Here is a 144,179-nt window from a genome sequence, read left to right as displayed (position 1 = left end):
TATGACGCTTTGCTAAACGATTGTAGGACACAATACTTTTATTTTTCATTAACTAGTTCAAGCAGCAAGGCTTCACTCTGAGAAGTGTTTGCAATACATGTGTGACAGTTGACTGTAACAGCAATACAATAGAGTATGTAAAATGTCCAAAACAATTAAATTAAAAAACACATGAACATGGTAAGTAAAATGCAATATAAATTCAGAAAAACAGAAGTGGAAATTGTTTTAAAGCAAAATGTAGTCTTTGGAAGTAAAAATTGAAGCTGTGTGCTGAATGTTGCTCCCAAAAACTACAGCTCGGAGCAGAACAGAATTACACCAAATTCAGAATTGTAAGAAAGTGTGCTATTCGGTTTTTTGTGTAAATCTATTTTCAAGAACTTTGCAGTAGTCCCACAGTACTGAACATTAAAAACAAGCATTGACAATGCCAATAGGTCTCGCCTACGTAAGAGCGGTTATCTTCGTCCATTTCTTTTAGCCATGTTGTACAGCAGTACAACTGCTGTGCAACATGGCTAAAAGAAAAGTGATGACACGACCAGCTCCGGCCGTGATATATCACTTATTTTTTCCTGGCTGGATGGATGGGGACAAGCAACAACGTAGATGGGTGGGTGGGAGGATGGGGTAAGCAGCAACAAGGAAGGGATTGGGGGCAAGCAACAACGTGAGATAGGACTGGGGGGGGGGGGGCAATCAACAAATGAGCCACAACGCTAGAGGGCTGGGGCAAGTAACAACACAGGAGGGTCTGGGCAAGCAAGAACGTTTGAAGGATATGACAAGCAACAACACAGCAGGGATAGGGCAAGCAACAACGCCTGAGGGGTCCAAGCAAGGACAAAGCAGGCAGCATTAACCGGGAAAGTATCAATGCTGATGGGAGTGGGAGGGACTTGGCAGGCAGCAGTGCAGGAGGGAAGTAGCAAGCAACAGCATGGGGGAGTGGGTGAAAGCAACAATGCAGTGTGAGAGTGGTAGTAGACGATCTGCGAAGATATGTGCTCTAATGGAGTGATACAAATAAACGAAAGAAATAGAGCTCCTAAAGTGTGAGCTGTGGAAGAACACAGGGCAAGGACTCATTACTTCAGCCATGTCCCGGTGGAGGAAAACACTTACAAAGAGGAAGTGAAGGCAGCTTGGACAGACTCAAGAGAAACAAGGAAATGAGTGACAATGAAGCCAGTGAGTGGTTACCAATGAGGTGGTTCAAAGACACCTTAAGTAAACATAATGACTCTAAAATGAATATGCATGTACTTTCTCAGGCGAGACCTAAAAGTAGAGCCCTCGAATTGGCTTAAGTAGCCTTTTCTCTTATTTGCCATTTCAGAAATGTGAAACCGGTACACAACTGATGGTACTGTGCCATTTAATTGACTGGGCACACAGCTCAGGAAAATGTTGTGGCCTCCATTCCAGGACTCTGATTTGTTTCCGGTTTCCTGAATTTGTTTGTAAAAAGTAGTATAAAGGGGCGGGGTATGGTCACTCTGACCCCTGGTACTTGTAGGTAGGGGACACACTGATCATCGAGGGCCAAAAACTAAAAATAAAATGTATACCGTGGTACACCAGTGGGACCAATGCAACCCCCCTGTGGGATTCCATAGTTCAGGAGCCTCCTCTCTATGCGAAGCTTGCATGGTACGATCGAAGTGAACCTTGAGCCCTAGTGCTGCAGAAGTACTGTACGATCTACAAAACATAAAAAATAATACATGAAATGTGGTTTGAGGATCCACAGGGTGATGGGCATCTGCGGTGGGTTTTGCACGGGACCTTGCTGGGGCCCATTCCCTGATCATGCCGCAGACTGGCTGCTTGAAGCAGGACCAGAGGGTTGGCCACCCGTGGAGGGTTGGACACATGACCTGACCAGAGACCTTAATAAGTCTTGTGTATATTCAGGCCATATGCCTTAATCGCCTCTCTCATAATGATGGCCTCCTCTTATTCCCAACTCTGTTTCAGTGCAAAGTTGTATAACCTAGAGGGATACTTAAATATAAATCTGGTTGAGAACAGACCGTTAACGGAGTTTTGCAGAGAAATACAACAAATTCTAGTTTGTTCTCTTGTAGAAGGGTCATAATCTCCCACCTATGTCAGGAGTGACTGTATAATAAATCAAGGCTGCTTTTTTCTTAAGAGTTTTGACAGTTGTATCCTGGCGTCTCTAAAGTCTGTAAATTGAAAGCAATAAAGTACCCTTTTTTATGTATTCGAAGACAGTTTTCTCTAGAGTACTGCAAATGGGTAGCATCTCCTGGTAACCACACAGCCATAGTACAGACGAGCACAGATGGGCTTGGCTTGGGCACAGGTGGGCTTGCCTTAAGCACACCTTCGGTATAAAAGGGGTGGTGATGGACGGAGCATCTGAATCAATCAAACACTAACACCCAGTCAAAAGATCTGGGTTTAATCCATCACCGGTCTTTAGCCCACTCTGCCACCCCAGTTCAGACATGGCTATATGCAAATCAGTCTGACCCTGTGCCTCATGGGAACAGTCCAGCCCGAACTGCCAAGCCATGTCTTCCCTGGACCGGAAACAAGCTTCCGAGGTCCGGTTTCTGGCATACCAGCCGTCTTCAGCCCAGCTTGCTTGAATCCAGTGGCAAAGTGAGCAAGGGACTCACGTCTGAGCATACCCTGCCACACTTATGGCGGCCAAAAGCGGTACAAAAGGGGGTGGTGATGGACGGAGCATCTGAATCAATCAAACACTCAAACCCAGTCAAAAGACCTGGGTTTAATCCATCACCGTTCTTTAGCCCACTCTGCCATCCCAGTTCAGACATGGCTATATGCAAATCAGTCTGATCCTGTGCCTCATGGGAACAGTCCAGCCCAAACTGCCAAGCCATGTCTTCCCTGGACCGGAAACAAGCTTCCGAGGACCGGTTTCTGGCATTCCAGCCGTCTTCAGCCCGGCTTGCTTGAATCCAGTGGCAAAGTGAGCAAGGGACTCACGTCTGAGCATACCCTGCCACACTTATGGCGGCCAAAAGCGGTACAAAAGGGGGTGGTGATGGACGGAGCATCTGAACCAATCAAACACACACCCAGTCAAAAGATCTGGGTTTAATCCATCACCGTTCTTTAGCCCACTCTGCCACCCCAGTTCAGACATGGCTATATGCAAATCAGTCTGACCCTGTGCCTCATGGAAACAGTCCAGCACGAACTGCCAAGCCATGTCTTCCCTGGACCGGAAACAAGCTTCCGAGGACCGGTTTCTGGCATTCTACTTTACTATGAAAACACCTCAGACATTTACAGAATTGATGTTCTAGTTAGGTGCTCTAATAATATAAAAACAAACGTTTAAAACATAAAAAAGTACTGACATTCACCAGTTCAAGTTTACTTGGGTAACTATAACTTGCTCCCCTGATATGCACTGCTTATGACCTCACATATTGCATAACTCATGACATGTTAAATGTGGTCACTGATGACATTTCATATGTCATCCGCACACGTGCTACGTACAAAGAGTAATACAAATGGGTGCGGGCTGATGCTTGAAATTGACTTTTTCAAATGTCAGTATCCATATTGTCTTAGTGTGCAGAACAAAAATGTTGAGTTTCTCTGGAATGAGCAGAATTAATATCACCATGCACTGCAGAGGAGATTTTAAGCCTGTCAGTCAGCAATGATTAATGCAATTGGTCTCACCTTTGAGATTTTAAAAGTATGTAGCTATGCAGCCCATTAGCCTGGGTGCTTAAACATCTACTGTTCTTTAACATGGAGGGAAAGTAAGCACCAAACTGCGTGACACACCAGGCATGGGATCCTCCACTGATTCAGCTGGTAGCTCGCAAACAACGTCAGCACTCGAATTGGCTTAGGTAGCCTTTTCTTTTATTTGCCATTTCAGAAATGTGGAACCGGTACACATCTGATGGTACTTTGCCATTTAATTGACTGGGCACACAGCTCAAGAAAATGTTGTGGCCTCCATTCCAGGACTCTGATTCGTTTCCGGTTTCCTGAATTTGTTCCTAAAAAGCAGTATAAAGGGGCGTGGTATGGTCACTCTGACCCCTGGTACTTGTAGGTAGGGGACACACTGATCATCGAGGGCCAAAAACTAAAAATAAAATGTATACCGTGGTGCACCAGTGGGACCAATGCAACCCTCCTGTGGGATTCCATAGTTCTAGGAGCCTCCTCTCTATGCGAAGCTTGCATGGTACGATCGAAGTGAACCTTGAGCCCTAGTGCTGCAGAAGTACTGTACTATCCACAGAACATAAAAAATAATAGATGAAATGGGGTTTGTGTATCCACAGGGGAATGGGCATCTGTGGTGGGTTTTGCGCGGGACCTTGCTGGGGCCCATTCCCTGGTCATGCCGCAGACTGGCTGCTTGAAGCCGGACCAGAGGGTTGGCCACCCGTGGAGGGTTGGACACATGACCTGACCAGAGACCTTAATAAGTCTTGTGTATATTCAGGCCATATGCCTTAATCGCCTCTCTAATAATGATCGACTCCTCTTATTCCCAACTCTGTTTCAGTGCAAAGTTGTATAACCTAGAGGGATACCTAAATATAAATCTGGATGAGAACAGACCGTTAACGGAGTTTCGCAGAGAAATACAAAAAATTCTAGTTTGTCCTCTTGTAGAAGGGTCATAATCTCCCACCTATGTCAGGAGTGACTGTATAATAAATCAAGGCTGCTTTTTTCTTAAGAGTTTTGACAGTTGTATCCTGGCGTCTCTAAGGTCTGTAAATTGAGAGAAATAAAGTACCCTTTTTTATGTACTCGAAGACAGTTTTCTCTAGAGTACTGCAAATGGGTAGCATCTCCTGGTAACTACACAGCCATAGTACAGACGAGCACAGATGGGCTTGCCTTACGCACACCTTCGGCATGCCAGCAGCACACTCTGCCATTATGTAGGGGCGAGAAGCCTAGCAAATTCTGAGATTGTCCCTTGCAAAAGTAGTTCTGAAAATTCAATATTGCCTAAGTTTCCTGGCCCAAATAGGAAGAGAACTTCCTTTAATGGTTGATTTGATCATTAACATTCTTAATAAAAGTTGCAGAAGCCAAGGATCAGCCCTCAAACCTCACTTAAACACCAGCTACCTTAATGTGTAACTTTTTTCCACAAATGCAAAGTGCCTGGATTACAGGCTTTGGTTTACTGGCATCACTTAGGAAAACTTGCACTTTACTCCTTCAACAGACGTTTGGCCAATCGGTTACTGCATGTCTTGCAATACTTTCTATACAGGCATGCCTAATAACACCTCTGGAAGCTGCAGTGTCCTCAACATGTGGCAGTTAGAATCATGACTGGACTGAAAAAATGTGATCACGTATCAATTGCGACAGACCTATTAGGCCGGTAGCATGTATATTAGAGAATTACCCTCAAAATAGCCTGTTTGAGCCATAGAGCATATTATAAACCTGGACCTTTATTTATCAGGGAGTTGATAATTCCTTCTTGTCCTGCACCTCTCACTTCCTGAAGATACCTTGTACTAAGAAGTGGGAAGCGGGTTTCTGCGGCATACGTCCTAGAGTCTGAAATTAACTGCTGCTGAAGTCCAAACCAACTATAGTTTTAAAATGTAAGAAGGCTCCAGGCTTGTTACTTCACGTCCAGAAATAGTCATATTGTGCTATTTGGAAAGCTATACATTTTATGTCTGATGTTTTCTCTCTTTTACCCTTGTTTTTTGCCTTTTTTTTATTGCTCCGTTATCAGCAAGATTCTACTCTGGATGTGTGCTTAATAAATATAATTTAAAAACTCAACATATAGAAGATCATTGGGATATGTTTTTTTGACACACCAGTAATGAACTATTGCCTGCACCTTTACAACTTTACGATCATACCCCTTGGTCTTCTATGTTCGATGGCATGTGTGGCTGTAGATACACATGCTCTGCATACTCCTGCCATCTAATGTTGGGTTCGGAGGTTCACAAGTTGTTTTTCTTTGAAGAATTGTTTCAAGTCATGAGGTAGAGTGACTCCTCCTCTCGGTGATACTGCGCATGGGCATCAACTCCTTTGTTAGGTTGGTTTGTCTCCGCTGTCCGTTTTGGACGTGTGTGCTTCTTCTCAGTGTTCGACTATCATTTGGTAAGGCTTTTTGCTACTATCCTGTCTTTGGCGATTTTCTTTCGATCACACTTTTCATTTCTGCGCTGCTCTAGGTTCGTTGGTTCAGTTACCGACCGATCATCCCTCGGGGCGCTGCCCATTTCGGGCCTACTCTCCACATTCACTGTCAGCACTGAAAATGTGTTCCTGATGAACCAATGTGTTTTTGATTTTGCCCTCAGTGTCACACCAAGTACCATCTCACGGACCAACATCTTGTGTAGAATCTCTGCCTTTCGCCAAATCATCGCAAAGCCGATTGTGACGCCTTCAAGTCTTTCCACTCAAAAAAGACTATCCAGTATCTGAGGGCGCGTCGGCTGTAAATGTCTCATTCCTCTCAAGACAACACTCCCGACATTTTTGGAGAAGAGCATGCTGCAGAGGAAGAAGAGCCTTTGCCTGTCAAGGAGACTTCCAGCTCCGACGTGGAGGATGAATTGGAGTACAACCTGCCACTCGGGCAGCGTGAGAGTACCAGCGATGCTGACCCTGTCCCTCCACCTAAAAAGACTTTCAAATCTTCACCCTTTCCATTACTAGAGGTTGCCGGACTGCCACTGCCATCTGGCCATGGTCGGATCCGAAAAGACACCAGCTGTCCCACCACTGGTTCCATCACTGAAACTATCTACAAAGGTTAAATCCTCTGTATCGACCTTGGATCGGGTACGTGTATCGGTGTCTTTCCAATCTTCAGAACCAACCCGGCCTCTGATTGCTTCTGCCTCGATGCCAGCCAAGAAAGATCTTTCCAGTTCAAAATCTTCGGCTCCGAAACCAGACGAACTTAAATCCACGAAGAACTGTTCGGTTCCAAAATCATCTGAGACGAAAAGTTTGAAACATTTCATAGTTTCCATGTCTCCTGTTGAGCCAATCTTTGAAACTTTGGATATTCAACAGAGAAAAATCCATATTCCGCAAGGAACTGGAAGAATAATGGCCTCTCCTCCACCAAAGAGACCATTGACTTTTGAGGAGGATTTGAACACTCCTGTGCCACAAAGGAAAAGGTCAAAGAACACAGCTACCAGTCCTACTCATCATCCTCAACCTCCTCCTCCACCACCACCTCCACCACCATCATCTCCACATGCACCATCTCCTTCTTCCTCTCATGCATCTCCACATCATGATCCAATGGATGCTAAATGGATGCTAAACCTCCATGTTCACCTAGACCCATTAGGAGAGCCAGACCCATGGGACCCTTATGATCCGGATTTTTATCTAGCTAGACATTCCCGTCTTGTGGATGCTAGTGCCTACCAACAGGTTATTGCCAGGGCAGCTTCCTACCATGGTGTCAAATTATGTAAAGAACACCTAAAGACAGACTTCTTTCTTGACGCCCTACCCACGAGGACACGCGGTATTTACTGATGCTCCCCGATATGTTGCGTCAAGCTGAGGATATTTTCAAAGAACCCATCCATGTCAGGGTCATTACCCCACGTGTGCAGGTAATGGCCACCAGACTGGATAGTTACCACCACTGCTCGTAAAAGAGCTAGTAGTCTAGCATCTGGAGATACCCCTCCCCCTGAAAAAGAGAGCAAGCATCTCAATACAGCAGGCAAACCGGTAGTGGCTCTAGCTGCCAACCCCTGGCATGTTGCCAACTCCCAGGCCCTTCTAACGTGCTATGATATGGCCAACTGGGATGAAATGGAAGAGTTGTTTCATCATCTCCCTGAGGAGTATTGCAGAAAGGGACAGCAGATTGTGGCAGAGGGTCAGGACATCACTAATAACGCTATCAGATGTGCCTTAGATGCAGCAGACATAGCTGCACGAGGAATAAACACCAGTGTCCTCCTCAAGCGTGACGCTTGGCTCAGATGCTCCGCGTTGAGCCAGAAGTGGAATATGCCGTCCTTAATATGCCTTTTGACAAGGTACATCTCTTTGGTCCTCAAGTGGACATCACCTTAGATCAAATGAAAAAAGATACAGAGACAGCTAAGGCTATGGGTGCCTTGCAGACTAATACATCAAGAGCAGAAGTCTTCAAACTTTTTGATGCCGAGACCTCCCTGTCAAATTTTATTTGGCGTAAGGACCCCCTCCTGACAAAAATTTCTAGCACTTGGTCCTCCTCATCATTTTTTTTTTTTTTTTTTTTTTTTGGTGTAAGAATTTTATTGCACTTTTTCAACATACAGAATACAAATCGTTTACCATCCATGGTGCATTTGCCTACAACCACATCGGGCCGGCCCCCTGCAACCATGGTTACGAGCAACTGTTCCTGAACTACACAGCCCATCAGCCGACATCCAGCGGACCGGCGGCGCATTAGTAGATAGAAATCCGTCGCGTAGCAGTGCTATGGTCGCGACCTTATACATCAATGATCTTACTTTTCTCGGTTTTTTTTTTTTACTTAAACTTTAACTTAACTGTACAGTCCCCAACTTGTAGTTTCACCTCTAGAACCCTTCCTCTGCATCACAGCATCCTCCCCCCTAGGAGCCTGCACAGTAGATCTGTTTGTCTTTTGTTGTCATCCGCATGTGTTCATTCACACAATTTACTCTACAGTATTTTCTGCGCCATGTATAAGTAAATAATCTCGCAGGTATCCCCAGTAATCTTTGGGCCTTGAGCCGATCGGCAGTTCTTCTTCATATGTATTAAGCGTGTCTCGGCAGTACACCATGTCCTCAATCCAGCGTTTCACCTCTGGTGCTTTCTTACTGTTCCAGTGGATTGACACTCTTCTTTTAGCCAACAGGAGTGCGACCGCACAGAATTTACGCTTCAGTGCTCTCAGGTGTGGAGTGATACCCAACAGGCAGATCTTTACATCACAGGACATGTCAACCCCCAACATTTCATTCATGACCTGCATAACTTTTTCCCAATATCCCGCTACCTTTCTACAGTGCCAGGCTAGATGCATGAAGTCAGCCCCTGCCTGGTTGCACCTGCAGCAGTTGGAGTCTTCTCGTAACCCGTGTTTGTGCAGTCTGTGTGGGGTGTGGTATACCTGATGCAGATACTTGTAGTGGATTATTTTCAAGTTCCCGTTAGGGGTGAGCATGCCCGTTAACATGCATGCGGAGTCCCATTCTTCCTCCGTCAGAGGCTCCACGAGCTCCGCGCTCCACCTGTCCCTTGCCTTGAGTGTGGTACGTCCCACTGCCCCTTGCGCACTAGCATAAAGTTTAGATACCATGTGAGATGCCTTGGGTGTGGTCAGGAGTAGTTGTAAAGGTGCAAGTGTAGGTGGCTCCTCCGGATATGACGGGTAGTGTTCTCGTATTGCTCTATGGAGCCTGAAAAAATTGAAAGTAAACAGCTGAGAAGGGTTTGTGATGTAGTGCAGTTTATCGATTGTTTGGAATTCACCATCCCTGTATAGGTCCCCCAGTGTGTCTATTCCTGCCCGCCTGAACAGATCCATTCCCACCTGTTCCTGTGTCACCGAGAGGGCTGGGTGGTGCGCCAGTGGTAGAGTAGGTGCATATATTGGCAGACAGTTCGCTTCTTTGCCCAGGAGCCTCCATGCTTCGACCGTTGCGTCTACTGTGTTAATATCGCGTTCATGTAGTTTGGTGCGTTTGTGCGTGAGCATACTAGTCAGAGGGATTGGGTCGGCGTCGCCCCCTTCTACCGCAACGTGCGTCAGAAAGGGCACTTCATGATACCAGAAGTGTGCGTATTGAGCCTGCGCACATAAATAATAGAGATAAAAGTCTGGCACTTTGAACCCTCCTCTAGCGTATGGTAGGGTCATGGTACGCAGGTCCATTCTTGCTTGTTTGCCCGCCCATAGCAAGTTGAGCACAAGCGTCTTGATGTTTCTGAAGACAGCAGCGGGAGGTTTTATAGGGATGTTGTTGAATAGATAGAGAAATTTCGGTAAGAGTACCATTTTCACTATCGCCGCCCTGTCAGCCAATGATAGAGGGAGTCTGTTCCATTTTTTGATTTTATCCTCTAGGGATGTTACCGTCCGCCCATAATTTGTCCTAACAACTACCTCTGGGTCTCTGTGGAACCATATACCCAGATATTTTGTGGGTTCCTCCTGCCACTCTAACGGATAATCCAGGGGAGTCGGTTGCGTGCTGTCTGTAAGCGCTAGTATCATGGATTTATCCCAGTTAATTTGTAAGCCGGCCTGTTGACCAAACTTAATATATTCCCTCAGGAGAGGATTCAGGTGTTGTTCAGGGTTTTTGACATACAGCACCATGTCGTCCGCGTACAGCGAAATGTGTATGGGACGGGAGGGCATTTGTATCGCCGAGTGATGATAGTGCTGTCGAATTTTGCAGGCTAGAGGCTCCAGCACCAAGGCAAAGAGCATTGGAGAAAGCGGGCATCCCTGCCTAGTGCCTCTGCAGATAGGTATGGGTTCTGATATATATCTGTTTACTCTGATGCGTGCCGTCAGGTTTGTGTAGAGCATCGCTATCCATCCCTGAAATATCCATGGGAATCCCATGCGCACCAGCACCGCGCGGATAAACGGCCAGCCGATGGTGTCGAACGCTTTGGCCGCGTCTAACAGGACAGCCACTGCCTTAGTCTCTGGTGCCAGATAGTGCGCTAGCGCGAACAGCGTGCGGGTGTTGTGTGTAGTGGCCCTGTCCGGGATAAAGCCTGACTGATCTGGACGGATTAACATAGGCATGAGAGGTTTTAGCCTGTCTGCCAGCAGACTAGCTATGATTTTGGTGTCTACGTTTAACAGAGACAGCGGACGGTAGGAGTCACATTTATCTGCGTCCTTGCCAGGCTTCAGTAGTGTGATGATCAGGGCCTCCCTCAGAGACGCCGGCAAAGTCTGGGCTTCGTGTGCTGTTCCGTACATCTGTACTAAGTGCGGCGCAAGTGTGTCAGCGTATGCCTTATAGAATTCCGCCACAAAGCCATCTGGCCCCGGTGCTTTGTTATTCGGTAATCGTCTGATGGTGTCCGTGACTTCCTCAATTGTGATTGGGCGCTCCAGATACTTTCTATGTCCATCTGCTAGCCAAGCCATCTCTATGTCCTCCATGTATTTCAATAGGTCCGTCTGTGACGGTGAGGGGTGTGCTTCATATAGTGTACCATATGTGGTCATGAACTCTTTCAGTATACCTTTAGTGTCAGTGATTACCTCCCCGGTGTTGGTGGTGATGGATGTGACATTTTGTGGTGTTCTGCCTGCGCATATCTTAGCGGCCAGCTCCCTGCCCGGTCTACCCCCTTCGCCATACCTCCTTGCAGTTGCTCGTTTGGTCACATAGTTCAATTCGTCTGTTGCAAAGCCGGCATGCTCCGTTAGTAGCACTTGGATTTCCCCCAATAGTTTAGTGTCTCCTGTTTGTGTGTATGCCTGCTCTAGGGTTTGTATGGCCCGTTCACGTGTGCGTATTTGTTGCCTAATGTCTTTGAGGATTCCAGATGCTGTACTTATGCACACTCCCCGGATGGTAGCCTTGAAGGCCTCCCATAGCAGGCCTGGGTCCTCTGTCGTCGGGCTGTTAAGATCAAAGTATTCCTGTATTGCATTATGTATGGTGTCGACATATACTGGGTCTCTCAATGCTGACGCTTGAAAGCGCCAGGTGAAGGGGGGTGGGTCGTAGTGAGGGATGTCTATTTCTAACAGTACCGGACTGTGATCCGAGAGTGTGCGTGGTAAGTGTGTAACATCTGACACCCATGAGAGTATATCTTGTGAGCCCAGCCAGTAGTCGATCCTGGACCAACTATTGTTCGCCGCATTTACGTGTGTCGCTGCTGTCACCCCGGGGTTACGAACTCTCCAGAAGTCCACCAAATGTAGGTCGTCCATAGCGTCCCTCACCACTGTCCTAGCATTCCCATGGTGTTCTGATGTGTGCGCTGCTCTATCTAGTGCGTCCTGCAGAGCGACATTGAAATCCCCTCCCCACAGTATTTGAGGTGGTGCGGTGCTTGCTATATTGTGCCACACTTTGCTGTAAAACCCTGGGTCGTCCACATTAGGGCCATAAGTGTTCACCAGTAGGATCTGTTGGCGCCTGAGCCTTCCGGCCAGCATTACGCATCTCCCTGCAGTGTCTCGCTGTATGTCCGTAACTTCCAGGCCCGTACCCTTCCTGACCAATATACTAACGCCCCTGGAATATGTCGAGTAGCTAGAGTGAACCACTGTTTCAGCCCAACGTGCCCCCAGTGCTGAGGAGCCATCCCGCCCTAGGTGCGTCTCCTGTAAAAAAACAATATCAATGTGCAGTCTATCAAAATACGCAAATAGCCGCCTAATCTTTTTCGGATTGCCCAGCCCCCTCACATTCCAAGTGATCATTTTAAGTGTGCCCCTACGAGACATATATTTGCGTAAGAAAATGTATTAACCACAGCGGGTACCCCTCGTTCCTACTTAATCGCATGTATGCGTCGCCGTGCCTTGTAACCTGTGGAATTGACATTGCTAAACACATAAATGGAACATTATTCACCGAACTGTGCGCCTGGTCCTCCTCATCATTGCTAACTATCGACAACCATAAACGCCCCTAATTCCCTCGGCAAATCATTTTTACATTGGGGAAATAAATTAAACAGTGTTTAGCAAACTAAAGGTCAGTGGGGCGTGGTCATAGGTGTGGCTAAAAGCAAAGGGCCTCATTTATGAGCATTAGCGTAGGGCAGTGCCGCAGGTCTTCTTGCTGCCCTGCCCTAGGCCAAAGTGAAAGGTCAGGAATGTACCTTATTTATGAAATACGGTGCATTCCTGTCCTTTCCCCCTGCGTTGGCGCACAAATTGCTGCCTAGCGCAAACATTGGCAGGATTGTTTTTGTGCAGCCAGGGGCACCTTCCGGCACAAAAACAATCCTGAGGGGGGTTATGGAAAGAGGAAAAAGGAGAAATTAAAACATATCTCCTTGTTACACTTGCTGTAGGGAGGCGTAACGTGTTGGCACTGCCACAGGTTTACATGTTTTCCAAATCTGGGGCAGCATCAAAATCCATGGGTGTTGCGTGGGAACACCCACCGCGATGCCTATGGAACACCTACCTGACAGTAAGACAGCGCAGTGACCTGCGCTGCGTTGTCTTACTCCATATCTGTGGGGCCATACAAAGCCGCGCCGGGTGACTCGCCCTCACCTCATAGATATGATTAAGATGCTTGTGCCGCCGAAGCTTCCAACAAAAAGTGCCGCTCTCACAAATCAGCCCCAAAATATTTTGTTTGTTTTTTAGGTCTTTTACCATCAGGTACCTACATATAAAATAATGGGTAGCTTAAATGAAAATTAAATGTAAAAAGTTGTTACTCAGTGGGAAATGCACTACATAGTACATTATGAATCCTCTATTATACAATGCACTGCAGAGGTCTGTGTGCAACCAGAGAGGCACAGAATTAAATTTGGTTGGTGCAATGTAGAATAGTGACTTGTGTATGTGTAAGTCATTTTATTTTTTACTTGCATTACACACATTATAAGATAGACTGCTACAAACTGTGCAAGTAGTTTTAGGATAAAACGGAGCTTCCAAAATGTAGAATTGAGTAATATCACATCAAAATTAAAGCATTATTTTGCATAACTGTCCCTTAAATTCCTCCTCTGGATTCTAAGCGCTGTGTAAATACAGTTATGATTAAAAGCATGCACCTCACAGCCCAGTTGTTAACTTTTCATGCTACCACTAAAACAAATTAGGGTGATTTGAGCAATTAAAGCCAGAACCGCTCCCAAGCATCCTTTACATTTGGAGATTAACTCCTAGCACACATTTGAATTTCCTTCAGGCAAGCAGGCACCCTGGCATGAAGGATGATTCGAAGGACTGTTTTACCTGTCTGCTGGGCCTCTTTGTTTTACAGCACGAGACTCAATTAACTTCAGTTGAAGCATTTTGACGATTAGAAGGAAGGGTCGGTTGGGGTTGTCTTTATCCAGAAGGAAGAGCACGTTTTGAATTCCAGGCAGAAGTTAGGCATGGAAATGCGTGACCCCGTCCCGGGACTCCACGCCCCCCTGGGGATAGCATCCCACAGATTGAAGACCTCTGTTCTGGATGCTCATATCGTCGCTCAGGGTACAGGGGCTGATATAAATCCTCAAAATTCTCCTGTGGAGAAGTGTGGCTCAATGGTTAGAGCGGCAGACCCTGATGCAGAGGTCTGGCCCGGGACCAGGGTTCAATTCCCCGCCTCGGCGGGTCTTGGGCTCAAAATTCTACGGACCTGATAATTCTCGCCTCGGTGCCTATTCCAATCATGGAGTCCCACTCTGCAACTCTGGGCAATAGCTTGCTTAATCTCCACAACGGCCCCCACAATGCGAGGGATGCCTGGCCTCCACCTTGGGGGTGCCCAGGAGTGGACGCCTCACAGGGAAAGCCAGGATGGGTTCCACAGCGGTATTCGTACAAGCGCCTTGAGACCCTTGCGGGTGAGTAGTGCACAATACAAGTATCAATTTACAATTTACATTTACAAACACCAAGGCCCCACTTCCCACCAGAAGCAGGGCCAATCCACCTTCTCCAAAGGTTTTTTCAGGGGCGTCTTGAAAGGTGGTAACAGTAGGGGCAGAGGCAGAGATGCTTCCACTCGTGGAGCTTCCTCCACTGCCAAACAGTGCCTCACCCTTCACTCACCAACCACACAACACCTGTCAGGTAAATACTTCAGTTTTTTCATCCAGTCTTGGAAACAATCACCACAGACCAGTGGGTACTAGCAATTATCCAACATGGTTGTTGTCTGAAGCTCGTTATCACGCCACCCAACATCGCCCTCACAGGTTATCACAGGATCATCTAGCACTTCTCAAACAAGAATTCTAAGCCCTACTCCTCAAAGGGGCAATAGAACCAGTCCCTATTCACCAACAGGAAACAGGAGAATCAGCCCTGTATTTCCTCATTCCAAAAAAGGGCAGGTCCTTAGGACCAATCTTAGGCCTCTCACTTCTTACATCCGATCAGAGCCTTTTCACGCTGCAGGATGTCATTCCACAACAGGGTGACTTTATGGCCACACTGGACCGAAAGGATGCATACCCATACACCCTGCTCATTGCAAGTACCTCAGGTTTGTCATAAGCAGAAAAACATTACGAATTCAAAGTTCTTCCATTTGGAATCTCTACTGCTCCTCGTGTCTTCACAAAGTGCTTGTTAGTAGTGGCAGTACACTTAAGATGACAAAACGTTCATGTATTCCCATACATAGATGACTGGCTCATCAAAGCCATCACATCACCAATGGCAACATCACAATTAGTTGACAATGGATCTACTCCGCAGCTTGGGGTACATCACTAATATCCCCATATCTCACCTTCAACCTCTTCAGATACAACCATACTTGGGGGCAACACTCAACACACAGTTGGGGTATGCATATACCAATCCAGCTCGGTTACAACATTTTCAAACAACTCTATCTCAGTTCCTGGCAAACAAAACTCTTACAATTCAGACTGTCTTGCGTCTACTGGGGACAATGCATTTGCATTGCCATAGTCCCACACGCAAGACTACACATGCACCCACTGCAACTGTTCTCTTTCACCAGTGGTCTCAAGCACACGGTCATCTACAGGATCTAGTTCTGATAGTCCACCACACTCACTGTTTTCTGCAATGGTGGAATACCAACATCCTATGGAAGGGACGGCCTTTCTTGGAACCAGTACCTCAAATCATTCTAACCAAAGGCTCCTCAGAATCGGGCTAGGGTGCACATCTCCAACCCCTAACATACAAGGTCAGTGGGATGCCAGACCGCAATCCCTTCACATCAACCACTTGGAACTACAGGCAGTCTTCCTCGCACAGAAAGCTATGCCACCTCATCTCATACAAGGTTGTCCTAGTCTGCATGGACAATATGACAGCCATGTACTAATTACAAATACAGGGGGGGGGCATCGTCATGTCAACTTTCACCTCACTCGGACCATATGGAATTGGTCTTTTTACCATCACATTCATCTCATGGCAGAATGTCTGCTGGGAATGAACAACATTCTTGTGACCTGCTCACCAGGACCCACCAGCAAACCCACAAATGGGAACTCAATCCACAAGGTCTCCTTCCATACTTTCAAAAGTGGGGGTTTGCTCAAATAAACGTGTTCGCCACAGCCGAAAACACAAAATGCCAAAACTTCACCTCCAGGTTCCCACACACCCTATCCAAGGGCAAAACACTATATATGAGTTGGTCAGGGATATTTGCCTAAGCTTTTCCACCTCTCTTTCTTATTCCATTTCTGGTTCGGAAACACAGGCAAACAACATTACAAATTATCCTTGTAGATCTCCCCTGGGCACATCAACCCTGATTCACAACTTTGCAAGATCTCCCGCTAGTCCCACATGAGAAGCTCCCCAACAGGACGGACCTTTTCACTGAGGACGATGTACAAGTCGGACATTCAGACCCCAAGATGTTCAAGCTAACGATCTGCTACATGAGGTCTTACAATTTGGTACCTAAACTTGCCAACAGAATGTATGGACATTCTCAAACAAGCATGCAGGCCCACAACTGGAGCTTGCTATGCTTCAAAATGGAAATGTTTTGTTTATTATTGTCATCCATAACAAATAAATCCCCTCAAAGCCACAGTACAGGATATTATTTATTTGCTTCATTTGCAAAAAATCCAATTTAGCACATACTTTCATTAGATTGCATCTTGCTGCCATAGCCGCCTAGCTACAAAATAGACAGCATCTATATCTCTTCAGGATTCCAGTCATTAAACCATTCATGGAAGGACTTAAATGAGTTAATCCACATTTTGTTCCTCCAGCACCCTCTTGGAACTTAAATATTGTACTTTCAAGGCTCATGGGTCCTCCTTCTGAGCTTTTGCATTCATACCCTCTTCAATTTCTATCATGAAAAGTAGCATTTTTAGGTGCCATCACCTCCCTCAGGTGTGTTAGTGAGCTTCAGGTGTTAACCTGAGAAGAATCTTTCTTTCAAATGCATAAAGACAAACTGGTTCTTCGTACTAATCCTAAATTCCTACCAAAGTAGTTTCCCAGTTTCACATAAATCAGTCTATTGAGCTACCTGTTTTTTGTCCCCTAACTCCAATTCTGTTTCAGAAAGAGACATTCACTCTTTGAATGTTAAAAGAGAGCTCATGTTCTACACAGATGGAACTAATACTTACAGAAAAACAAAACAACTATTTGTAGCTTTTTCCTCTACCTCGTCAAGGCAACCCTATATCCAAATCAGATATAGTTAAATGCATTAAAACTTGATACATTAAAGCAAAAACTTTACTTGGAAATCCTAGAGCACATTCCACTCAGAAAAAAAGGAGCAACTGTGGCCTTTTTTGAAAATATTTCAATGGCTGACATTTGTAAAGCAGCTACATAGTCTACACCACACTCATTTACTAAACACTATTGTGTGGACATTTTAGCACAGCAATAAGCCAATGTAGGTCAGGCAGTGCTATGGAAGTCTTTTTCAAACTACTGCAACCCCCACACGCTAGCCACCACTTCTAAGAAGGGACTGCTTTACATTCTATGCAGAGCATGTGTATCTACAGCCACACTTGCCATCGAACGGATTATGTTACTTACCCTGTATGCATCTGTTTATGGCATGTAGAGCTATAGAATCACATGTGCCCTCCCTCCTCCCGGATGCTTGTGGCTGTTGCAGTTATGTTTTCACACATATATTCACATATTAGCATGGGCATCTCTATTTTGTATGCATTCATTACACTCCTTTCTCACCCTCCTGCGGGAAAACAGCCTTAACAAAGGAGATGATGCCCATGCGCAGTATCACCGAGAGGATGAGTCACTCTACCTCGTGACCCGAAACAATTCTTCAAAGAAAAACAACTTGTACAACTCTGACCCCAACAGTAGATGACCGGAGTATGCAGAGCATGTGAATCTACAGCACTACATGCCAAGAACATGTAGGTAAGTTGTTTCTCACTATTGATTCTGATGCTGGAAAGCCCAATTAAAAGAATCACAACAGCTGCTGTGGGGCAATCCTGTATCCCTCAGAACCAGAGTGCAATCATCAATACAAACAAGAAGTGTTCTTATGGACCTATTTTAACATTACAACAATTTCCCAGCTTGTAGTCCAAAGGGGGCAATCAAAAGCTTCCGTTATAAATATTTATTGACAACATGTATTTGAGGCTTGCCAAATAAAGATATAGATAGAAGATACGGTGCAGGTAAATTGTGACAATGTGATACTAGTCAATGAAGTGTCAACTTGAGTTACTTAATACTTTGCCGCTTTGAGCTTCAGTGAAGAGACAATGGTGTAGATCCTAATTTGTATAAGAAGCAAATGCATAATGTCCAAAATTGTGCAATTCTTCGATCTTTCGACCCAAAAGGCAGGTTATATCTAAATCGTGGTCTTCATTAGGACAGAGAACAAAGGATGCACCCTCCAGCTTGTGAAAATGGATGCCACTGAGACTAGAACAATACTATCAATGGGATATATTATTAATGGGATATATTGCTGTCGGCTTTATGTATAGGGACCAGAGGATTAACAGTAGCAGTTCTAGAACAGTTAAGAAACTGACAGGATGTAGGTGTTTTTGTAGGGATTCTACTGCTAGATCTCTCTGCAGTCTTCAACACAGTCATAACTTGCTGATCAAATGGGCAGTATCGCCTGCCAACCGTGCGTAATATTTCAACTCAGTATGTTGAAAATAAGTCGAGGTTTAAATGATCCCTGGACCATCTCCAAATATTTTAGATACAATGTTGTCCAAAGAGATTAGGCTTATGTTAGAAAAGTAAATACGAATGACGTATGTTCTTCGGTTGTAAAATTTATAAGAAGTGTGACAATGTTATGTCTGAAATAAAGAAAATATATATAGAAGTTCCGTATCGGCAAAAATACAAAAATGCAAATGTGACTATCAAACTTACTGATAGACATACATACTCACTAAACAATGGAAACCGTCAAGCGATTCGTAGGACAACAGAAAGAATATCGAATAAATCAAATGACTATCCAATAGGTCCAAAAATGGTCTGAAAATGTGATCAAGAGGACAGATAATGAACCTACTTGGTGCTCGAGTTAAAGTGATATGGAGCGAGATGCACAAAGCGTGTGCAGTTCATTTATACAGAATGAGGCAGGTGAGTATGTTGGTACGCACTCTTACACTCCCGAAACCCTTGCCAAAAAGAGAAAAATGATAATGTTGAAAAAGAAAATGGAAAAAATGGGACAGGATTGTCTCATGTCTGTGTGAAATTCAGTACAAATTGTAGGTATGAAACATAAGATATTTGTGATTTATCTAAAGAAAAATAGACATGGATAAATACGACCCCAAGGTTGTGGACAAATCGTTTGAATGCTAACTATACAACGTGTACAAAGTTTAAATGAATTACTGCAAACGATACAGAAGTCTTGACCATAGGGGCGCTTCAGTTTAGTTGTGCGGACAGGTACATAGAACTGAACCATAATGAGTGCCCTACCCTTCATATTCAATCCGATATTAATGGAGTCCATTAGATTGTGGAGATATTACTACTGAATGGATTGTGTGAATCTTCATTAATGATAAGCCACCTCAAGATCTCTGGTTCATAATTTGGCTTGAAGTGTCCCACAAGATTGGACTTGAAGCGTTCCACAAGCGGTGTCCAATCATTTCACGTCTAATGCTGCTCTACAATGCTGCAGTATTCTTGCCTTCCCTTATGTTTGGTTTGACCTAGATGCAACAGTCCACAAGAGCGAATGATCACATACACAACATTCATGCTGTTACAATTAGTTTGGTCCTTTACCTCAAATTACTTGTCTCAGTATTTAAAGAATTTTGATTGAATGCATAAATCACATTCCTTGCATTTACCCCATTCATAGTGTGTTAATATAGGTGGAAAACTCCACATAGAGTGAATCGTGGGTTATTCATGCATAGGTAACATGAACCTGACCGTGCAATCCCTGATGTTTCTACCTCTTGAATGCAAAACAAGGTTTATCGTAACTTCAAGTTTATCCTGTTCATTACTTTTTTATTGCATTACTCTTGGTTCAATATGTTGGTACAAATACCACCTAGTTATAATTTCCTTTATGTTCCTTGGGGTGAAGCAATATCTCCCTTTGGAAGTACCAAGCCCTCTTCTTTGCTATTCTGAGCAAACTCAAGGGTAGTATCGTTCAAACAATCTTGAAATCAAAAGAGCAGAATTACCTGAAATAATAGGTTTTATGTGTACAGTTTGACCTAACCCTTACAAACTGTCCATATGGTGGCTATCTCGTAAACTGCAAGGGTGATGGCTTGAGTAACGTAATAGGGTATTACGCTATGTAGGATCGCGATAAATGGTGGTGCACATTTGATCCTTATCTACCTTAATGGTTTCGTCCAAAAAGTAATTTCAGAAGCGCTCTGTGACTTGTTCAGAGATCTCTATACAGTTATCAAATCATGATGTTACATTCCCTGTTGGATGACCTATAGGGCTTAAAGAAGGATGGAAGAATAGCAGGGAAATCAAGGATCGCTCCAGTCCTCTCCAGAATAAAGGTTTCACTTAAGAAGTAAGCACCCTCAGTTGGACTGCTTGGATTCTGACATCAAAAAGGAATTTAGCAACTCCAAAGCAATTCCACATTGTTTTAGACTTTGCATTGGTTCTGCGTGGTTGCCTGTGTAGAATGCAGAAAGAAAAATCTAACAAAATCACTGCATCATCACTACTCTCTAGACTGATGTTATGGGCTAAAGGAAACTGTGTGGATGGTGGGTGGGTCGTTGGTGTAGAGGTTGTGGGGCTTAGTGGGGGGGAAGGCGAGTCATAAGTAGAGATGTAGTATTTAGAGGGATTCGTTGGGGTGTGAGGTGAGGATGGTGGGAGGCGGTGCAGGGAAGATGATGTGGCTGTGTGGGGAGAGGGGAGGAGGGCAGGTTTGGCAATGGTGGGTGAGGTGGTGGGTTAGGGATAGTGCATTGAGGAGGGAGGGGAAGAGACAGTCAAAGATGGAAAGGTTGTGTTCAGTGGCTTGGGAGAGGATATTTCCATTTCTGTAGACTGTTATGAACAGTTCAGCCTCCAAACTTTTGAGAGGAGGATATGGAGAGTTTGGGTCCATATGGGACGTTGAAGACATTGGTTACGTATAGATGCTGTATGAAGTTGGTTTTCCATTTGGCAGGTGTTTTGAAGTACATGATGAGATCTGTTATGCGGCCTCCATGTGTTCTACTGTGATATATGTCTCTTAGTAGTGTTTCTGGGTGTTCTTTTTGAATCTTGTGTTTGCAGATTTTAGCGGCATGTTTGGAAAGGTTTGGATGAAACTTAACTGCGGAAGGAGTTAGGACCTTGACTTTCCAAGGGACTGGTGAGTGACGCCATAATAGGTTGTGGGAAGCGTGATTGGTCTCTGGGAGGTTGTTGGGTAAGGGGGAGTAGAGGATAGGGACAAGGGATTGGTGATTATGAGAGCTTGTATAACTCAGTTAGATCATGGCAATGTGCATATGGATGTTGGGGAGGGGTGGTGGCCAGTACTTTGGAAGAATTGAGTGCCAGTGTCAGAGGTGTGATGAGGAGGGGTTTACAGAACAATCTAGAGTAGAAATTATAGCCTTTCTGGCTCCAATATGTCCAGGTATCAAGCAGGGATGGGTTGGGTTAGACCTCTAAGGGTAGGTATAGTTTGTCAACTTGCATGAACATCAAGAATATTAATTCATACTAATTAAACCAAAGATGTATAGAAGTGTAACAAATGTCAACTCGCACTCTCTGATCTGCTTTATGGAGCTTTTGCGTAATATAACGTTTTTAAAACAGAAAGAAAAAAACCCAGAATTAAATGTAGTGCTGGAAGTTTCCCAATGGATACCTAATATTCTATAGAACGGTTGGGCACACCTGAACATTTTCCCATGGAATCTGGGGTACACTGCTTCCCAAAAGCAACTGAAACACTGCAGTGGGACCTGTGTCTTACCACAGCAATAACCCACACCATCTTTCAATCCTGATTCAAATGTCCCTGAAGTCAGGGTGGCCAGCCTCATCCAACATGATGAGACTGCCAAAGCCCTGGGAGAAAGTGAACATTCTCTGTGCTCTCTTGTGCTGGAAATTGGATGGCAGGGGCTCCACAATGACAGAGCATGAAGGGGCAATGCAAACCTTGCACCATGCATGGCATGTCCAATGTCCAGCACTTGTCCAACACCTTGTCTCCCAGGTGAAGCAAACATTGAGAAAATGGCAGTCCTGTCCACACAGACCCACCACTCATACACACAGCATAAAATATGCTTACAACATGCTCCATTACGTGTATATATAATGACGAGCGGAGCAGTAATTACTAAACTTCTGTTTTAATAACAAATTTAAGACTTGCAATATATATTAGGGAGATATTACAGGTTTCATATTTAATAAAATACAAAAAGAACATTAAAAAAAAAGAAAAAAGGTGCCTCTTATAAAAGCTTCCATGGTGCATAGGGTTCTTCTGTGAGCTTTCTGCATCAGGGGCCTGAGCAGGAAGTGAGGTAAGATGAGCAGGTGTCTCGTGCCACTTCCACGTCGGGCCGCGCGCAGTGCTAGCGACTTCAGGGGTTGAGCGGTTTATTCAGCCTGCTGGAAAAAAGAAGAAAAAGATGCCTTGAGTGTTGCCATGTGGATGTCATGCACACAGAACTGCCCCACCTAAGGGTGCAGCTTTCAAACGTGCAGTGGCACCAGAACCCTGAGGGGCCCAAAGAACCTTACTTATTGCTTTATGTTGCTACCCAAACTGCACTGGGGCTGGGGGCATTTTTCTTGCTTGCAACATGGCTCATGACACCCTTACAGGCCATGTTAAAATCTACACATTGTGAAGAAAATTATGAATTATGTAGCAAGTGCGGTAAATCCGCCATTATGCAGAAAACACTGCAGCCTCAGAATGACATAATTTCAGGGGCCATGATAATGGTGGCAGGTTTAATGGCAAAGGCTGCTTGATTGAATCATAGGGAAAAGTTGTGTGATTATAGATCTGATCTGTTTATACTGAAAAGTCATGACAAAGGCAAAGATAGACCATGCACAATACCATTCCAAGAGGAAATCCCAGTGTGATGTTTATTGAGAGGACATCTTAGATAGATATTGTGCACAGTGTATCACATGTTTACCGCTCAGAGATGGGCAGGATCTTGTTTTAAATGTGGCGGCCATGTTGGAACTTCAAAACAATGATCCTGTTCCAAGATGGCCGCCCACTGCTAGGTTTAATTTTGTATATTACTGCTAGCATGAGCCCACAACGTTTAGACGGTAGGCTTTCTTTTTTCTATTTTTGTTCTTTTGATTTATGTGTCACATACTTACTGAGTGTGTGTGAGTTTTATTGTGAATAGGAACATGCATGAATGCACGAATGAGTCAGAGGGTAGATTAATGAATGCATGTGTAAAAGGATGAATGGCAGAGTGCATGTATGAAGACTTGCGTGCCTAAACTCGCCAGTTACCGAAGAGGCGCTTTCTTTCATAAGTTATATCTACTGGCATTGCTGATTGTTGTTGTTGCTTTTACTTTGCCTCTTCATCAGATATAAATATTTCATGCTGTCTGGTTTTCTCCTATTATTATTCATTATTATTTCAGGAAAATACAATTATTTGGTCAGTTCTACATTATTCGTATCGAGATGCCATTGCTTTCCATAAAATCAAATAAACACATTGAAAAAGTAGGTAATATATCAAGGTCGAGCCTAATGTTCTTTGAAATAAGTAACTTTACTACCATCACAACACTGATGTATTAAGGAAATATGTTTTATATACATTGGAAACCCCCAAACTAACAGGCATTCCAGGATATTATCATTTCCCAAAACATCTTGATAGAAAGGGACTCCCACTTTCTCTCTCGTGAAGGGGTTGCTTCAAGAGTTTTTGCTGCTACAATCCTTCAGGTGGGGTATGGAGAGTGTTAGATGCTGAGAAGCCTTATTCTGTCCTGTGCAGGATGGGAATGTGTAGTATTGGGCACCTTGCTTGACCAGGAAAGGCCGCATCCATACTCGTGAGGGTACCTGGGCAGCAGGAAAGGTGTAGTCTACTGCAAGTGATAAGGCCAGGGCCAGCCCACATCCTTAACCATGGTGGTGCTGCTTATGCAGAGGGGAAAGTGTGGCCTACAACAAACAATAAAGCCAGGGCTGGTCTACTTTATTAAATAAAAGGGACCCCGAAAGGGAGATCTGTGGTCTAGTGCAAGTCGGTGGCTAGAGTTAGACAATCGGGCACAGTGGTCTGGCACAGACTGTGCAGGATGGGAATATCAAATCCCAAATATAGACGGGACAGAATATCATTACAACAATATTGAGGGACAAATATCGAAAGATAGGTTTCTATACGTTAACTCACATATACGTACCTTGGTTTTATATATCCCTTGTGTATGGACAAAGCTAAACCTCTCTGAAGAGCTGTAATGACAGCGAATCACCGCATCAGCAGCTGCTTTTATTCATTCCTGGTTAGCTTGGATAATATTATACCAATCCAAAGCTGTAATGCTGTGCCTGGAGTCTTGAAAGGATTTTGTCATTTTACAGCTTGACATGGATGGCACTTTGCTAATCCTCTGATTAAAAACTTTGCTAGAAAATCAGACATTTGGGGTGAGTGTTCCTGGTGTTGTAGGGTGCTCTATATAATAGGAGCTGCTTTCCACCAACACTTGGGAACTACCCAGAGTTCTATGTTTCTTTTTTAGCATAATTTATGCAGCACTCTGATCAGGAAAAGGTATTGCTTTGACTTATACAGGGTGCTCCCTTTTGGTTGGACAAAGCTAAACCGCTCTGAAGAGCTGTAATGACAGCAAAACACATGTCCTGGGGTTGCTTTTATTCCTTCCAGATTAGCTTGGATGGTATTTTACCAATCCAAAGCTGTCATACTTTGCAAGGAGTAGTAAAAGGTTTTTGCCATTTTACAGCTTGGCGTGAATGGTACTGTGTTAATTCTATGCTTAAAGGCTTTGCTGTATAAATGTAAAAGTACTTTGTCTCTTTCTAACTCGGCATGGATGGCACTGTGCTAATCCTGTGCTCAAAAACTTTGCTAGACAAACAGACATTTGAGGTGAGCAAATTTAGAGTGTCATTGGTGTTGTGGGGTGCCCTACATATGGGGCTGCTCTTCAACTAAACTTGGGAACTACCCAGAGTTCTCTTCTTGTTTTGCATTTGTGTACACACATACATATATCTTCAATATAGATAGATGTAGAGTTAAGAATAGTAAATCCTTGCCTCCCTCTGTGTATTTACCCTTCGATATTTTGCTTCTCAATGTTGTTGCTAATACAGAATCTAAGGAGTTTGCCCAAATCACCCTCCACTACCTGGGCTAAGAAACAACACATTATACACAATGGCAATGTGGAGGAAAGGATATCTAACTACTAATCATAGGGTACATCAAATTGCCATATAAATGGTACATTATCCTATTTCCTATTTCTAAAGCATCAGAAAAGAACATACAACTGTAACTTCCTTTTTGGTATCATTCTTCATTATTTTTTGTAGAAAAAATGAATTAAACAGACAAAAAACATTTCTCACATAAACATTTCTCATATATATATATATATATATATATATATATATATATATATATATATATATATATATATATATATATATATATATATATATATATATATACACACACACATATATATATATATATATACACACACACACATATATATATATATATATATATATATATATATATATATATATATATATATATATATATATATATATATATATATATATATATATATATATATATATATATACACACATACAATCACATATGTATACAGGATTACCTCTCAGTGTATTGCCATTACTGAGGGTGTGAACACTGCTTCTAAAAAACTGGTGTATGTAATGATATATATGTGATTGTATGTGTGTATATATATATGTGTGAAATGTTTTTGGTCATTGTTTATGTCTGTGAAATAATTTTTTCTACAAAACAAAATGAAGAATTATTCCAAAAAGGAAGTTACAGTGGTATGTGGTTTTTTGATTCTTTAGAAATAGGGAAATGGGACAATGTACCATTGATAGGCAATTTGATTAGTAGTTAGACATCTTTTCCTCCACATTCCCGTTGTGTATAATGTGTTGTCTCAATGTTGTTGCAACAATATTCCTTCCTACAGATATTCTATATTCTCAGCCAAAATCCCACAGTCCACCTAGCTATGTTCCTCCACCTCAGTGAACATAAGGCTGCTCTCAGGGAGAAAGAGGTGGTGCCCGCTATAGGCTACCCATCCAAGGCCTGTCCTCGTTCTTACATACTCATTGCACTGGCAGGTCCTGTGCTTCTTCAGCCAAGCCACTCTCCTCGCCCGCCGCTGAAAGAGCAAAAGGACACATTAATGCAGGAGAAATACACTTGTGTTTCTTTGTTGTACAACGGGGAATCTCTGGGGCTTTCACATATCCTAGAGGCCAGGAGAAATTGATAGAATAGACAGCTCACAGCACAAAGAAGCAGCTTGTTTTTCACAAAAGCTCGACAAGCATGGATTCACTCACTCTTTCGATTGATTATATCACCCGCTCACGCCATATTGCCATTTAAGATGTACAGTCAGGCTACTGGAATTATGCAGCAAGGGAAGACCAAATTATGCAGCTGGGTTTATTAAATTATGCGTCCTCATACAGCACATTTTGGAGCAGTAGTACTTCCTTCACTATTTTCTAATTTTTACATGTTAACACTGTATGGGCAAAGGTCATTAAGATCAGCTTAACACCTAAATACAGCAACCAGCAACTGAAAGGAGACCTGCCTTTGCATGACAATAGGTCTGCCCCTGCCAGCAACACATGTGGTAGCATTTAAGTAACTTTTGATCCATTTCAGCTAGAAACACATTATTTTCTTTTCTTAAAATCTCCAAGTGATGCAGAAAGTTATGGATTGTGTGGCAAGTGCAGCAAACACATGGTTATGTGCAAAACACCACAGCCACAGAATTGCATAATTGCAGTGGCTTTGTTAGTGGCCACAGAAGCGGTCAGCTTCAGCGCCTTCTGAAGAGTCATAAGGGTAAAACTAGATGGGAGGACAAGCAATGTGCATCTCTAGTGCATCACAATAACCAGAGACAGCCCCACCGGTGCAGCCTAAGATGGCAGATACCTAACATGGGTAAACAAATAACAAGCAGATACTTACCCGGAGAAGGCGGCTGCGCGCCCCGCACACTACAGCACAGACGATGACCAGCAGTAGAGCAAGGGCCAAAGCACCACCGGCTGCCCACACCCACCAACCGAACAAGGCTGAGTTCCTCTTCTCCACTGCAAAGGTAACAGACAGAGATGAGAAGCCATTCATATGACATAGCATAGCACAGGGAAGGCACACTGGAGAGTTCTGCGCTCTCTACACTGTATTGTTGTATGTACGCAATACCAACGTAACTATGTAATAGTGTCTTATCATACATGGAAGCCTGCAATAACTGTATAAAAAGTTTTTGTCTAATTACAAATCCACATGACTTTTTTAAAACAAGAAAAATCATAAAACTTCACATAAAAACAGTTTCACCCGAAAGAAAACTATGTCCAGTCCGTATGCCCGATACTGCCCCAACCAAATAGCTCACCAGCAAATGCAGGCAAGTATACTATTATAAACCAAGCCATGGTAAAATCTGGAGAGCAACACTTGCCAAATATCAAAGAAATTTCTGCCTCAATCTTGCAGGCACTTTTTTAAAAAACGTTTAATCTACAAAATTGTAGGATTGAGTTCTAATGAATCACATAAAAATATAAATACTCATTTCCCAATGTGCTTTATAGTTAAAAAAAAAGAGAAAAGTCCTTTCTCCTGATGCGCGGGATACGCCCGGCTTAGTACAACTGTAACTGTTCGTGCTGTACCGACACTTTATAGAAACTAGACTCTTGCGCCTGGATTGACCTTGACAGGTGTTACTGAATTTCTAGTATTTATAAGTGGAATACTAGAAACACTACCAGACTGTTTTGGACTACTACCATTGCTGTTGTTTACCTCGAAGTACTTAGGGAATCGTATAAACCTTTTACCATCCCTACTAGGACACTATTGAGCCTTGAAAAAGTTGTATACACAGCGAAACACGTGTTGGCTGTCTTCAACAACACTTCAGACTTCGTGTCAACACAAGGAAGATCAGTTGTGTTTTGATTTTGTTGTATTCTTATGGTTGCATACTTTATACTATTGCATGGTGCGATGTTCATTAAAACGAACTGACAACAAGGTCATTTGACAGATTTGTGGTTGTGCTCTGTAATCAATTTGGTAGGATAAGCCCTGTGAAGAACTTAAAAATGTATTAGCCGGAAACGAGCATTCCTGGAAATCTTAGATGCTACCTCCTACATTTTAGCCCAGGCCCCGTCTGTCAAGGGGGTCCCCAGGTCCGTCGCCCAATGATTACGTAGCACCACAAGGGGACAACAGAGATCCTCACGAAGTGCAGTTTACAACCCCAAGACCAGACAGCAGGTGTTAGTGGTGTCACATATGAAGCGGCAACTAATGAGGAGCCTGAGCTCTACTCCACGCCCACCCCAAAGCGTGTGGACAGCGGCGGTCGAGTACTATATAGCAGAAACTACCTCCCAGGATATCAAACTTCAGGCACTGGTCGCCAAATAGCCTCAACACACCATCCATGTACAGTGCACCCACTGTGTCTTAACTAACCCTGGCGTAAACTTGGCTCCGCCAGCGGAGTGTGCAGAGATTTGCCCACTCCGTGCTTTGCTGGGAATGCGGAGTATAGGGCAAAAGTCCGACTCCGCAGCGGAGCGGAGTTCGCTAGCCCGCCCCCCCCCCCTGATAAATAGTTAAAAACGAATTCAAATGAAATAAAAATACACTTACCTGTACTGCGGCGTCCCCGGGCTGCCCTCCTCCTCCTCGCCGTCTCTCTTCTACGTTGGCTGTACTTCTTGAGAGAACTGTGCAAGCGTGCATGCATGCTCATTTCTTGCACGACGTCTTGCGAGAAATACGTTCGCATGCGCAGTTCTCTCAAGTTGTACGTCCCACGTAAGGAGAGAGACAAAGAGGAGGAGGGCAGCCCGGGGATGCCGAAGTACAGGTAAGTGTGTTTTTCTTTCATTTTAAATGAATGTGTAACAGTTTTTTATTAGGGGGTGGAGGTGGATGGCAGAGCGGAGCGGAGTTCCATGGAGTTTTTCCCCAACTCCGTGGACCTCCGCGTAGTCTCACTACACCAGCTCCTCCCGGGGTTAGTCTACACTCGCTGCTTCCCAGTCCAGTAGATATCTCTCTTCCACCCTCGGCAGTCGAGTCACTAGAGCCCGTAGAAGAATGCCGTAGAGTACAGGGACTGTATTGTTGCCTGAACAAGACTCCTCAACTAACACATCCTGAGGATGGTGAAATCATGACTGCCCACTAGGACCACATGCTTAGGATTGAAGACAAGGGTCCAAAGCTGTCCCGGACTGGGGAGCACCAGCAATCACAGCAACCCCGGGACCTACCTCCCAGAAACCAGCCTATACACCACTGCAGCTGCGCAGCAGAAAACTAGGAATAGAAATCTAGGGCATTCATCCCACCACCGTCCATCGTTAGTCACTGCAACTTAGCCAAAGAAACTCAACGTCACCCCTAATTCCATATGAGGTCAAGAAGGATGGAATCAAGATCCTGGAATGTAGCACATGGTATCACCAGCGGGAGCACTGCATAGAAATACAAAAGGCGAGGAGACACTACAATTTTAGCGACGGTAATGCGACTCGCCACCGAGAGGGATAAGGTCTTCCAAATTCCCACACTCGCATGCATTGCAATCACAGCCATTCCTATATTTCCCTCAAGAAAGTCAGGGAGAGTCCAATAAATCCAAAGCCCATGGTACTGCACAAAAGTCGGCTACTGGAGCTTGTCGCTCAAATACGGGGGACCCTCCCAATCTGCACAGAGTGAAAACACACTTGTGGTGTCTGGGGGACACACACACCACCATCCGTCAGTGCACGGTTTCAACAGACACATTTACACCACCGGCCGTCAGTGCACATTTTCAACAGGCACACACACCACTAGCCGGCAGTGCACACTTCCACCAGCACACACCACCAGCCGTCAGTGCACGCTTTGCCACCAGGCACACACACCACCAGCCGTCAGTGCGCGGTTTCAACAGGCACACACACACCACCGGCCGTCAGAGCGAGGTTTCAACAGGCACACACACACACCACCAGCCATCAGTGCACACTTCACCCGGCACAGACACCACCAGTCATCAGTGCACGCTTCCACCAGCACACACCACCAGCCGTCAGTGCACGCTTTGCCACCAGGCACACACACCACCAGCCTTCAGTGCGCTGTTTCAACAGGCACACACACCACCGGCCGCCAGAGCGAGGTTTCAACAGGCACACACACCACCAGCCATCAGTGCACACTTCACCAGGCACAGACACCACCAGCCATCAGTGCACTCTTCCACCAGGCACACACACCACCAGCCTTCAGTGCACGCTTTCAAACACACACACCACCAACCGTCAGTGCACACTTTGCCAACAGGCACACACACCACCAGATGTCAGTGCACGCTTTCACCAGGCACATACACACCACCAGCCATCAGTGCATGCTTTCACCAGGCACACACCACCAGCCGTCAGTGCACGCTTCCACCAGGCACCAAACCACCAGCCGGCAGTGCACACTTCCACCAGGCACCAAACCACCAGACGGTAGTGCACACTTCCACCAGGCACACACACCACCAGCCATCAGTGCACATTTTCTACAGGCACAAACACCACCATCCGGCAGTGCACACTTCCACCAGGCACCAAACCACCAGCCGTCAGTGTACGCTTTCACCAGGCACACACACCACCAGCAGTCAGTGCACGCTTCCACCAGGCACACACACCACCAGCCATCAGTGCACATTTTCTACAGGCACACACACCACCAACCATCAGTGCACACATCAATTGTTAACGTATCCACAATTAACTATTGTAGCAATCGCAGTATGGCGCACTTTATTTTGAAATAAGCCTTTATAAGTTCATGCGTACCTTAAGACTTCGACATTTCTTTACCAATGTGAGTCCCCCTACCAATACTCCAGTTGAACATGCGTGTAAAGATTTAAGAAGCAAAAGCACGTTTGTGGCTCCAGTGAGTCACAAAATATTTGATTCATATGAAACGATCACCTTGAACTCCATCAGAGAAAGCTTCAAAAAATCCAACCCCAAACGTAACAACTTTAAACGTAGGGAGTCAAGAGCACTGAACCAAATTGTGAACAATCCTAACATCACTTGCAGCAAAGCGGATAAAGGGGGTGCGCTTGTAGTCATGGACAGCGATTTTTACAACAAAAGCGTCACGGACCACGTCAGTGATATGAATTTGTACATGAAATTACCGAGTGATCCCACTGAAGTTTTTTCCAACATACTCAAAGTCATTCTAGATAAAGCATTGTCAATGGGAACCATTACGGATAAAGATCACAAATATCTGACACAACCACATCCAAAATGTCCCAGCATACACATGCTTCCTAAAATTCATAAAAACCTGAACCATCCACCTTTTCGTCCTATTGTTTCAACCAAAAACTCCATTCATGAACCCACTGGAAAGTTCATTGATCTATACCTGCAAGACATTGTCAAATCCATGTCAACTTATTTACGTGACACAACTGACTTCCTGAACCGTCTCCAGCAAGTCATACTGGAGCCTGACATTCTATACACCCTGGTGACAATCGACGTATGTGCTCTATACACATCGATCCCACACAATAGGGGCATTGAAGCTATTGAATCTTTTTTACTCAACCATCCGATCGATGATGATTTGAAAGTTCTGATACTTGAACTCATACAGTTCACACTGTATCACAGTTACTTTTCGTGGAACAATGATTACTATCTTCAACTCGTTGGTACGTCAATGGGAAATTGTGCAGCCCCCAGCTATGCGAACCTGTTCATGCACCGTATGGAACTTGACCACATCTTGAGTCACAACAAATGGTCAAACAACATCCTGACCTTATGGAGATACATTGATGACATTTTTTTAATCTGGATTGGTCAACCTGATGAAATCACTGAATTTCTGAAATACATCAATGATCTTGATGATCATATAGAGTTCACGCACACCATCAGCTCTCACAATCTACCATTTTTGGATGTTCAGGTGACATTACTTGACAACAAGCTCACAACTAACCTATTTGTTAAAGCAACAGACAGAAACAACGCTTTGCTCTTTACCAGATGTCATCCTACCCCTCTCAAAACTCATTTACCCTACTCTCAGTTATTGAGAGCCAAAAGGATCTGTTCTGAACCAGAAGCCTACGAAACATCGGAACAAAAAATACTTCAAAGATACAGAGATCGGAGATACCCTGAACATACACTGCAAGCAGCCAAAGACCGTGCAGCAACCAAAACTCGTTTGGATCTTTTGTCCCCACATATCAAACCCACCAGTGAACAGAGACCGGTTTTTGTATCCAAATACTCTACAAGAAGCACTGTCATTAAGAACATCATCCTAAAAAGCTGGGATATGATTCGTTTTGAACCAGACTTTCAGGGTATTTTTAACCACAGGCCACTATTTGCATACCAGAGAGCCAAAAACATTAAGAACATCTTAGAGACTGAACCCACTGATCTTTCCATTCACTACTCAGGCACCAAACCATGTCTTAATTGCAGCCATTGTCATAACATCATCCCTGGGAATATTTTGAATCATCCATCATCAGGGAAAGCCATCAAACTACTAACTAATGCCACTTGTGACTCCAAGAATGTAGTATATTTACTAAAGTGTCCCTGCGGATTACCTTATGTAGGTAAAACTGAAAGAAAAATTAAAGTTCGCTTGACGGAGCATAAAAGTACTATCAGAAACAAAACCACCAAAGCACCATTGGCGGCTCACTTTACCACACACCAGCATAACGTGAGTCAACTGAGGTTCCTTGTGTTAGAGATTGTCCCGCTGAGATCAGGCGTTGATAACAGAAAAAGACTCCTCCAGAGAGAAACCGTTTGGATCAAGAGACTTGATGCTTGCCAGCCTAAAGGTCTCAATGACAGACTTGAATATAGTTGTTTCCTATAATGATTCGTTGTCTCATTGTAAATACGTTCTATTCCTGTCTTATACCCATCACCTCAACCATTCTCATATGTCTACCCTGCTTTTCCATTTCGTATTTATCATGTTCTGTTTCACCCTTTGAACTGTCTGTTATCCTTTTGTGGCTCTTCTCCCCTAACCTTGGTTCCTCTCTTTTATCTATACTGTCTACCTCTCTATTCACTTACATTTCCCCGCTTACCTTCTACAATTTTTTTAATTATTTTCTTCACAAATATGATGTTTATTGGAATATATATTACCACCACTTTGTTATTGGGTTTTGCAACCTTTACATGTTTAACTCAATGTTTCCTGATGGTACCTTCATTAATCAGCCAGCGTGATTGACCATTCCAAGATGGCCGCCGCTATCGGCTTATATTGTTTACGTTCTTTTACATTCACATACTTGTGGATTTACTCTTTTTGACCATTAGATCCACATCCTAACGCTTATTTTCACTATCAGGCTACGGTTGTTGTCGTTTGTCACTTTTGATAATCCGTCACCGGCATGTTTACTAACACCCACGGTAGTCCGTTTTCTATCTTTGACACCCTGTATGTATTTCCGCGTTCAACATCGAACACCGACCCACGATAGACACGTATGTCGTGCGCCGTTACACCTGACATCTGGTAAGCCTCTTGATGTCTTTTACACTTCTCGACCGCTTCACTCTAGCATTCCAGTACATCTTGCTTTTGTTTTCCCTGAGTGCACCTAGACTTCGGGTGTAACCCAAGGGTGATTGCTTTACATTGTTCGGTTTTACCGGCTTGCCCTGATCTTCGGACACATTACTCTGAACTTAACGGTTGGTTTCTGTTGGTTCTCACGCACTTTCTTTGTAACAATCACTCTTTCCCACTGTAGGCATGATTAACCCGAGAACCCATTGGTCCCGTTTTTTATTCACTAATACCCGCACGTTTAGCTTTTTGACTGTGATGCTCATTTCGTGGAAGCCAGCTCTCCTTCCTGACATTAGTATGTTTACTTTCAGATCTTCCACCAACCCCTGACGAAGGGCATTGTCCCGAAATGCATAGGGATAATTTGTGGATTAATGGATGTCGTTGAGAATTAAAGTCAATGCACTGTTCTGCTAACCAGTCACTTTGATGTAATATGTGACTCATTGATTAAATGAATTCCAAAATGGATTACTACTGACTACGTCTTTCAATACCTTGATTACCTAGAAAAGAAAATTCAATACAGGAGCTCACTCTCCTATCGGTGTGCCTTTGGAAGCAGTGCAGGTGGTCCTTGCACTCCCCCATTGTTCGATTAAAACTACCAGTTCCTACCGGCCGGAAGGGACTATTTCCTGGCACCCTAAAATACGAATACCAACCTTTCACTATTTACCCTTTTGAACCTTTCTACCACGAGTGCCGCCATTTCCCTACATCTTTTGCACTTTATTTTTAAACATGTCAGTGCATGCTTTTCCACCAGGCACACACACCACCAGCCTTCAGTGCAGGCTTTCAGACACACACACCACCAGCCGTCAGTGCACACTTTCACCAGGCATACACACCACCAGCCATTAGTGCACACATCAATCGTGTGTGGCGCACTTTACTTTTAACCATATTTATCTAAAGCGCAGCATGCCACCATTGCTACAAAAATAAATACACATTTTATTGGCCTACAATTTATAGACTTTTTTTGCAATTGGTGTTGCAATATTTCGCAATGCCAATGGCTCAAACTTAATTCATGCAAGACCTATTGCATTGCGAATGCTTGTTGACTTTGTCAGTAATAAAACGACTAAGGCGGAGAGACCAATTCCATAATCATTGATAAACTTTAATGTCACAGAAGCAAGTAAAAACAGCCAAAGTTGCAAAGTGCAGCAGAGTGGTCACAGAAAAACCCTCGTGCTGGCAGGACCGCAAAAGGGCCGATGTGTGTGAGGGTCAGTAGCTCGGTTATGGCCCGTTCTGATAAAACCCGACTGGGCTTTGGGGCTTGAGTCGTCGAGTTTTAACCAACGCAGCCGTTCAGGGGGACTTTAGGGTGTCTTCTGCTGTAGTGGTATAATTCAGCTTGTACATTTATCCTGCAACTCTTTGAATGATTAAATGAGGATGCCGGGGGCAGGTCAGGTTACCCCCTCACATGAAGCTTTGACCCTAATGGAATAGAGTCGGAGAGGAGAGTTCAGTCTTCATTGGCTCCTTGGGGCGTGATTGATTTCTCTTCTGAGGTGTAGTCTGGCTTTATATTTCTTGCCAGCAGGTGGCGCCCAAAGACCGTTGCATACGTGCATCGCTGGGATGAAGCGTGCACCTTGCGACAATTAACAGGGAAGCGGTCACACACACTGCAACCTTATATGGCGCAGTTAGTGTAAGCGATAAGAAAGCACACCGGGCAGATTTACAAGCCCCTTGCGCCCCTTTTACACCACCATTGCGTCACTTTTGTGACGCAAAGGCGGCGCAAAAGATGCTCCATGGTGCGGGGTACTTACAACGTGACGCATCTGGGAGACGGGTCACATTGTAAAGCCCTGCGCCAGAACAGGGAACGCCTCCTAAAAGTGGCTGAGTGAAATCAGTCACTTTTGGGCCCATGCTGCGTCAAAACCCTGCGCCTGCTTCAAGCAGGAGTAAGGATTGACGAAGCATATTAGGGATAGGGCCACCCCGAGCCTTGCTGGAGCTGTGGTATCGCGCTTGTGATGTAACTCCTGCAATGCGCCACCTTTACGGCACAGATGAGTCACGCATCTGTGCTGTCTTAGCCCCATGGTGCGCCGCATTGTAAATGCGGCGCATTCATGGCGCACAATAACTGGCGCATCCCTACACATACAAGAACACATATCTCACAACCGCACCTCCACAATCCCGAAACGCAGGGCATTAGAACAAAACAGGCACAGAACAAGTTAATTATTTTCGATTTTTTTATTTTTATAGTTACTCTGTTTTCTGCAGATGACTTGCCTGTAAACATACTCTCAGGTTGGAGAAGGTAAAATGTCAAGCCAATCCAGGCGCGAGCTACACTTACGTCATTATAGGAAGTGCAGGGCGTGACGCATGTTAGTCCAGTCAGGACTCATAGCATCAATTCGACCTTATTTCACAGCCCAACAATAATGACGAGAGAGAACCTGAGAGTGATATATATATAGAGAGAGAGAGAGAGAGTGAGAGAGAGAGAGAGAGAGAGAGAGAGAGAGAGAGAGAGGAGAGAGAGAGGGAGAGAGAGAGAGAGAGAGTGAGAGAGAGAGACAGAGAGAGAGAGAGAGAGAGAGTGAGAGAGAGAGAGAGAGAGAGAGAGAGAGAGAGTGAGAGAGAGAGAGAGAGAGAGAGAGAGAGAGAGAGAGAGAGAGAGAGAGAGAGAGAGAGAGAGAGAGAGAGGAGAGATGGAGAGGGAGAGATGGAGAGGGAGAGATAGAGAGAGAGAGAGGGAGAGAGATGAAAATCGCAATGAAAGGGCGAGGAAATATTTTTCAGGAATGCAGATGGAGAAACTTCCTGATATCAACTCTATTTTAGCTAGTAATGCTTTGTGACGGTGTAAACTGGAGCCATGCCGGACAGCCAATAGATGGCCTTGGCAGACAGACAGACCTTTCCGAATGAACCTTAATGCATTCAGGTGGGTTCTTCCACACCAGGTTAAAGCAGGGGGACTTGTATACAGGCGCGCAACACCCATTGGGCTCACGGGGCTTCAACAACTACAAAATTGAGGAAAATCGATGAAAGACAGCAATGAAACTAACTACAATTAAAATAACTTTGCAATTCCAAGAATGCTTTGCGCCTCAAGCTGCTTGCCCCTGCGGGCGGATGCAAAATCTGAAGGAAAATGTTAAACCCCAGTAATCTTTCTCTACTAGGTTTGCGAGATAGTGAAGGCTGTCTCAAATCACAGACCTAAAAAGAGAAATCAAACGTTTGAAATGACTTAGAAAAAGTCAACACACTTTTTTCTGGGGATCTTACAGGGTTATTCCAATGATGCATTTGAGCTTTGTCCAGTGGGGTCTGAATATGTCAAGCAAGGGCGCAGGTTGGATTTCTTCATTGATTTGTTTGGCTTTAATGTATACATATGACTGTATTGTAGCTTATGTGACACAAACCTAACCAGGAAGCATCTAGAACACTGTAAGTACAACATTGCCAGAATACAGAGTTAGACTACAAATAAAACAACTCTGCTGCTTTAAGTAAACCACAAATCTGCAACTGCTCCAATACTAGTGCTCCCTACAACACAGGAAGTAAAACACTAAAATCATGTAATCCTGCTGCTCAGTGAGCTGGAAGTCCTTGTTTCCAAAGATCCTCCCACCACTGACAACTGCCCACCACACTACGGTATAACACACTATATTCTACAACCACTGACAAATGCCAACCACACTAAGTATGTTTGCAAAAACAACAGGTGATGGACCGAATGAGGATCAATGTCACACATTCAACCCAGTCAAAAGATCTGGGTCCTAATCCATCGTTTTTTTGCACTCCACACCACCCTGGGTTAGACAATGGCGATATGCAAATCAGCTCTGACCCTGTGCCCCATGGGAACAGTCCAGTCCGAACTACAAAAGCCATGTCCTTCCCAGAACGGAATCAAGCATCCGAGGACCGGACCGGTTTCGAGGTAACACCTCTCATCAGCCCGGCTAGCTTGACTCCAGTGGTGTGGAGTGCCTGGGACCCACGTCTGGGCATCCCCAGTACACTTATAGCGAGTTTGCAAAAACAACAGGTGATGGACCGAATGAGGATCAATGTCACACATTCAACCCAGTCAAAAGATCTGGGTCCTAATCCATCGTTTTTTTGCACTCCACACCACCCTGGGTTAGACAATGGCGATATGCAAATCAGCTCTGACCCTGTGCCCCATGGGAACAGTCCAGTCCGAACTACAAAAGCCATGTCCTTCCCAGAACGGAATCAAGCATCCGAGGACCGGACCGGTTTCGAGGTAACACCTCTCATCAGCCCGGCTAGCTTGACTCCAGTGGTGTGGAGTGCCTGGGACCCACGTCTGGGCATCCCCAGTACACTTATAGCGAGTTTGCAAAAACAACAGGTGATGGACCGAATGAGGATCAATGTCACACATTCAACCCAGTCAAAAGATCTGGGTCCTAATCCATCGTTTTTTTGCACTCCACACCACCCTGGGTTAGACAATGGCGATATGCAAATCAGCTCTGACCCTGTGCCCCATGGGAACAGTCCAGTCCGAACTACAAAAGCCATGTCCTTCCCAGAACGGAATCAAGCATCCGAGGACCGGACCGGTTTCGAGGTAACACCTCTCATCAGCCCGGCTAGCTTGACTCCAGTGGTGTGGAGTGCCTGGGACCCACGTCTGGGCATCCCCAGTACACTTATAGCGAGTTTGCAAAAACAACAGGTGATGGACCGAATGAGGATCAATGTCACACATTCAACCCAGTCAAAAGATCTGGGTCCTAATCCATCGTTTTTTTGCACTCCACACCACCCTGGGTTAGACAATGGCGATATGCAAATCAGCTCTGACCCTGTGCCCCATGGGAACAGTCCAGTCCGAACTACAAAAGCCATGTCCTTCCCAGAACGGAATCAAGCATCCGAGGACCGGACCGGTTTCGAGGTAACACCTCTCATCAGCCCGGCTAGCTTGACTCCAGTGGTGTGGAGTGCCTGGGACCCACGTCTGGGCATCCCCAGTACACTTATAGCGAGTTTGCAAAAACAACAGGTGATGGACCGAATGAGGATCAATGTCACACATTCAACCCAGTCAAAAGATCTGGGTCCTAATCCATCGTTTTTTTGCACTCCACACCACCCTGGGTTAGACAATGGCGATATGCAAATCAGCTCTGACCCTGTGCCCCATGGGAACAGTCCAGTCCGAACTACAAAAGCCATGTCCTTCCCAGAACGGAATCAAGCATCCGAGGACCGGACCGGTTTCGAGGTAACACCTCTCATCAGCCCGGCTAGCTTGACTCCAGTGGTGTGGAGTGCCTGGGACCCACGTCTGGGCATCCCCAGTACACTTATAGCGAGTTTGCAAAAACAACAGGTGATGGACCGAATGAGGATCAATGTCACACATTCAACCCAGTCAAAAGATCTGGGTCCTAATCCATCGTTTTTTTGCACTCCACACCACCCTGGGTTAGACAATGGCGATATGCAAATCAGCTCTGACCCTGTGCCCCATGGGAACAGTCCAGTCCGAACTACAAAAGCCATGTCCTTCCCAGAACGGAATCAAGCATCCGAGGACCGGACCGGTTTCGAGGTAACACCTCTCATCAGCCCGGCTAGCTTGACTCCAGTGGTGTGGAGTGCCTGGGACCCACGTCTGGGCATCCCCAGTACACTTATAGCGAGTTTGCAAAAACAACAGGTGATGGACCGAATGAGGATCAATGTCACACATTCAACCCAGTCAAAAGATCTGGGTCCTAATCCATCGTTTTTTTGCACTCCACACCACCCTGGGTTAGACAATGGCGATATGCAAATCAGCTCTGACCCTGTGCCCCATGGGAACAGTCCAGTCCGAACTACAAAAGCCATGTCCTTCCCAGAACGGAATCAAGCATCCGAGGACCGGACCGGTTTCGAGGTAACACCTCTCATCAGCCCGGCTAGCTTGACTCCAGTGGTGTGGAGTGCCTGGGACCCACGTCTGGGCATCCCCAGTACACTTATAGCGAGTTTGCAAAAACAACAGGTGATGGACCGAATGAGGATCAATGTCACACATTCAACCCAGTCAAAAGATCTGGGTCCTAATCCATCGTTTTTTTGCACTCCACACCACCCTGGGTTAGACAATGGCGATATGCAAATCAGCTCTGACCCTGTGCCCCATGGGAACAGTCCAGTCCGAACTACAAAAGCCATGTCCTTCCCAGAACGGAATCAAGCATCCGAGGACCGGACCGGTTTCGAGGTAACACCTCTCATCAGCCCGGCTAGCTTGACTCCAGTGGTGTGGAGTGCCTGGGACCCACGTCTGGGCATCCCCAGTACACTTATAGCGAGTTTGCAAAAACAACAGGTGATGGACCGAATGAGGATCAATGTCACACATTCAACCCAGTCAAAAGATCTGGGTCCTAATCCATCGTTTTTTTGCACTCCACACCACCCTGGGTTAGACAATGGCGATATGCAAATCAGCTCTGACCCTGTGCCCCATGGGAACAGTCCAGTCCGAACTACAAAAGCCATGTCCTTCCCAGAACGGAATCAAGCATCCGAGGACCGGACCGGTTTCGAGGTAACACCTCTCATCAGCCCGGCTAGCTTGACTCCAGTGGTGTGGAGTGCCTGGGACCCACGTCTGGGCATCCCCAGTACACTTATAGCGAGTTTGCAAAAACAACAGGTGATGGACCGAATGAGGATCAATGTCACACATTCAACCCAGTCAAAAGATCTGGGTCCTAATCCATCGTTTTTTTGCACTCCACACCACCCTGGGTTAGACAATGGCGATATGCAAATCAGCTCTGACCCTGTGCCCCATGGGAACAGTCCAGTCCGAACTACAAAAGCCATGTCCTTCCCAGAACGGAATCAAGCATCCGAGGACCGGACCGGTTTCGAGGTAACACCTCTCATCAGCCCGGCTAGCTTGACTCCAGTGGTGTGGAGTGCCTGGGACCCACGTCTGGGCATCCCCAGTACACTTATAGCGAGTTTGCAAAAACAACAGGTGATGGACCGAATGAGGATCAATGTCACACATTCAACCCAGTCAAAAGATCTGGGTCCTAATCCATCGTTTTTTTGCACTCCACACCACCCTGGGTTAGACAATGGCGATATGCAAATCAGCTCTGACCCTGTGCCCCATGGGAACAGTCCAGTCCGAACTACAAAAGCCATGTCCTTCCCAGAACGGAATCAAGCATCCGAGGACCGGACCGGTTTCGAGGTAACACCTCTCATCAGCCCGGCTAGCTTGACTCCAGTGGTGTGGAGTGCCTGGGACCCACGTCTGGGCATCCCCAGTACACTTATAGCGAGTTTGCAAAAACAACAGGTGATGGACCGAATGAGGATCAATGTCACACATTCAACCCAGTCAAAAGATCTGGGTCCTAATCCATCGTTTTTTTGCACTCCACACCACCCTGGGTTAGACAATGGCGATATGCAAATCAGCTCTGGCCCTGTGCCCCATGGGAACAGTCCAGTCCGAACTACAAAAGCCAGGCACTCCACACCACTGGAGTCAAGCTAGCCGGGCTGATGAGAGGTGTTACCTCGAAACCGGTCCGGTCCTCGGATGCTTGATTCCATTCTGGGAAGGACATGGCTTTTGTAGTTCGGACTGGACTGTTCCCATGGGGCACAGGGTCAGAGCTGATTTGCATATCGCCATTGTCTAACCCAGGGTGGTGTGGAGTGCAAAAAAACGATGGATTTGGGCCCAGATCTTTGGACTGGGATGAATGTGTGACATTGATCCACATTCGGTCCATCACCTGTTTTGTTTGCAATTGCCGCCCTAAGTGCGCTGGGGATGCCCAGACGTGGGTCCCAGGCACTCCACACCACTGGAGTCAAGCTAGCCGGGCTGATGAGAGGTGTTACCTCGAAACCGGTCCGGTCCTCGGATGCTTGATTCCATTCTGGGAAGGACATGGCTTTTGTAGTTCGGACTGGACTGTTCCCATGGGGCACAGGGTCAGAGCTGATTTGCATATCGCCATTGTCTAACCCAGGGTGGTGTGGAGTGCAAAAAAACGATGGATTTGGGCCCAGATCTTTGGACTGGGATGAATGTGTGACATTGATCCACATTCGGTCCATCACCTGTTTTGTTTGCAATTGCCGCCCTAAGTGCGCTGGGGATGCCCAGACGTGGGTCCCAGGCACTCCACACCACTGGAGTCAAGCTAGCCGGGCTGATGAGAGGTGTTACCTCGAAACCGGTCCGGTCCTCGGATGCTTGATTCCATTCTGGGAAGGACATGGCTTTTGTAGTTCGGACTGGACTGTTCCCATGGGGCACAGGGTCAGAGCTGATTTGCATATCGCCATTGTCTAACCCAGGGTGGTGTGGAGTGCAAAAAAACGATGGATTTGGGCCCAGATCTTTGGACTGGGATGAATGTGTGACATTGATCCACATTCGGTCCATCACCTGTTTTGTTTGCAATAACCACACTAAGTATAACACACTATATTCTCCCACCACTGACAAATGCCAACCACACTACAGTATAACACACTATGGTTCTCCCACCACCGACAAATGCCAACAACACTACTTTTTAACACACTATGGTTCTCCCACCACCGACAAATGCCAACAACACTACTTTATAACACACTATGATTCTCCCACCAAAGACAAATGCCCACCACACTACAGAATAACACACTATGGTTCTCCCACCAAAGACCAATGCCCACCACACTACAGAATAACACACTATGGTTCTCCCACCAAAGACCAATGCCCACCACACTACAGAATAACACACTATGGTTCTCCCACCAAAGACCAATGCCCACCACACTACAGAATAACACACTATGGTTCTCCCGCCAAAGACAAATGCCCACCACACTACAGAATAAAACACTATGATTCTCCCACCAAAAACAAATGCCAACCACACTACAGTGTAACACACTATGGTTCTCCCACCAAAGACCAATGCCCACCACACTACAGAATAACACACTATGGTTCTCCCACCAAAGACAAATGCCCACCACACTACAGAATAACACACTATGGTTCTCCTACCAAAGACCAATGCCCACCACACTACAGAATAACACACTATGGTTCTCCCACCAAAGACCAATGCCCACCACACTACAGAATAACACACTATGGTTCTCCCACCAAAGACCAATGCCCACCGCACTACAGAATAACACACTATGGTTCTCCCACCAAAGACCAATGCCCACCCCACTACAGAATAACACACTATGGTTCTCCCGCCAAAGACAAATGCCCACCACACTACAGAATAAAACACTATGATTCTCCCACCAAAAACAAATGCCAACCACACTACAGTGTAACACACTATGGTTCTCCCACCAAAGACCAATGCCCACCACACTACAGAATAACACACTATGGTTCTCCCACCAAAGACAAATGCCCACCACACTACAGAATAAAACACTATGATTCTCCCACCAAAAACAAATGCCAACCACACTACAGTGTAACACACTATGATTATCCCACTAGACCACACTACAGTATAACACACTATGATTCTCCCACTAGACCACACTACAGTATAACACACTATGATTCTCCGATCTAAGACAAATGCCCACCACACTACAGTATAACACACTATGATTCTCCGATCAAAGACAAATGCCCACCACACTACAGTATAACACACTATGGTTCTCCCACCAAAGACAAATGCCCACCATACTACAGTATAACACTAAAACCAAATCAAACCTACTGTATTTGTAAAAGTGTGTTTGTTTTTTTACAGTGTGTTTCTCTTAGCTTGTTTTTGAAAACTTGTAGTTCTGACTTCTACATGTTTGCCCTGACCTCCCTGCTCTGTGATTCTAATCACGCCATGGTGTATGTTGAGAGTTCCCTTAAATTAATGTATGTTTTCTTCTGTAGAATTTGGAATGTAACTCAGGGCAGACCAAAATCAAGTGACAGGCAAACAGCCCTTGCTACCCTCCCGGCCCCCGTACCCGTAGCCACCCACATACCGAGTTCATAGTCAACAGTTTGCAGAAGCTTTTCGCCTTTGTAGAGGCTGCACTGCCATAGGCCGAAGCGCTGCGGGAACATCTGCAGGGTGATCCTGAATGTGGCAGCTCCCCTCTGCTCCTGGGTGTCTGCTAGGGATCCATTGACCTGAGTCCACCTCAGGACTGTCTCGTTGGAGTGGTTGGACACCTCGCAGACCAGGTTCACTCGGCTCTCCGGGGCCACAGGACCTTTGGGTGAGGCCGCAACTGAGAGTGAAACAGAAATACGTTGATTAGTGGTGCAGTGGTGCCTGTAGGGCCCTACATGTTCCCATTCTGGTACTGTGGATAGTGGCCATGTGCAAACAGGGACTGGGTACCCTTTTCTGGCAGAGTCACTAGCCACTTAGGTGTTTAGAGGAAACCTCGCTCCGCGAGCCCAGAAAGTGGTCCTCTTCTAGACCCCCTAAAGGCTTACTCTAAAGACCAAAGATGGGTATAGTGGTGTCTGTGCAGAACTGTCTTCTGCTCTTTCTGAAGAAAATAGTCCAATTGAATTAGAGTTTTGAGGGATCTTGCATGTGGAGCCACACTGGGTTCTGCTTTACGGCACACAATTTACAGTGTTTATGTGCAACCCGCAGCAGTCTCCTGGTGACCACCCTTCAATGTTCATATGATATCCTGTTGCACCTCTGGGTGTCATTTCCCTATGTTTTTCAGATATATATTGTGGCTCCTGAGCAAGGTGTTTTTTCAGAACGCCGAAACGCGCGTCGAGAGTATTAATTGCCACTTCTTCTTCTTTTAATAATTGTGTGATGATATTTTAACGATTTATATGATTTATGTTTTGTAAAAAAATGTTTTTATGTAATGTGGATGTATAGTAATATTTGTTTTTTAGTATGAGAAGCCATTAAAAATTATATAATTTTATACAGAAATAAATTTGTTAGGTTCTTTCTTTGCAACTACCCTTATATCTGTTAGATACTTTTTCATGTACACATTATTTCCTCTTCTCCCTCCACACACAGCGAACTAAAATTGTGGCATTAACACATGGACGGAAGGTATTTAGACATTTCTCCAACTCTCACAACCTTAACCAATTTCCTCAGCTTTATCACTGATTTAATGAGGAACAAGAGAAGAACATATAACTAGAATTTCCCAACTGGCCATGTGCCCATTGCGTTCGCTTAGGTAACTCCAAATTTCTATACTTAAAGAAGACTTCCGCCGGTCTAAAGTCTTAATTCTGGCTCATGGGGATGGAGGAAAGGACCTTCTCGCCAGTGCTGACCAGTTATATTACTTCATCTTAAAAGTTTTCTCCATGTGACAACATGTCTTTTAAGATGAAGGAATTTGCCTCTGGTACACAAGGATCACATAGACTTTCGTGAGTGGTCATGGAGACAAAGTGACAAATGGTTTCATGGGAATTTAGCCATTCGGAGACAAACACAGACTAGGGGGCAAATTTACTAACATTTTGCGACGCGTTTGCATCACACAAATGACATGAATCTGTGCAAAATGTTTATTTTGAACTTACTTTCCAGTTCAGAACTTGTTTTGCACTGACAAGTTGCCGCCTGAAAGTAACCCAGAGCAGCGCTTTGCCTTACTTTGCATCAGGTGGCAGTCCACGGGTGGTATATGGGCGTTCACATGTCCATAGGTTTTGATGCAAAGCCCTAGCTACTAACAATAGTAGACAAGGTTTTGTGCCAAAAAATAATACCTTTTTGAGAGTGGCATTAACTTGGATAAATGGTTTTATTTCTCCAAACTTTTTCAACTTTGCATGTGTGCTGCCAAGAGAAACACACATCCACAGTGGAAAATGTTTTGTAGTTTTTCTAATCATTGTGTTTTGTACTAGAAGGGTACCTTTCCAGTATTAAATCCATGCTGGACATTAGGCAAACACTAGACGCCGTTCGTGCAAAGACTCCCTTGTGCCGAGATAATTTACCTCTTTACCGAAAGAAAGGATAGGTGGTGACTCGTTTTTACGAAATTTGGATACGAGAGCCCCGTTATTCCGAGGAATATATGCAAAACGGAGATATTTTATCTATTTTTATAGGAAAACGTATACTGACAAGGCAACACTATACACATTAATATGTGTCTAACTTAGGATAATTCAAGTTTCGATCACCCTTTGGTTTCGCCAATATTTTTGATAAAAGATATACAATCGCCCTGATGAAGTCCTTAAGCTGTATAAGTTAGGACGAAACACGTGTTGGCAAAGCAAAAAAGAATGGAAAAGTACTGAGTGACTGAAAAGAAGAAAATAAAGAAGAAGTTTTGAAATACATTGGACTTATTTTCTATTTTTTCTATAATTTTTTGATGTTGGTCTATGGATTGATTCTGAGATAAGGTTCTAGTATTTGCTCAGGAGGAGAATTTGATTACATTAGGCAAACACCCTTGCACTGTGGTGCAAAGGTGTGCGTGGCACAAGGCCGCCTAATTGTGCACCAGCACAGCACTTGGGAGAGAGCAGGACATAGTAGTAGATATTGCTTTTTCCTGCTCTCTCTTCATTCTCACTCAACACCTTTCAGCGAAGCAGCTTTGATTGATGCAACACGTGGTGTGGCATCTTTGTAAACCTGCCCCTAGTTGTGAATGGTCAAAGAGACAGAAGGGGTGCAGAGAATCATTTTTAGTGATCAAGAGGAACAAGGGAGGCCACCATGAATGTACAGTGACCAAATGGGGACAAGTGGCACATAAATTAATGACCCAAGGGATGGGTGTTAGTTTACAGTGGACGTAGACACAAGGGGGCGCATAGGTTGCTTGAGAGTGTTCACAGAGACACCAGAGACACATAGATTCCTTTAGGGGGTAATAGTGAAACAAGGGTCACACGGAATTGAGAATGGTGAGGCATAAAATAGTTGCTGCACTCATTATGGTTTTGCCTCACACGCCTGGGTACAGTGTACCTCAGAAGATATGTACCACCACAAGGAAACAGTGACCTCCACACTTCAAGTGCTGTGTTCCACCGAGTGTCCTCCTGTCCCTTTTACTTGGACCCCAGTGGTTTCATTACAAGACTGGAGGCTACCATTATGCTATAACCTTTTTTTGCTTCCCTAACATGCAGCCATTTAATGAACGTGCGTTGCATCATGAATAAAAATCATTCTAATAAAAATCTGAGAGTAACTGGATATCTGAGATCATATCATTGGGCATTAGATGTAAAGACAATGTGGCCTTATATTGGCGCTATTACCTCGGTGGTAACGAGCTTCCTCACGCCACTGATCACAGACCTCACATCCACAACCAGCAGAAGTCTTCCAAGCAATCAACAAAACCCTCACCTCGCAGGACTGAGAGATGGAATTTCTTCTTCAGGTCCTTGTGAGTAAACCGCACCAGCAGAGTGTACCATCCTGCGTCGTCGAACTGGACCCCGGGCAGCTGGAATGAGAGGTCTGAGGCGTTCACCATCGGGGACCTCTGCCCACAAGCATTGCTCCAGCAGACGCCATCTTGGCTGACGGACAGGGTCGTCTCCTCTTGTCCGAGCTCAGCAGGGTCATCAGACCGGTAGAGGCCTCCACTTGTGACTTTTGGAAACCTGGTGGATGAGTCTCTGATGTTGAAGTTGAACAAAAAGGAGAGTAACACTGTGTCGTTATTTCTCGAGAACAGCATCGTGGGCCCGGATTCGTCGGTGAATAAACCTGCGTATGAACATTATGAAGAAAAGAAAGAATCGTTTGACTCTAACTACAGGAGGGGGACATTTTACGGTTAAAATCAAAACAAAATTATAGCCAGTGCATGTAACATAAGGCCTTGCATTCCTGCTCAGATAAACATGAAAGATTAATGCCACAGTGGCTTTCTTCATTATGATTTTAGGTTTGCTGATACATTTGTCTTCCATATCTACTGTTAGCAATTTTTTTAAATATACAAGGTGAGGGCTATTGCTTCACCTAGAGGAGTATTTCTCTTACGCCTCCTGCCATTGGCTGTTTAGTGTATTATTCCGCCGCCTCTTGGAAGCTGTAGTGCAATGCAAGAGCAACAATTTTACGTCTCAAAAGTAATCTCAATCAAAACATATCAAACTGTTTATCACACAGATGCGTTGTATACAGAAAACAGTTATTGTTGTTTTGCTTTTTTCACTGCAGCTTGCTTTTTTAAAATGTTTTGGCCAGGACTCAAATCCAAGCCAGACCTATTTGCTTTGCTAAGATTTGTTCACATTGGAGTTGCATTTCACTTTTCAGAGCCCCCACCCTTTTAACATCAACCATTATATGCAGGTTCTCTGACATTTTAGTTAGTGCTAAAAGCCAGTGGGGGCTCCATCCGCAATGGCGGAGGAGCGTCGCCCCACTGGCTCAGATCCAACAGCTGAAAAATAAAACCATATGCTACTATCATTTTATTTTTCAGTTGCTGGCTCTGAGCCAGCGCGTGTAGGGTGGGCGGGGCTGGGGTCACAGGGAGGAGCGGTGAGCACTTTTAACTGTTCATGCCGGTTTGTCCAGCCGTCTCAGGCCGGCCACACAGACATGCGCAGTATAGGTTTCCCTAACCCAGCTGCATTCTACAGCGGTGGGAGAAACATGCCAGACTCCCTGTGCCTGAGCGTAGCGTCTAAGCAACACGCTCAGGCCAATCCAGGTGCTTCTCTCATAGTATGGGAGCAGTGTCTGGATGAGTTGGGGGGCCTGTCCTAGGGGCTGGCGGAGGAGCGGGTGAGAAGGAGCACAGACGTGTGAGGCAGTCGAAGGATCAAGTACGTTTTTTTTTTGTTCAACACTCCGCCCCTCACCCTCCTTGTAATGCAATCTCATACTGTGGGTAATTGACAGGTATTTAGCGGAGCACGTAATACTTTCGTTACCTTGTTTCTAGGCGTTCAAAGGTTTGCAGAGCAATGACCTGATGCACGTGGAGATGAAGCAATTTGCCTAGGTTTACACAGTTTGGTCAACTCAGGAAGCTATAATTATAACTCAGCTCTTGGATCTTCAGCCAATAAATTGATACGCAGAATCAAGGCACTGTAGAATTTTATGGCAAAACTGGTGGCTAGCATGGTTATTAACTTAATTAATGCCACACCCCACACACAGCATCTTTAAAGGACATCATTAAACCAAACTAAGCCCCCATCCAGAGAACAGCAATTGCTTCTTAGTTCTGCCAGGGGCATTGCTCCTTTAGATCAATCACAAGGACTTGGCAATGAGTGCCTTAACTTTTACAATCGGAAAGGTGAGATCAGACCCCCATGGAATAAGGTGACACATGCAAAACCAAAACATGTGAACATTTGGCTTAGACTGACAAGTTTATAAAATCACAGAAGACAACCACTTACAAAACGGAAGAACTAGGACCACAATGAAGCAAGAGCGTGAGGTACACAACCAGCCAATATTCCAAGAATAGGTTGAGCCATGTTGCAAAAATCAATTGGTAGAAGCAAACTATTTGGGGCTGGCATGCAGAAAGTGGTCAATGACAGTTCAGAAGTCCCTGATTCTGATTGAACGACAGTCCACGTGCCTACCACTGTGGCAAGATGTGGTCGCTGAAGGCGGTAGGTGCTTTCTTACCTGCCACTGTGACCTTGTACGGCAACTCGAGGGAGGCTTTTACAGTGCTGATCTTGCACCTCCAGTCGCCGTTGTCTTCGAGCTGTAGGTCCTTTACATGCAGCTTCTGGGCCAGGTTCTGGCCTTGGCTGATCTTCCATGTCCCTTTTACCTTGTCTCTGGGGTTCTTGCATGTGATGCTGACGTCCTGGGAAATGGTGGCTGGATTTGCCTTCAGCAACAACTCAAGGTTGTCGGAGACAAGGAGGGCTTCAGAGTCAGGACTGGTCACTGGAGGGGCAAGGTGGGATGTGAAGGAAAAAGGCATGCATTATTATTATGGGACTGGCCGGCATATCCCACCGCTGTAGGCAGATTACTGTCATGTGACTGAATTTGTCTGCTACACTGCAGCACACCTATTCTCTGGAAGTAAATTACACCCCTGTAGGCAGATCCCACCTTTCCAATCATACTCATGACACGTGAAGGGGTCCCTCTACTACCCCTCATCACATAACTTCAGTAAGGCCAGAATATCCCCCCTCTGTAAGCAGCAGAGCTGTGTCATGTAAGTATGATCCTCTACTCTCCTGATAACATCCCTGATCTGACTGTACAGCCCACTTAGGAAAAAACTGTATGCTTGTGTGTATGCTTCTAAGCACGCATGTGTTATTCCCATAGTAGGAACTTAGCCAAAAGGCAGGAAAGCACAGTACACGGTTAAAGACAAGCATAAAGCCAACAGGTGATGGGAGAGGTATCTGGTTTGTGGATTTTCGCTGCGCTAAAGAGGTGTATCCTCAACTCTTGCCTAAATTTGAGCAGCGTTGGCATGGTCCGGAAGGATACAGGGATGTTATTCCTGACCCTGGGTGCATAGATGGAAAAGGTCTTGTTTTTTCTTTCTTACACTTCCTCGTCTGCAGTCTGATAGTGTCTTGGCTGAGATGGTGAGCTTGTCTGCGGGTGTGCCGAGAGCCACCGGAGATGGTGAGCTTGTCTGCGGATGTGCCAAGAGCCACCGAAGATGGTGAGCTTATCTGCAGGTGTGCCAAGAGCCACCAGAGATGGTGAGCTTGTCTGCGGATGTGCCAAGAGCCACTGAAGATGGTGAGCTTGTCTGCAGGTGTGCCAAGAGCCACCAGAGATGGTGAACTTGTCTGCGGGTGTGCCGAGAGCCACCGGAGATGGTGAGCTTGTCTGCGGATGTGCCAAGAGCCACCGAAGATGGTGAGCTTGTCTGCAGGTGTGCCAAGAGCCACCAGAGATGGTGAGCTTGTCTGCGGGTGTGCCGAGAGCCACCGGAGATGGTAAGCTGGTCTGCGGATGTGCCAAGAGCCACCGAAGATGGTGAGCTTATCTGCAGGTGTGCCAAGAGCCACCAGAGATGGTGAGCTTGTCTGCAGATGTGCCAAGAGCCACCGAAGATGGCGAGCTTGTCTGCAGGTATGCCAAGAGCCACCAGAGATGGTGAGCTTGTCTGCAGGTGCGCCAAGAGCCACCAGAGATGGTGAGCTTGTCTGCAGGTGTGCCAAGAGCCACCAGAGATGGTGAGCTTGCTAGCTGGTTGTGATGTCTTTGTAAATGATGCACCTGATTTTAAAGATCATTTGTGTAGATTCCTCGACTCCCTGTATCACATCCCTCATCTGCTAGTAGATCCCTCCTCTGGCAGCAAACAGGCACTTCATTAAAGAAGGAGAAAGTGCAGAGGACATCCAGGTTCACAATCGCTATCATATTCTCAGGAGCCGGTAGCATAAAATACCACTAAAGCCGATGGGCCACCAAGGTGGATAAACTCATGAGTGAGTTTTGGGGGTGAAGGTTTGCACTGAGTTTGAATCCTTTTATATCTGTGGGAGGCATCTGGCTTCTATGTAGGGTCAAGATGATAGTGCATAACGAAATGTGCAATGGGGCTTGAGAATCTTTAGGGCAGAGCTACATGACAAGTGCATATATTTATGAGGTGTGCTGACTGACTGTTAATTCAAAAACAGCGTATTCAAGTTTGATATTTCAGCGGGGTGATGTCACTCCAGTGAATTAAGGATTTCCAACCAATAGAAAGGTTACAAATGTTCATGCACATTTAGTAATTGGTAACGTGAATGATGTTCATATAAAGCTTACTTGGAATTCTGAAGACCTAAATAAATCAAAGAAACAAAATGCCAAGAGGTTACTATCTCTTGTCAATCATTGATTGGTATTAGAAGACCTTAATAAACAGTTACCTGGTATTTATCCATATATATATATATATATATATATATAACCTCCACAGTGTTTCCTTCGCGGGAGTTTGCGCAGCGCTCACGTATGTGCGGTGTCCTGCGGCAGAACCAAGCCGCTATTTATTACCAAACTTCTCCAACCAGGGAAAACAACGGGTCGCACAGCCAACCTGGATTCAAACAGTGATCCTTTTTATTTCAGTTATTTCAAAAGGGCAACAGGCGCAGAGATCTACGCGTTTCGGTGTCACTCCACCTTGCTCACGATCACTGGGTATTCCACACCCACAAACATTTAAACACATTTTTTTCAAACTCAAAAGCATTTCCTGCCTGTTGCCCTTTTGAAATAACTGAAATAAAAAGGATCACTGTTTGAATCCAGGTTGGCTGTGCGACCCGTTGTTTTCCCTGGTTGGAGAAGTTTGGTAATATATATATATATATATATATATATATATATATATATATATATATATATATATATATATATATATATATTCCTCCAAGCCCGCTTGCTTCACAAATGGGTCTGACACATGCTTGGGTGTGCAACACAGATTTATTGAAGCCAGGTCACACAATGACATCACGCGTAGTTGCTCCCATCAGTCCCTGGCAGACGTGTTTCAGCGGGTGCCTTTATCAATGCCGGTGAGTTGCTGAGGGTTCAAAGGTTGTGCTTTTCGCGGGGCTTTATTAAATAGTCCTGCCGAGGGTTCTTATTGGCCGGTCATCACCACCATAGAAAGGGGACAGGGGAAAGTTCCTCTTTGTTATTGTTTGTCTCCTTCTGCTAATTACCCTCGGTATGTGTCAAGTCCAGCCCGCACGTAGGGGATCGGCGGTCCAGGATGAGCAACCCGGTACCATGACCCGCTGCTCGCATACAATAATGCTTCTGGCTCTCCTTTCTCCTTATTGGCGGGCAAGTCTCTCTGGCGAAATTCACCCTGCTGCACACCCGTAAGCAGTCCAACTGCTCCCTCTCCCCGATACCTTTTAACCATCCAGGTCGGGGGGCGCCGCATTTGCGCAGAACATGCACAGTATTCCACAGTTTTGTCGGTTTGATGCGGAGCTCCAGACCGAGGGGCGTGTCAGTCCAAGCAGAGCCGACCTCCGCTTCACATACTCCTCCAAGCCCGCTTGCTTCACAAACGGGTCTGACACATGCTTGGGTGTGCAACACAGATTTATTGACGCCAGGTCACACAATGACATCACGCGTAGTTGCTCCCATCAGTCCCTGGCAGACGCGTTTCGGCGGGTGCCTTTATCAATGCCGGTGAGTTGCTGAGGGTTCAAAGGTTGTGCTTTTCGCGGGGCTTTATTAAATAGTCCTGCCGAGGGTTCTTATTGGCCGGTCATCACCACCATAGAAAGGAGACAGGGGAAAGTTCCTCTTTGTTATTGTTTGTCTCCTTCTGCCAATTACCCTCGGTATGTGTCAAGTCCAGCCCGCACGTAGGGGATCGGCGGTCCAGGATGAGCAACCCGGTACCATGACCCGCTGCTCGCATACAATAATGCTTCTGGCTCTCCTTTCTCCTTATTGGTGGGCAAGTCTCTCTGGCGAAATTCACCCTGCTGCACACCCGTAAGCAGTCCAACTGCTCATTCTCCCCGATACCTTTTAACCATCCAGGTCGGGGGGCGCCGCATTTGCGCAGAACATGCACAGTATTCCATAGTTTTGTCGGTTTGATGCGGAGCTCCAGACCGAGGGGCGTGTCAGTCCAAGCAGAGCCGACCTCCGCTTCACATACTCCTCCAAGCCCGCTTGCTTCACAAACGGGCCTATATATATATATATATATATATATATATATATATATATATATATACACACACATCTTCATTTTCTAGTAGTGCCACAGCACAAAAGCAGCAAGATATAAAAAGTTATACACAAACATAAATAAAATAACTAAATAAAACAAATGCATTTTAAGACAGGTGAAATGCATATAGCTGTGCAAATTAACTTTCTGGTACCTTCTCATGACCGCTCATATGATATCAAATTCTAATCCTAACACTGTCAACTAGATCACATGTTTTCTCACTGTAAGTCTCTGAGGAGGTTGACATGATCTGCACTCACAGCATGGAGATCTATACAAGATTCCAGGAGATTTAGATCATTTCTAGATCAACTGTCAAGATATCCCTACATTTCTTGTCTTCTTTTTGGAGGACATTTGCAAATCCCACCAAACAATAGACATTACCAAAATATACAGATCACAGTCAGTTCCAGCATGGTACCATATTTCATGACCATCACTCTCTCTTTGAATTTTAATGCGTTTGACACCTCTCCTCTAATCAAACAAAGTTCAGCCAGCTGGAAATTATGAAAACTAAAGATTATGCTTACTGAAGCTTAATAGAACCAGGATTTACGTATAAACAGATGCATTATTCACATTATTAATGAGTACATGCAGGGGCATTACAGATATGTTAATAGGGGTTATAGGGACATTGTTTGAAATGGCAATATCTCCTTACAGATACATTATATACATTATATGCACCCATGGAGGGGTATTACTTTTTTATTTATGGTTTTTCTTTTTTTATAAAACACTCAAACACAAATTTGCCATATCTGAAACATGGTTTGTCGCTGTGGACCACATTTATTGAACAATAGCTATGTGGTACACCTAGGGACAGATTCACAAAGTCTTTTCTTAACATAGTAATCCTCTCTCCAGACCTGGTTAGCAAAACATGCTCCATGATGAATACTTAAGCAATTCATCCACTAAGTAAAAGTGTGTTTGGTGCATCCAGGTTGTACACAATTGCACTAATATAGTGTTATGCACTGTATGTCCCACACACATACAACAGATCTGTGTTTGAAGCCTGCCTTCAATTTACGGTGTATCAATCAATCAAGAACATTTATAGAGCGTGCTACTCACCTGTGAGGGTCTCAAGTCACTGGGGGGGGGGGGAGGGGGATGCTGCTACTGCTCGAATAGCCAGATCTTGAGTTGCTTCCTGAAGGAGAGATGGTCCTGGGTCAGACGTAGGTGGGTCGGGAGGGAGTTCCACGTCTTGGCAGCCAGGTAGGAGAAGGATCTTCCTCCGGTGGTGGTTCTGCAGATCCGTGGGACGGTGGCGAGGGCGAGGCTGGCGGAGCGGAGCTGGCGGTAGGTGTGTAGAACTTGAGGCGGTTGTTGAGGTATTCGGGGCCCATGTCATGGAGAGCTTTGTGTGCGTGGGTGAGGAGCCTGAACGTGATCCTCTTGTTTACAGGGAGCCAGTGCAGGTCTCTCAGGTGGGAAGAGATGTGGCTGTGTCGGGGGATGTCCAGGATGAGTCGTGCCGATGCGTTCTGTATGCGCTAAAGTCTTTTCTGTAGTTTGACTGTGGTTCCAGCGTAGAGGGCGTTCCCGTAGTCCAGTCAGCTGGTAACCAGGGCCTGGGTGACAGCCTTCCTGGTTATGGTGGGGATCCAGCGGAAGATCTTACGGAGCATGCAAAGGGTGTTTAAGCAGGAAGAAGTAACGGCGTTGACTTGCTTGGTCATCGTGAGGGAGGAGTCAAGGATGACTCCCAGGTTGCATGCGTGGTCTGTGGGCTTGGGGGCAGGGCCCAGAGCCGGGGGCCACCAGGAGTCGTCCCAGGCGGAGGGGGATGGACGGAGGATGAGGACCTCCGTCTTGTCTGAGTTCAGTTTCAGACGGCTGAGCTTCATCCATTCCTCGACGTCCTTCATTCCTTCCTGGAGGCTTGCTTTGGCGGTGGCGGGGTCGTTGGTGAGGGAGAGGATCAGCTGGGTGTCGTCTGCGTAGGAGATGATGTTGAGGCCGTGTTTGCGTGCGATGGTCACGAGGGGGCTCATGTAGACATTGAAGAGGGTAGGGCTGAGCGAGGAGCCTTGGGGTACGCCACAGATGATCACGGTGGCCGTGGCGCGGAAGGACGGGAGACGGACTCTTTGAGTTCTGTCAGAGAGGAAGGAGGTGATCCAGTCCAGGGCCTCTTCTTGGATCCCGGCCTGGTGGAGGCGGGTCGTTAGGGTGCGGTGGCAGACTGTATCGAATGCGGCCGATAGGTCGAGGAGGATGAGGGTGGCAGTTTCCCCGTTGTCAAGCATGGTCCTGATGTCATCAATTGCTGCGATGAGGGCGGTTTTGGTGCTGTGGTTCGCTCGGAAACCGGACTGCGACGAGTCGAGGGAGCCGTTTGTTTCGAGGAAAGTGGTCAGCTGTATGTTGACGGTCTTCTCGATGACTTTTGCAGGGAAGGGGAGGAGCGAGATGGGGCGGAAGTTCTTGAGGTCCGTGGGGTCGGCGGTGGGTTTCTTCAGGAGGGCGCTGATCTCTGCGTGTTTCCAGCTCTCCTGAAAGGTGGCGGACGCAAAGGAGTTGTTAATGATGTTCCGGAGATGGGGTGCGATGATGAAGTCGGCCTTGTTGAAGATGTGGTGTGGGCCGGGGTCGGCTGGGGAGCCGGAGTGGATGGTGTTCATCACGTGGGTGGTGTCTTCGGTGTTGACGGGGGTCCAGGCGCGGAGGATGGTGGAGGGTTGGTTTGGTGGTTGGGTGCGTGGTCTGGGCACCGAAGCTGTCGTGTACATCGGTGATCTTGCGGTGGAAGAACGTGGCAAGTGAGTCGCAGAGGTCTTGCGATGGCGTGATGTCGTTGTTGCTGGCGCTGGATTTGGAGAGCTATTTGACGATGCTGATGAGTTCCTTGCTGTTGTGGGTGTTGTTGTCCAGTCGTTCTCTGAATGATGTTCTTTTGGTGGTGCGGATCAGCTGGTGGTGTTTGCGGGTTGTGTTCTTGAGGGCTGTCATGTTTCCTGTCGACTGTTCGTGGCGCCAGGCTTTCTCAAGAGTGCGGCAGGCTTTCTTTGAGTCTTTGAGGTCGTCGGTGAACCATGAGGCTTTCTTGCTGCCGGGTTTGCTTGGCGGGGTCTTCAGTGGTGCAAGGGCATTGGCTCAGTCGGTGATCCACTGTGTGAGGCTGCGGGCTGCGCAGTTGGTGTCCGTGGTGTTGGTAGATTGGTTTTGGCTCAGGGACATGGTGAGCTGGTCGGTGGTGATCTTGCTCCAGCGTCTTCGGGTAACATGTTGCGGGTGGTGGTGAGTCGTGGTTTTACTGAAGTTGAAGTGGACGCAGCTGTGATCGGTCCAGTGAAGTCCGGTGGAGTAGCTGAAGGAGACGTGGTTGCTGGAGGAGAAGACTGGGTCGAGCGTGTGGCCGGCGTAGTGGGTGGGGGTGTTCACCAGTTGCTTGAGTCCGAGGTTGGCTAGGTTGTCCAGCAGGGTGGTGGTGTTGTTGTCATTGTTGTTTTCGAGGTGGAAGTTCAGGTCCCCTAAGAGGATGTAGTCAGCGGAGGCGAGGGCGTGTGGGCTGATGAAGTCTGCGATGGCTTCGCTGAATTGTGTGCGTGGTCCAGGGGGTCTGTATATGAGAGTCCGTCTGAGGGTGGTCTTGGGGTCGGTGTGTATCTGGAAGTGAAGGTGTTTGGCGGCGGCGGGTGTCGTCAGAGTTGGTCGTGATGCTGATGGTGTTCCTGTAGACGATGGCGATGCTTCCTCCGGTTTGGTTGATGCGGTCCCTCCGGGTGATCTTGTAGCCGTCCGGGATGGCTATGGCGATGTCGGGGGCTGAGGAGGTGTTCATCCAGGTTTCCGTGAGAAAGGCGACGTACGGTGATGTTGTGTCGAGGAGGTCCCAGAGTTCGACGGCGTGTTTGTGGACGGAACGGGTGTTAATCAGGATGCACTTGAGGTGGTAGTTGTAGGTGCTTGATCTGGCGGGTGCGGTGCAGGTCCGGAGGCAGGTGAATTTGCAGGCTTGGCAGGTGAAGGGTCCGTGGGAGCGTTTCAGAGTGGCACGGTAGCAGGCAGGTGATCGGCCGGTGTTGAGAGCGTGGAGGGCGGCAGCGTCATATCTGAGGTGGGTCGCCTGGCTACGTCGGGGGCCAGGGGTTCTGGCGCTGGGGGTGGTCCAGGCGCAGACGGGCTTGCCTCAGCGGCGCGCCCGCTTTGCGGCCTTCATATGAGGGACAGAGGGAGGAAGGAGCAGCTGGGAGGTGGGAGCGGGGCGGCCAATGGGAGAGAAGGGGGGGCGGGTCGCATGGGCTCAGTGGCGTGAGAAAAAAAACGGCGGGAAAAAGACGGCGGGAGAAGCGGCGAGGGTCACGGAGGGAGTGGGGGGGATGACAGGAAGGGTGAGAGCACAGGGGTGCAGCAAGAAGGGACAGCAATAGTCAAGTAGGCAAGCAGAAGGCAGTCAAGGAGGCAGAGCGGCAAGCGGCAAAACGGAGGAGACAGGCAACACTGCACGAGCCAGGAGGCAGGCGGCAGAAAGGGTCACACAGGGGGCTGCATGGTGGTAGGGGGGAGCGACCTGCCTGGTGACAGGGTCAGAGGTCGCTTAGAGATCTAAGTACCTAAGTGGCATTCTATGTACAAGGTATCCAGCTACCTAAGTGGCCTTCAATGAACAATGCACATAAATGGTCATTCAACAGCATTCGGTTCATCCGAAACCGTGTCAGAAATTGAAGCCTTGTTTCTGACCACCATGGAAACATTTCCGACCGACTGATTACAATAGTCGGAAACTGTTTAGTCGTTCCGACTCGTTTCTGACCGGTATTCAGAGGACCAGAGTCGGTTGGAACATTCAACATTTGTTTATCACACACATCCACTAACAGTCACTATGCTTGGTGTATCTAAGTGGTATGTAAAAGTAATAGGAACATATTTGATGGCCTTATGGGTGCAAAATTGAGAATGCATGGCTAGAGAGTGCACTGTGTGACACACAATCATGCATGCAACAAAGTCTATCGATGTGGGCTATTTTATGTCTGTCAGGTAATACTGACTTAACTCTGGGTCCATCGTGTTTCATAAGTACAACAAAGACAGTCAACAGTGTGGTGAAGCCCTCCAGACCAGGCCACTCAAGAATAGGGTCTCAGGCTATCCTAAGAGATCAGGCAGAAGGTACACCCAATATGCTCTCAGAGTAGGGGTAGGGTTAGCTAGGAATATAGTTATATATAAATCATGTTGCCGTGGTTGGACTGGTAGTTATGTTCGCCATGTTCATAATGCTGGTTGTTTTGCTTTGTTTTATCTGCCTAATAATCACAGCACATTCTTTCTATGCAAGAATACGAGTGTTTAAATAAATGTATTGAAAACATATTTGTATATATAGTGTTATGTTTGAGATTGCCAAAATCATCTTTCACCCGTGAAGGGTTAGGGATGTGGGTGAGGCACTGTGAGCTAGCCAGGAATTGGGCCAACAGTTTCTGATGATGTAGATAGACTCAGTCCGTGCATTCTGAAGTCCTGTTGTCCTAATATGCAGTCCTACATTTTCTAGTGGGAACCGTATAACAACAGTGTGAGTGTGTCTGTCTGTTTACATGCATGCTAATTAAATCTACATTTGTTTAGGTAAATATATATATGTGATGTTTGGGCAATACATGTTAAAGCTGGTTAAGCCCTCCATAATTGTTTGGCCCACCAATAAGTCCAATCAGTCTATGAAATTATGGTTATTTTTGTCTACTTGGAAGATGATCAACGACAATACCTTGGTGGATCCAGAGAAGAGCTAGTGCAGTCAACGCCGACATCCAAGGTGTGCAGAACCCACAACGTCTCCTAGAATGGCACCTGCACATAAATATGGACCCCGGTGTTCATCACTTACTTTCGAAAAGCACCAGCTGGACTCTCTGTGCCTCCTTTGAATTTACGGTAGACATGTATAAGCCGGCGTCTGATATCTTCAGTTCATTAATCCGCATAGAACAATTCCTTCGATTTATTTGTTGCAAGTTTATGTGGCTCCTCTTCTTGGCCAGTTCTGATTGTCCTTGAAGGGGAAACAAAGGAAAGGATAATCAGGAAAACATGAGCTTTATTTTTCTTGAAGAGATTCCTTTAATTTTCTTGAAAGGATTCTTTAAAGCAATGCAAACAAAATGTACCTTTATATCTATATCTATGTATCTATTTATATATCTATATATCGCCAGTAGATAGCTATAGTTAGGACCTAGTTTCAGTAGGAAATGTGTTAGACCTGTCAGCCCTAGGGTGGTCTTTCCCTGTATTTTTTGCCCTTGCCTCATTTTTCACACCTACTTTTTGTTGGCTTTAGGACTCTGGGCACCCTCCCATTGCTAATCAATGCCAGGGTGCAGGTGCTCTCTTCCCCCAACATGGCTGCCACTGACCCCTGCTACTGCAGCGTGGTCTGATTAGGCGCACTCTAGTAGCCAGGAGCTGGCTGGAACCCTTAAACAATGTTGCCATACCAGCCTGCCAGCCTGCCAGCCTGCCCATAGCTAGAACGAGGGAAGCTCCTGGAACCTTCCAGAATAGGGGAAGCACCAACTGCCACTGCCAACTGCCAACTGACACTATATAAGGAAAAGGAGGGAAACTTTCTAGTCAGTTGGGGCATCACTGACCTGGGGAACCCACGCAGGAGTTCTAGGTGGGAGGGCCTAGTGAGGAACCTATGCTACTGGGAGTGACAGGATTTAGGTGCTGCCTCTTAAGCTGGGTGAGGTGCCCTAAGCTAGCCCCCTGATCTGACCCAGTGGTAGGGAACCCCAGGGTCCATCTGCAGTGACTGAGGAAAAACTCCTCAAGCCTTCAACTCATCATCACCCCCCCTCCCCCCAGTAACTTCAAGAAACAAGCAACCAAGGGCGCAGAGCCATCCAAGCGCCAAGAAGACTGCTTTCTGGGACCAGGTACTGGACTGTGCCGCCCTGCGCATCCACTGTGCTGCCCTGCGCATTCCCTGCCTACAATTGGGCCGACCTGTATTCCCCTGACTAAACTGTGGGCCAAGCGCTGTAAATTGCTCCCATCCTACTTGCCCTGAGCTGACTGTGGCCTCGAGACTCTAGCGCTAAAGCCCTCCTGTGAGGCACTGGTATTTTAAGGCACTTCTCCCCCTCAGGGATCATCCTGTCAGCGAGGCGCTGCATCTGCCCTAAGCGCTCACCTGCTGACTCCGAGCGCTGCGTGGGCCTGTCGCTGTCTGCCGCTGTCGCTCCGGGCCTGGAGGTGCCCGTGGCCTCCTCCTTCTGCCCAGCCGAGACTGCCCCTCAGGCTCTGTCGCGCAGTGCACCGGATCGCCCCCGCAGCTGCGGAGGCGCTGTGACATCCCTCGGTGGCCCCCGGAGCTTGGGGAGGGCCGCCGTGTAATCCAGTCAGGCCTCGTTAGGCCTGAAGCCAGATTGCTGCCTCCGTCACGTGACGAGGGGTTGGGCCTTGTCATTGGCCGCGCCCCTGTCTCCCTGTGCCGCGATTGGCCCCGCGGCCCGGCCCACACGGCTCCTGCCTTGGCCGTCACCACGGGCCCCGCTGACAAGGCCCGGCGGCTGAAGAAAGCTGCACTTCCCTACGGAGGGGGCCGCTGAGCCTGAGAGCCCCCCTCCGCTTGCCGCTCAAACGCGGGCCCAGCTTCGCCCCGGCGCTGGGGCTCCAGAACTGCCCCCCGCGTCACACAGGGCCGGAGCTCCTTTCCCCCCAAAGCAGATACTTTGCAAGGGCCCCGGAGGGCCGAAGAACACAAGGTAACCCCCTGGGGAGGAGGGCAGTAGGCCGAGGGAGGCCCAAGGTCGCCCCTCCCCTGGGGTTAACTGAGACTGGGCCCTGTTGGCCCCCCTTCGAAGGTGCCTCAAGAGTATGGAGGTTGGAGCCTGAAATGTTCATAGTGCACCATATTTACAAGCCTGCAATGTTTATAGTGCACCGTATTTACAAGCCTGTAATGTTCAGAGAGCCCATAATTGTATGCTGAAATGTTCATAGTGCACCATATTTACAAGCCTGAAATGTTCATAGTGCACCATATTTACAAACCTGAAATGTTCATAGTGCACCATATTTACAAGCCTGAAAGGAGAGGGAGATTCACTTCACTGTACTGAATTTTCTTGCAGAGGTGGGCTTCCATAGTATTCTGAGGATCTGATCTAGGTCGCAAGCCGACCGGAATTCACAAGAAGAAAGGCTTGTCACAAATGATTAAAGGCTGTGCTCTTTGGAGTTCCTTGTTGGACTGATAAGTACTTGCCGATATGTTTTATTACCTTTAAGGAAAAGCGTCCATGAGAGGATTGATGTGTTATTTAAACGCATTACTATAGTCGCTTCTTGTAGGATCCTCCAGGTTAATACAGATACCCCTTTGCCTGTAAGAGAGTTTGATACGACAGGCGGGGTTAGCTAGTGTTTCACTGCTAGATAAGCGGGTTCTAATTTTAATGAAATGTTCACTCATTCATAGGAAATGTAACCTGAACGTGATTCATGAAATGTCTTAATGAAATGCTTACCTGAAATGCTGATGAATTAATAATGCAACGCTCTATTTGAAAGCCTATATAAAAGATCTTGATTCTTTCAAATACAACTACTGGTGTGGTCTCCATTATTGCGCCACTGTGTGTTTCATTGGATGTGTGTTCCAAGTAGCTGCTTTACACGCAAGCCCCTGGCCGCCTTCCTGCTCGTGCCATGCTACTCCCTTAAGAGCTGGTGACCCCAGGTCTTACAAAATGCATTTTTTGTTTTGCTAATAACTTTGGCGGTGTTTGACAAATTTTCACGAAAATGTAATAACTAGTTTGCCAGTCACTTCAGCGACTGCCTGGAAAGTTTTGGGATGATCCGTCTAGTGGGGTCTGAGAAAAAGGAGGGTCCCAAAACACATTTTCCCCATGCAATCACCCCTAGGGATTTTAGACATGACTACATTCCAAACTGCCGAACGGAAATACACCACAATTTGGCAGAAAGCTAGATCTTGATCCAGAAAGTGTGCTTTTTGTAATTTGGTGTAAATCTGTCCAGTAGATTTGGAGTAAAAAGATTTATGTATCTCTAGACACGCGGATTCCAAGCGGTTTTGACTCAGACCCAACCACGTGCAAGCAGCATTGCCGTGATTGGCTCTCCAAAACCTTAGAAGAAAGTTGCAGCCACCCTTGTGTGCATTGGGAAATGGTTCCCAAGGGGTCGAATTAAATGTAGAAGTGATTTAAGGGGTCAGGGTAGAGGTACTCCTACCCCGGGGACTGATGGAGGGACCCCTCATAGGCAAGAAATTGTCCCAAACCTTTTTTTGTGTGTACGTATCCGCGGATCCTTCTGGATCCTCCTGGATCCTCCAGATCTGGGTGGATTTGGGTGGATCAGTGGAGCCAGACTCCAATTATCCACTCACACACCCACTCACACAAACACTTAAACACCCACACAACCACTCACACATCCACTCACAACCCCATAGTCTCTCACACACCCACTTACAGACCCACAAACCACTCACACAACCACTCACAGAACCACACAGGCGCTCACACACCCACTCACAAAACCACTCACACATCCACAGTCACTCACACACCTACTTACACACCCGCACAGCCAAACACCTCCTCACATACCCAAACAGCTGCTCACACACACACATATAGCCACTCACACACCTACACAGTCACTCACACAGACACACACAAACAGGCTGTGATACACTTATAGAAATTGCAATTGCATATGTTTGTATTAAATGTGTTGTTGTTTTAGTATTGAATGAGCGCATCATAACAGGCAGACACTTTATGTGTCCAAGGATTCGCAATTGCATTTATAGAAAGACTACATGTTACCTTACCTTAATTTAAATGTTAGAGTTTAAAATTATATAATAAGAATGAATGTGTAACTAAAATGTATTTATGAATTTGTGAAAATATATATTGATAAATTGAACTTGTGTCAATTCGTAGTACAATTTGTATTAAAAAATGGTTAAATGCAGCATTGTGATTGGTCTGAGCGCTGTGGTTCGGCGCTCAGCTGTTAGACTCAGCCCTTGAAAAGAGAAGTAAAAAGTTCTGAACTGTAAGTTCCCTCTTGATATAACTGCTATTTTTAGAACAGTATGTGTGGTTTTACATGAATTTGCATGAATACTAAAGCAAAACATGTTTGTAATAAAGAAGTAATCATTATTCCCAATCTCACTGAATTGCACATAAATGTCGCGAATTTTTCTTGCTACAGATGATCGTCCTTCCAATTGTACCAAATCCAGACATTAATACTCTCACAGGCAAAGGTTTCACGTCATTATTACCAGTTAAATAAATGCAATCAATAAATGAACCCTGAACAGGTAACCTCTCCAATGTTTTTGTCAATGTACTGCACCAGCGTGGTGCATGTTTAGCATATTTTCTTCGGCATGAGCAAGAAACACATTTATTTTTTGTTGAAATCTGCAAGTTATGTAGAAAAGTTTGGAAAATATGGCAAGTATGGTAAATTCCTAAATATGTAGGAAAATGTGCAACCACACAACCACATTTTTCCAGTGGAGCTGGAAATGTGATGTGTCCTGCTGCCTACTGTCCTGTGGTCTGTTTCTTGTGATGCCACTCAAATAGAATGCCCCAACAGGTCTGACTTGTGAATAAAAGTCTCTTTTATGTCCCTGGTGGGTTTAAACATTCAATAATTCAACATACATGTATTCTGTCAGACATATGTGCACTCATGACTCCATTTATCCATCCACTGAGTAATTTTTGCTTTCACCCCTGACACACTGCAATGAAACACACGAAACCTCCACAACATATACAGATGCATTAAAGAATACAAGTAGAAAAAATAAAGAAATTGACATTGTGTAATCAACATCAAAACATTTACCTAACTGCAGTAATCTGTGAGATGTTATGTAACAAAATACCTTTCTATAGGCAATAACAGAGTAATAACAATCCACACTTAAATGCTTATTGACTTTAGAATATGCTTTCCACATTAACTATGTCAGATCTACTTCCTTTATCATGGCATTTCATAATAAACAAATCAGACCTACAGCCATGATCATTGGCTGGCGATTATAACCAACTCAGTCCTGTTGTGTCAAGTATAAGCTTTGCTACAGTCAAAAAGTGCAATACAAGCAGTCCTTTTAGTGGAAGCAGACAATGATGTTCCAATCAAATCCTGTACTCAGGGAAACCAACAGGTGGATGGAGCCTAGGCCCCACCCTCAATTGTACTCCGAAAGCTCTTCTTTGTTAATCACATAAGGTCAGTGACAGCTGCACTGTCAGCTAGACCTAAAAAGCTGTGTATATTAGTGTTGCACCTGGCAACCCATACTCCTCTCTAACACAAAAAATGAAGGAAGTGAGACGGTGCAGTGACCGCTCCCATCTGAGCTGCTGTCAGAGAAAACAGACACCCTAAATGATCTAGTTATGTAAAACACTTTAACAGCATTACAGTGCCATCTGTGTGACCTCAAAAGTTCGACTCAGGCAGCCATACAGCTGATGCTCAGACAGCTGGATAAATAAACAAAATAATCATTGCTGTGTGGAGGGGAAGCACTTTTTTTCTGTGGAAGCACAAAACTTCTGCCCAATCAAAATTTACTGGTGGCTACCAGCATGTAGGCGGAGCCCCACTCTGGGTAACTCCGGAGTGCTTTTTTTAGGTTAATTATATTACATCTAGCAAATACTGAGCTGTCCAGCCAGACCTAAAAACGATACAATACTAAAACATAATGAGATCTGGAGGACTAGACACAATGTTCCACATGAAGCTAGTAAAACTGGAAGCATTACTCCAGAAAGACATGTGTAGACAGCCCTGCAATTTCCACACCATTTAAATGCTCATAACCCAAGTAAAGCTTGATCAACAGTTACCCCAAAAAAGAAGCACTAGAACCCCTTTAAGCAACGCTTAACTGACAGAGTGTACCTCTTAAAACAGGCTTGTTTATGTTTTGCAACTGGAGAATGATGCTGTTTTCCTTCTCCCATTTCAGGCTCTCGATCGCAGAATTTGCTTCACATTTCAACGTGACCTCAGAGGCGACCCTAGCGAACGTCACCATCACTTCCTGGTTCAGACCTGAAATTGACAAAATATGCCCATGTGGAGGTGAGACACAATATCTTTACACACCATGTGAAGGCAGTGCATGCCAACATTTCGAGCTAGGAGCCCATAACTGAACCAAACAACCTTGTTCGTGGGAACCTTTAACAGATGGGCTCCTCCATGGATTATGTCGATAAATCAGTACAAACCTACATGTTAAACCAATGTGTATACCATCACATCTGATACCAGAACGAGTTCCTTTTGAGGTTGAGCATTCAAGACCTCTTGTATACTTTTGTATACTTCTTTGTGGGCTTACAGCCCAACCACTAGTTTTCATTTGTTTGTTTGTGTCCTTTAAAAATTCTAACTTTCTAGTGGTCAATCCTTCTCTTTGTCCCTTCTTTTTATCTTTCTGATTCCTCCCACAGAGCAGGGACAAAGTACTTTATCATTATGCTTTGGTTTTTTATCTGTTGTTTAGAGGACTATTTTTTATTTCTTTCCTGCTCATGTTACAATGTGGGTGAGTGTTCAACTTCGGCGCCCGTATTTCATTGCATCTTTTCTTCCTGCTCCCTCCGTCAACCAACTAACTTGTTAGCAGCATTCCCTATTGTCGTTTTTCAAACCCTGGCTTTATCTCACTTTTAAAACCCCCAGCTTTCTCTAGCTTTTAAAACCTCCGGCTTTATCTGGCTGGGCTTCATTTCGCTCCCTCACCCACCCCGTCCTTCTTCATCGGAGCTGCTGATGGGAGGGTTGGTCCCTGCAGGATGTTTGAACACAACAAATCCCGCCCGAAGATGGGTCATAAGATCTTTATAGAAAACTGTGCCGAAGGGAAGAACGCTCAAGTGGAAAGAATGTTCTCGTCACTGACGTACGCAGACTGGGCCAGAAAGCTCTGTCCGGTGTCCTTCACCAAGAGGGACATCTTGAAGTGAGGAAAATACTACTGCTCGTGCAAACAAGTATGAAGAAACCCCCTCAAATTATTGTTCAATGTATTTAATTAAATACTTTTGACAATGTTTGATGCCCTTCATATTTTTTACAAACATACGATTTTCAGCTTCGATCACATTCTAAATTAGAATTATCTCAAGTTTTTTTTCATAATTCATATATTCTTGCTATTGAAATGCATTTTTTTAAATAGTAGATTTATATGTCTTCCTTTAAAAAGGCTAGATTTAAGATGGTCCCTTTGTTTCAGTGATTCCTAACAGTCTTGGGTGTGGGGGGTGTTACCACTTACCATTCTCTTGCTCCACCCACTTTGCGTTTAAGATTACAAACTTGCCCTTCAGAGGCGGGCTTTACTTTATGCCGTAGGGGCTAGGAGCACCTGGTGGCCATTTTGGAGGTGCATTGTCTACCGTTTCTGACAAACCTTTTGAAAGGGCCCCCCAAAGTGTCTTTAGTGAAAACAAATCATAAATGTCCGTGATTGGGTAACCTTTAGTGTGGCATGTAGTAGAAAGTATTGTTAAATATTTTGTAAGGCCGGATGAACATGTTAGGGTTTTTCAAAAGAATAGCTAATAAGCTCTCTAGTAAAATAGCCCTTGCCAAAGGTGAGGATCCGTGTCCTAAAAATTGCAAAAATAGTTTTGAAATAGTTGTATGAAATGAAATAGCAGAAGAAGTACTAAGGGGCTGCTCTTTGTGTAGCCACGCCCCTGTTCTTTTTAGGCTGATTCGTGCGTACCACACAAAAAACAGTACATTTAGTTTTTTCTATAGGACACACCAGTTATGTCACACGATTTCACGTTCAAATTTAAGCACTAAGAGATTTCGTGACTTGCTCAAAATCACAAGATGTTGAGCGGACCCTGAGATTTGAACCTGAATACTCAGCTCCAAAGTCAGCAGTGTTGGATGCCGCATCCTCACAATATCAGCAACCAAGTAAGCACTGAATGTGGGAAAGCTGTAAGGGGGTGCAGGAAGTAGAGACAAACATAAAAGGATCACACACACAGAAAAACATGGGTGAATCTTACACTTGGCAGCCTCCTAGAAGGACCAGTTACTTGCGAAGGTATTAATGAGTTGTCATTCATGTAGTGTTTTTAGGTCGAGCCTGGACAGCGCTTGCACTGTCTCTTCTCAATCTGTTGTATTCCACCACATTTATTGCCGGTGTGTGGACGTGGTTGACCAGAGGTCAGTTTAATGTTGCAGAACAGTGTGCTAGAACAATCTTAAAAGTGAATACATCTGCGGAACGGTGGAGCCCCAGACCTACCCGAGCTGCCTACGATTATCCAATGAAGGGTTCACCTACCTTGGACTATATATCACCACTGAGGTAGTAACCAACTTAGAACACAATATCAGGCGAATCCTTTTGAAATTTCAAGAAGATGTCAAGAGGTGACGATCATGCGGAGCGCCGCCGTGTACAAGATGATCACACTCCCTCAGTTGCTTTACATTTTGCAAAACACCTACTGCAAAGTGCCAGAGACCATGTTTACAACCCTCAACAACTAACTATGCTTCTATAGCACGGGCCCATCCACAAATAGCGCTGCAAACATTGCAGTGAAACACTTACAATGGGGGTCTGGCCTTACCAGATATCAGGGTCTACTACTGAACGGCCCATCTCATTGTAATCAATTAATGGAACCACGATCCGAGAGACCACCCCACTTACAGGTTGGAAAGATTGCAGTTCCAAGAACGCACACAATTACATTATATATATGGAGGTAAAGGCAGTAGCCGGCTTCTACCAACTTCCCAAAGTGGGCTCGAAGCGTGAAAAAGTGCTGAGAAGCAAATGAAATGGGATATGAAACCAACAAGGGAGACCCCTTTATGGGAAGGAACAAGACTAAATGAGATTGGAAAATTGAGAGGCTTTAAACAGTGGAATCTAATAGGGATCTCCAAAATAGGGGTTGTACTAGAGAAAGGAACATAGGCCCCATTAACCTTGCTTTAAGACACATATCAGCCTCACGACACGCAATCCTCTGCCTATCTCAGACTGAAACATGCCTGGCAAGCAGAGGGATTAGACACGGAGGCACTGCCGGAATATGCCCCATTAGAAGGCAAACTCTTGCAGGAAGGGATTCCGACTCAAGCCCTCTCGTTGACTTATAAAACACTAATTAACAATATGCCTGACAAACCAGGCCCACTTAGAGCTAAACGTAAACTCACAACTGGCCCAATGGAGGACATTGACTGGGAGGTCGCCCTTATGCACCCACGTGAAGTGGCATTTAAACTATGAATACGGCTCTTTAAAATCCTGCACATGACTTACTTTGACAGAGCAAGGCTACACACTATGGGGAGAGCAGACAGCCCGGATTGCCTCAGATGCCACACATTAATACACACCCTTTGGGAGTGCAGCAGGATTCAAACATACTGGAGTAAGATAGTGAAGGAACTAAAGAATATACTGGCAGCCCAACTTGAGTTGGAAGCTAGGTCGCTCATACTGGGAATCCCCACAGATGTGGACTTGCCAAGTCATAAACTCATGTTGGCTAACTTGGTGCTGTTAGTAGCTAAGAGGGACACAGCTCGATACTTGGGTGCCCACCAATTCCCAACACTAAAAGAATGGAGAACATGTTTAGATCTCTATATGGTTGTGGAGAAAGTGACCGATGAGGCAAGAGGTTGTCTCCGAAAATCTTGAAAGATATGGGCGCCATGGATAAAATATAATGGCTTGGAACTTGGTGAGGAGGGGGAGGGATTGGACTTGCCACTGGGGAGATCGGGGAAAGAGCCCTTCTGATGTACGACCCACAGCAGGCACAGGCTGCATAAGCCTAAAATACTGTCAAAGTATCTTCAACTAGGGGAAAATGGAAATATTGCTACAGGGATCTCATGGATAGATGTTTCTTGTCTGCACTTCAATCTGTGCAGGATAGCACATCTATGTTCTTCGGAGTGAAGTGTTGGTAAGCACTACATCATCAAAACCAACCTGGAGACGCGGACTGTACATCCTTACAGATCTGGCGCATTTATATTCTCTTCATGTCAGAAAGAATAATGTAAATGTAAATGTATAGGCATTTATATAGCGCACTACTTACCCGTAGGGTCCCAAGGCGCTTCGACCGCTGCGAAACCCTTCCTGGCTTCCCTGAGAGATGGTCCCTTAATGGGTATCTCCAGGGTGAGACCAGGCATCCCCGGCGGTCTGGTGGGGCCGTTAGTGAAGATGAGGCAAGCTAATGCCCAGAGTTGCCGAGTGTGATCGCTGATCAGAGTGGGCACCGAGGCGAGAGAATTATCGAGTCCACTGACCCTGGTCCAGAAACCTGTCGCGTGGGGAATCGAACCCTGGTCCCGGGCCGTCCTCTGCTCTCGGGTCTGCCGCCTCTAACCAGTGAGCCACACTACTTCACTATAATAGAGAGTGCAGCCCCGGTAATGCGTGTTTCCCATAGATGACACTTTCGTGCACTCCTAGTGCTATTTGGGAACAGGCATCTGGTTATCAGTCTGACCCGCTGGACACGTTTATACTTTGATTGCTACAATGCCTTCCACTCTGATAGTAGCTGTGGTTTATGATGCATTTTTTGTGACCTGTATGTGGTGCTCATGGCTGAGTCTGACTGCCCCTGTCTTTCTCTACAACTGAGTTTATAAACTGTCTCTCCACATCTAATCTATATACAATATTAATAACAAGCACTATCAAAGCCAATTGGTCTGGCGTGGTCCACCAGCATTTCTGCTTTACCTTTGCTCGTTTTTTCTTTTTTGCCATGATTTTTGCAAATTGTTATTGTTAGGGATACTGCCGGGCCCTCATCACTCTCAAAAAATATATTGTCTAAAAGCAAAAAGGCATGTTTTTGGATTCAAAAAGCACACCATCAGTATTTACCAATACGTACCATGTGTGGTAGGGGCATGCATGCTAAATGCTGGTGGTAAAGGCATTGCGTGGTAAAGGCACCATTGTAAAGGTTGTTTCCCCCCACACATAATGCTGCCAACTTGTGAATGATTCGACCCCAGAATCAAGGGCTTCTAAAAGACCCTGACTTGTCTCACAATGTGAGTGGGGTAGAGCTCCATGTCTTTTAGAATGTAAAATGAAAAACATGCAATTGTTTATTGGCAAAATAATGTAACTGATTCTTGGCTGAGCATGATTGAACTAACTCAGTTCAAGTTTAAAGATCCCTCGAGAAAACAAATCAGTCATGGTGCCGTCAGCGGATTTGGTGCAATGGTTAAGTCGTGAACTCAGCCATTACTAAGAAAGCATTTTTTAAGAGTATTCAAAAATATTCAGTGTGGAGTTTATTTGACCAAGCACTTGAGCCGTACACCTTGGCACCCATTGGCCACCAATACCTCAGTTCTTTTATTCAAGTACTGGGCCAAACATTTCTTTGCACAGCTTGTGGGTGACAATGGTGACCGTTTTAAAGTTTTCTTGTTTTTTTTCTCTGACATCTCACTTCTCACTCTTATAAAGATGCTTTAACTCATAGACCGATCAGAACCAGTCCCCAAGTTCTTTGTGTGCAGGAATGTCCCAGATGTGCAGAACTCGAATCTCGAGGCACGCCATGTCAGTTGTGAATAGCACATCCGTGCTTTGCATTCTGGTACTTGCAGTCCTGGGTCAGCCACTCACAACTGGCAAGGGACCATCTGGCTGGTCCCTGCCAATGCAAACTTTGTTTTTCAATAAAAGGGATTTGGAAACTAGTAGGTTTTGTTTTCTTCATTTAAGGTACCCTGACTGATACATGCACTCAACGTAGAAATCCGTATTCAACCGTCAGGTCATAAAAGTGCAGAAATAGGGGCCGACTCAGCCTTCCGTCCCTCTGAGGAGAAATTACTTCTTCTAATCATTTTATAATTCCTGCTTCAAGGATCAACTGGGATTTGTGGGTCAGCTTTCATTAAGAAATGCCAGGGGACTCACCTCTAATAAAATTGTGCACTAGGTGTACGCCAATTGGAAATGTGAAAATGACGAACGCAATAACTGTTAGATACATTTCAAGATGTGAATATTTTTATATATGTGGATTTGAAGTCCCAAATAGCCTTTCAGAATTCAGGATATTCAATCGCAATTTAAGGCAATTGAAGTGGTCATTCAGAATTCAAACATTTGGCTTAGGCTCTGCCGATTTAAATCACACCAAAACAATACATTGGCAGCAAAATCAAACAGATTATGACGATTGTCTACAGCCACACAAATGGAGACAGAGCTTTGTGAAGCAAACTGCAGGGTATAATGATGTCCATGGTTGACAATAAGCCTACACACCCGCAACCCCTTTAGGAGATTAGATTGAACCATTTGCCCCAAATCTTCTGGAAAAGTTCAAGACAGCCCTAGGCTTCAAAGAGGGATTCCTCTTGAGTCCCACACCAGTCAACCCCACGATTCCATTTCCTTATACTAGGAGACTTGGCCTGAGACCAGAGTGCCGTAATATCTCGTTTTGCCAATGCCACTGCCGTTCCAAGGAAGCGCTTATCTGCTTGGGAACCATCTAGGCCATTGAACACACCCAAAAGAAAGTGCGACGGGTCATGTGGGACCGTCCACTCCAGGGTCAATGTAAGTTCCAGCTCCACCCCCGCCCAGAAGGCTGCCAGGGTAGGACACTGCCAAACCATGTGGTAGAAGTCTGCAGGGGCGTGATCGCATCGCGTGCAGTTTGGGGAGGGCCGCAATCGGGCGCTGTAAAGACGCGCAGGAGTGAGGTAGGCCATGTGTAAGTAATAAAGTTGAACTAACCGCAGCTTGAAGGAGGTCGTCAGTGTTTTGGGGGCCATGAGGGCATCCCTCCAGTCCGCATCATCTAGGGGGCCCAGCCACCCCTCCCAGCGGGCAAGCAGCGAGTCTAAGGATGCGGGCCATTATTCCCTAAGGAGCGGTAGATCCGTGACATCCCCCCTCTACCCAGATTCCCCATCATCACCTGGGCCTCTAGAGGACTGAACTCCGGGAAGGAGGTGGGAGATGGAATGTGCACGCAAAGGGCATGTCTAAGTTGTAAATATTTATAAAATTGAGAGGGGTGGAGGGAATAGCGCTGCTGCAAGTCCGCAAAGGTTCTGATGTGGGCCCCCACCCAGACATCCCCAAGAAGTGAGATCCCGATGCTGTCCCATCAGTGAAAGTCTGGAAGAGACAAGGCCTCTCGCAGCCACGCCCCACACCACAGGGGCGTCTGTCTGGTGAGTTTCCGCTCCCATTTCGTGTGGCGCAACGCCGTGCGCCAAGCCAAGAGAACTGTCCTGGTGATGGGGGGGAAATGCTGAGATATGGGGGCTCGATACAAATAGGCCTTGAGTTGCGGGAAGTCCATTCAACGAAGTTCCACCCGGTATGCCAGGTCGGACCAGCCGCACGCGAACCAATCATGTACCACGATGAGCCTAGTGGCTAGATAGTAGTAGAGATGGAGGTTGGTGACCCCCAGGCCCTCGTCATAGGGTGGTATACGGCAATGCGCCAGGAACATTCGCGGTCTCCCGCCTCCCCAGAGAAACCGGGTAAGGATACCATCAATTTCACTGAACCAGCTCCCCGGAAAATAAAAGGCGGCATTTTGTAAAATGTACAAAAAACAGGGAGGAACCATCATTTTAAAAAGGGCACTCTGCCAAGGGGGTTGAGAGGGAGGGGCTGCCACCCCCAAAGGTCCGCTTTTGTCTTGTTGACCAGGGGCATAATATTCAGGGCCCATTCGAGTTCCGGGAGTATGGGGGTCCAAACACCCAGGTATTTGAAGGACACCCTGCACAGGGGAATATTCGTCTGCCAGTCGAAGTGGTCCGCTGGAATTTACACGTTTGGATCACATATTCGAATTGTCGATTGGAACGGCAACATTTGGAGTTTGACATTTCTAGTGGCCAGTTGGCATGCATATGTTCAGGTTTAGATGTTTTACTTATTTTTTTATTTCTTGTTTATACAGTGTCCTCAACAGCAGAAGTGACCTAGAGCATTTTACACAAGCACCTATTACATTACACAAGGTCAGATCGTGCTTATCTTTTGCATGTATTTATTTATTTACTTATGCTGGAAAGTGACTGTAAATCTTGTTTCTTTTTGCTTGAGCATTCCACAGAGTGCTTATATTTTTGTTTTCACCTGCTTCAACCTCCATCGCCTCACTCCCACCTGCCCAATCAACCCCAGCCAAATCGCCCTCACAATGCCGCAAACTTAATGTACAAAAATATATATATATATACAAACTGCAGTTGCTAAACACATACACTACTGCAGTCCAAAGACAAAAAATCACAACTCCCTCTCGTAAAGGCGAGACCTACTGGCTTTGCCAATGCTTGCATAAGGATGCCATGCACATTGTATTAGCTGACATACTCCCTTTGCTGCAACATTATTTTGCTTGTAAAAACAATGTTTGTTTTAAATGCTGCCAAAGTCAATACGTGGTTGTTTTTTATTCATTTATTTGACGACATTTATTACAGAGTGTTCTTAAACTTGGCTGAACCATCAGGTGCCATCAACTGATCTACATGCAAGCCCTGAGTGTGATTAGTGTATCATACTGTAAAGTGAAACTAAAAGTAGATTTTTTTTTGTTAATGGGGTAAAAAGAAGCTAGTGGGGGCACATGAAGAACACCAGCAGAGAGGCTGGATGCAGATAACGGAGTACAGCAAAGACAATATGGTGGAAGGAGCCCAACAAAAGCGGTCGTCTTACTAGAATGGGGGTGCGGAGCTCCATGAAGCACACTAAGTAAGGGGTGTGAACTGCGAATGAAAGACGCAAACACCAAATAGCACTGAATGACCCATGGCTCTATAGTGAGCTACTGAGGGTCCCTTCACAAGGCAATATAAGAGGCCTCTTTTGCACATAAGTGGCAATTAACTTTTGACCCGGCTGAATGAATGGAACCTCAGCAAAAGTTAAAACGCTGCTGTGGCATTAGCAGTAAAAACTCATGATAAGATGCATGATAATACTATACCTACCCCACATCTATCAGAAAGAGGGCCTAATGAGGGACTGGTTTGCCATATCAGGTTTCGGACTGCTAAATGGTAGGGCCAGATAACGTGTACCAGTTTAGAATGGTAATTCCACAGCGGACACCTGGAGGCCGGCTACCAAGAACTAACAAAGGTCCTGAGTTAAGCCTAATATCTTGAACTGTGGGTACCCCAAAGACAGAACTCAAAGAGACTTCAACTTCATCTTATCACTGAGTATGGATTAAAGGCAAGTCCCCCCCCAAAAAAAAAATCATAAAAAATGTAGTTTACTTTACTTTATCTGCGAGGGGACCATGAGCTTCCTTAATGTAACTACCTGTCGCCATTTGAACTCCAAGAAGCAATGCCCAACATAATTTTCTCAAATAATACTTGTTGGGTTGTATGCCATGTTGCACAAATGCCTGGGTTACACTTATTGTCTCTCTTCACACATAATCATCCCCGAGGACATAAAATATCCTGACCGTCTCTGCATCTGTCCAGCCCATTACAGCAACGCAGGCCATACTCTGGAGTGAGTGTGAAATGAGAGATGGGATGATGGCTTTAGCAGGAGTGTAGCATAAGCCACCGCAGCTCGTGTGGTGTTTTGGGGCACACACCATGTGTCAAAGAAGGGACTCTTCAGCTGTGAGGTCACACTGTCAGTGACTGCCAAATACAAACTGAATCAAAATGAGATTGCAGCACCAGCTCAGCCGAGAGAAGAAAGTGAAGTGCTGAGGATTACACCCAGGCCTCAAAGGCAGACAGGACCCCGTCTGCAATGACTTGCCAAGCTGACCAGGTTGCAGATTTAGCAACACACAAGGCAGTAAGACTATAGCATTTGTTATGAACCTGGCAATGGGTTTGCAATGTGAGCTCCTTCCTTTCACCTCATGGGTAAAGGTCACAGGGTTCTGCTGACTCCATCCATTCAGTAAATCACAAATCCAGGATTCTTACAACACATCAATCTAATTAGATGATTCCTATTTGATCAAACAAGGAAACATATGTCAACCTGAGCGTTTAAAATGCAACAGGTGATCGTAGAGCTCCGGCTGGCACTGTGATCTTTTAGTGCCTGGAAACAAACCAGGAGCTGCATGCATGTTCTCGAATCTGCTGCATATCTTATAAAGCTCTACTGAGCTTTCTAACGTCTTGTTAAAAATGCATGGCTTTCTACAACCGTGATAGGATCCTCTTCAAGCCCATCGCGAGGGTGGTTTAAGACATATGTAACCAGACAGTTACATAGTTATCATTAAAGCAATAGGTGCAGATGTTACTCGGCTTAGAGTGTAATGAGTCCTCTGGCACCCCGATTAGTACAGCCCTTCATTACCTAAATGGGAGACTCATTTTCGTTGCTTCCATTAGGGTCTGTGACACCTTTGCTAAGCATTGCACACAGATTCTGCAACCAAGAGCTATCAGAACAGGAAGGTCATTCCAGAGGCAGCAGGTCAAGCAATGTAAGAAGTACCTCTCCAATGCATAAAAAATAATACAATAGCAAGATGGCACAAAAAGAATTGTATTTTTTTCAATTCTTTTCTACAACATAGACAACTACATTTCTTTAGTGGAATTGCAGGTGAAGAAATATATTTTCTAATATCTTCAATCAAATGAGCGAATACTGCACCCAACTTGGATTCCTCGCTCATCCTCATCCTCTCCCACTAGTACTTCCCTTCCTTCACGCCCTGACCGCCAAAATATTAAACCTTCATCTATATGTATATAGAGATAACTCTAACCACTAGTATATGTAGTAGACCTTTGTACTCTCTACCATTCCTATGTGACTCAGTATATCCATTCGTATCCCTTCCCTGTGTGACTTTACAACTTGTACATTTGCAATTTGTTCTGTTTGTATCTTTTATGTAACTCATGTAAACCTAAATCCTAAATCCGCAACTGGTTCACATGTAAAGCGCTCTGACACCTTCGAGTAATGTTCGCGCTACATAAAATCGCATAAAATAAAATAAATCATTCAATCAATGTTTGTCAAGGATGGAGCCCTGGACAGCGTGTGCCTGGGCGTGGGCGTGGCTTCCGCAGGAGGGCGGAGAGAATCCAAGATGGCGCAGTTTGTTTACATTCTGTCTCCAGGGCAACGGAGGAAGCGCAAGCTCCGCGCGCGTCTAGCCGCACATACGGGGGCTCCATGGACGCCTGCACCCCCTCCCCGCGGCCCCGGGGGGTCCAAGACAGGCCCCCCTCCCGCGGCCTCCCTCCAGGCCTGGACTCCGGGGGCATCGCCCGGCTGTACCGGGAGCTGCTGCAGCCGCTCACCCTGCTGGCCTCGCCGGAGCGCGGACCCCGGAAGGAGCCCCCAGCGCCCCCTGCCGCCCCGGAGGCGGCCTCCCCCGCCCCCCTGACCCGGGAGGCGGCGGGCTCCGCGCCCCTCTCCGCGCTGCCCCGGCTGCTGGAGGCCCGCATGCGCCGCCTGCCCGGCCTCGGCCTCCCCGCCTCCGTGAAGGCCGCGCTGCAGGAGCTGCTGCTGGCGGAGGTGCGGGCCCTGTGCCGGGAGCCGCGGCTCTGGGCCCCCGAGCCCTCCCTGCCGCCCGAGGAGCAGCAGGAGCTGCGGAGGCGCACGGTGGCGCACGCCGCCCTGGTGGCCGAGGGGCTCCTGCAGCACTACCTGCACCTCCTGCGCGATGCGGGCCCCGGCGGGGTCCTCGCCCCGCCCGCCGCCCTCACCCGCCTGCGGGCGCAGCTCATGCTGCACTGCGCCCGGCTCCTGCAGCCCCAGAGCGTCCGGGTCTGCCTGCTGCGGGACATGAGGGAGCTGAGGGAAGCGAGGGCTGGCACGGCGCCCTCCAGAGGGGGCACAGGAGCTGGCACGGCGCCCTCCAGAGGGGGCACAGGAGCTGGCACGGCGCCCTCCAGAGGGGCCACAGGAGCTGGCACGGCGCCCTCCAGAGGGGCCACAGGAGTTGGCACAGCGCCCTCCAGAGGGGCCACAGGAGTTGGCACAGCGCCCTCCAGAGGGGCCACAGGAGCTGGCACAGCACCCTCCAGAGGGGTCACAGGGGCTGGCACCGAGACACTGTCAGGGCCCCGGCCTGCCACTGACACTAGAGGTGCCGCAGGCGCCCCCAGGACTCTCACTGGGGGTGAGGCCAGGACCTGCCCTGGAGGTGAGGCACACAAGGTGGGGCATCGCTCCAAGTGCTCAGGAGGTGGCACCGGTGATGCTCAGGTCTCAAGTGTCAGGTGTGCCCTTGACAGACAACCAAGAGAAGTCCATCCTATTAGTCCTGGAGGAGCATCAGGGTCCGAAAGAAAACCTGCCTCGCCTTGGCATCAGGAAATGCCCACCCATCACATACAACAATCACATTTTGGACAACCACCCATGCTTGAGCAAGAAGACCAAAAATACCCACACGAGTATCGTCCCCTGACCTGCAAAACGTTCACAGACTGCCTTTCAACTCTGACCATGGGCTACTTTGTGAAACTCAGCAGGCCCCCTATTGAGAGACCCAGGCCGCAGAGGGTGGAGGACTTGAGGGAGATTCACAGCATACCACCCCTGGACTTGAGCAAAGTCTATCATTTGCTGAGCTGTCCGCCGAAGCAGGAGGATTCTTTTGCTAGCATGCCTTGCCAAGCTGTGATGACACCGTGCCCAGTTATGCGTTCCAAAGGCCCCACATCTGCTCATCAAACCAGAGCTTCTCGGGTGGCAAATCTGAACAGATGTCAATCGTTGCCAAACCTGAGAATGGGAGAATTGTTGGCACAGGAGCTGGGCATGCATATGAAGAGATTTCTTTCTCTGACTTCCCTCCTTCCACCCAGTAGTACCACCCCAGATGTTGAGGTATCTGCTGCAGATGACCTGAGGAAGCTAATGGAGCCTGCAAAGGAACAAACGTTGCCTAGTGGAGAAGACCTGGGTGACGACGCTGAGCTTCCACCTTTAATCAGAGCCTTGAACCACAGCAAGGTGAACACGTCTAAACTTATGAACATGCAAGAAAGGATAAAGGTCTTAACTGAAAAAGAGCAAGTCCAGCTTCGTGAGGATACAGTTCTTTCTGGAGAACAGGCGTGTCCGCAGTCTGATGCAGTATACTTGCACATTCCCAACAAACCTACTCTGAAAACTGCTGATGTGCAAATCTCAAACCGAATCTTTCTGGATGTAAGCGATATTGAAAAATACCCCCCAATCTACAACGAGTTTCTGGGGGAGATTGAATCAGCTACCGTTAGCAGATTGGACAAAAGCCTCTCTAAAGGAGAGGATGTTCGAGATGTCTATTCTGAGCTCAAGAATAGCATTCCCACAGACCACTTGCAGTTTGATCAGGATCCTTGCATCGAGCCCTACGCTGTAAATGTTGATTTATCAAAATATATAACGTCGTCAACCCTGAGCAGAAAAAGGGAAGAGCGTGTAATTAACCCAGAGCTCACAAATCTAATCCAGCATGACCAGTTTAGTATATGCCCTGAAACAAATGATCTGCCAGAGAAGCCCACTTCCCAGGACCATAGACGTTCCCAAGCACAGTCATCATGGATGAAACAGTGGAAGGAAACTCTCAATCTTGACGACTATCTAAAGTATGTCTCCTCACAGGACACTGACTATCTAGGGGTGGTTTTCCATTTATACAACAGTGATGACAGTGAAGACGAAGATCAAGCTGCAATCGAAGCAGCCACTAAACGACTAGAAGAAAAGAGAAAAGAAAAGGCAAAGTTGTTGGCACAAATTTGGTCTATGAAAGAGCAACGCTTTCCTGGGATGTGGAACCCAAGCTCCATCATGCTTGGTGGCCTTGACGGAACTGTGGAACCTGAGATGGAGGAGGAAGAGGCGAGAACCGCAGCTGAACTAGAAGCAATACAATCCAGATTGGAAGCAATATGGAAGAGTCTTCATGTCCCGGAGGGTGAGAGACTTGACATGGCAATCAAGTATAGCTCCCGTGAATACCTAGCTCTTATCCCCAAGGCAGTCGATGCTTGGGAAAAGGCAACAGAGGTTATTCTGCAGCGAGAAAAAATTATGGCGAAGCTCGAGAAGTTTGAGCAAACTGCTTCTGACCCCAACCGCTTCTTTCAAAAGGGCTATGAAGGCAGTTTCGCAGCAAGGCAGAAGGAGGCGAAAGAAAGAAAGGCCTTGCATTCTCAAATTTCAAAAACTGAAGTGGAACTCTTAAAAATGTTGCAGAAAATAAAGAGAACGTACAAAGACACAGTGACTTTCAAGGGTCGTCCATACCTTGAGAAGATGCAATGGGACAAGACGGAAATGCTGTATTGGATACATCAAGAACGGCGTAAGATCTCAATGGGCATAGATCCGAAGAAGGAGAACCTGTGTGCAATGCTCCCACCTCTACATGCCCCACTTTAAGAACTTTTGTCTAATTATAATAGATTGTTGAAAATTTCCTTCTGCTGTTTTTCAGATTGTGCTCACCAATTGAATGTTATAAGTTGAAAGGCTGAAGGTATAGCGTTGAATAAATAAATGTATTTACTGTTGGAGACAATGACACGGAATTGGCAGTAATCCAACGCTGGGTACAAAGCTCAACAGGCTGTCTGTCGGGGTCTCTGACTGGTATACATTTTAGTATATGAATAGATCTGCTGAGGTCATTCATAGCCCATATTATTCCTTAACCAGCAGATGGTTTCTCCAAGGTGGCATGTGCACTGAGTTTCCAAAGAAACTGATAGCACTCGGGCAGGCTGTTGCGTGCTAAATGCCATACTACATTAGTCCATACTGGGAGTTTTGGGAGGAAATCTATGATTTATTATGAAAGCGCATGAAAAAGGGTGACTAAAAAGTCTAAAACTTTTTTTGTTCTTGATATCTTTCTTGCCAAGTATGCAGAACTTAATAGTTAAGTGTAGTTTGCCCCAAGCATAGTGTCTGCTGTTCAAGTATCTATTTTATTATTTATCTGATGTAATTGAAGTTCACGGTATTGTTCTCCAGGACACTAAAGCAGATGCCAAGCTCTCTCCTTACAAAGTGTACAAGGAGGGGTGGCCACAATCTCTAGCCACACCTATCTTGCACAGTTGTCTGGCCATTGACAAGATGGCCCATTAGAGCACCTCAAGGCTTTGTAGGTTAGTACAATATTTTTGAGGCGGTTGGAGCAGGACCAATACTTGATTTGCCTGCTGTCTTGAAACTCACATTTACTGGCCTGCCAACAGGTGGCAGCAGCAAGCCAACATGTCTCCAGGACTGGTGTAAACAAGCATTGGCAATGCCAATAGGTCTGTCTTACAAATGCACTGTCAATTTAGGCTAAAATATTCCATGTGCGGTAATGAGTGCCTCCTCCCATCTGTGCTGTTACCAGAGAAAACCCCATAAATTATCTAGTTGTCTAAGATAGTTTAGTAGCATTACGATGTCATGTGTGCCCCTGAAATTTCACGCTATGACACCTGGAACAATAAACAAAATTATAACCACTATGTAGAGGCAAGCACTTTTTTTGCCAAAGTATACAACTTCCACCCATTCAAAACAAATACTCCTGGCTCCCAATATTTGAGCAGATCCAAAGGCCCTCTACTGGTGGTTCTCACATAATTGTCTGGGAACAGCTGCTGTATCTAGCCAGACCATACAAATGCCCTATGTGTGAGTTTGGAACGATGAAGGAGATAGTTTGAAGGGCCTGGGTATTTTGAGACATGTACAAGAGAGTTTGTCTTAACCAATATATCTTCAATGTGCAAAATTCTGGATCATAGCAGAACTTTGTCTCGCTAAGCAAAATTACATTTAACCACCCCTTGCTATGGTGCCACATTTTTAAACACTAGATGGTGGCCGATGCTTGTGGTACCATAGAATATTGTTCAGTACTGACTTACCCTTAAACTGCACCTGCCCCATCACAGTCTCCTTTTACAAACACACTTACTTGATGTTCAGTACTCCAAGCAAGGTATGCAAGTCCATCCAGAGACTTGCTGTTTCCTCGGGTTCGCCGCAGGAGAAAGAGAGGAAAAACACTAGAAAGTTTTGAAATGAGTGATTTGCTTTCTTCTTTTGAGAGTGGGTATTAAGGGAATGCTTATGTAGCAGAAAAGTAATTCTCTTCTTAAGGAGAGTATTTTCTGTTGTAAATAAATACCTAAACCATGGGTATTTATTTATTTGAGGTACATTGTCGTCGTAGCTAAAAATTCATGTAAATGCAACAGTTTCTTTCCCCGAAAGCCCGTCTTTAGCTCAGGCAGCAGCAATATCAATGCTCCTACCACAACAGTCATCTGGGCGTTTTTTGGGGCAGTACAGCTGAAAGGTTGGCTAGAGTGCTGTTCTTCGTTATCGTTTTAATATAGTAGTATTATTGTAACTGATTAGAGTAAAACCGGCAAATGTGCTTCGTACCTGGTGGACGGGGCAGAGGTGTTCACTCCGACCACAGGTGGGAGAGTCTTGACATCTACGCATTGTCATGTTGGCTATGTCTCTTAGGCACTAGCTGGACTTGCCTTGTGGGGGAGAGGGCTATGCAGAGCTCTTGGAACTGTCTGAGGGTATGTTCTGGGCTGTTTGGGGACTTGAGGATAAACAATGGCAATTAGTTGAATGGCGAGGAAGAAGGATGGAGAACTCATGAGAAGAGATGTAAGGGATAGGTGTAATCAAGGAGGGAAGCTTACCTTATGCTGTGTTGGTTCGATCTATCTTTTAATGCCAACAAAGCTTCTTTCACCACCGGACTCACCTGGTTGGATTCCCAGCAGAAGACACAGGGCTGTGAGCCAACTCTTGCTCTTTCTTGTGTGTGAATCCATTTTGTCCGGTCGCCCCCTCCAGGTATAGTCTTCTCAGCTGGGCTGTTGAGTGAAGGCAGACTTTGACGTCAGCTTCTGGAATCCAACTGCATAAAACTGCAACCTTACTTCATATTTGACATAGGAAAGATAAGAGAGTAGGAATCAGAATCAGGAACAACAGCATATGCTCCACGAGCCCCCTCAAAATCTGCCAAACAGGTTCATTTGCCATGATATCGAGAACATTGGCCTCCACTGCTGGCTTCCTGTAGCCGGGATCATACAATATTTGTGCCAAATACTTTAAAGGTCGCTGATGGAGTTTACAATCCACCCACCATCAGTGTAAAGGTGTTCTCTGTTTTTGATTGGAGCAGTAACTATTGGGCTACCAACAAATGTTCACTCTTATGTTTTTTTCCTCTGTGTATGGCAATGAAGGGCTTCTGTGTACTGAAGCCAAGGCTATGTGAGCTGAAGACTAGTGCAAGTGTGGTACGTGAGCTTCTAAAATTCTTTGTGTTCACTCTGATGAAGGTTTATTTGAAAATGAATGGAAAATGGTTCATTTTGATTCAGTTTATCAACATGTGAAAGTCAATTTTAAGGTACCCGATTTAATGTTTTAGCATAGTAAACCACAATGGTCACATCAACACCTTGTACTTTGTGTTCACTTACGGAAAGTTGAAAGCATATACTCTCAGGCTGCCACAAACCAGCAATTGTTTTAAAAAACAAAATTCGTACTTCAACCAGGTTTTTATTCCTTCAGCAGAACACACTCAAAATAAACAAAAATATTACGCATCCGACTCTTATTTAATAGGGCTTTGAGGAGCTCTATGTGTCCTTGACAAGGTCAGTTCTGGTAACCCTGGTAACACCCGTTAATCATTTATGCTATCCAACTGATTAGTGTCCCTCCCTGTCCTTGCATCCATTTCCTTGAGGGATACCTGCACTTTGGAGGTTCAAGATTCTCTTGGTCCTCACACATATGATCTAGGATCCTACATCTTTCATCATTATTATGCCATCCGGAGCTGCACCAAGCTGACAGAGTTCAGGCGAGCATTGAAGACCTGGCTATTCAAACAAGCGTACGGTTAGAGCACTACACCATCTGCCCCCTCACTTACCATCTACCATCTGTTTTCTTCAGCGCCATGAAACCCCTGGGTGACCGCACGCTTAACAAATTCCGCATAGAAATAGAAATAGAGCAGCACAGAACGGGACCAACTACGGCAGTACAGAGTGGCGCACCTTTTGACAAATGTATGACTACAAAGGACACCACCCCCACCGTGACCAAGATACCGGTTCCCCCTAAAATCTAGAGTGTCAAGCCATTAGTCATCAATCGGTTGGGTAGGTCCCAACTCGAGGGATTAGATTAAAATAAATTCCATAGAAGCACACTTAGTCTTCATGTAAGTATATGGGTGTGAGCCATTGATCTCCACGACCCATTCATGTGAGTTTTAATCATACCTAGTGTCCAGTTGATTAAAGTTGTTCATAGTACACTAAGGTATTTTTACTTTTCCATCTGGGTCCCCTTTTATGTCGGTGTTGTCGAGTAAGATTTATTCAAGAACTCGTTCCTACCGCTACAGTCTTCGAGGAGGTTGAGTCCGCCTCGGTGGCACTGTCCTACCGAGGTGGGGAGAGGATTCCTATGATGAAGCATGACACTATTATGTGTGTGAGGTTTCCTCTTCCATTAAGGATGACCATCCCTGGGTAACAGGCCCGGGATCAGCTTATGGCTCTTAGGTCCAGCTGAAGACGCATCGCCTGGATCTACCAGTAGTGCAAATACACTACACAGTTCCTTAGATTTTCAGCCACCGTACATATTTTGTCTTAATCTCATCTGCTAGTTTGAACCACAGTTTCAAGGACATTTAGGCACTTCCAGCGGCACAATATGATTTAATAAGTTGATTTTTTTCATCAAGAGATTCAAATTTCTTGTTTAATTGCAGTCACTTACCGTGAAGTAGTTTCCAGTAGTGAGGACTTAGGCCTAGGAGATAGGGATAGAAGGAACCTAGTGGATTTTAGTGTCTTTCAAAGCTTAGTATGGCAGAGACAATGTTTTCTCTAACTTTATTTCTCTATATGCATTTATTGACCTTTTATGTATGCCGGGTCCTCAGCCATGTGCAAAAGTGACTCACATTTTATGTCACTGTGTCAATGACCTATTGGTATCAGGTTGGGGAAATGTATATGCTTTTACTTTGCGCTAAATAAAATTATGCAATTTGGAAGCATTTTTATATAAATGCTCAATCAAAACAAAACATTTTGTAGTCAAATAGCTTGACACGCTGTAAAAAAAACACTGTTCCAAAAGGCATGCCTTTCTTATTCTCAAACTTATTTGAGATCCCCATCCCAATAATATAATTGTATTTGCATAGCTCAAGCTCTGTTAACCACTAGCACATTCCACTATGGTATGCAGTGCACCAGGAAAGCCTGAACCTAAAAACGAAGTAGGAAAGTATATTTTCTAGAATGCATTTAATGAACTAAATCACCTCTAGGCACTTGAGTATCATATTCTCCATGGGAATGCTAGAGACAAATTTAATTAAAGAAGATAAGCAGCAAATTGACATGATATGGTCTTTGCTAACTCTTATGTTTATATTTATGTACTATACTTATCAGGGGAGGGGGGAAGGATCACTTGTCCTGCATAACTCTGGGTATGCTGTGACTGTTCCGAATCGTCCCAATATTAACCCTCATGCACGTGCTGGTAAAGGTGTGGTATAAAGCGGTATATCTTTTTGTCCGCCGTCCCTCGCACGTGAGTGCATAATCATTGGGTTGTTTTTTGTCATGCAACCTCCATCCAGGAGGCATTACCCATTGTTAAAAACAGTAGTGATTAGTGATTGTGAAAAAGTGATGGCTAAAATTGTCTCTCTTAATCAGAAAAATTATTTATTCGTTCTGTATATGGAGGCAATTACTTAAAAATTAAGGAGGTGAACACGAGTTATTATGACTCGTACACACTAAGTGAAAAACAAGGTCGACATGTTTCAGCCCTTCTGTATGCCTACTAGGTCATGTGGGCTTTCTTCAGGACCGTGGAGTGAACTAGAGACCTCTCACGTCTCTAGTGGTGATAAGAGAATTCAATGGAACATAGCTTTATGTTGCTCCATAAGAGGTCAAAAAGTACCTGCAAGAAAACAACATAGAGGACAAGGGTAAGGGTAAGGGGAAACATATAAGACTTTCACACTGGTTGGATGGACCAGGAACATGTGAAACGCATATTATGCGTAGCAACTAAAAAATGGCAATACTTAGCACTGACTACCCCACTCTAAGAATAGGGTCAACTCACTCATAATTGGCATTATAGTTCTAATATTTCATTGGTTTTCCATGATTGGTAAGTTTCTAGACATTTTGATTCAGTTGTTTCAGAGTGTCATACTTCAAATGCATTCATGCAATTATTTTAAATGTGTAATTATCATTCACGCGTTCCTTTTGCAGCAGGCATTATGTCTCCATCGACAGCCTGCCAGGCATTATGTCTCCATCGACAGCCTGCCAGTGGTACCATTGATCATAAAGGTGGTAACTTACCACCTTTATGATCAATGGTACCACTGGCAGGCTGTCGATGGAGACATAATGCCTGCTGCAAAAGGAACGCGTGAATGATAATTACACATTTAAAATAATTGCATGAATGCATTTGAAGTATGACACTCTGAAACAACTGAATCAAAATGTCTAGAAACTTACCAATCATGGAAAACCAATGAAATATTAGAACTATAATGCCAATTATGAGTGAGTTGACCCTATTCTTAGAGTGGGGTAGTCAGTGCTAAGTATTGCCATTTTTTAGTTGCTACGCATAATATGCGTTTTACATGTTCCTGGTCCATCCAACCAGTGTGAAAGTCTTATATGTTTACCCTTACCCTTACCCTTGTCCTCTATGTTGTTTTCTTGCAGGTACTTTTTGACCTCTTATGGAGCAACATAAAGCTATGTTCCATTGAATTCTCTTATCACCACTAGAGACGTGAGAGGTCTCTAGTTCACTCCACGGTCCTGAAGAAAGCCCACATGACCTAGTAGGCATACAGAAGGGCTGAAACATGTCGACCTTGTTTTTCACTTAGTGTGTACGAGTCATAATAACTCGTGTTCACCTCCTTAATTTTTAAGTCATTGCCTCCATATACAGAACGAATAAATAATTTTTCTGATTAAGAGAGACAATTTTAGCCATCACTTTTTCACAATCACTAATCACTACTGTTTTTAACAATGGGTAATGCCTCCTGGATGGAGGTTGCATGACAAAAAACAACCCAATGATTATGCACTCACGTGCGAGGGACGGCGGACAAAAAGATATACCGCTTTATACCACACCTTTACCAGCACGTGCATGAGGGTTAATATTGGGACGATTCGGAACAGTCACAGCATACCCAGAGTTATGCAGGACAAGTGATCCTTCCCCCCTCCCCTGATAAGTATAGATAACCAAAGGAAATTGGTAGGATCACAAATTCCTTCTTCCCTCTACATTGATATAGTATATTTATGTACTACCTTCTGGAAGAGGGATTTAGGAAAGCACCTTGACTTGGTGGCTGGGTACAGAAATATCACTTCTCTCACTGAGTTTAACAATGTTTTGAGTAAACAATAATTTACAAATGAGTGCAAATTGTGTTTCTAAATCTCTTATATGTGAATATAACTGGAAAGACCATAGGACATATAAGTATTAAAGTAATGTTAAACTTTATAGAAAGGGAGAACAGCAAACCATCACTGACTTTTTTAGAACTTGTAAACTGTGAAAGGAGAGAAGAGTAAGAAAGAATTTAACTGGGTTGAGGTGATAACGTCTCTGGAAGGGGCGAGGAGTAAAGCAGATCTGCTCATGACAGGACTAGCGGAATCTCTGGTAGGAAAGAAGAGTGAAGCAGGACTGGCCTAGTGAGTACTGATTCATTCTATGGCTGCCCTCTTCACACTTTTGCCCTTCCCTCCATGAAGTTCTTATTCCTTTATTCCTTCTCTCTTTTGCTATCCATATTTGATAGAGTACTACACACCACACTTATGATATTTCTAAGTGCTGAAAATAACAGATATTCTCATTTGCCAATTTATGGTACTCTTATTGCCTGTGTGGAGCTGCTCTCTTATGTAAGGCAGCGCTTCCACTTTTATAGAGGTGGATGAGACACTGAAAGTTCAAGCCGGGCTTGAGCCTGAAACCTGGCTCTGGCTCCACTCAGGGTTCTGTTGGAACCATGAGCCCATAATGAGCCATGCCTTCATGTGACTTCTGTCTCCCTCCCTCTACCTAGAATGTTGCATTACTGCCAGAGCTGGAAACTTTGGAACTGGGGAATTAGGTTCCAGTTTCGACATTGGCTTAAAATCCTGTGACTTTGGGCACATCACTTAATTTCAGGTTCCTATAAACAATGCATGTGACCTTGTGTAATGCAGCTTGGCCCCTATTATGAAAAGTGCTCACCTTCCCTGTATGTGCACTTTCAAACAAGTGCGCCGTGCGCAAACAGGAAATGTGCACTTTATTATATATTTTGGTCAAATAGATTATTTGCTTAAAATCACAATTTTAGGAGGGAAGCCGCAATTGAACCAGGTTTTCTGGTTTCACTTTGTACAAATCAGCCATAAAATGGGGCCCCTATTTGTTTTTCCTTATATTAAGGCTTTGTTTTTACCAGTTAGTTAATTTCTGCAGTTTTTAAATACAGTGAAAGCACGGCCCAAAGGCGGACAGTATTACATGAGCACCAGGGACCATGTTACAGAGAGTGCCCTGGGGCGCAACAGGCACGTGTGCCGGGTTGTGTGCCCCAGGGGCACTTTGGAATTACAGAAGGGGCTGCAGACACTTGTGTAGCCTTTTCTGTAATACTGATAGCAATGGCGCACATGTAGTGCCAGCACTTTCTCAAGAGGACGTTCACTCATTAGCATGAGGGCATGGGCCCATGCAAATGAGGGAATCTCTTTGCCTTTGCACCCATGCCATAAAATGAACACGGGTGTGAACCAAAGAAGCTGTCCAGAGGTGCACTGCCAATGTGCTCCATGAGGACAGTCCTCTCAAGGGACTGAAAGGGGTCCCATGGACCCCCCAGACATTCCCTTGCAGGCGGGTGCAGTCACTCACTGCACCTGCAAAACTGGCCTCCAGTAACAATACCGCCCCCACTGCTGCAAAACCGCCCCCACCCTTCCTGCCTCCCAGGGAAACTCCTGATGCCTGGTACGGCCAGTCCGGCTGTGATCAGTAGCTATGTTCCCTGAAAGGTGTGCGCCCGAGTAGACGTTCAGCTCTTCTTACTCTTTCGCGCATTTCAATTTCAGGAGCGCGCACACTTCTTTTTACATTAGGAATGTATAAAACAGAGTCTGTGTAATTCCTTTTCAGTGTAAGTTAGATAGACCAAAGACTAGGGCAGGGCGCAACAAAGGGCATTATTAACAGGCATTCACACTGATAACTTTGTAATAATCCCCTGCAGAGAGACCCTTTATGTTAAAAACATGTTTTCACCTTTCTGCTCTGTGAATCAAATGCTCACCTGGGGGCCCAGAGACATACAATGTAAAAATATTTTTGCTGTTAAGTGGCGACTGAGAGCAGTGGAAATGGGTGTGTTCTCTTGTTTAGCAGCTCTTCTGGTTTTTGGGAGAGAGACAGAGGCATGGACTGATAGCAGTCCAACCAACATGCTTGCGTCTAAGTCTCCAGCATTGCACAGCAAGTAAACTTTCCCACACAGCCTCTGTCCGATGGTCCACTGAGCTTGCATGCATTTGTGGCTGTCTGCTGCAACCTTGACAGATTATTTACGAGCCCCTTGGAGGTCAGCGAAGCAGTGACAGTAAGTTACAGAGAGAGTAAAGTCATGGAATCAATTTACATCTCAAGAGTGGTTGGGGAGAGTGTAGGGTATGAGAGGTGGAAGGTGAGACCAGGAAATGAAATGTTTTTGTTTGCTGTGTATTGTGTGCTTTCAGCATGCTTACCTGAGTCCTTAGTTTAATTTACTCAGAAGGAGGTCCACAAAGAATGATGAAGAAATAATTGGGATGCTCAGTAGAGTGAGCCAGGCTGTTCAGCGTATCCAAAAACGCTAGCTCTCTCAGCGCTTTCAGCCCTCTAAAGTACGTGTTCAGTCCACAAGCAAACCACAGGCTGCAATGGCAGAAGTAGAGAAACACATGAAAGACGGTTTGTTTTGGCGTCAGTGCTGGTGATAAAGTTGTAGAGGTGGGCGAGCCAACAAAAGAACAGTAAGAGCAGAGCCTTAGAGCCCTTGCACGAGTCGAGCCCTGAAAATATTTGCTATGTAAATCATGCAACAATCTCTGCATGTAATATGGTAATGTCTCTTCAAAATTCACCTATTTCTTTAACATGTGGAAGCTCTAACATTAACAAGGCACGTTATAGCACTGCCTTAAGAAGTTCTATTAAAAGTGATAGTTTTGTACAACTGGTAGTCTGAACTCGCATATTCAACCGTGCTTTCATACGCATTAGCTGGACAGTACTTAATAAGATGAAACATTGGATGGTGAGTGCTTTTGGGAGTTCGGAGATAGATGGCTAGCGGGCATATTGGAACAGTTGCATGTACGTAAGACCTGTCGGCGGATGTGTTCTGGAGGGAACTGTATGGTATTCAGTGGCGTTGGGCATTATCCCGCTGTACCAGCTTCAGACGAGTGCCACAAGACCGGTTTAGTGGTTCATAATGGCCCTTCTTAACTCCGATCTGTGACTTGTAGGTCACAAAACAAAAGCAAAACCAAAAAAATGACACAGCAAGAACCAAGATATCCTTCCACCTCTTTCAAGTGGGGCAGGGGGTATCAATGGAAACAAACATGTTTAGAAAAAGAGAAGTGATAAAAAATATGCAAAGACAAATATAACTGAGAGGCAAATGAAATGAGAGTATGAAAAAGAAAAATTAAAAGGAGTAACGAGGGAAGGAAAAACACAAGTTTGGAGGGAACTAAAGGAAAATAAAGAGGAAGGTGGAAAGGAGAAAAGAAAAGTTTAAAAAGAAGGGTGAAGTCTGCTCGTGGAAAGAATTTCAGCAGACCCCAAAGAAAAGGTACAAATTGCGTGTTTCTCTCACTTGCACAATGCCATTGTACAAAGTCGGGAAGATTTTATATCTTCTGGCTACTGCCCTGAGCCAGTTAGAACACATATTAGTACCTCGTTGGATATGCGTGAGCTGTCCTGACTCTATAAACCTCAACATTCTGACCTCTTGTGCCTGCAAATACCAGAATGCAAAGTGGCGTGAGCTAAAAAGGGAGTCTGGCTCAACAACTTGCACCTGGCACCGGCCACCTTTACCCCTCTACCTTGGTAGCGTTCTCCTCTGAATCAATTTACACATGAAGACAGAATCGGGTATCGGCATCTATAGATACAGTCAGCACTGACCTATTACACCACAGGTGGGTGGTTTGCTCCCAATATTTACAGCTGTGCTCAAGGAAAAGAGAAGATATGTGTAACTTTGCACATATATGGTCATTTGCAACTTTACAACGTCACATCTTGAGTGCTTCTCTGTGCCTTCATGAAAGTGGACAACCCTGTGAAATTAAGGGTGGCCTTCCCCAAAAGGCATGATTGGACCAGACTGCCAAATATAGTTCTCCCATCACTGAACAGAGCCAAGTCTAAATGCAGGCAGCACTTAAGTGCACTTGATTTTCTAAGCACAGAGAACACATTACTGCTACTTTGAGGTGAGTTTAAGTGGTGGGTAAGGAAAGCTGCCTGTGGCTACAAAAAGACGAGGAGAGGGGCCAGGATAAGGAAGTGCGTGAAACCACACCGAGACTCGCACCTCTTCCACCCCAGTCTCCCCCCACCAAATCTCAGCGGGTTGGAGTTATTTCGGGGTTTTAGGAAGTCAGGTTGACGGGCTGCGGTGAGTGCTGTTGGGCTGCGCTTGGTGGAAACTTTCAATTGAGGGATGCTTTGATCTCCCCTCAAGCACCCCTAAAGCCGCCGCATCCCCCATCCCTGATTCTTCTGTTTTCTGCGAAAAGTATCTATTTTGAGACGTTTGAATAGTTTTGATTGTTTTCAAAGCTTTCATTTATTTTTAAATATGTGAACCTAGGTTTAGAAGTGATGGGGGGCTTGTAGGTATCTGAGCCTGGGAAGGAGTGCGCATTTTTTACAGTGAATGCTCAACGGTCTGAAGGGAGCCAAGGGCTTGCGGAGTCACCACCGCATCATTATGGATGACCAGAGGGAAGGATAAGTTACACCCTCTAGTAGCTGACCCCCAGTCTGCCAGGTTATCTTACAGTTCCTGATTCCTTCCCAACCCTCTTCATTCCTCAGTTCTGAATTGTCTGCTGGCCGGAAGCACAACCACGGGCCTTCTAATTCAGATAAGGCCGGTAGTTGTTGCCAATGATTTGATTTGATTTGGGCATTTGTATAGCGCACCAATGCCCAAGGGCATCTAGGCGCTGGTGCAGAAAGACCCAAAATGTTGCTGAAATGCAATAAGACATTTTATTTGGCAAAAAGCCACGTTTTTAGCGGTTTTCTGAAGGTTAACAGCGTTGGACTGTTCTTTATGTCAGCCGGAAGCGAGTTCCATGTTTTAACGGTCCCCAAGTTGAAACTTCTTCCACCCCAATGAGCTTTCTTGGATCTGGGGGTCTGTAGTAATTTGCTATGTGAAGATCTGAGGTTTCTGGAGGGCACATACCAGATCAGATGCTTCTTCAAATGTTGAGGACAGACACTGCAATGCCTTAAATGCTAAGCATTGGGATTTATGCAAAGGAATAATGTGAGTTACCGGTGTGAGAAGTCCTCCCACTCCTTTACATAGGCTGGGAAGAGTCCGCAGAGCTTGACATACTGACACAGTTGTAACTGTCGGCCGAGGATGACTTTGAGGACTCCTTGGCCAGCAGTAGAAGATAATCCTGGGCTTGCACCTAGAGAGTACTGTTTGCTGCATGGGGAGCTGATGTGGCTGCAGATCTCACACTAGGGCACATGGTTCTTCTGGAACCAAAAGAAAATGTTTTTTCTTTCATGAATCGCCATATGTGGGTTGTCCCATATGTCACACAGATTGATGGTGCAGGATGAGGCTTAGCTCCTTTCCTGCCAGTTATATTTGCATTATAAGTCACAGAAATCATAAAGATGTAACCCAGCTCGTTAGTCTAGTACATTTCAAATATCTGAGGTTCTCGTACCTTCAGGTTCTTATCTGTTTCCTTGAAATGTGACCCTGAGGAAGTAAGACAGGCAGTGAGGGCACCTGGTTCATATGAAAATCTGAAATCAGTGGCGATTTATAAAGATGGGGTATGGTTGGTTCCCATCAGTAAAATTGATGGTATGGAATGCACCCACAGTAAATATCTGTTGTGATTTATTCAACGTTCCAACACATTTTTCTCGGTAAATACAATCTGAGAATGTGCGTCATGTTGCACATACTCAAACACGATTTCCGGTTTTGTTTCAGGCCTTACGCACTCTAGTTTGGCAACAGGGTGTTTTGGTCACACATTTTCATAGAGATTAAATCTTCTCTGGTAGTGTGAAAGAAAGAACTTAAAGCACAGTTTTCCAAACCCTGCTTGGTTTTTCAGTTTGTCACCACCATCCCCTTGAGAGTTTTTAGGTGACACTAAATATAATAAAGCAGCAAGAGAATGGGAATGGTGTTCTTAAAGTTTAAGAAGCTTTGATTCAGAAAGCTGTACACATGATGTGTTTGACCAGGAAAGATTTTTCACCGGCACAAAAAAATCACAGAATCCCACTAAATAGCCTTCCATGGAGGCCTAGCAATCTGGTGCTGGTGCACTGTGACTTTATGTAATGCATTTAGGATTGCCAAAAAAAAAAAAAAAAATCAGTGCCAATAACACATGGCTTTTTTGGGCGTCATGGCTCCGCATTTGCTTTCTGCCCATTTTCCTTCCATTAATAGTGTGGCTCACTGTTAGTGTAATAAAAATGGAGCAGCAACAAGACCTTCACTGGCAGCAACAGTAGTTTCTGAGAATGTACCTATGTGGGAGTGTGTGTGTGAGAAATTGGGTTATGGTTAAGGGTGGTGCAACCCCACACAAGCCACTGCCACACTCCTTGTCAAGGTGACCCAGAGAAAGCCACTAAATGAACCTGTGCTTAACCCTCTGGTAGCATGGCACAAAACCAGCCAGGCTTAACTTAGAGGCAATGTGTAAAGTATTTATGCAGCACACAAACATTAATAACGTGAAAACACAAGACAAGGAAAACCCCACACCAATTTAGAAGGATGTAGTATAATGTAATAAATTATTTGTCACCAAAACTACAAAAATCAGCAGAACCTGAGATATGCAATTTGAAAGATTTACAGTAAGTATTGTGCCTCAAAGCACAAAGCATCACTTGCTGCAATTTTGTCAGACTAGATCGGGAGAAAGTAACAAGTTCAGGCCGACCACGATGGTGGGCAGTCCGGATACAGTAACCGGGTTAGTTATGCTGAAAAAGATGCCTTCTAAAGTTCAACAGGAAGTGTTCTGTTCACAGTGGAAGAGTCGGCAAGGAGCAGGGATAGCGTTGTGGTTGGTCATCACTGTAGCACATAGCGTAGACCAGGCGCCATGGTTGGTTGTTGCTGTAGCTCAGATATCCTGTCAAGTGTCAGGTATGGTCGTTGTTGGGGATTCACGTTGGCGGTTACCACAGGCTATCCATGCAGTAGCACGAACTGCAGATCTTGCGGTGCTGGTTGTCGGTAGCTGTTGCTGTAGCGTGAAAAGTCGGGCACACCAGGGCTTTGCATTGGTGTGGTCGGCAAGAACTTGCCACAATCTGGCCCATTCTTGATCGCAAAGAGCCCAAAATCTCAGGATTTCATCTTTTCTTCAAGAAGGGGTTCAACTGATGCCACACCAAGGGTCAAAGACATGAGGGGCACCTCTTGGGAATCAGGATCTCACTCCAGCAGAGACAAGCCAGACGCAGACAGGTCCAGGTGCATGTCCAGTGCAGCTGATCAGCAGATCAGCCGGGCAGTTGCAGGAAGTCCTATGGAGCTTGTTGTGTCCGTCTAGCTTAGAGCAGCAAGTCAGTCTGCTGACCCTTGGAGTCACTTAATTTTGGGATGAAGGGTGCAGGTCCAGTCTTCCTTCTCAGCAAGTAGGGCAGGCCTCACATATCAGGGTAGCAGGGTTTCCTCCTGTTTTATCCCCAGGTCCAGAATTGTACAATTCAGCGGGTCTGAGGGTCCACTTTTTATACCTGAGACCCACTCTGTAGTGAGAGAACCTTATGGAGTTTTTCCATACGGAGGTCTCTATAATTTCCTGCCATCCTGCCCTAGTCCCAACCTGTCTGGGGCCCAGTAGGCTAATGAGAAGTCCTTTATGTATGAGCTGAGCCAGCGCCTTTGAAGTGCAAGTATGGCAGCTCTGCGCTCCTATCAAACCAGTTTGCCAACACCCAGAACCTCCTTTGTGATACTGTCTAGGAGGAATACACAGAGGCCAACTCTCAACTACACCTAGTCATGTGACCTAGAGACATGCTTCAGGACACAAATAGGACAAGAAAATGACAACTTTCTAAAAGTGGCATTTTCAGAATTGCGGTTTAAAATCTGACTTTCCCATTAAAGAGGGGTTTACAGTTCCTCAAACACCAAATATGACACCCCTTCCTACTCCCAACCAAAACATATTAAATGTAATACGGCAACCCAATTTTATCCTATGGATGAGGTAGGCCTTGCAATAGAAAAAAATTAATTTGAAAGTTTTTCGCTACCAGGACATGTAAAACTTAAAAGCACTTGTCCAACCTTTTAAATACTACGGGTTGTTTAGGGCCTTCTCCAAGGGTGACTTGTATGCATTAAAAAGGAAGATTTAGGCCGGTCAAAGGGTATATTTTGCCAGGTCGAAATTACAGTTTAAAAACTGCACCCATAGGCTGCAATTGCAGGCGGGAGCCATGTTTACATAGGCTACTTAATTGGGTGCAAAATGAGGGCTGTAGGCCCACTAGTAGCATTTAATTTACAATCCCTGGGTATATGTAATAACACTTTACTAGGGACTTACAAATAAATTAAATGTGTCAATTGGGTGTAAGTCAACTTACCATTTTTCAAGGAGAGAGCACAAGCACTTAGCTGGTTAGCAGTGGTAATGTGCCTAGAGTCCTAAAGCCAACAAAAACAAATTCAGCAAAACAGGAGGGGTGAAGGCAAAAACTTTAGGGATGACCCTGCAGGGAGGGCCAAGTCCATCAATGTGGATGTGTGACGAGTGCATGAGTGAAAGTCAGTGACAGGTGGTGATTGAGAAACTGAATGAGTGTCAGTAAGGGAGCCTGAGTTAGACAGAGTGAGTGAGAGTAAGAGTGACTGCAAGTGAGGAAAAGTGAGTGAGAGTGAATAAATAAGAATGAGTTTTAGGAAGTGTTACAGTGAGTGAGTGTAAATGTGAATGAGAATGAGCCAGAACGAGTGAGAATCTGTGCGTGCAAGTGAGTGAAAGAGTGAATGTGAGTGTGAGTAAGTGAGAATGAAGGAGTGAGCAAGAATGAGTGCAAGTGACTGAGTGAATATATGAGTGAGTGGCAGTATGAGTCAGAGTGAGTATGAATGAGCTAGCATGACCAAGAGTGAGTGCAAGATAGCGAGATTGAGTGAAAGTGAGCATTAATGAAGGAGTGTGAATGAGAATGAGTGTGAGTGAGTGAATGTAAGTTGGCATGAGTAATAAAGTGGTGATATGTTTATGACTTTGCCTTTGGCCCTGTCACATTGAAGGCAAATCTTGGCTAATAGAGGCACCCATGCAAAATATCGGTGTCATACAATAGGCAATTGTTAGCATGACAAACACCTGTGACAAAATACAAGCGCAGGTATACTGGAGTTAATTTCTGGCATAATTGGCAGCGTCGGAAAAATATCGGTGCTGGCATACAAGTGGTTTTTTTTGGCGTATGGGGTACATATGGATAAAATGCTGGTGGTGGCATACTTAAGGAACCTTTTAGCATTGGTGGCACCCATGGTAAAACATTGATAGCACACCTGAGCTCGTTCCTGTCATAAGCGAGGATAACAGTGGCATATGGGAGACGACAACAAAGACAAAATGCTGGCCCTGACATACCAGAGGTCATTTTTGACATGAGGGTCCTCTATAGTATATGGACAGGATAAATGGCAACATTCTGGCACTGGCATATTGTATATCGTTTCGGCACCTACAGCATATGAGGGACACTCAAGACAAAATGCTGGCCCTGGCACAATGGAGGTCAGTTTTTATACCTGTGCATCCATAGCCATTCCATTTCAACAAACTTTATTTTGGTCATAAAAGGCCATAAAAAGTAGAAATTCATATACAATATTAACATTGACAAACAGAGTTTGACAGTTCATAGTTTAGATATTGCAATTCATCCCAGAAAGACATTTTAATATGTCCAAGGTCTTTATGCCAGTTAAAAACACAAATGATTAAAACCAAATAAAAAACATTAAAATAAGAGGCTAAAAAGGACATAAAATGCGGAAAGTGTTTTTTACAGTTGCTGAAATTAATTCAAAAAGGCCCTGCTCCTGTGCCACATGGAATTAAGAAAACGAGACACAGCAAAAACTATGGGAGGGGGTGCGTATCAGATCTTAACATTCTATATGCCTCCAGACACTGTGTACATCCCAGGTTTCTGCATAATGGTATAAGCCATCGCTGTCTGCCAGATTTGTAGCCTGGGCAGAAAAATAGAACGTGAGTGTCGGTCTCGTCGAGGCTGTTGCAGGCAGGACAACCTGCAGAGGAATCATTTGGCCATTTCTTCACAAAAGCATTGAGCGGGAGGGTCCCTGTTCTGAACTGGACATACAGCTTCCTGGCCTTAGGAGGCTGTATGTCATTCAGAAAAGCCTCAAAGAGGTACTCAGTTTTTATGTTAAGAAATTCAGCTGTTAAGTGCCCAAGTTTGGTGTTCACCTGCAGATCGGCTAATTTATGTGCCCTATAGACGCTGACAAGTTGTAGTTGTGATGTTGTTAGGGACACTACCTCCGGGTTGGTCCACAGGTTGAGCATCCTTATTCTGACACAAGTTTCTTTGATGTGCTTGAACCCGGACAGTTTTCCCAACCCGGTAAACCCAAGACCCCCTTAAGCTCATTTCGGTAGAATGCTAATTCGGGAGTTGCCCACAGTCTGCGCCAGAAGGTCAGTGGTCTTAGACCTATCTCTTCTGCAATTGGTTTGACTCCTAAGTCCAGCGGCAGAGGAATGAGGGGAGTGCTAGGCAGTAAGCCCAGGAGTTTCTCATACATTGGTTTTCTGTTTTGGCCAATCCGCCAGAAGGGCGGGGGCCCCATTATTCAGCCCCATACATTGCAGCACTTCTCACTTGCACTTTGTATATTTCAACTACAGGACCTGTCGGTTTGTATGACGAGTTCTTATAGGATTTGGTAATTCTCCCGCCAACTGCGCTAGCCTCAAGCCTGCCTTGGCTAGTTGTGGGCCCCAATCAAATGTTTCGGACAACGTGATGCCAAGGTAGTCGAAGACAGTCACCCGCTCTAAGGAAATACCATTTAGGGAGGGATTTGGGCGAGATGTTTTGGCTGGATTAAAAACCATGAATTTAGTCTTCGTGGTGTTGATCCCTAGCCCTCAATTTTTACAGAATAGAGAAAAATGATCTAGGATCCTTTGGATGCCCATGGGAGATTTGGACAAGAGCAAGGTGTCATCCGCAAACATAATTGCTGGCACCCTGCCTTGCTCCAGCTTCGGGGCATCGTTGTCCACCACTTCGTTTAATTGGGCCACCAAGGCGTTGATAAAAAGACAATACAAAGGGGTAGCCAGCACACACCCCTGTCTCACTCCTCTACTCCTCTACTCACCGGGAAGTGGGGGTCAGTTCTCCAGATTTCCCATGCCTGACTTGGGCAAAATTTCCTGAATGTAAATGCGTGAACAATGCAGCAAGTAGGGCGGGATACCGAGCTCCTCCAAAACTCCCACAATTTGGCTCGGGGGACCAGATCGAAAGCCAATTTGAGGTCGACGAATATCAAATAGAGTCTGCCACCCTCTATTGACACCGTCTTCCAATATAAAAGTTGGAGCCTGAAGAGCTGATCGATGGTGGAGGTATTCTTCCTAAAACCAGCCTGATACGGGCTCAAAACTTCATGATCTTCCATCCAAGAATGAAGTCGCTCAAAGAGAATCCTAGCGAACAGTGTCTGAGTGACGTCGATGAGGCTTATTGGCCTGTAGTTGTAGGGCAAGAATGGTGAGCCTTTCTTGAAGACTGGGAAGATTTTGGCCCCTAGCCACGTATCCGGGATCTTCATGCCTAGCATTATAGCGTTAAATATTGCCCAGAGATAGGGTCCCCAGATGTTAGGTTCCTCCCTGAATAAGTCCCCGGGGATCTTATCTAAACCGGGGGCCTTACCTAGAGGGAGCTTCTTGCGTTTCTGACTTCTATTAAGGTGATCCACTGCGGTTCTTCATGAAGGTTCCCTTGGATTGCGAAGACCGTTACACATTTGGGCTCTGTGGGTTCCTCGGTTGTATAGAGGGCTTGAAAATGCCGTTTCCATGCTGCTGCAGAGATGTTTGGCTCTGCCCTACAGTCTGCGCTGACTAAAGACCAAAACCTCTTCACGTCCCTGTTATGAAGAGCTGCCTTAATGTCTTTCAGGGGATTTTGTTTTTTAGGATCTTTACAGCACCTTTAGGACTTGTTATTTAATCACAGTACCCAAGCAAGAATTCAATCCGTAGCTGTTAAATTCAATTAAAATAAACATAGGATGTTACCACACTAACATCACGATAGAGCATAAATGCTCAATAAAACAAGGAACCAGGGTTTATTGTCTGAAAGTTGTTATTAAATTTCAAGGCAAAATATCTGTACAAAAACAATGAATAATCATAGAACACAGGGTGCATACATGGATATAAAATAAGGATATTCAAGGCCTTGGTTGCTTTTCCTTGGACATATCCAAATTAAAGTCCAGACTGCTGCGTCTCAGTGGTTGATTGGTTATAACCCAAAGTCAGAAGAAAATCAAAAGATGACTTAGGGGCAAACTAGGCAGAATTGGACTGAACAGGTCGACGTTTCGGTCTTGTTATGGTTATTCTTAAGACCATCATCAGGACTACAAGGTGGTATATACAATTGATGACCCTCTGAAAAAAACAACAATGAATTACAATATGTACAGTTAAATTAGATACCTGGTTAATGACATACAATGGTTATGACACAGCTGAAAATATTTACATTTAATATTTACACTAAACAAATTAGCAGTACATTACATTCGACATTTCATCAAAAAGTAAAATTAGTCGGTGTGGCGACCAAAGGAATTCATAGGAGAATGAAACAATTGACTATGAGAAGTTTGTAAATAGACAAAAGAGATTAAACCTAGTAGGCTGAGTCTACATCACGTGTTAATTGCTGGACAACAAATTGCATGTTGCACTTACTTTTGGCAATATAGATGGTGTCAGTTATAAGAATCTTGATGGCACCGGTGCTTGTAAATAATTGCACTGGGGTTGGGCACAGAGATGAGTCCAATGTGCCGTTGTTACACTACAAGGAACAAGGTATCACTATAATTCCTCTTAAGTGTAAACGTTTTATTTTTATATTTAAAGGTTGGAACATTTACCTTGCCACAATTTAGGCGAAGTAGTAGATTGGAAACGATAGACAGTCCACTCTAGATTGATGATCAGCTATCACTGAATATAAGCTGAATGAAAAAAAGCAATAATGTAGCTTTATATGATAACGAATAAAGGCACATAAATGAAAAGAGGTGCTGCAGTGAGTAATCTAGAACATTGAATTGGTATTCCTGAGGACTTAATTTAAAATTACAGCGTTTATCAAGGGCATTGCAGTGCAATATGTATCAAGTGTCAGTCTGGGATGGTGCTATGGGTATTAGTTCGTACACAGTCTTAAAACATTTGCCCAAAATGCGGTAACCCATGGTATGAGGCTGGGATTTGAGTTAGCTTTAACGCTAGCGCAATTGTTTATAATAACTTTCCGTGTAAATATAAAACCAAGGTTTCTCATGACTGCGAGCGTCTTTCTTCAAAAACGCTTTGAATTCGAGTTAGAGTTTGAGGCATGCCTTACTGTGGAATAATTTAACAGAACTTCCTGTTTAAACAATAGACTAAAGTTTTTTTTAAAAAAACTTAGCAAGCCACATGGCCTCATACCATGGGTTACCGCATTTTGGGCAAATGTTTTAAGACTGTGTACGAACTAATACCCATAGCACCATCCCAGACTGACACTTGATACATATTGCACTGCAATGCCCTTGATAAACGCTGTAATTTTAAATTAAGTCCTCAGGAATACCAATTCAATGTTCTAGATTACTCACTGCAGCACCTCTTTTCATTTATGTGCCTTTATTCGTTATCATATAAAGCTACATTATTGCTTTTTTTCATTCAGCTTATATTCAGTGATAGCTGATCATCAATCTAGAGTGGACTGTCTATCGTTTCCAATCTACTACTTCGCCTAAATTGTGGCAAGGTAAATGTTCCAACCTTTAAATATAAAAATAAAACGTTTACACTTAAGAGGAATTATAGTGATACCTTGTTCCTTGTAGTGTAACCACGGCACATTGGACTCATCTCTGTGCCCAACCCCAGTGCAATTATTTACAAGCACCGGTGCCATCAAGATTCTTATAACTGACACCATCTATATTGCCAAAAGTAAGTGCAACATGCAATTTGTTGTCCAGCAATTAACACGTGATGTAGACTCAGCCTACTAGGTTTAATCTCTTTTGTCTATTTACAAACTTCTCATAGTCAATTGTTTCATTCTCCTATGAATTCCTTTGGTCGCCACACCGACTAATTTTACTTTTTGATGAAATGTCGAATGTAATGTACTGCTAATTTGTTTAGTGTAAATATTAAATGTAAATATTTTCAGCTGTGTCATAACCATTGTATGTCATTAACCAGGTATCTAATTTAACTGTACATATTGTAATTCATTGTTGTTTTTTTCAGAGGGTCATCAATTGTATATACCACCTTGTAGTCCTGATGATGGTCTTAAGAATAACCATAACAAGACCGAAACGTCGACCTGTTCAGTCCAATTCTGCCTAGTTTGCCCCTAAGTCATCTTTTGATTTTCTTCTGACTTTGGGTTATAACCAATCAACCACTGAGACGCAGCAGTCTGGACTTTAATTTGGATATGTCTAAGGAAAAGCAACCAAGGCCTTGAATATCCTTATTTTATATCCATGTATGCACCCTGTGTTCTATGATTATTCATTGTTTTTGTACAGATATTTTGCCTTGAAATTTAATAACAACTTTCAGACAATAAACCCTGGTTCCTTGTTTTATTGAGCATTTATGCTCTATCGTGATGTTAGTGTGGTAACATCCTATGTTTATTTTAATTGAATTTAACAGCTACGGATTGAATTCTTGCTTGGGTACTGTGATTAAATAACAAGTCCTAAAGGTGCTGTAAAGATCCTAAAAAACAAAATCCCTTGCTGGTCATTTTTTCTACAAACCCTGCCCAAGCCCGCAAGGGTATATTGGGTTGCTCACCCTTTTGTATACTTAATGTCTTTCAAGCTCCCAGTTCTTCTTGGCCAACTTGGTACAGTCTCTGTACTGACTGAGCCCTGCTTTGTTTGATTAAGGGTCTATCCTTTAGCTTGATAGCATCTATGAGGGCACCCTTTGCCTTGCGGCAGGAGATATTATGCCAGGTTTGCTTAACACCCTTAGTGGGCTTGGGACGTATCATAGGGTTGAAGATATTGGTCAGGCTAGTTGTCAATTCTTTATGGAGTGCCTCTAGTCTGCTGATGGTGGGAGGAGTGACAAGTGTTGCAGCAGCCAACTCCATTTCCATTAAGGGCGAGATGATTTTGGAATATAGTTCGGCCTCCTTGTCTGGAGACTGCTTGAACATTCTCCACCTGATTTTCCTTCTGTTGTTGGCAAGTATTAAGTTGGTACTGGCAGAGGGGGCAGTAGACGTGGGATTATAAATTAGCATCCATAGCACATTTTGAAAAAATGGGGCTAAACCCCAGGTTTTGGCTCACTATGAAATATTGAATATTTAATTAGCTCCATTTCAGAGGCTATGGCTTTTTAGCAAATTTATGAGAGAATTGTGCTTTAAAATATACTATGCCCCCATATCATTCCAAATGTCCTTGTGGAAAAACCCTGGGTACCCCCAAAACACCCTAAAAGAGGTCTGACTCACTGGCTTTGCTAATTTGCTACAATTCAGGACCAGTATTACAGAACATCACTTAAAAATATCATGTACTTGGCCAAATATAGGTGCTGCCTCAAACAGACGTGTGTTTTGTGTTACATTAATCATGCAGTTATTACAGCACTTCACCAATGACAATCATTGTGAGGTCATAGGGTTAAGGTCATGTAGCATCACGTCCTGTGATGTAATTAAGGTCATAGGGTGTGTGATGTCACTTCCGCTTCCCCCAGGCATTTTGCTGAATAGACGTCCTCAGGGGGTTGAGTGGCTTCTTCAGTGGTCTAAAATGCATGTCTCCCGGTGGGAACCTCGGTAAGATAGCTTAGTAGGGATGTGCAGCTGCTGGAGAGATGTGTCATGTGTGTACAGAAAATGCAGGTCACATGTTCTGTTGCCAGAATATTAGTGAATATGTTCCAACCCCATAAAGTTGGTTCTGTGAGTTAGTGTGCTTCCTGCAGGATCTTTGCATTACCTCAAAGTATTAGGATTCAGCTAGAAAGTTTGCAGGTTAACGCACCTGTTGCGAGGTATTTTTAAAACGCTGCTTACAACTGCAGCACGCTGAACTGCATTGGATGGTGAATTCGCGAAGTCCAGGAGACTACTGTTGTCAATTGGTACAGAAAGGTTGCGAAATAACTGCAAAAACAGTTTCTGGCACACAAAAACGTCTCTTCTCAGAAATGCCGCTGAGGGGGCGGCGGCCTTCTACTGAGGGAACATATTTTTTGAGGTTTCCTGCGATGGTTTCATGTCAGGTGTTTTGCTGACTAGAAAAAAAACCCAGCAAAACAGACAATTTCCTGCCTCTGGAGAGACTGAGAGACGAAGACAAAACGCGACAGAGCACCCCTGGGTGCAGCTCAGGCGCACCTGAGGTCTCACAGCTAACTGCATGTCCAACCACTACAGAGGCACAGACCGCGGTGTGTCGTGTGTACAGAGACCACTGGCTCTGTTCATCCTTAGGAACCATTCAAAACAGGAGCGAAGAATCTGACAGCCATATCCTGTGGGTGAGACCTGAAATAAAACAAATATAGGAACTCGTACATAGTGCTCACTTCTATAGGGATAAAGAAATATATAGTAACTCGTACATAGTGCTCACTTCTATAGGTATCTTTTTAACTATAGCTTACACACATGCCTATAGAAACTCTTCCTACTTAGTGGACAATTCCGATGTCAGAAGGGCCTGAGTCCATCCTACATCGTATGGGAACTGGGACTGAACGACCTCCTGTCGTCGGTTCCAACCTAGGAAGTAGGATGCAACCGAACTATTCTTTACCATGGGTGCATGCATTCCGAACGGAATGCATGCTCCCATTATAAAGAACTGAGGAGCAGTTCACCCCTGCACCCGGTGGCAGGCACCAGAGATCAACCGGGGGCAGCATAGGTGCCACCCTAGGCCGCCATCGAGTGGCCTTGCACCATGGGGGCCCTGCGGGGGCCCCCAAAGTAGGATTTCCACAGCCTCTCTGTGTCAGAAAGGCAGGCACAGAAAGGCTGTGGGAATCCTCCATCGTAATCCCTCGGCCGGAAAGTGCCGCCCGAGTAATTGATGGAGAATTTCCGAATGGCAGCTGGGTTCTCCGAACCTGTCGCAAACCATTTGGAAATCTGGTTCGGATTCCTTTCCGGCTGACCCCATCAAAATGGATCGGTCATAAAGGAATCCGAACAGTCGATTCTGATGCAGTCGGAACGGCTCCAACCATCATTTGGAGCCGTTCCGACCGCATCGGAATCGGCTGTTCGGAATCATTTGCATCCTTTACAGCTGGTCCTGTGCATGTGCTACACCTGGAGAAAGCAAGCACCTATAGAGATCATTCACCTATGGTAATCTCTCATCCATAGATCATCTTATTTATGATGAAGCACACTCCAGTAGACCTCTTCCTCGTAAGAACATTGTATGTCTATAGCATAGAGGCACTTCTATAGAACAATGCCCCTGTAGAAAGCATGCACCTATAGACATCCTTCATCTATAGAAATCTCTCACCCATAGATACTTTTATTTATAATAAAGCACACTCCCATAGACCTCTTCCTCATATGGGTATTGTATGTACATAGTGTAAAGGCGCTTCTATAGAAGAATGCCCTGGGAGAAAGCAGGTACCTATAGAGATCATTCACCTATAGAAATCTCTTATGCATAGACACTCTTATTTATAATGTGGGCTCCCGATTTTATGGTATTTTTTGTTTTACATTTCCCTCAGTATTTATCCATATTTATTTTTGGGACATTTTATTGGCATTTATATTTCTATGTTTTTGGAATAAATGCAGTTGAAAAATTGTATAATTCCACATTTATTTACCTGATAAATATGCACTCGTAATTTGATGCCTTTTGCATTTTAGCAATTTAAGCAGTCAAATATAACAAAACACTGCACCCACTTTTAAATATTAGCATTATATATAAATATATGTGAACATATGCTTGTATTTAAGTGAATTGCATCCTGTTTTACATCTCCATGATGTCTATCTGCTTCGCAGTTGGTCTGGAATTCATGAAGGACAACAAGAAGCACAGTTTTCTGCTTTTCAAAATAAATACAGACAGGAAATAGATTGTTTTCTGTCTGTATTTATCTGTAAAAACTGAAAACTGGAAGCCTTCTTTATAATAAAGCACACTCTCATAGATGTGTGTACATTGCATGTGTATAGTATAGTGGCACTTCCACAGAAGAATGCTCTGGTAGAAAGCGTGCACCTACAGAGATCATTTGCCTATAGAAATCTCTTTCCCATAGATACTCTTATTTATAATAAGGATCACTGACACAAAATAACAACCAAAAATATTGCAATACTGAAATATTATGTCAAAAATATTGATTACAAAAATATAATTTTTCCATACTTATAATGGTAAGTTAAAAAACTATCGAAACAATATTGCTTTACACTAAAATAAAAAACAAATATACAATAATATAATTTTTTAATATATATTTACATACATATATAAAAACAGTAAAAATTACATATTTTAACATATAACATTAATATAGTTTAATTTAAATATGTTTAAGTAATATTTAAACATATATATAAATACAAACTTCTTTAAACACACGTATCACACACGCATGTATATGAATGTGCGTAGATTTAGAAACTCATATGATATAAAACTATTTAAAAAAAATTATAATCCATATTGTAATTTGCTAATGTTTTTTTAATATATGAATATAACAACTGTGCATGTAAATATTTTCTTTACATACACAAATACAAATAATTAATAAATGTAACAGATAACCTGCAAACAAATGTTAAATATTTCTGATTTAATTATACATAAAACATTAACAATATTTAAAAATGTATTTTACTAAAAATATGTTAAAAATTGGGTACAGTTATTTATTTATAAATATAAAATTAAATACATAGACACATAATAAATATGTAAACAAAATGTTTAAAAACGATTAAACTCCAAGAATAATAGATATACTATTCCCATTTCAGTATGTGCAAAAGTAGGGAAAGCGGTGGACACGGAAGTGGTAAAATTTGCTATTCTAACTGTAGTGTGTGCAACTGTAGGGAAAGCGTGGGACTCGGAAGCGGTAAAATGTATTATTCCCACTCCAGTGCATACATCAGTAGGAAAAGTGTTGGACTCAGGAGGGGTTAACTTTACTATTCCCACTCCAGTAGGTGCAACAGCAGGGAAAGCATTGGACTCAGGAAATGTTAAATGAACTATTTCTACACCAGATGGTGCCACAGTATGGAAAGCGTTGGACTTAGGGGTACATTTTACTATCCCCACTGCATTCACAGGTACAGTAAAGAGAGTAATTCACTTCAAACAAATAACATATTTTAACAACTCTATTAAATACCCCAAAATATAACAATTTTAATATAAAAATTAAATGTCTTAATTTTAATTAAAGTTAAAATATAACTTAAGTATGTCAATTTTTAGTAATTATCAATTAACAGAAATATTAACATAATTAAACAACACAGTATATTCCCACAAACATAACAACCAACAATCAAAATATAATAGAAATAAACAAAGTTCATCACAATTAACAAATATTTTTTTCAATTTATGATTATTTAAATAACTTCCTCCCCATTCTTCTACAAACTAAACAACATACACCTAAAACTAATTTACCCCAGATAATAGCTTCACAATTGACATAGTTATCAATTAAATAATTAATAATACCCTAATAATTATTAATACATTACTTCCTAATTAACTTCCCACCCTGTAACCTTAACAACATGACAGCCCGCACTTGACATATAATGTAAAAAATATCTTAATTACACAATAAACATATTTATCAATTAAATACTCACCTCCTAGAGTATTCTCACCTGCCATAGAGGCAGTGGTAAATTTGTAAAACAATAAGTTCCAGGGCTCTCGTGGGTAGGCCACTGGAGTTTGCAGCACACATTGGTCCCTGCCGTCGCTGCCAATGATAGTAACAACACAACTCCTAACTATCACACTCCAGTAAGTGTGACAATTCAGACTATTCTAGGCCCCCGAAGATATAAGAATGGCTTTGGTAGTAGGTGATAGTAATTTTAATGTATAGTGACTGTTGCTGTGGTCATCTCAGACAGCGCCACCTTGTACCAAACTGTTACAAGCACCAGTGTTGACATGCAAGTGCCGGTGCCGAGCACATGAAAACACTGGCTCAAATTAAGCACTGCTTAGAGGGTTGTAAACATCTCCTCCTGTGTCAGGTGGAGAATGGCTGTGGCCAGAGTGGAACAACCCGCTCTTCTTCTTCACCTTTCTCGCTTCTTTGTCCCCTAAAGTCTATCTGAAGATGAATCCACAGAGTGGCAAAGACTGCTGGATTAAGATACCTTTTTAAATTAAGAAAACATGTTCTATGCGTAATTATCTGGCTTTGGATTTAACATTTAATCAGAGTTACTTTGTCAGTAAAGAATGTCGTTTTTTAGGTGACACAGGTAGGCTTGAAGAAAGTTCTGCATTCTCAGAAGGCTGTCCCCCTCTCGCATTTCTGTACTCATGTTGGTGATACATTCTACAGTGCTTGTCAGATACGGTAATAATGTCACTGGTTGGTAATAAGCACACGTTTAATTTCCAGCTGCTAAAACTAAATATAGCAGAAACGGTGTTGCTGCAATTGTAGTCACACAATTCACACTTTCTTTTGTTAGTGCTGAAATGTGTTGTATGTGTTGCAGCTGTACCGTGTCATGAATGTGCAAATACACACAGCTGTTCTTTGGCCATAATGTCAATTTGCGTAAATCGGCGAAATGTGCAGCAGCTGGGCACAGCTAGGGTGACCCCCTCTCTCCATTTTTGGACAGACAGTGCTTTGAGCCCAGAAATCATTGCTTTCTTGTGCGTACGCCTAATTACCTCAATGGAAGCAAAGCAAGACCACAACACCCAGAATGCACTATGTTGTCACCTTAAAGTCTAGGACAGGAAATAGTGCCCTTCATATGGCGAATGGTGGTACCTCAGGCACTGCATGTTTTTCCAGTAAACATTGTTAACGCACAACTCAAAATGAGCCCTTTGGCTCAAGTAGAGGCAGAGGCATGCCTGCAGGCTTTGGCAACGGTTGTTTAGTGCAGCCAGAGTCTGTGCTGTCATTAGGTCTGGGATGACAGCACAGCCTGCAAAGCCTTTTGCTTCCAATGCACGGCAGGCTTTGGGTCAGGCTCCTTCAACCATTGGCTTATTTGGATCAGCCCCTTTCAGTTATTGGCTGAAGGCCTTATCAATCTCATCTTAGAGCAGCCCATCTGAGTATTCTTCCTTCGCCATGTATATGGTGTATCTTTCCACCTCCAATTGAGTACTTGCAGTAAAATGCATGAGGGACTATTTTACATCAGTACTCTTTACCTCATGCATGCATTGTGTGCAGAAATCATTCCTTTCACATGTTTTCTAAAGGCTCTTTTTCATACTTCTATTGTGACTCAAGTGCAAAGATGACTCCAACATGGCTGTCAAATTGCCATGACTGCTAATACCTAACAAACACCAGAACCACACCATCAATACCACAGCATCACCAATGTTGCTACTATAAACTCCCCACATGTACCAAATCATCAATACCACCACAGAATGAAAAGCACTAAAACTAACACCAACACTTCCACCAGACATGACCAATACCGCAACCACTGCCAACAGTAACACATCTGTTTCCCTGATGCTACTACCATCAATACCAACACTACCAATACTACACTACCAACACCTCCACCAGAGCCACTGCCACCAGTACCACCGTCTGTTTCCCTGATACCACCACCCACAATACCAACACTACCAAACCACGCTACCAACACCGCCACTAGACACCACCAATACTGGAATCACGACCACCATAACCATAGTCTGTTTCCATGATACAACCACCCTCAGTACCAACACTACCAATACCACACCACCTACACCATCAACACCGCCATCAGACACCACTAATACCACTGCCACCAGTACCACCGTCTGTTTCACTGATACAACCACCTTCAATGCCAACACTACCAAACCACACTACCAAAACCGTCACTAGACACCACCAACACCACAGCCACTGCCACCAGTACCACCGTCTGTTTCCCTGATACAACCACCCTCAATATCAACACTACCATAATACACTACCAACACCGCCACTAGACACCACCAATAACAGAACCACTGCCACCAGTACCACTGTCTGTTTCCCTGATACTACCACCCACAATACCAACACTACCAAACCACACTACCAACACCGCCACTAGACGCCACTAATAGCACAACCATTGCCACCAGTAACAACTTCTGTTTCCCTAATACTGCCACCCTCCATACCAACACTACCAATACCACTCTAGCAACACCGCCACCAGAGCCCACCCAGATCAGAACCACTACCACCAGTACCACCGTCTATTTCCCTGGTACCGCCACATTCAATACCAACACCACACTACCAACACCCACACCAGAGACTACCAATACAACAACTATTGCCACCAGTACCACCGTCTGTATCCCTGATACCACCACCCTCAATACAAACACTACCAATACAACACTACCAACCCCTCTATCAGGCCCCGCCAATACCAGAATCACGACCACCAGAACCACCGTCTGTTTCCATGATACTGCCACCCTCAGTACCAGCACTACTAATACCACACTACCAACACCTTCACCAGGAAACACCAACACCACAACCACTACCATCCGTAACACCGACTTTTCCCCTGATACCACCACCCTCAGTATAAACACTACCAATACCACACTACCAACACCTTCACCAGGAAACACCAACACCACAACCACTACCATCCGTAACACTGACTTTTTTCCTGATACCACCACCCTCAGTATCAACACTACTAATACTACACTACCAACACCTTCACCAGGAAACACCAAAACCAGTGCTTTAAATGGGCCGGTACTCACCGGTACTGAGTACCGGCACTTCCTATTTTTACCACGCAGAGTACCGGCACTTCTCCACTGCCAAGGAGAGTACCGGTACTCAGGGTCGAATTGACAAGGTTGGCACTGGGCTGGTGCCAAGGGCCAGCTGTGTTCCTGTTTTTTTAGCAGCATGTTTACGATGGGGCTTGAACGGCGGCCTGATGCTGTGTCAAGTGGGCCTCTTCCCCCTTCCCACACCCAGATGAAGGCTCTCATTGTTCTCAACAGCCCCCTGCTGAGCCTCCATGCTGGGACGTCTTGTAAGATAGTGTATGGGACATTTTCTACCAGGGGCACAGCACAATGATGTGTGTAGACTGAATGAGTTGGGGGTGGGGGGGGAGCCTGCTCAGGAGTGGCCTCTTAAGAACCCAGGTAACACGGGCCATTTTCACCCCTTAGCCTCTTACTGGGGTCTGACTGTCTTTCCCCTGACTCACTTGCCCCTGCAAATCAATCCCCCCCCCACTGCCTGCTGTGACATTGAGTTGGGCAAAAGGGGGTGGTGATGGACGGAGCATCTGAATCAATCAAACACTCACACCCAGTCAAAAGATCTGGGTTTGATCCATCACCGTTCTTTAGCCCACTCTGCCACCCCAGTTCAGACATGGCTATATGCAAATCAGTCTGACCCTGTGCCTCATGGGAACAGTCCAGCCCGAACTGCCAAGCCATGTCTTCCCTGGACCGGAAACAAGCTTCCGACATTGAGTTGGACATTGCACATTTTCATGACCTAGCAGTGCTCACTGTCTGCCGCTGAAAGCTTACAGTCCGAGGGGCCTTCTGCTGAGGAGAGAGGGCGGATAATGGGGTGAGAGAAGGCGAAGAGTTAAGGGACAGAGATAGAAGAAGAAGAGAAGAGTTTAAAGGGGAAATTGTGTGTGAGAGAGAAATGAAATCAGAGGAAGAGAATCGGGACACTCAGGAGGTATTTGAAAAGAAATGCGCGGAATACCTGTTTTGTGTGTATGTGTGCGCACTCTTGAATGTAAAAGGATTGCGCCAAATTCAAGTAAGTAGTAACAGTATGACATTAAGAAGCTGCAAATATTGTGAAACAAGGAAATATTAACATGTGGTGTGTGTCATTCATTTTTTTGTAACGAATTAGCACATTTTGTTTATTTTCATACAAGACATGCTTTGGTATGTCCTGCAACTGGTGTAAATGCCCTGCTCTGCGCATATGAAAAGTTGGAGACAACTATCAAGGACAAAATGAATACTCAACAGAAATGTTTTTGTACCATCATGTCTCACCCGCCTCTAACCCCGCCCACTGCCACGCCCCTAGCTCATTTCATGAGTACCTGCACTTATTTTTTCCATTTAAAGCACTGACCAAAACCACAACCACTACCATCCGTAACACCGACTTTTTCCCTGATACCACCACCCTCAATACCACTCTCCCAACACCACCACCAGAACCAATGTTTTTAGGGTGACAGTGAACCCTGGATGAAAGCCAATGCGAACCCGTGAACAACTCTAGAGAACAGTAGAGTGGCAACAAACCGTGCAGTTGTGTGATGCTGAGATCTTGAGGCAATCGAAATGCCCGTTGGAATAGACTTTCTGCTCCAACTGCGTCCATCCCGTGGTAGCTGGAGGCTACTTGTTGTTCGGTGGGTGGACTTCGTGCGGCATCTATTTTTGCAGACATAAACAGTTGGTTCTGTGGGTCACATTCACAACGTCCCATGAAGTTAACCTCATAGCTGCTATGGAACGTCCAGCTCCAGTGCTGGACGTTCCATTGCGCAGGTACAGTTTGAACGTTCAACGGCCGACGGCAGCACTACGGAGGTAGTGGTGCCGTCGGCCGGTGAACGTGCGCAGCACTTTTTAAAATACACTCAAATATTGATTGTCAACGAACGCTGATCACAATTTTTATTCCTAAAGTAGGTGTTCAATAAATCAAAAAAAGTGCACGTTGCGCATCGACCCACAGAACCCATTGTATGTCCGCAGTATATTCAAATTTGGGCATAATATTTTTTTTATTTATTTATTTGCGGTTTTTGTAAAGCGCGGCACTCATCCCGTGGGATATCACGGCGCCCGTCTGTGTTTATTTTGCCGACAGACATTTCACCGTCTGCACTGCAGCACCCCATTAAACGCCCGGCATTTGGAGGTGTCAAAACGCCCATCTGTGAACACCTCGCTGTAAAAAAAAAAATAAATAAAAAACCTGCAATCACCGCCTGGCAAACACCTGCATGGAGAGTATGTCAGGGTTTGCTTCGCAGTCAAATGTCCGCAAATCGGATCAACATACGGAAGACACGCTTGGGGGGAAAACATATTACCCCTGTTGTATCTGCGAAAGGAATTAAGTTGAACAATGTTAATTGTTGTCAACATGAACACTCGCAGTAAAGCAGACCAGCCACCCTTGTAGTCTTTAGTATCCAAAAAAGGTGACAAATGTAACTAGTTGTTCCAGATTTGCCATATTTTTACCTTCTTTGTTCGAATCAGGCCACATGAAGAAAGCAATTGTGCAGCTGCGGTATTTTCGGTCTAAAAATGCTTCTGTCTCACTTGACACAGAATCCTTCATATTCTGCCATGTTTGCCGATTTAAAAAAAAGCGTTCCCAGCTAAAACGAATAAAAAGTTATAAAAATCGCTGCACGCGGAAACAATGCCATGCCAGGCATTGTACAAAAACGAACGACCTGTCATGCACGAGCTGTCAATGGCTGTAAGCAGCCAATGGAACGAGCAATAATGTCACCCAGTTAGTGTAAAGGCTCATTTTATGGACAGAGGGAGGAGCTTTTGTCTGCAACAAGGTATAAAAACCTTAAATAATTAAATGTAGTTCAGTCATGTTAGATAGTTTCAAGATAGCATAATAATTTCTTTGTCATGATTTTGTGTGTTTCATTAGTAACACAATTTCATATTCGCTTCACAGACATTGTTCTGAAAGAAGCAATTCTTTCCACAGGGCCCACAGACATTGAAAGAGTCACAAACACGTTGCATCTCATTTCAAGGTCCAATGTCTGGCATCCTTAAGTACCCCCAAGAAAGCCATGTCCCTGATCTGAAATGTGCTGTACTGTTCCCCAGATGTGTTTTAAGGGGAGTCCCCCCGAGTTGCCATCAATTGCTACATCCTTTAGCCAACATTGAAGTGTAACTTGGTACTTTACTGATGCATAATTCCAGTAGATGTGGGTACCATAGAAAAACATGTAGTAACCAATCCGGAACTGCATGAAAGGTTGACCTATTTTTGCTTACTTACTTTAGTTAGTTTTGTTTAGGGGCACAGGCGTGCGGGCACCTCTGTATTTCAAAATCCAACACAAAGGCGGGACGTTTGAAATACTTTTGATAGACTATTTCACATGTTAATCACATGTTGTGTTGCTAGCCATCCTTAGAAAACAGTGGACACACACAGGCTTGGCACTCCAGCAGGGTGTATTCATGCCAGATGCAAACATGTACTCTCAGAGCATTCATGGATTGCAGGTTCTAATTGGGAACAGCACGCGGCATCATTCCTGTCCTAGGACTCTGCATATATGTTCTGCATATATGTTTTCTGGTGGTGAGCAGTTTTGGGGGGCTTTGATTTTCTCCAAGTCAGTAGAAACTTGGGGAGATGTTTGCAAACTGGAAATGTGTAAAGAGCTGAAAGAGACACCTTATAATAGCGCCACCTGGGCAGCATTGCAGCGGGCACATGGAATATGTTGTCGCATGTGATCTTCAAGCTCTCCCCGGAGCACCTTGAGGCACTTTTAACCAATAGCATCTATTTGCACCAATGTGGCTGCAATGCACAAATGTGCTTGAAAGTCTGCTCGGTTCCAGGCATCTCATGGGTCAAAAAATGCCGGCACCTCGTCTAGACCTCGATGTCCAGCGCCAGGCGGGCAACTAGAACCAAATTTCGGGGGGGGGGGGCTAATTCTTCCAGCCATAGACAGAGTGGCTGTAAGAAGGGGTGAAAACAAAACAAAACCCTAATTTACAAGTACATGGTCTTTTAAAGACCTGTTAAGTACTCGGGTGCGGCTGCAATTAGATGCTCGTCAGCCCGCGAAGCTGTCTCTGCCAGGGCTGACACACACGACGGGGGGGGCTGAAGCCCCGTGATCCCAATGGGTGTTGCGCGCCTGTCCAGCGCCCACCTGAAACGAAATAGTTCTAACCTGGCGGACTGACATCAATGTTGAGTCAAACCCCAACTTTCACCCTCTGCCAAGTTACTTGGATCCACCCTGAGCATGAGCCTGTCCGTCAAGGAACACATTGGCAAAAAGCAAAGACAAACTGTAAAAGAAAGTGGAGACTTTACACCCGAAAGTGACTTTAGAACTGCTGTTCAAGCCTTGCATTCCCTGCATCTGAATGGTACCAGCACTATTCTCCACGACCTCCCAGACTCATCATTGGCTCCCTTAAGGGCACCCTACATGCCTCATCCAGGGCCTGAGGAAATATGTAAACAACAAAAGAAGGAGTAATTTCAAATGGATTACAAATTACTGCTTTGAACGAAACAAAGAAGCAAAAGCTGTTCTTTAGAAGAACCCTCACTCTCCAATCTAGTTGGTGACATGCTTCATCATAGGGTCCCCACCCGAGCAGCCGAATGCCTCCCGAGTGTGCTGTGACGCCTGATTACAGTGCAGCGGGTTTTTTGTGCAGAGTGAGTGATCAGTGAAGGAGTGATTTAAAATTGTCTTTATCAATCCCTATGAATTCACAGCAGGAATGATAAGGCAATGAAAAAGGATGTCCTATCTGGTTAAATTGACCGTCGGCATCCGTGGGTGTATTGGTGACAAGGTCAGATCTACATGTTTCAGCCTATGAAGGTAAAGTCGCAAGGCTTTCTTCAGGACCATTGATGACACATAGGTGTGCACTTGCTAAGGTGCACCCAGCACTGTGTTGAGGAAACCGCAAACTTACGGGTCAGCTCTCAGCATTTTCTGAAGGGAAAAAGTTAATTTGAGACGTAGTTAAGTCCTACCCCATGGATCCTGTTGGTGGGCGTTGCCTATAGGCACACTTACATAAAGGACAACAGCCCTATTCTGGCACCTGTAGTATTCCCGGCCCGGGATCCCGAGGATGCTGAAGAAATATGATCAAAACATGTCTATCCTGATGGAACTCTACTGTCTCCCCAGTGCCCGTCAGGGCCATCTCCAGCACCAGCTGCACTATTTACAACGCTATCACAACCAGCACCCCCTGCTTGTCTGCCTGAGGAGCTCAACAACAACGGTGGTTTTTAGCACACCCACAGCTGGGGCACCATCAGAGTGGAGGCAAAGAATTGCAAAGAAGAAAAGCTAATGCAACAGTCCTTCTCCACCTATACACACAGGGCCTGTAACGCTATCCCTGTAGCCGCACTACACCATGATACAGTAACTGTCTGCTTCGACACACAGAACCCCACTATCTCTCCAATCAATCCTTGACCATATCTTTGCCTTTGTCCCTGAACTGCACTCCACTGCCATATGGCTGGGTTTGAAATATAAATACCCCAGGCATACATAAATTCAAGAGATAGAGAGAAAACGGTGTGCACCTGAGGTGTTTTGGTGGTCTAGCTCTACGCTGGGTTAGAGAAGCTCTCACATGTGCGACAGGGGATGGGGGCACTTCCAGGATATGCGGTGGGCGCGGAGGTTGCCCACTTCCACAACACCACGTCTCTGATCTCCCACCAGAGTGGTTTCATCTCAGAGCAGAAAAATGTTTAGAGCATGTTTTTGGGGCTGCCGGGTTCAATGGGTATGCAGCCATCACTGTAACGCATAAAAAGCATACTGGGTCACTCTGGTCGAAGATGTGGCCTGGAATTTAAGGGCCTAAGTGCTGAACCCCAAGGCAAGTATTTTAATCTCTGCTTCTCCTTTCAAGCATATCTTGTGATACTGGACAAATCACAACAATTCCCTTGGTTTTTCCTCTGTTAACTGCTAAAGTTAGGAGGAAGGTGGTCCTCGAATTAAGCGCTATAAAAACTAACTTTATAATCCATGCAATAAACAACAAAAATGTTCCATTAAAAACAGCCTTGAAACTTTAATCTTTGCATGGATCTAAATTTATGGAAGTACTTGGAGCGTTTCAAACTCAGGGATCAGAAGAAATGTATCTGTCAAGGAGTCGCCTTTGTCCTGGAGGAATAGGGACCACCGCTCCTTATCACCCAGACATTGGGCTCCCCAAAGACAATGTTGAATTCACCCTAAGACATCAAGGGTTTAGGCTGCCTGGTGGTAGTGAAGCAGTGACCAAAGGTGATACTCCTTTGTCTGCAACAGGTTCATTAATCCCTTTGAGCTCTGTTATAGGGACTGAAACTTGTGAATTAGGGTTACACAGAAATCTCTGCAGCATCCAAGTTAGCCCATGAACTATCTTACTTGCATTAAAACCTATAAACAGCAGATTACACAGATATCTTTACAGCTGGCACGTTAATCTCTTGAGCGACCTAGTGATACATTGTGTGTATAGTTTTGAGTAAACTTTGTTAGGAGTTTTTCCATGGCACTCTGCATCTGTCAATCTGTGCAAAATTAATTCCTTGCACTACAAATTTATAATCTATCTGCGCGTACAAGTGAAAAATCCAATAATTTTTTACAATGAAAGGAAGTAAGCAGATTGTGTGAATATTTTTTTTTTTTTTAGAAATAGTGTGAAATTGTTTAATTTTTCCCTAGCAGATTCAGATGGTGGGCAGAATGCATGCAATTTGTCTAATCGTTGCCAATTGCTGCGGTAGCATTCCAACTCATCGTTCTTCTGGCCACCATGCCACCTCAGTTTGTCACTGTGACACTGGAGCTAAGCTAAACATGTCTGACAAACCCCAATCATCGCGAAACCTGTCTTGGGTTGCTTGTTCTGCGGTTCAGGGAGGACTTAGCTTGGCAGTTTGAGCTGGACTGTTCCCGTTGACCAGGGCCAAAACTGATTTGTACACGGCTGGATCCAAAATGAGGTGGCATGGTGGGCAAAAGAATGGTGGGTTGGCATGCTACTCTGATTGATTGCCAGTGGTCAGACAAATTGCAACCTTTCCTACCATCACCTTCCATGTGTTTGAATTTGAAAATATTCCAAGGAAAATGTTCGAAATTTCATTGAAAAATAGCCACTAAGAGTTTTTTTTTAGTATTTGTTTTAAGACACAGTTGTTTAAAGAATGTGCAAAAAGAAAATAATTTTTTTGCAAAAAGGGCACACGATTCTTGTGAAAGCCATAACGATTTTTTTGGGGGAAAAATATACAGAATTCTTTCAACATATGTGAAAATTCCTGTGATAAAATGTAGGATTCCTCTAAAACAGATTTGAAAAATTCTAGTGAAGAGCATATATAATTAGTATCAAACATGAAGAAATTCTTGCAAAATATATTCAGAAAGTTTAAAAATCTGAGCCAAATACTTGATCATGGATACATTTATATTACAAAGATTCCTATGTGTATATATTTTTTAAAAGGACACCGTTTTTTTACAAATGTAGAAAGGTGGAAATTATTGTAAGCGCTTAGGTGAATCTTTCAACGGTGGAAACAAAGTACTATTAAAATGCGTGTAATTTGTTTTCTTTTTTAAAAAATGTCTTCGGCTTGTATTGAGGCAAAATAAGAGGTTAGCCTCGGTAAAGAAATTGTGTATACTGAAAAGCAAAAAGCATTGAGGCATACCAATAATTTATCGAGGAGAGCAAGTTTTAAATGATTAATTTCAGAATTTTGCAATAGAAGTTTCTTACTCTTCGAACATCACAGAAGAACACTCCGAACCAGTTCATAAAGTGCCCTAGATGGCTCGTAAGATCAGTAGACCAACATATGTAGGATGCAAGCGTGCTGGAACAAGAGTTCATCTTGGTAAACAGCATTTAAAGGTCCCTTCAGTCTACATTCTCCTAAGGTTGATATGCAAAGGTTTACATTTTGGTTTTGTAACCTTTGCATAGGTCTGTGGAAACCTCACCAACTGTGTGACATTTACAAAGTTTCTGATAATTGTGTCTTTTTAGTCAATTTACGTCACAAGAATTCTTATATGTCCATAAGGTTTTTGTGCGGTCATGGTAAATAGAAAATTAGAGCAAAAGATGGACTACTAAATGAAAATCTACTTTTATTTTTAGCTAGGTTGGCTTCAATTAAAATGAAAATGATGTAGTGAAAGTCCCAAATTTGGAAAGCTGAAGATACATAATTTGGAAACCTGGCAAACTTTGTCAATGGTAAAAACAGCAAAATTCATCTGCAAAAAAACAAACAAACTTTGCATGCCCCTAATCCTAGGGTGTGTCCAGTAGGTAGTTTACATAATATAACAAACACTGGCAAAGCAAACCGGTTTGACGTTTTCTCCAAATCACTAACACTTGCAGTAGAAAAAAATGCCTGCTTCAAGCCAAACACTTAAACAATCATTTTTGTATTCAATTCATGGATGAGATAAAGACTTTTAATCTGTGAGTATTTTTTATATGTAAAATAGTCCCCTATGTGTTCCAATGGAGGTGGAAGGCTACACCCCAACAGCCAAGAGAAAGAAGATGAGGCTAGAATGGGCTGATCTAAGAGGTGACTGATACTGTCTCAAGTCAGGTTCTTGAGACAAAGAAGCCAATGAATGTAGACGGATGGACAAAAACCTTTTAGGTTTTACGGTGCTTGCCATTGCAGTATTCAAAAGGTTCATCCTTCGACACTGGATCAGTGATCGTCTTTCGAACAATGACTCCAAGAGCTGGTCCAGGGGTCCACAAAAGAAGCAATTACCATTAAGGGACGAGACCACTAGATACTATGAGGGACCCAGTCATAATTTTAGGCCTGGTTGGCTGGAATTGCTAACAGATGACCAGAGGGTTGGTGCAGAAAGACACTGAAGAGAGAGAGAGAGAGAGAGAGAGAGAGAGAGAGAGAGAGAGAGAGAGAGATAGAGAGAGAGAGAGAGAAGGAGGGGAGGAGGAAGAAGCCGAGGACACTGATAAGGCTAAGCTTAGGTATTTTATGGACATTGTGTCCTACAATGAAGAAAATAGAGTGTCTAAATGGAGAAAACCTTCAACTCAATTGTCAGTACATCAAATGTATGTCTGCAGCGGAAGAGAAAACAATTAGAATAGAATTGCCCAGACTCCTCACGACTAATGTATAATCCTATAAATGTTTTTAGCTATCCTTAATCACCATGTCTTGAAAAAATATTGTCTCTGTAGTTTTGTAAATGTTCCTATTCCTCCTGATTACTCTCTGACTTCACCTAATATTTTAATGATTTCTGAAATATGTATTTATTGTGTTATATATAACGACATAGACATTAACAGCAGCCCATCGTAACATGCTCCTTGACCCCCACATTTACCCTGGGACCTGGGCACGGTACAATTGCAGAATCAAGGTTTGCCTCGTCATTGCCCGCTTTCCAATACCTCACCACGCCTCCCTATAACCGATGCGGTGGGAAATCTGTGTGTTCGTGTGGCCCTCGCCTCCTTGCCTGTTGTAATGATTTTAAGTAAGCTCTGTCTCTGTAGGACAGGTTGAGTTATTTGCATCATAGTAGTGATGGAATATACAAGATATTTTGTGTATGACATACAACACTATTCATCAACTATTCTATATAGTGGTTCCCAAACCTTTTAGAACCACAGCTCACTTTTTAGCATGACGCTCTTTCACGACCCACCCAGGGGTGTAACTTCATGGGGGGTGTTACACCCCCCACCTAATAAATGTGTTTTCTGATAAATAGTTGGGTACAGGTACTATCGTCGGGTGTGGTGAGATCACTGCTGGATTTCACTGGGACATTTTACACACACAGACAAAAAGGCATAGACACCCTCTCGGTTTTGAAAGTGCTGGGAAATGTTGGTTATTTTACAAAATATTATGTTTTTTCTCTTAGTAATCATACCAATCCACAGTCCTCTCCCTTTCTACTGCCTCTTAAGTCCCTCTCTTTAAAAACCTTTTTTTTATAATTTTATACAGCGTAAACTAGACCCGAGACACCGGGTATCGGAGCGCTTTACATGAGCACCAGTTTCGTTACACGAGGACACACTTTTGCACCCTTTTTGTCATACAATGTATTTTAACAATATAGGCCAGCATGATTTTTCGAAAATTTGAAGCTCACACCCCCAGCCCCCCTTCCCCAGTCTTACTGACCAAGCTACGCACCTGGACCCACCTAACTTTAATGAGCACGAGGAGGGGGGGGATTTTTTATTGTAACTAAAGAGTCCTGTAGTAGCACACTGTCATTTAGAGAATGCACATTTTCTATTGAAGTGCCCACTGACTTTGCACAGACATACTGTTTTATTGATAAAACAATAGAGCGCACAAATAAGTGTGGAACTAAAGTTTCTGTGACTATTTGTCATTTGTGCATCACCAGTAAAGTGTCTTGATTTGTTTTGTTCCTATTCAAATCTTTGTTTTCAGCACACTTCAGAATTACAACAATATGTGCTTCATTTTTGCTTTCCTAACTGCTGAATGAATACAGTTCATTTACAGGTATCTACATTGTATTGTGTACTACAAAAATAACAATCTTACTATGATGTACTCCAGCAAGATTGTAACATAGTTTACTTACAAAACTCCTCTCACTTTGCAGTCGGAGAAAATAAACACCAATGTCATAAGCAGAAATTTGCCAGCAGACATTTAGGCTCTCATTTGACGTTTGTATTTGAAGCACTAAATGTGAAAGATAAACACAGAATTTAAATGCATCTTTGCGTATTGTTCGCACTGTCGCGACACATCAAAAATCCGCTGGCGACCCACAGTTTGGCAAACACTGTACTGATACATTGGGAGATGTGAGTGTTTATGCATTAAGCAGAAAGGATACAGTGACTATCCTACAGTGCAAAGTTATGTGACAAGTATGTTTAAAATAACAAGTAATGTTTGAAAAAGAGCCAAAGAATAAAAAAATTTAAAAAAGATGTGCAGAATATATTTCAATGTACAGTGGATGCTTACGTAGACTACATTTTTAAAGTGACAAACAGCTGTTGATGTCCAAGTGACAGCAATGTCAGACTGCGTAACAGGGACTTGACAATAAATATAAGATGTTGTTGGGATACCACGATATTGTATTGTCGGAGCTCCCACCACCCGGATAGCAAAATGCAGAATTTTCTAAAAATGATCCACCATCTGACGGAATTACAGAAGTAGACTGATCTAGATTCCACCATGGCTCTCACTGTCATGGTCGACTCTAGCGCAGTGCGATCAGTGCCGCCGCACCGGGCGCTGTCTTGGGGTAGGGGCGCCATGTTCATCCTTTTAAAAGCACCTGATGACGCTTACATTGTCCCAGCAATTTTCAGGCATCAATAAAAATGACAACTCCGCTGATTGATGTTCTTCCTGGAGAGAGACCCCAGCTGTGTCTAGAGAAAGTTTTTACGCATCATAGCGCAGAGGGATAATACGCCTGCTGCAAAGAACGTGTCCCATTCACATCACAAAGTGCATATAATGTAAGTAGGTCTGTGGGTTACTGCCTTTGTCAGAGAGGTCCTTTTGCTACTTGTAGTTTATCAGTTAAATTCCTAATACAGAGCAGTGAGCTATTAACTGCCATCAAAGAGCTGCATGCAAACTGCAAGGAAAATATTACAGCTATATAATTTGTGTCCAGTCTTTCATTGTCCTAATATTGCAAAAGGGGTTCATTTGGGTAGAAATCAATTCTTATTATTAACCCGTTTCATGCGCCACCGATTTTGCGGAAGTTCGGCACTTCCGCAAAAAGGGCGGGGCCACGTCGGCCATTGGCCGACGGCAGCGCTGGGCAGGTAGTGCAGCCGTCGGCCAATGGCCGACAGCAGCATGGAAGGGGTTAAAGAAAACCCCTAACAATGATGTTACATTTTAAATTCTGAATTAGTGCTTTTCCAGTCCAAGGACTCTTAAACTATATTGGCTACCAGTATGGGTGACATGTGACTCCGACTCCTTGTAGGCCTCTGTCTTATATAACATTTCCTAAACATTGATTTACACTCCGATGATTGATTGTCTCTGTGCAATGAGTGTGATGTAAAGTGTTTTGACATCTTAAACTGGTATGAGTGGCACTATAAAAATAAATGAATCTAACAGGCCGTGGTTATGGAGACTTGAGGGGCACTGTCAAATGGTGGTAGTGAGGGAATCCATGGCGGAGGTGGTCGTAAACAAACATTGTCGCACAGAGCGCCACCAGTGCTCGCTGTGGTCACACTGCCCATCTGAGATGAAATGGCCACGGAAGGCTGTGGTGCCACAACCGGGAGACTTAGTTAACTGAGTTGTCTGGGCTTACAACTTTGAACACACAATAGCCCCAGGTGCCTTCACCTCTTGACCCAGACTGATGTTTACTTCTGCCCCCGGCCAGGCAAACACTTGTAAGATTCACTCATTTATTTGTAGACTCCTGAGAGCCCACCAATAACAGCCCAATTTTGTAAGCATTGACTTCAACCAGCTCTGCTTCATCCATATCTGAGTCGCTTCCATCGGGCTGGAGAGGTCCAAGACATCTGAATCAAAAACAGCCTTCCGTGGGAGCGTCTGCGTAGATCTGAATATATAGCCACCCCTCAACGGTATCTGCAAACCATCAAGAGGGGACTCCGTGTAGATGTTAAAAACTGTGAAAATAAGGGGGATCCCTGGGGGCTGCTCCATTCTAGTTCCACCCAGAAAACCAGCTCCCCATCCTGTTCCATCTTAAGCATTTTGGGCGGGAAAAGGAATTAAAAACCTTTAAGGTAGGATAGGGCACCTCTGCTACTTCTTCCAGGCGGCTGGTAAGTTCACCGTGGTCAATGGTATTAAGAGCAGCTGGGAGGCCAAGGAGCCCCTTAAGTGCCGCTAAAGCTGTTTCGACCCCAGACTCTTGTGTCCATCAGAGTGGATGGATCATTTGCTGCAACAGGGTCTAAACCCTGACTGCAGATCTCCTAAGAGGCTGCTCTCTCTGGGTGCTGAATCAGATCTTTACTCACCGCCTTTTCCAGCGTCAAGTAGAGGGGTCCGAGCTTTAGGAGGGAAGTGATGGTGCCACCGCTGAGCCGGGGGAGTGGCGGCATGACGGGGCTTTCAAGAGAGAACAGAAGCAGTAAGTGCTTAAGAAACCTTGGTACACTTCATTCAGTGAAGAAGTGAATGTAACAAGTGCCTGGTGTAGTCTCTTGATGAGGATGGACATGGGTCACCGGGACACTGTACGGCATTCATGACCCCAGTGGTGCTCTCAATCTAAACTACTGTAACTTTTGCCAGGTCAACATAAAGTGGTACCAGTCCATTGGAGCCCCTAGAATTCATGGGTGGTGTTGCAACTACCACCATCTCTCTAATCCATTGGTCTTCAAACCTTTTGATGCTGTACCCCCCCCAGCAAAGAAATAAAATTCATCAGGCCGCCCTCAGATTTTTCACAATTATTCTATTAAACTGTTTAACTCTCAACTTATTAAAACACGAGACATATTTAAATGTTGCATTTCAATTCTGTTTCCATGTTCCCCAGCTAGGATATAAATGACAAAAGAAGCTAGTGATGGCCCATTACAGTGCGGCTTATTGCCCCTCATTTTTCCCCACAAACAAAGCACTGCTCTCAGCATAATGCTTCTTTTGGCCAGAGCCTGCGCCCCCCCCCCCCTCCCCCTGGGATCACCTGAGGGTCCCTTAGCTGGCCCGCCACCTAGTTTGAAGACCCCTACTCTAATCTCACAAACATTTGCATTGTCTGGGCAGACATCTCTCCCTGTGAAGCATTGTTTAAGGACATCAACGACTTCTCTCGCACCTGGGAGGGAGCATTGACGCTCTATTTTCTTTTGACTTCAATCCCATGCCTCTCACCTTTGTGTAATGGTTGATAGTCTCTTTATTCGCTTCCATTTTTGAATTTTCCATTTTTTTAAAATCAATGTTATATATTATTTTGAAGTATAACAGCACAGATATGGAGGACACAGCTGAATTTGTTTTAATTCCTTGACAAAATATTTCTTAGACGAGCAAGCCCTATTTAGGACTGACGCGTCATTCAGCGATGCCCCTTACCTTCCAGGGTAGATATATACATATGTATATTCAACCTCTTCGCTGGTACATGGCAGATTTCTGCCTCCAAATTTTCTTAAGACAAACAGGTCTTTCCAGAGACTCAAACGAACCTCAAGTCTGGGTATGTTTACTCCACTGTAGGAACACAGAAATATTTTAAATGGTCTAAAAAAGACTTACATACGCATGCAGAACTTATTTTGAGCTTTTGCATGTTTAAGGTATGTATACGGTATTTCTTCAGCGCAAATTCAGCCAAAAGGCAGCGGAGTGCTGAACATGGTCAAATGTTCGTAGTGCGGCGTATTGCTTTTTCACTTACTTCAAAAGTTCTATAAGAGACCACAGTGCAAGGGGTTCAAGGAAAAAGTAGGTAAAATTAGTATTTTCTTCCTCTTCATCCAAGGGTCCAAGATCTTCAGGTAAAAGAAGCCAGAACAGTTCGGTTTTCAGCCCTCATGGAAATGAGGTTGAGCTCTGCCTTCCATCTTGAATATCCTCAGTTGTCAATAACCCCACACTCAGAGTGACCTCTGTCTGACCCGAGTGAAGGTTTTGGGGTATAAATGTGTGGAGAAGTGGGGTGTGGTGTCCTAATAGACATGTAATGGAGCCAGTCTGTGTCTATATCTGTGCCTTCTTCCCACTAGGCATTACTGACTGAGCAGGTGACTTTCACATTGTACATTTAGGTCAGTTAATGAGGCTAAGGGAGTCTCCATGCCTATTTTTGTGAGCCTGCAGGTATATTTAGTTTTTATTCCTGTGATCCCCATGCCCCCTCCTGATGTTGGAATATATCATCTAAGAATGCACTATTTGACTCATGGCCATGCAGTCATTTTCCTATTTCCACTCCCAATTTACATTTTTTACATGTCTTTGGTACTGAAAACTAGCTGATAAAACAGAGTCACTGAGCTCATTTGCAGCTGCTCTTAAAAAACTCTTCAAAATAATGTTGTAGTCCCCACAAAGCTTATAGAGTAAAAACTGATTTTACACTATAAGCTTTGTGGTGGGTCCATCTTCATCACACTTAGGGATTTATAGACTTCCTCTGGCCAAGTACTTAATTCTGTGATCTGCGTCCAATTTGATGTTCTAAGAATGTTTCTGTCTAACTTTTTTAAGTATTGATTTTGCACCTTTTTCAAGGTCAAAATTTAACTCAGTATGTGCATAAACATATTTATAAAAAATCACAGAATTTCTTTGAAAATTCACAGACTTGTTTTAAAAAGGCACACTTATTTTTTTTAAATTAACAAAGAAATCTTTAAAACGCACAAACCATCTTTGCAAATGCTAAAGAGGTCTTATGAATTACGTACAGGGTGCTTTAAAAAAAGTGTATTGAATTTCTCTAAAGCGCATGCTGAAACATTTCCTTCAAAAAAGCTCAAAAATATATTTGTCAGGATTGAGCAGTAAACTTTCAAAATGGGCATAATTAAAAATACAGATAGTGGTTTATTAGAATGTTAAAATACACTGGCATCTATGTTTTAAATAAACACATATCACTTACAAAAAGCCCAGCATTCTTAAAAAAATTCACAGATAGACTTCTCTGTTGTTACTTAAATATAAAGAAAAACTAGTTTTTCTACATATTGCACGGACCTTTTTTAAAAAGTCTGAAGTTCTTCTGCGTATTTAGTAAGAGTTTTATATGTGGCTAAATTAGATGAAGCTACATTTTCCAGGCACTTTAATTGGGTTAATGCACTGTTTTTTAAGCCCACCGACTATGTAGAAACTTCAGTGGGCCAAAAAGCGGGACATAAAAGCAATTTAGCCTCCATTCCTGGTTTCCCATGCTATCTGGAGGCAATACCAACCAGAAAAATACGGATACTTTGGGTTTGGTTTATCCCGATGACCTGTTACCTCCTTATTCTGTTTTCCTGTCTCGGAGTGCGGTATTCCCAATACCCCCACGATATTCTGACCTTTTCCCACGATCAGACCTACAACTCTCATAATATTGAGTTTTTTCAGTACACCAAGTAGATCAATTTAATGGGCAAAATTTGTGCGTGAAAAATGCTGTGCCCACCAGTTGTGATTCCAATATAGGCACAAACTTTTGTTTACACCCTCCGTAGAATTTCCAGCCCTAATGGAATGCATGTTTGTCTTTCTCATGTGATAAATTCTGTTAATTTTAATTTCTTAACAATATTACTGTCCTCAAAGAAAATTACTTCTTTTTTTTGCAAAAGGGGAGTTAATCAGATCCTTTATAAGTCCCACCACTTCTCATTGGTCATTATCTCTGGTGCCAAGGTGTCCCCTGCAAAAACTTATAAAGTTGAGTTTTTGGTGTTTTTATTTGTCAAATTGGAAAAAATGGGTACTTTTGTAAGGTTTTCATCCTGCCTCTCTTGGCAGCGTGAAAATTATACATAAAAATATATCTTTCCAGGCAGGGGTGTAGCTTGGTCAGTAAGATTGGGGGGGGGAGGGGGAAGCTTAGGATTTCCCAGCAATCATGGTGTCATATCTTATTGACATACATTATCTGGGATGAAGTATATATGGGGACTTCAGGGGCAGATGAAAGGGGGAGCAGGGGGGATTGTTAGTGGTACTTAAAAAAAATATTTTGTAAAAATACCAAAACATTTTATGAACTTGAAAGCAGAGAGGAGAGAGAATGTGTGTGTGTGTTTTAGTCTGTATGTGTCTGTAAAAATCCCAGGTAAAATCCACTAAACACTTCACCATACCCAGCTGACAGCACAGTCCCAACTATGTACTTCAGAATACATTTATTAGGGGAGGGGGGGGGGACACCGAAAACACCCCCTGATGCTATTCCCCTGTCCCAGGGAACCCTTGTTTGTGTAATGCTTTTGCTGCTCACGAATGCCCCAAACTAGCTGAATGGGGCCTTGAGGCGCTTTTAAAAGTAAGGGGGGCGGTGGCATGCCTGTTGAGAAAGAGGACCTGGATTTGGGTGAAATATGGAAATGTTTAGAAACCCTTTTTATATAAACAGCCCCGGACGCGCTCCTTTTAAATGAAGTGCTGTTGTTTCTGTCCAATAAGAGGTACCACAGCACAGCCTACAATATAGGGGTGACCAATGCTTATTTGTTCTTACCATTTCTATTTAGTTTTAAAGATTAATTCTCCCAATCCTGTAAATGTAGATGTAAATGTAGATGTCAAAAAATATGTTTATGGACTAAAAAAGCGAGGGATTATTGATGAACTGACGGAAGATATAAGATACATGTTCTTACCTTCAGGCTGCAGCAGGGCTGTGACGTCTGCTTGCACCTGCTGCTGTCTCTAAAACACCCAAAGATGCAGGGAGCAAAAGTGCCATACCACGTTTCTGACGAGAGGAAGCTTGCTTTTTTACCTTTTTCTGATCTTTCCTTTTTTTTTTTTCCTTTTTCGAGGCTGCAAGTTTTTTTTTCTTTTCTTAAAAATGTCTTCTGAGTTAAGCGTGGCAGCAACTGCCAATCAAACACAGGCGGGTAGTACCTTCTGAGAAGCAGGCCAAGCCATCTTCCTGAAGCAGCTGTTTCAGTCAAAAACAATGATCACTCTGTGTGTCTGTGTTAAAGTTAGTTGTAGGGGGGCCGTCTCTTGTAGTGTGAGAGCTCTCACTGTGTACAGCACCTTGATGCAATGGTTCTGTGTTTAGAAGTTTGGGGGGCCTTCTCTCAGGCCTGTAGGTCCCTGTGTCCAGGCTATAAGTTCACAAGTGCACAGGTGCGGTCCCTTACTTTCCAAGAGATGTTGTTCTGAGCTGGTTGGAGTCTAATAGGTATAGAGGGCCTGTCTCGTATGGGTTAAGAGATGGCATTGTGTACTTGTTGAGTATTAATTGAGGTGAAGGGCTCTGTCTTTTCTGGGGTAAGACATGTCAGTGTGTGAACATCGAGCTAGGAGGTGTAGGGGACCTGTCTCTCTCTCCTAGGGTAAGAGATAGCAAGGTGTGCCTATTGGGTTAAAAGGTGTCAGAGGCCTGTCTCTTATGGGGAAAGAGATGACACTGTTTGCTGTTATGTGAGTCGATAGGTGTAGTGGACCTGTCTCTTTTGGGGAAAGAGATGTCACCGTGGGCTGGTTATGAGTTGATAGGTGTAGTGGACCTGTCTCTTTTGGGGAAAGAGATGTCACTGTTTGCTGTTATGTGAGTTGATAGGTGTAATGGACCTGTCTCTTTTGGGGAAACCGATGTCACTGTTTGCTGTTATGTGAGTCGATAGGTGTAGTGGACCTGTCTCTTTTGGGGAAAGAGATGTCACTGTTTGTTGTTATGTGAGTCGATAGGTGTAGTGGACCTGTCTCTTTTGGGGAAAGAGATGTCACTGTTTGTTGTTATGTGAGTCGATAGGTGTAGTGGACCTGTCTCTTTTGGGGAAAGAGATGTCACTGTTTGCTGTTATGTGAGTCGATAGGTGTAGTGGACCTGTTTCTTTTGGGGAAAGAGATGTCACTGTTTGTTGTTATGTGAGTCGATAAGTGTAGTGGACCTGTCTCTTTTGGGGAAAGAGATGTCACCGTGGGCTGGTTATGAGTCGATAGGTGTAGTGGACCTGTCTCTTATGGGGAAAGAGATGTCACCGTGGGCTGGTTATGAGTCGATAGGTGTAGTGGACCTGTCTCTTATGGGGAAAGAGATGTCACCATGGGCTGTTTGTAAGTCGATAGGTGTAGTGGACCTATCTCTTATGGGGAAAGAGATGTCACCGTGGGCTAGTTATGAGTCAATAGGTGTAGTGGACCTGTCTCTTATGGGGAAAGAGATATCACTGTTTGCTGTTATGTGAGTCGATAGGTGTAGTGGACCTGTCTCTTATGGGGAAAGAGATATCACCGTGGACTGGTTATGAGTCGATAGGTGTTGTGTGTAGGAGAGTAGGGTCTGCAATCCTATGATCACCCAGATTTTTTGCTTTTGTTTCACTGGTTTACGACTTTCTCTGGCTGTGGGCCTGCCAATCAGACCCACAGCCTGGCTGTTCTCTCTCTAAATTACAACATGTACCCTAGGTGCATTTACCAATTGGTACTGGGCCACCTTATCAGACCCTGTAACTCAGGGCATAGGTGTACCCAGGGCTGCCAGGGGCTGCAGCATGTATTATGCCACCCCTGGCTGGCCTCCTAAATTTGACACAACTGGCTGCATGACAGCTGGGGCAAAGTCGTGTAATCACCCTTTGCTGTAGGTGTAGTATACCTACACCTAACCCTAAAATGGACACACAGATTCCTATCAGTCACTCCTATGGCAGGCCTTGACAATCCTGAAGGCAGAGTGCTTGGAATCATGTGAGATGGTGCTCTGGCATGAGCTGAGCCTGTCTGCAGCTTGCGGAACCAAGTCCTAATAGCTGTTCCATGATATCGCATACCATATACTCTTAAGTGCATTATAATCCTCGCGGTTAAATGCTATCTTTGGTATTGCTTTATCAAAACATGTCGAGTAAGGTGTCATACGAATTGGAATACTAACCCCTCGCCAATTCTGGCAACGGGGTTAGCATTCCACCCTTCTAGAGGGACACGACATGTATGTAACTGTGAACCCCGGTTAAAGTTAACTGAAGCCTCAGCTCCACAAAATGGATGCTGCCACCACAGACACGAGTCTGACCCCCTGCAGCTGGGAGTCCTTCCAGCGAGGGGAGCCTGGACAAAGGGTTTCCTGTCAGGGGCGGTGCTAGCACCGTCCCAGACATGGTTTTGTGTATCCTGGGTAGGCAGGGCTTTTCAGGAAGGTGACTGCTGAGTGGCACCCCGGTGCTCACTACGCATAGGCCGGTCAGAACCAGTTCCAGGGGCACACCAGCCCCTGACCTGGGGAAAGTCCGGCATGGCAGAGGGGTTTAACCACCCCCCTCCTAGTCCCACCCATAGGCAGGACCTAGTCACCGGGTCAGCCCCCTTTTTTAGTATAAAGATGGGAGCGGGCCCCCTGTTCAAATTAGATCATCTTTGGAATCAAGACACGACTTTCTTCGAAAGGACTTCAAGATTTCTTCTTCAAGATTCTCCCTTGTGGCTAAGGAGTAGTCACCCTGCATCAAGCGGGCACCATCCTAAGAACACTGCGGTTTGCTGCAAGTCCTTCTTCACAAATCCGATGACCCAGCTCGACGAGACCCGGCTTCCCTGGCACCTCTGACCTCTACTCACCTCTACAGCAAAGCTGAGAACTGTGAGTGCGACGAGACCTCGAGGGACCGACGATCGCCAAGACTGCACGACTTCTTTGTAACAAGCCCACCGAGTCTTCCACTGGTGAGTGCTTTGGGGTCCGAGAAGCCCCAACCCTGCGCAGCTCCAGCATCCAAGATCACACTCCCTGCCTCTCCACGATCTGCGTGGGGCCCTTCTGCTGTTTGCTGTGCACTGCGTTGTTTGGCTACTAGCCGGCTGGCTTGTGGCCTTCCGAACGACGCCCGACGACATCACTGCTGCTGGTCTGGTTGCTCCAGACTGGCCCTTGCTTCCTTCTTCAAGAGAGGCACCCCGGACCCTCCTGGTCCACTCCAGACGCCATTTTAGGTCCACCGCGTGGGCTTGAATTTGCCAAGGCTTTGTTGCCCAATCCTGGGTCCAGCGACGCCGACAGCTTCTATCTTCGTGGGACAGCTCGCTCCTCCATCCTGGTTGCCGACAACGCCTCCTGGTCCGTGAGATCTCCGAGCACAGCGTCACCCACTCACCTTGTCGAGGTGGCTACCATCCGGTGCCCTCCTGGTGCCCACTGACTACTGGCTAGTAGTCACGAACTTGGTCCCCTCTGCTTTCAGGTGTCATCTTCCATCGATCCAGGCTTGGATCCACCGAACTTTCTTCACTGGTCGCCTGCCAGCAACTTCTTTCTTCCAGGCTCCTGGTCCGTCTACGAGGATTCCCGACGTCCTTTGAGTCCTATGCAGCTGCAGCCCCTGGGCTAGGTAACTTCGGCATTTCGGTGCCCCAGCATAGCCTCACTATCCAAGGGTCAGAATCCACTTTCGTTTTCCTCCTACCAGGTCGGGTTCGCCCGAGAACACTAACTTTGCAATTCCTAGCTACCATAGACTTTGTCCCGCATCACGCGTGAGAGTGCACACTCTGCACCCGAGTCCCCTGGGTCTCCTAGAAGTAATCTAACGATTCTATAGTCAAGTCCTAGCGATTCCAAAGGCTATTAGTACTGTACTTACCTGCTAGTAATTTCGCATTCCACTTTCCAAGTATATGGTTTTTCGTGCCCCCCGGGCATTTGTATATACTGTGCTAACTTAAGTATTTTTGTAAGAGTTTTGGTTTGTGCTCAGTACCCTGTCCTCATAAAGAGTACAGGGCTGTTGTGATTCTTAATAAATAACTGTTTATTTTCATAACACTTGTGTGGTGTCCTTTCACTTGGTGTTCAAGGGGTATATGTGTGGTAAACAGCTGGCTTAACACGCCCTCTCGAGTCTTTAGCCTTAGACTGCTCGTATCCACGCTACTAGGATAGCTGGTCTATAAGGTTGACTTACAACCAATCATCAATAAGGGTTGCTGGACTGATACATAGTGTTCACTAGAATAGTGAGCACTGAATATCAGGCCACCTTCTCACATCGTGGACCTGTCTCTTTTGGGGAAAGAGATGTCACTATGGGCTGGTTATGAGTCAATAGGTGTAGTGGGCCTGTCTCTTATGGGGAAAGAGATGTCACTGTTTGCTGTTATGTGAGTCGATAGGTGTAGTGGACCTGTCTCTTATGGGGAAAGAGATATCACCGTGGACTGGTTATGAGCCGATAGGTGTAGTGAACCTGTCTCTTATGGGGAAAGAGATGTCACCGTGGACTGGTTATGAGTCAATAGGTGTGGTGGACCTGTCTCTTATGGGGAAAGAGATGTCAACGTGGGCTGGTTATGAGTCGATAGGTGTAGTGGACCTGTCTCTTATGGGGAAAGAGATGTCACTGTTTGCTGTTTATGAGTCGATAGGTGTAGTGGACCTGTCTCTTATGGGGAAAGAGATGTCACCGTGGGCTGGTTATGAGTCGATAGGTGTAGTGGACCTGTCTCTTATGGGGAAAGAGATGTCACCATGGACTGGTTATGAGTCGATAGGTGTAGTGGACCTGTCTCTTATGGGGAAAGAGATGTCACCATGGACTGGTTATGAGTCAATAGGTGTAGTGGACCTGTCTCTTATGGGGAAAGAGATGTCAACGTGGGCTGGTTATGAGTCGATAGGTGTAGTGGACCTGTCTCTTATGGGGAAAGAGATGTCACCGTGGGCTGGCTATGAGTCGATAGGTGTAGTGGACCTGTCTCTTATGGGGAAAGAGATGTCACCGTGGGCTGGCTATGAGTCGATAGGTGTAGTGGACCTGTCTCTTATGGGGAAAGAGATGTCACCGTGGGCTGTTTATGAGTCGATAGGTGTAGTGGACCTGTCTCTTATGGGGAAAGAGATGTCACCGTGGGCTGGTTATGAGTCGATAGGCGTAGTGGACCTGTCTCTTATGGGGAAAGAGATGTCACTGTGGGCGGTTTATGAGTCGATAGGTGTAGTGGACCTGTCTCTTATGGGCAAAGAGATGTCACCGTGGGCTGGTTATGAGTCGATAGGTGTAGTGGACCTGTCTCTTATTGGGAAAGAGATGTCAACGTGGGCTGGTTATGAGTCGATAGGTGTAGTGGACCTGTCTCTTATGGGGAAAGAGATATCACCGTGGACTGGTTATGAGTCGATAGGTGTAGTGGACCTGTCTCTTATGGGGAAAGAGATGTCACCGTGGGCTGGTTATGAGTCGATAGGTGTAGTGGACCTGTCTCTTATGGGGAAAGAGATGTCACCGTGGGCTGGTTATGAGTCGATAGGTGTAGTGGACCTGTCTCTTATGGGGAAAGAGATGTCACCGTGGGCTGTTTATGAGTCGATAGGTGTAGTGGACCTGTCTCTTATGGGGAAAGAGATGTCACCGTGGGCTGGTTATGAGTCGATAGGTGTAGTGGACCTGTCTCTTATGGGGAAAGAGATGTCACCGTGGGCTGGTTATGAGTCGATAGGTGTAGTGGACCTGTCTCTTATGGGGAAAGAGATGTCACCGTGGGCTGGTTATGAGTCGATAGGTGTAGTGGACCTGTCTCTTATGGGGAAAGAGATGTCACCGTGGGCTGGTTATGAGTCGATAGGTGTAGTGGACCTGTCTCTTATGGGGAAAGAGATGTCACCGTGGGCTGGTTATGAGTCGATAGGTGTCGTGGACCTGTCTCTCATGGAGCAAGAGATCTCACTGTGTGCTGTTTATTAGTTAATAGATTAGGGAACAGGTTTTTATGGGTTATAAGATGTGATCATGTGCTGTTTATGAGTCAATAGGTTTAATAGACCTGTCTCAGGGGCGCAACTAAACCCGAACTTCGGAGGGTGGGGGGAGGGGGAGGCTAAGACTCCGAGCCAGGGCTGGCCCTAGCACTGGTCATACACGGTGCAACAGTCTTTTTTGGTGCCCCCTCCCCCATTCAGGGCCGTTTCTAGGTATTTTGCCACCCTAGGCGAGAATTGAAAAATGCCGCCCCCTCCCGTTTACTACCATCACTCCGCATCTCTCTCTTCTGAAGTTCATATCGAGCCCTCCCTTTAGAGCTCCCTACTCTGCACCTCTCACCCCTCCACTGGTTCATTAACTCTCCCTGAGTCTATCACCTATTGTTCCAGTGTTCCTCGTTCCCTTGCACCCCCCCCCCCCGCCCTGGCCCTATTCAAAAGGTCCTGTCCTTCCTATTTCACCAGCTCCCATCTGTTCACAGCCCCTGCACTCATGATACTACCTATCATATCACCTTCTCCCTCAAGGATTCCCGCATCGCCTCTTTCATCTCTGCTCTTGGTGTTTTTTATCTCCACTGAACTTAGAGTACCCAATATTCCCCCTTTTTTAACCCATGCCTCCCCGTCACCTTTCATCACTTCCTGATATCAGTGGTCCTCACCTTTCGCCTTAATTCAATACTTACCCCTCCCCCGCTTCTCTAATAGACTCCTTTCTGCAGAGCTCACTGCTTCTCTCAGCTGTGCCCCCGGTGGCATGGGGAACCCCCCACTCCAGCAGCTTAAGCACAGGCAGCACTGACCCCATGGCGAACTTGTACCTACTTAAAAGTGAAAAGGTCATTTGGGGGCCTCTTCTTCCTGCAAGTAAAAATACCAGCTTAAGGGAATATTAAGAAAGCGGGCGGATGTGTGAAAGGGCGGAGGCACACATGCAATGACAGATGGATGGATGGAAACAGTATGGCTGAATGGGGCAAGAGGTCAGTGTATGGAAAGGTGAAGGGGGTGGATGGATGAGTCGAAGGGAGGGGGAATGAATGGACTCTCCGAAGGAAGATGAAAAGCTGAAAGGAACTCTTTTAAGCAGGGTTGGATTTGCACGTTTTGCGAGCTTGGTGTGATTAGAGGTAAGTTACAAGTGAAGGGGTCTTTTAATTGTGTGTCCCTTCCTTCAGCACCCCTGCCCTCCATTCACCAGGTCCTGCTCACCCTTTCTTTCTTGCCTGTCATCCCCCACTAGCTTCTCCTCTCCCTGCTTCTGTGCGTGTCATCCCTCCCTTCAGTGGTTTCTGCTCACACCCTGCTTCTTTCATGTTGCATTGCCCTTCCTTGCTTCCCTAATACACCAGATGTGTCCCTGGTTCTTGCGTGGTTTGCTCTATTCCACTCACCCCTCTTTAGCAGTTCCTGATATCTCGTCTTTCTCCTCAGCTCTCTCACCCCCTTTCTCGTCTGCCACTGCCTCGAGCCCCTCTGCCTCTCCCACGTGCACCTGCAAACCATTCTCCTCTTGCTGCTGCCCTACTCCGTTCATTTAGACCCCCCCCCCCCCCACCTGCCTACTAGTGCCTTAGCAAGGGTGCCAAGGGCCCTACTGTGAGCAAGGAAAACACCCCCAGTGGAGTAAAAAAAGAAGCTATATTTGGACCCTTCTGTGTCTCGGTGCCACTGCGCCCACTGCACAATTAACAGCTAGGCCTCTGCTGCCCATTTCAGCACCCCTCCCCTCTCCCTCTGTCACTGCAACGCTGTGCTTTCTCTGCCTTCTTGGCCTCCTAGGGGAAAGGAGCTCCGTAGTTGGAAGGGCTGGAGCAGTAGACCTGTCGCCTCGTGGACTGCCGGGGCAGAGAAAGGCAGGGCAGGTCAGGTGGGTCACAGGAATGGCAGGCCATGGTGGCGCCGTGTTAAGTGGGGGACCAGCGGAATAGTGAATGCAGGCGCTTCTGGTGGAGGTGGAGGGGGGGCGAGGGCGAGGGCTGCAAGTGTGTGAAAGTGTGAGGAGAAGTGAGAGGAGTGAGCAGCAGATTATGCGTGAACATTGGGAAAGTTGTGACTAGCAGAGAGCAGAGTGAGAATCTGTGTGTACACTGGTTACCCTGGCCGCTCCACACACCACTATGCTAGGGTGCACTGCGTAGCATGGATGTACAAGCAGGTGCGCTTGCACTCACTGCCTTCAAATTTAAGAAAAAATCCCCCCTTTTGCCGCCCTAGCCCTTTTGCCGCCCTAGGCGGCTGCCTAGTCCTGCCTAATGGTAGAAACGGCCCTGCCTCCATTTCCTCCTTCTCCATGAATTCCCTCACTACCACTCACCAACAATGCACCTCATCTCTCTATAGCCCCTTTCTAACAAACATTTCTTTTTTTCATAGGGCTACCCATAGTTTACTCATGCTCAGTTCTGTGATCTGCAAGTGACATGTTCTTTGTGGCAGGCAAATTAACCCTCTGCGCTGTGTGGGTTGCAGGAGTGCTCATGTGAGTGCACAGTGAGTGATGCAACAGTGTGAGAGTAGGGTGAGAGGAGTGAGTGTAGGGTGAGTGATGGGACCATATGCATTTGGGTGCGCATGTAAGTGCAGAGTGGGACGAATTAATGTCTGGTTAGTGAAGGGTTTATTTGAGTGAGATTGCAGAGTGAGCAGTGAGGAGGACAGGTGAGTGAAGTGTCACATGAGTGCAGGGTGAGTAGTGCGCTTGTGTGACTGCAGAGTGAGGAACAGGGTGAACAGTGCAAGTGCATTGTGAGTGCAGAGTGACCACTGTGAGAGCAGAGTGAGCGGTGTGCTCATGTGAGTGATGTGAGTTCATGACGAGTGGCATAAGTGTAGTGTGGTCACTGAGTGTAGGTTGAGTGGCTGAATGGTGTGAGTACATGGTGATCAGTGTGAGTATATTGTGATCGCTGTGAGTGCAGGGTGAGTGTGAAAGTGAAGGGAAAGAGTGAGTTATCTAAATGCAGGCTGCATTCCCAGGCATTGGAAGTAACTCAGCATGCTATTCAGGGTTGGCGTAGAGTTACAGATATAAGTTAAACTATTGCTATTGTGGCAATATTCAGGGTCCAGGGATCGAGGGTGAAGGAAATGAATATTGTGCTCGTCCAACAACAAACTTTCTGTCTTGCGATTAGGGTTTCCAGCTCATTATATTGATGTCCCAGATGACAGGGTGTGTGTGTGTGAGGGGGGGGGGGGGTGTTGTGGCCCTATTAGCCCGATGGGCGTTGCACGCCTGACCTGTCTCCTTTGGAGTAAGAGATGTCATAATTTCCCGGTAATGAGTCAGTATCTGTAGGAATACTTTCTTTTATGGGGCAAGAAATGTTACAGTGTGATGTTTATGAGGCAATAGATTAGGTAACATGTTTCTTAGGGGGTAATAGATGTGATCAGTTGCTGGTTAGGAGTCAGTACTTGTTGATCCTGTCTCTTATGGGGTAGGTTGTGTCAGTAGGTGCTGGTTATGAGCTCAGAAGTGTAGAGGAACTCTGTTTTATGAGCGAAGAGTTGTCACCATGTTCTGGTTATGAGTTAATGGTTGTACGAGACCTCTCGTTTATGCTGACTATGAGTCAATAGGTGTAGGGGACCTGTCCCTTACTGGATGTCACCGTATCTAGGGAGGTTGAGACATAAGCGTATCTAGTTTCTGGTGAAGAGCAATGAGACCCACTTAGCCCAAATCGGAGCTACAAAGAGGATTTCCCTTTACGCTCCCACTGGGCGCACATGAGCTTTAATTGTTCCCTCTGCCCATGACTATGCAGTGGTCTAAGTTGATCCCAATCTATCTTCCCACATTGTTAGTAGAATATTGACCCAGTTACCAATAATGATGCTGATACCAGTATCCATCCACAGATACTGGACATGAAATCCCCTTTTCCACACGCAATGTTCTCTCGCGTTCAGCCATGCCCACAGCTCGTAAATAGGCTCCCAGCAGACTGGGTAATGCCAGCCTGAACTTAGCCCAGCTACTAGTTCAGCGAACTTCCTACATCTAGTGCTTCATGTGCCTCCACAGGTGTATATTTACCCAGGGCGGACAGGGTCCAGACAGTGCTTCAATTCAATACAATTCAAAAAAACTTTATTCGGGTCATTAAAAATAACCATAAAAGCATATACATACATCATCAGTATCAATTCTCATTACATTCATTTTTTTTAAAAAGGTCATAAAAAGTCATAAAAATCGTCAATTAATAAGGGGTAAATTTAAAACATCATACTTTTCCTAGCTTTAATAGATTTGAGCAGAAACGTTGCAGTAAAGAAGCAAACATCTAATTCATTCATTGAGACAATCAACCTCGTAGCAGCATCAGTGGTAAAAGTGCAATATTTTAGGCTATACGAAATTTTTTATACAATTCACAGACTAGGAGGAAGTGCAAGGTGCTCTGTTTGGTGTGGCCATCACACGGGCAGGGGGAAGTTGGATATTCTTTGATCTTAGGGAATGCGACCAAATGGTGCGCAAGCCCAAATCTCACCCTGGTTAGGACATATCTATGGGATGCTCTGGTAACAGAACTCAGGTATGGTTGGAACCCAACAGCGTCTGAATAGCTAGAATAGTAATGACAGGTTTTTAGCTGTTCGTTGTCACTACTATTCACCATAGTTCTGTTAGATAGAAACAGGTTCTTAATTTTATTATTTTGTCAGTTCTGTTGTTGCCTCAGGGTCATCTTTAATATTTACTTTAAGGAGGTTATTAAAACATTGTACAACATATTTCAGCCAGGGGATCTTATACCAGTTGTCCAACTGGAGGCAATCTTGGATAATTACTCTATTAAAACCTGTTTCTTCTTTACTCCAGATTAGTCTCCAGGACATTAGGGGTCTAAGTGCTAGTTTATCTGACAAATAACTGATAACTATTTCCCTATGAATAAGCTCTGCTGATTCCAGACAGTGCTTAATTTGCTTCTGTGGTTAACGATGCTCGGCACCAGCACTTAATTGTCAACACCGCCAATTATGACAGTCTGCCACATGGTGGTGCTGTTTAATTTAAGAAGAGCTCAGCAGCAGTTCTTCAAGAATCAAATTAATATACATTCAAAATAACTAAACTCTGCCATCTGTGCAATTTTTTTTTAGCTTTGAGTGACATAATTTTCACTCTAGTAGGAGTTTGATGGTAGTAGTTGTGTTGATTCTGTCGTTGGCAATGCTGAGAGGAGCACTGGGTGGTGCAACCTGCAGTGGCCTCTGGTACAATTTTCCAGAGAAACACAGAACTCTCTGTCGTGTGGTGGTGACAGAATTCATAGCAAAGGAGTCTGTTGCGTGCAGACTGCTGGCTTGGAGCTCTAAGAACCTGGCATGGGACAGGGCCCGAAAACTTCAAAAATAGAACTGTGCGGCTTATATAACAGTATTAAAATACAGCCACTCCAGGCATCACTAGAAACATACTTTGAGCTTGCTATGGAGCACCACAAGAGTGTAAATCACATTGCACCCACTCAAAGATCTGCCAGGCCATGTCCTCACTGCACTGATGGGGGTGAAAGCCTTGGATGATTTTTATGGTTCTCCACTGTACTTGATAGGTGGTTACAGAGGAGCAGCTCAGGGGCCTGTGGTCCAGCCAGTGACTGTGAACCTACAAGGGAGAGAAAGGAGCTCTGGTTATCACTGTTTGAGTCAGTACATAAAAAATGATGCTGCTCCCTACTCAAGATGGCAGGTTAGTGGATACTGTGAGATTGGCACTTCCATTGACCTAATCACAGGACATTGGCAGGGCCCTCCAGCCTTTGGCTTGGGGTCAAGAGAGAACATTCTTGGCCATCTGTTTGAAGTCACTTGAAAGTACTTTGGGTTTAATCATGTGCGAAAATCATCCCTGCTTGACAAAGGATTCAGGCTTTTCCTTGTTTAGACTCTGGCGTACCTGTTATCTTAAGTCGAAACATAGTTGTGTACATACACGCACAGGTGCACAACACAATTTAAAGACAGTAAAAGCAGTTATAAGTCTAATAATCACAGAAATGGAGTTCCTTAGTTTCGATTCTTTTTTATTCCAAACAACGTGAAGAAAAAAAGGATTGCACAGCTGACGCGTTTCGTCCACTAGGGGCTTCTTCAGGGCTGCCGTAAAAACAAACATATAAACATACAATTAAAAACAAATTCTATGCTCAGCCAAGCGTAGAAGACAGACATTTGATAAATCTCTTTGACATGATTATATACAGACTATCATTCTAGAGATATCGAAATATAGTTGGTTTAGTTTATAAACAACATTTAAAGTGTATTACAATTTGTTTATTTAAAAGAGAAAAATGAAAATATTCACAAAACATGTTTGTACATATGCTGTCTTTGCAGCTTTTCTGTAGAATTACACCAGCATTAAACTTTATGCCCAGATCTTCTCTCCTTTAGCAACATTTATTTCGATACATTTAATTGCAAACACGCCTGTCATTTTCTTTAGTATGAGACAGCTTGTGCGGTCAGACTACACAAAGGGATGGCTCTAGATGCCACATTTGCTCTTTCACTGAAGTACATTTTTAGGTCGAGCCGGGGCAGCGCATGCGCTGCTCTATGAGTCATGCAGTATTCAAGTATGGTCATGAAACTCCGCCCACTGCTTCCCCATATTTCTCATTGGCTGGTGTCATTGTCCTTGGTGAATGCTGGTTTCTAATGCGTTGATAGGCTTGTTAGTCCCCTCCTTAGTACCGCCTTGTCTTCATTTGTTACCTTCCATGAGAACATCCCCTGTTATGTGTGTTGGCGCTCTGTAGGCTCTAATTACTGCCTTGCAGCACTATTTTGTTAAAAGCTTTTCACCACGATCTCTCTCTCATAAGGCTTTATTTTTTTTCTCATAGCACGACACGCCACAGTGGCGGCCCCACCTTTGGTTTATTTGCTGTCGTTTTCCGGCGCCAAACGTGACCCAGCTGCAAGTTTTTTTTCTATTTTGTATTTAACTTTTGTTTGTAAAAGCGCCCCATGGAGCGCTTTTATTTTAATTGCGGCCGCACCCCTTTATTTAGACGAGCCACGGCTAAGGGAAGGGTCGTGGCTGCCATTAAACTGAAAGCACGGCATTGGGTGCATTTGCAAACAACCATTTGCAATGCACTAGGTCTGGCATTTTTGAGAGTTTTGTATATAAGAGACCTATTGCATTGTAAATGCTTGTTTGATAGAAGCAGCGGGTGTTTGTTGCACTCTGCCAAAACGGAATAGAAGCCCAGAGGGCCCCGCATTAGCTTTTGACCCAAGGCCTCGCGCCAGCTTCGGACAAGGCTGAAGGTACATGAAGCTTTATCCAGGAAACCAGGGAAAATACTTTAAAGCAAGAGTGTTTTCAAACAATGAGCCCCACATCATATGCATCAAATACATAAAACATGCCAGATATGGGATTTTCTTTAGCATTACAGATTTATAAAAGGAATCAAAGTGTTACCATCATACTGCCTCGTGGCCTGAAGCCCTGTCGGTGAAGCAGGAGGGCCGCACCAGTGACAAGTTGTAAAACCAGATGTGGTGGGGGATCTGTTGGCTAAATTACCTCCACCCTACTTCTCAGGAGTTATTCTATTGTGAGACCCCATTGGAGGAGAATCCCCCAGCTGAGGATTGACTACTTCATCCAAAAACCAGAGGAGTTTCTCTTAAAATCCACACCAGGACCTAAGACTGTATTTTGTGCTTTATACTAAGACATTTGTAAATCAAGCTGCATCTTGTGTTTTGGAGGTCAGTGATGTTAACAGATGTGCAATATTTTGCACCCACGTGACTAAACCAAGGGCTGATGGTGAAGACTCTTTTCAAGCTCACAGCCCCTCTGCCTCGTCACTGGTGTTTGGCCTACCAGAGGCTTGTGCCGTAGAGAGGGCTGGTGGCGCTGGGTGTTCATCACAAGGGCGGGGCAAGGGCATTATGCAGATGGTTCGGCCTGCGACATGCACCAGGAAGCAATGATCTTCAGATGGAAATGATAAATGTAGGTTACCGGTCAAAGGCTTGACCAGAAATGGATGTATGTCGTTACTACGCATGCTTTTACAACGCATGCCTTTACCACGCAGGTTTTACAACGCAAGTCGTTGGGGGGAGCTGGATAGTGAATAGTTTAATTTACTATTCCAACTCCAGTCCCCGTGGATAGTAGGGAAGGTTTTGGATAGTAAATTAAACTATTCCCTATTCTACATCGCCCCCCAGCGCAAGTTGTTGTAACGACTTGCGTTGTAAAAGTTGCGTGGTAAAGGTACTGCGTGGTAAAAGTTGCGTTGTAAACGCTGTTCCCCCCAGAAATAGACTGGGTAAATGGGCCTAGGACAGACACAGAAGATCAATGGGCCTCATTACGATGGCTATCGCTGCAGGCAGATGACCACTGAACAAGACGTTGGCGGTCCCGTCCGCCCCATTATGATGCGACCGCCATGCAGGGTGTCGTAAAGTGCCTTTATCTACTGTGACTTCTGCTCAGGCCCAGAAAAGGGCTGCAGCACAAACCGCAGTTCAAAAAGGCGCTTTTCAAACACTCATGAACCATGTGCCAGGCACACGCTGCATAGATGTATGGGGGAACTATATGTGTCCCCCAGGCCACTTAGCAGTGACCCGCAAGGGATGGGGAACCTGCTTGTGCCCTCAAAGTCCCTTTCCAACAACTTTTTCATGGCAGTGGGACCACCATGAAATGGACATCCTATTCCCTACGCAGCCACTGCCTCCATTGTAGGGATTAGTGTCTGACCGCCACCTCAATGGGCTCCTTGTGCATGTCGAAGACGGTGGTCTGTTTCCCAGACTGCTGCGGTCCGTCCGTCCGCATCATAATGCAGCAGTTGGACCCAAGGCCTGGACGTCAGTGGGACCACCAACGACAGCCTGTCTCACTGACATCAAAGTGAGGTCCAATATTCCTAGATAAACATGTAAAGATACTGTAGGTTGCCCATCAAGGGTGGGAAATGAGTTAGTAAATGTAAATGGGTCTGGAATGGGCACTGGAGACCAATGGACCTGGATATACAAAGGAAAAGCCATAGATAATAAAGGGTGTGAGACAGCAAATGGGGAACTGAGTGGATGTCGAGCTCCTAAATTACATCCCCAATCTGTTTTTCTGGTACTTGCAGCTGTGAGAAGTGGCTTGTAAAGTAACAGTAACATTACTCGTCAAGGTGTTTGGTACTGGGGGTGAGACTGTTTTATTGCAGGGATGATAAAAGGCACTGCAACACTGCAGGGTGATTACCTGACCCACATTATGAAGTGCCATGATGTCAATTTGGTACTGACACCTGTTTTGTGGTTGGCTGGTAGAGAGGGTGCTCTCCAGTTTTTTCCCCCATTGTGGCCAGAGACTATGATTCAGGTGTTTCCTGAGAGTTAAGGTTTGTATAAAAGATTCTATCATGATCAAATTGAGAGAAAAGGTTTGAGGAAGAGGGGGTGGACATTGAAGGGGAGTTGAGGCAAGAGAACAGGAACAAAATATAATTTCCTTGCTTTAACATATTATTCATTAGTATACGTATTAGACTGCAGTAAGACTCCACAATCCCTACTGCTATCAATTTATCAGAAAACCAAGGGGGTTTATGCTGACGTTTCGACCCTGCGTGAGTTCAAGAGTCTTCGCAGTACCAAGTCATCTGACCATTAAACCAACATTTGAATCTTGATGTGACTTTCCTACAGTACGCCGAATTGTCCTTAGTAATTAATTCATATTTGCATGAATTATGACTTAAATTGCAGACCGACTCTACAATGGTCATACTTGAGCGGTGAGAATAGCTTATTTACACAGCATTGTGTTACTCTAGATGTATCAAGCCATGCAGGGATGCAAGGTGGCCTTGCGAGGCTTGATAAATCTCACTTAGCTTTTGCG

The 144,179-nt window shown here is 44.9% G+C and overlaps 2 protein-coding genes across 3 annotated transcripts; one reads left to right on the top strand and one right to left on the bottom strand.

The window, feature by feature from the left end:
* Window positions 1–22,513: 22,513 nt before the first annotated feature.
* CD4 (CD4 molecule) lies at window positions 22,514–128,295 on the bottom strand. 2 transcript variants are annotated; one of them, XM_086932917.1, is made up of 10 exons: window positions 128,214–128,295; window positions 82,755–82,931; window positions 65,860–66,012; window positions 59,753–59,917; window positions 49,812–50,081; window positions 47,547–47,912; window positions 44,200–44,448; window positions 27,439–27,563; window positions 26,550–26,605; window positions 22,514–22,795 (listed from the first exon to the last, which is right to left on the bottom strand). In XM_086932917.1, exons 2-10 carry the CDS (start codon window positions 82,822–82,824, stop codon window positions 22,768–22,770), a joined length of 1,482 nt encoding a protein of 493 aa, XP_086789043.1. In that variant the 5' UTR covers window positions 82,825–82,931; window positions 128,214–128,295; the 3' UTR covers window positions 22,514–22,767. The 2 variants fall into 2 exon arrangements, with proteins under 2 accessions (XP_086789043.1, XP_086789044.1); XM_086932918.1 differs by lacking the exon at window positions 128,214–128,295 and having other exon boundaries at window positions 82,755–83,695.
* On the top strand, window positions 77,094–83,616 carry CCDC87 (coiled-coil domain containing 87). The gene has a single exon (XM_086932916.1). It carries the CDS (start codon window positions 77,186–77,188, stop codon window positions 80,396–80,398), a length of 3,213 nt encoding a protein of 1,070 aa, XP_086789042.1. The 5' UTR covers window positions 77,094–77,185; the 3' UTR covers window positions 80,399–83,616.
* Window positions 128,296–144,179: the final 15,884 nt, after the last annotated feature.

This window comes from Lissotriton vulgaris, chromosome 7, assembly GCF_964263255.1.
Source record: "Lissotriton vulgaris chromosome 7, aLisVul1.2, whole genome shotgun sequence".
NCBI classification, from domain to species: Eukaryota; Metazoa; Chordata; class Amphibia; order Caudata; family Salamandridae; genus Lissotriton; species Lissotriton vulgaris.
Note: the sequence above shows the minus strand (reverse complement) of the source record. Positions and strands in the feature narration are given on the sequence as shown.

Coding starts and splice junctions, on each gene's coding strand:
- CCDC87 (XM_086932916.1), top strand. CDS start 77,186: ATGGACGCCTGCACCCCCTCCCCGCGGCCCCGGGGGGTCCAAGACAGG.
- CD4 (XM_086932917.1), bottom strand. CDS start 82,824: ATGGATTCACACACAAGAAAGAGCAAGAGTTGGCTCACAGCCCTGTGT. Junction 27,564..44,199: donor AACTGTTGACTATGAACTCG/GTATGTGGGTGG, acceptor TTACCTTTGCAG/TGGAGAAGAGGAACTCAGCC. Junction 22,796..26,549: donor AGGACCTGCCAGTGCAATGA/GTATGTAAGAAC, acceptor TCTTTTTTCCAG/CAGGCTGAATAAACCGCTCA.